General features: G+C 28.9%; 2 protein-coding genes, 1 long non-coding RNA gene and 2 pseudogenes across 3 annotated transcripts; 3 read left to right on the forward strand and 2 right to left on the reverse strand.

Annotated features, from left to right (window-relative positions):
- Positions 1 to 2928: 2928 nt before the first annotated feature.
- LOC149520346 (uncharacterized) lies at positions 2929 to 3692 on the forward strand. Its single transcript, XM_089743489.1, has 2 exons — positions 2929 to 3042; positions 3360 to 3692. Exons 1-2 carry the CDS (start codon positions 2929 to 2931, stop codon positions 3690 to 3692), a joined length of 447 nt encoding a protein of 148 aa, XP_089599615.1.
- Positions 3693 to 39887: 36195 nt separating this feature from the next.
- On the reverse strand, positions 39888 to 40567 carry LOC149520347 (uncharacterized; annotated as a pseudogene).
- Positions 40568 to 50149: 9582 nt separating this feature from the next.
- On the forward strand, positions 50150 to 51040 carry LOC111311153 (Nuclear transport factor 2 (NTF2) family protein). Its single transcript, XM_022910524.2, has one exon. The coding sequence runs from the start codon at positions 50403 to 50405 to the stop codon at positions 50880 to 50882; it is 480 nt and encodes a 159-aa protein (XP_022766259.2). The 5' UTR covers positions 50150 to 50402; the 3' UTR covers positions 50883 to 51040.
- A 2218-nt stretch (positions 51041 to 53258) lies between these two features.
- On the reverse strand, positions 53259 to 96470 carry LOC111310672 (uncharacterized; annotated as a pseudogene).
- Positions 96471 to 131992: 35522 nt separating this feature from the next.
- Positions 131993 to 134767, forward strand: LOC149520348 (uncharacterized). Its single transcript, XR_016342800.1, has 2 exons — positions 131993 to 132675; positions 132941 to 134767. It is a non-coding gene; the product is annotated as an uncharacterized LOC149520348 (long non-coding RNA).
- The last annotated feature ends 9412 nt before the right edge of the window (positions 134768 to 144179 follow it).

Raw genomic sequence — 144179 nt, forward strand, 5'->3', positions numbered from 1 at the left:
TTTAGTTTGATTATAGATTTAGGAGATTCAGGAAAAATAAAAATCAAGAATCAATAGCAAGAAGAAAAAGAAAACCCGAGCTTAGTTCTAGGAAGTGTGCTCGGGATTTTTTTAGATTTAGGTTTTGGATTTGATCTTAGGAAAGCTATTTGGTTAGAGAATTAGGAGTGTTCAAAGGCATTGGAAAAGGGTTTTTTAAGGAATCTGGTGTTTTTCTAGGGTTTTTATGGAAATTTCTGGGAAAGTGCTCGAATTTTTTTGTAAACTTTAAGTTTTGATTGAATCAAGAGTGTTCTTTGAGTGTCTAGCAGGTGTTGGAATTTTTAGGAATCCAAAATTGGGTTTTCTGATATAGACATTATACATATTTAATTTCTGTTTTCTGTTTTTCTTCATTTAGGAGTGCTTGTTATGGGCCAATATAGGCCAGACCTTAGCATATTTATAAGTAGCCCATAAAGGATAGATTAGTAATTGTGTATGAGGTTTCGTCACAGACATTACAAATATGAGAGAAATCATTAATGCAAGAGGCATCTTGAATTTGAGGAAAATTCTATTTCCATTTTTTTTTTCATTCTTTCCTCTCTCTTTCTCAATGATTCTTCTTTGGATCCGTGGATTTCCATTTTTTTGTTGACGGCACACGTAAGTGGTATCAGAGCATGGACAACTTTATAGGGAATTCAGCCTGGTGTTGTCCGCATGGGAGGTGAAATAGAGTTTTAAATGTATTCAGTCCCTACTTGCACAGTCTAACTGTACACCTTACATTACTACTTACTGAGAGATCGCAGGTTCAATTGAACATGATCAACATTAACTATTAGGAAACATCCAATGCTAATAGTAACTTTGCTCAACTTTTGCACTTTTATGCAGGATTGTTTTGAGTTATCTAAAGGACTAGCTCTTTGCAGGCCATAAGACCATAACATCCCTTTGAAGGATGAGAGCCTAACTGTGAGAATTAGGCCTTATAGGTACCCATCCATAAAAAAAGATGAGATTGAAAAGATGATAAAGGAAATTTTGGATGCAGGAGTGATAAGGAACAATTACAACATTTTTGCCTCTCCTATAGTCATGGTGAAAAAGAAAAATGGCTCTTGGAGACTCTGTTGATTACAAACAGTTGAATCAGTTAACTGTTAAGGACAAATTTCCCATTCCTTTGATAGAAGAGTTGCTGGATGAATTAGTTGATGCTAATGTTTTCTCTATATTGGACTTGCGATCTAGATATCATCAGATTAGGATGCATGAGTCAAATGCGCACAAGACAGCTTTCGGGACTCATGAGGCCATTATGAGTTCCTGGTTACGCGGTTTGGGCTAACAAATGCAGCTTTCACTTTCCAAAGTCTGATGAACAGTATATTTAAGCCTTATTTAACGAAATTTGTTTTGTTTTTTTTTTTTCGACATTCTGATTTATTCACTGGACTAGGAGGCACATTTGGAACATTTAAAAGCTATATTTCACTTGTTGGCAGCAAATCAACTCTTCCTAAAGCGGAAAAAATGTCAGTTTGGGGCTCAGGAAGTGGAGTACTTGGGTCATGTTATATCTGGTAAAGGGGTTTCAATGGGCAAACAGAAGATTCAATGTATCGTGGAATGGCTTCAGCCTAAGTCCCTTAAGGAATTGAGAGGATTTCTTGGTCTTATTGGCTATTACCAAAGATTCATCAAGAATTACGGGATTATTGCTAAGCCATTAACTGATCTGTTGAAGAAGGATGCATTTGGTTTGAATGAAGCAGCACGAAAAGCATTTGAACAACTTAAAACAGCAATCACTACTGCTCTAGTTTTGGCTCTTCCCAAATTTTCCCTTGACTTTGTGATCGAAACAGATGCATCAGGGACACGCGTTGGAGCTGTGTTAACACAAAGGGGTCGACCATTAGCTTATTTCAGTAAAGCTTCATCCCCTAAGCACCAAGCCTTATCTGTTTATGACACGGAGATGTTGGTTGTTTTAATGGCTGTTAAGAAGTGGAATGTTTATCTAGTTTTGGCTCCAGTTTTGGCTTTTCCCCAATTTTCCCTCAACTTTGTGATCGAAACAAATGCATCAAGGAACAGGCGTTGGAGCTGTGTTAACACAAAGTGGTTGACAATTAGCTTGTTTCAGTAAAGTTTTATCCCCTAAGCACCAAGCCTTATCTGTTTATGACAAGGAGATGTTGGTTGTTTAAATGGCTGTTAAGAAGTAGAATGCTTATCTAGTTGGTAGACGCTTCCAGATCAAAACCAATCATCAAAGTCTCAAGCTTTTACTTGGCTGATAGGCTACTACAGCAACACAACAGTTATGGGTGACTAAAATGTGGGCTACGAGTATGAGGTGAAGTATAGAAAGGTAGCCTGAAACAGTGTAGCTTTTATATTCTCTAGAAAACCAAGGGAGCAGGAAGGGAGTTTGATGGCAATCTCCTTGATTAAGACAGATTTGATAGAGAGGATTAAGAAGTCTTGGGGGATGGATACTATAGTACAGAAAATGATTTTAGAATTGCAAGGTTCTCCAGGCAGCAGTTCTAAGTATACGTTGCATGGTGATTAGCTTAGAAGGAAGGGCAAGCTAGAATTGGGTAATGTGCCATAATTGAGGAAGGAACTAATTTAGTATTTTCACAACAACCCTGCTGGAGGACACTCAGGGGTTCAAGCTATGATAAATAGAATCTCTAGCATCCTGTACTGGAAGGGCCTTAAGAAGGAAGTGAGGCGATATATGTGAGATAGTATTCCACGTGTCAGCAGTATAAGTATGACAATGCTGCCAGCCCTGGGTTACTTCAGCGCTTGCCCATTCCTGACAGGCTGTGGTTTGATATCTCCGTTGACTTTATGAAGGTCTCGATTTCATGGTAAGAATGTATAGTGGTGGTTGATGGACTGAGCAAATATGCTCACTTAATGGCGATAACACATTCTTTCACTGTATTGTCAGTGGCACAGGTTTTTATAGACCAGGTATACAGGCTTCATGGCATGCCCACCGGTATTGTTTTAGACCAAGACAAGATATTTGTGAGTAATTTTTGGCTGGAATTATTTAAGAAACATGGTATAGCATTCAATCTACCAACTGCATACCACCCCTAGCCCGATGACCAAACTGAAGTGGTGAACAGGTGCCTAAAACCTATTTACGATGCATGACTAGTGAGAAACCAAGGGAATGGAGCCAATGGCTAGACTACACCCTATGAGATTGTGTATGATCAACTAGCTCCGGTGCATATACCTTATTTAGCTGGGGAATCAATTGTAGAATCAGTGGATCGAAGTCTACAAGCAGGAGAGGCTGCTATTAAAATGCTAATGTTTATCTTCATAGGGCTCAGGAAAGGATGAAAATAAAAGTCGATAAAAGGAGGAGTGACAGAGAGTTTGTACATTGGGAGTATGTAAAACTCCAGCCACATAGACAAAAGTCTATCAGTAATAGGAGTTGCTTGAAGCTTTTTGCAAAATATTTTGGTCCCTTCCCAGTGATCGAAAAGGTAGGCAAGGTGGCCTATATGCTCAACTTGCCTGCAAGTTCAAAGATACACCCTACTTTCCATGTTTCTCAACTCAATAAGCACTTGGGAGCCACTCCTGTTCAGTCGCAGCTGCCTTTATTAGAAAATGATGGAACTATCAGCAATGAGCCACAACAGATCCTGGACAGATGACTTGGCAAGAGAGGTAATCGAACGGTGACTGAGGTATTGGTCCAGTGGGCTAACATGTTCCTTGAAGATGCCACTTGGGAGATTTTCTATGAGCTTCAACAGCAGTATCCAAATTTCAATCCTTGAGGACAAGGATTGCTTTCAGGGGAGGAGTATTGATATAGACATTATACACTTTGAATTTCTGTTTTATGTTTTTCTTCATTTAAGAGTGGTTGTTATGGGCCGCTATAGGCCGGACCTTAACATTTTTGTAACTAGCCCATAAAGGATAGATTAGTAATTGTGTACGAGCGTTTGTGACAGACATTACCGATGAGAAATCATTAATGCAAGAAGCATCCTGAATTTGAGGAAAATTTTATTCCCTACTTTTCTCATTCTTTCCTCTCTCTCTCAATGGTTCTTCTCTGGCTTCATGGATTTCCATATTCGTTGTTAACGGCATACATCATTTTGCACCCAAGTTTTATATATATATTTTTCTGGACATTGGCATTCTTGAGATTCTTGTTTTCTAGATTTTGTAAAGAGAGAGAATTTAAAGGGAAGAAAAAGAAAGTTGAAACATAAAAGTGAATAAAAATTGAAAATAAAGGGCTTTCTACAAGGTTTGAAATAGTATAGTATTAATTGAACAAGATTTGCGTCTAGTTCGGTTGACTCGTGCGTTGATCCATTTACAGACTCGATATGATTGATTGTTTTTGCTTTTTTATTTAGTTTATTTGATTTATTATTTATTTAATTATTTAAAAAAATTTGTTTTAGTTATTTGATTTATTTGAAGTTTTAACTTCTTTTCTTTGTTTTATTTATTTATTGTGATATTAATTTTGAAAAATAAATTTGTAAATAAGGTCAAGTGATCATTACATAACATAAATTTTAAATGCAAGCAAAAATTTTTTCAATGATGAAATTAAAAAGGGAATACGAAGGTGATCACCTTGAGAATTCCTAGGTGAAGAATTTTTTTAGATTAATTTTACCAAGCATGTTTGAGAGGATTTTTAAAAAATTTTCCAATAAAATGAATTTTTGTTTACCTTTTTTTAAAATAAAAATATTAATTCATAAATTTTAGTCATAAGTAAAAATTTTTCCAATGATATAATTAAGAGGGGAAGACGAAGTTGATCACCTTAAGAATTCTTACGTGAAGAGTTTTCCAAATTAATTGTACTAAAGATGTTGGGAGGATTTTTGGGGACTTTTCCAATAAAATAAAAATAATTTTTATTTACATAAAATAAACTTAAATTAATAATTAATAAAAAACAAAGATAACTAATTAAGAATAGAGAGACCATTTATTTAAGATAGTTTAAGATAATATAAGATTAATTGGAACCATATTTTAGATGGACGTTGTAAGGGTACTAAAAACTTTTTCACATGTAACCGAACTCTCAAATCTAATTTTGAAATACATACTAGAATCTTTCTTTTAAGAACGTTTAGTCAAGCTTAAGAAATCTTTAAAGGGATAGATTCACTTATGTGTCAATCACACCTAGTTAAAAAAATTAGTGATGACTCCATGTTTTCATCTAGCGATAAAGTTTTTTGACATGTACGTTATGACAATACTCACACATTATGGTTTACTTTTATTAGCCCATTTTCTATGTTTGGAATATCTATGTGATACATGGTTTCATGCTTAATTGATAATCATCATTGGTTGATATTTCATGTTATTATTTAATTTGTTAGTACATGTACTCTTGGATAATTAAAATTAGTTATATGTATATAAATATATGCATTACAAAATTTTAAAACTTATGTATGTCTTTAAGTATGACTATTTTATCACTTGGGTATGTGTTTTGAAAGATGTAATTAAGGCAACTCAAGAATATGGATGAGACATATATGCACATTTGGATGCCATGGAAATTTCTTAATAAGTTTAGAGAAGTTGGCAAAAGGACTAACAATGAAAAAACATATTGAAATCACAATTTAAGTGTTATTTTCTTAATAACACCTAAATCAACAAGGTTTTTGTCTTAATAACACCTAAATTGAAGGGACTTATGTATCAATATACAAAGTTAAAGTAGCAAAATTTTAAATTTTGATTCCCTAAAGTCGATATCAATCAACAAGACTATACAAATAATATATTTACAAGCATGCATGCATTTCAGATATAGGTGTTATCTTGAATGCTGAAATTCTTTTGGTTCAAGTTAGTGACTTTTTCAAATAGTTTTTTAAGCCAAAAAGCTATCGAAGTGTTTAGCTTTTAATGGTGATCCACATGAATGCTTATGAAAGAACCTTTTCTAAGGGATGGTAGATCATAAACCACACTCTAGCTAGTGAGGGTTTACAAAACCTCTTTTACTTTCTCTTTTCTTTTTGCTTAGGGTTGCTCTAAGCTATTTTGCATTAAAATATGCCTTGTATCTTACAAAAGGGGTGGCAACTAGTGTTCTTATTTATAAAGGGACATTCAGCCACATTAGGTTAAAGTAAGGCATGTATATTTCCACAAATATCCAAGCTTGGCTGAATAGTCTAAATAAGGAAAGTCACTTTCTCTTGTTTTATTTTCTTTATATTTTGGTCATACCAAAAAACAAATTAAGTCTAACTAATTGTGTCCCAATTTTAATCTTTCATAATTATCTTATTGTATGTGACCCAATAGGTTCTTTAGCATGTTGTAATAAACATAAGTATTGTGACCCTTAACATTTGGTTATGTATGAATCAAACTTTTTGATTTCATCACTAATTCTTCAATTAGTCAATTTTATGTTTATAGATCATGATCAATGCTAGATACATTGCCATGACCTCCAATTACTAAAGAAAATTCAAATTGGCTTAACAACATATTTGTGAATAGTTTTAATATATAATTAATATCCTTTCATCACTTAGTATCTCGGTTTGAACATTGAGTATGATTTAGTGTCTACTCAATCTTATTCAAATATGTTAAGTCTTGTCCTTAACATTAACCCCCAAGTAAGTTTTAGAACAATTCTAAACTCTTACTTCACTTTTGCCAAAAATTTCTCAAGTTAATTCAATCAAGATTAGTTGAGATACTCTCTTAATCACACAAGGTGATAAATCCCATCTTGATTACTTCATGCATCTTCATATGCCTCATGTTATATCCAACAATACTCAATTGGAGCATTTTTGGTTAGAACCATAAGTAAAGTAAAGTCAAAGTAAAATATTCATCATATAAGATCATAAGTTATCTCAAGTTAATGGATCACTTATACAGCCATCACATGAGAATTTAGTTATAGACACTATGTAAACTACCATATAGCATTCTCATCTTAGGTCATGTTTAGTGAACTTGTTTTTGTAACAAACACCCACATGTTAGCTTAAGTTTATTCAAATTTCAATATATAAGATTAGTTACTTTTTTCATAAGCAAAAGCAAAACGATGTGTCAGTCTCAACAGCTTTTATCAATATCAATTCTTAACAAAGCATCAACTAGGAACAATTTAGAAATAATGTTTTAATGTAATAATGATCTCATAATTACAATCTCATTGTAATTCACTTACAAAATATATTTATTCTAAGGACTTTATCTATAAAAAATAATTAGTATCAATTATGTGTATACAATCTCATAGATAAGAAATGCCTTTGATAATAATAGAAATGCATAATATAACACATAGCCAATCCATTTGGTCTTAAGGCATATTACCAATAATCTTCCACTTGCACTAATACCAATTGCCTTGGTATCCAATACCGAATACTTTTATGTGAAATCGAATCATGGGATAGTGGTATAGTGAAAGAATGCGCTAAATTTATCCTTTATGGGAACTCTTTATACTTTTGTACCATTTCTCTTGATTATCTTTATCAAATGGTAATGCCTTAAAACATACTTGGATAATTTTTAAGACCTTGATCCTAATTGTTTATGCAATGGCTCCATTGTTCTCAATAATGCTTGGAATTATAAAGTTCAACTTTTGAACTTTCTTGACCCAAAATTCATCTTTTGCTATGTCAAAGAAAGAATTGTTTTAGGCATAGGCTTATAGAATTAATGGTCATATTATGTTTGAAACTCTTTCATGCTAATTTCACCATTATATAGAGTAAAACATAATTTCTTTGTAACTTGCTATCATCCTTTTTGAATGATAGCTAAATGTGAAATAACCATCTATATAGCTTTTGGCATTTCTATATACTATGACATTTAGTATAGTACGTAGCATTCAAATATGACAAATACAATTTTTTATATTGTATTCTATCCATGTTATCTTTCTATTTTCTTGTGTCTTGTGACACGTCTTTAGAGATATTTATGTAATATATCATAGATAAGTATCCTTTTGCTAAACTCTTTTAGCATCTTATCTATATGTGTAGATACCTTATTTTGTTCGAAAATATTTTTGAAATTAAAATGGGTCTTCAACCATGAAATGGTCTTGATTGGGAAAATTTGGACCCAATGAGATAAAAGTCCAAAAATTTTAATTTTAATTGATTTTGATTTTATTTTGATATGCTTTTGTTTTTGGTCTAATTTGGTTAAAAGTAAAAGAAATAAAAGAAATAAGATAAACAAAAATGTGGGATTATTGTGAAAAAAGAAGCCCATGGATTCAGTCATGAATTTGATTTCGAGAATCAACCAAATCAAATCCTAAATTTTGAATTTTTTAGGTTTTTTGATTTTGTGTTTTTGGAGTTGTATTGATTTTGTCTTTTTGGATAATTCTTGAATTCTAGTAAAATTTTGTTTTCTATAATCTTGAATTTTTAGATTAAAACCTGTGTTGGTTGATTTGAGTTTGGGATTTTCTAGAATTATTGAATTTTTTTGGGTTTGAAGTTTGAATTTATGGGTTCTTTTGGGTTTGGTTGAATTTTTCGACAATTGATTGAATTTTTTGGTATTGATTTTTAGGTTTTCTATTAGTTTTTAGGGAATGGTTGAATTTCATAGTTGGGAGTTAGAGAGAAGGCAGGGAATTTTTTTCTCTAGAGAGAGGAGAAGAGCAATATGAGGAATTAGCTTAATTTTTTTACCTTTTATACTGGTGCTAAACAACACCATTTTGAGTCCTAAAACCAATTTAAAATCTGCGTGAACTTGCTAGCAACTCATACACCTACCCATCTTGACCTAACCCACAACCTGGGTTTTCTTTTTCTTTTTCTCTTCATTTTAATTTTAATTTTTAATTTTTGATTTTTGAATTTGCTTTATTTTATTTTATTTTGGTTTTGTTTCTCTATTTCATTTTTTCCTTTTCTTTTTTGCTTATTATTTTAACTAAGTGATTAAATTAAAGAATGAAGAAAAAAATTTGGTATGATTATTTATGTTGTTTTTATTTTTTTGTGTGATTATTAATTAATTTGTATGATATTTTATCTTAATTGCATGGCAGTTTATCTTTATTGCATGATATATTATATTATTATTGCATGATATATTTTATTATTATTACATGATATATTAATATTGCGTTACACTATTTTGCATGATAATTTTTGTTTATTTTAATTGATTTTTTTTTAAATTTAAAAAAAGGTTTTAAAAAAAATTCAATCGTACCAACTATTGGAGGATTTAAATATTGAATTAAGTTTTACCAAACTATTAGAGGACTTAACGAATTTTCTTGAAACGACTAATTTTTCAATGATACCAATATTTTAAAGGATAATTCTTGATAGAATATCTAGCCAATATATTGGAAGATATTTCTGAAAATAAATTATTCTTATAAAAATTAGATTTTGAATTTTTGATGAAGGAATTACTAAAAGTGTTGTAAATTGTAATCTTTATGTAAATTCTTAAGAGAGAAAATCTTTTCTAAATTTTACCAACATATTGAAGAATTTAGATAAAAATTTTCGATATCAAGATTATAAGTCTTATTTTATAATTAATAACAAGTTTTTTAAAAAAATTAAATGAATCCTATGACAGAGCATATTTAGGGTGAGACATTAGTCTCCATGAATACTCATGGATGAAAAAATTATCTTAATTTACTATTAAACTGTTGGAGTAATTTAGGATCAATTTTCAATAATTAAATTACTTGGTAAAATTATAAATATGTTTTAACGCTTGGATAACTTGAAATCAAATTGGTACCATCCTTTGGATAGGTGCTGTGAGGGTGCTATAACCTTCCTCACGTTAACCGCACTCTCAAACCTAAATTTGGTTTCGTTGACTAGAATCTACCATTTTAAGGTACCAAAGTTAAGCTTGGGACTCTTCTTTAAAATGAGATAGATTCGCTAGGTGACCAATCATACCTAAATAAAAAAAAAATTTATGGTGACTTCAAAGGTCTATGTCTGGCGATAAGTCCTCAGATCTATATGTTATAACAGTTTGATAGCTCTATTAAGGAGATTGAGAGTCAGGCGAGTAAATGATTTCTTATTATCCAAGCCTAACTTGATAAATTTAAGAAAGTTTTTTTCCTTGTTTGTGTTTTATTTATTTATTTATTTATTATTATTTCTTTCATATTTATCATTCACTTATATTTGCATAACATGAACTTTGCACTTGAGTTCTGTCCTTTAAGAGGGAGTAAAATACCTATACCTTCATGAGATTTCATGTCTCCTCATGGGCTAGTGAAATATTCTCACTCAAATTGAACCCTTTTTGCTTGTAGACAATGATGTAAGGAACAATTTGGGAACCCTTAGACTTTCAAACCTTTGAACCTAGCATGTAATCAAACCTTAAGGGTCCAAACCTAAGTTAGAGCCATAGCTTCCTTTGTGTTAGAAAATCCTAAATAGGATAGATGATAAGATGTTTATTTTACTTGTAAATTTATATATTGTTTGCATACTAGCCATTTATGTTGTCTTTTGTATATATTATGTGTATACTAATCTTTTTTTTTTTACTATACGTGCATTGGCATAATTAGATTTATCATAAGGAGTAATTGCCATAAAATAATTTTAACAAAAAAAATCTTAGTTACATCTTTGGAGAGCTTAGCGTAGTCTTCTACTAGCCTAAAAAGGGAGTCTAAAGAGTTGAAGCTTGCAAACAAAGGGTTAAAAAGGGAAGTTCAAGCACTCAAACAAGAAAAAGATGAATGAAAGAGTTTGTTGTTGACCTTAACATAACGTGGTCATCCACCACTCGAGAGCTGTTTCGACTTTTGAAAGAAAATAAACAGTTGTAAGTAAAGCTACAAAAAAAGGAAGAGACACTTTTTGAGGCATAAAGGCATATCTAAATGCTTAATGGAGTAGTGGTTGAAGTTGGAACACAAATGGGGGCTATAAATGAAGAATGTGAGCAAATAAAGGAAGCATATGTGAGAAAGATTGTCTAGTTAAAGTTCTTGCTTAACCAAATCACTGTGGCTACTTAGAAAGCCAAGGACATGGTAGAAAGGGTTGAAGAATGAAAGATAAGGGCACCATTAGTGGGAGCACCTGGTTGAGAACTACTAGATTTCCATAATAAAATGCAAAGCCAATATCAATAAATTTAGGATTTCTTTTCTCAATAAATTTTAGACTTTTCATCGATGTAATATTGGATTTGGTTAGAAATAAATTTTAATGCAATAAAAATTTTCTTTGTTAACAATTATTATGTGGTAAATTCTCCTTATTGTATTCATGCATCCTTGCATTCATTTTCATGCATAATTGGATGGTATCATGAATATCATTCTAAATATGAATCCTAATTGTGATAAATCAAGGTTTAAAGATAGCTCGACTAACTTAACACTAGTATAGTACTCGAGCTAAAACTAGAAAAATGGAATAGGAGAAATCGAATCACTTTAAGAAAATAAGGAGGGCCCAAAAAGAGCTTAAGCAAGTGTTCAACAAAATCCTCAAAACATTAGTCAAATTGAATAAAGAAAAGATAGTAGAAGAAGATGCTTCATAAGATGTTGCTGACTTTTTATATCCTTTCAGCTATGATCCATATCAAGCACAATTCATTCAAGGAATTCCTTTGAAATAATTCATAATCCTTGTAGGACATAACTATCTTGGAATGCCTTCTACATTGACTTAGGGGCAATATTAAAGTTTTGCTAATCTTGTTTTCATAAAAGTGGCAATTGAACCAGTTTCAGTCCTAGTCCCTAACTTAGATGACCCAAAAGAGAACAAAAAGTTAAAATTGAAGGTAGTTGAAAGTTTAGAAGACTCAAAGTTTGAATAGAAGATAAACCTATTATAAGAAAAAATATGGATAGTCGAGGGGATAGACTTTTATCACTTAATGGATGTTGTTGGGCTTTACTTGATTTTGGATGTTATGATTCCCCCAAAATTTAAGGTGCCTAAGTTTGAAAAGTATGAGGGTTTGAAATGTCCTATCACATATGTTACCATGTATTGTTGAAAAATGATTGCCTACACTAGTGATGAGAAATTATTGATACATGTATTCCAAGATAGCTTTATTGGTTTGGCTGTAAGGTGATATATCCAGCTAGATTGAACCTGCATTTTACTTTTGGAAAGAGCTTGCTCGGGCATTTATTAATCAACACTGCCACATTTTGACTTGGCTCTTAATCGCTTTTCTTTGCAAAGCATAGAGAATAAGTCAACAAAATTTTTCAAAGAGTATGTCCATCAGTGGAGGGATACAGCTTCTCAAGTTTAACTTTCTTTGATTGAAAAAAAAATAACCGTCTTGTTTGTAAGCATCCTAAAGGTGCCTTATTATGAGAAAATGATAGAAAATACAACAAAAAACTTTACTGATATGGTGATCTTAAGAGTGGTTATTAAAAATGCTATTAAGATTGACAAGCTTATGGAATGAGAAACTAGCAGTACAAGAAAAGGTAAGATGCCCAAAAAGAAAGAAGTTGAAGCCTAAATTGTAAGTTCTAAAGGGTAATAATTTAGAAGTTATACTTCATATCCACCACCTACTCATCCTGTTTATTATCTTATAGTTAATAATATTGCACAAGTCCCTTACCAGTCTCATTACCTAACCATGAATAATATTTCCTTAAGTCCTTATTAACCAACCTTTCAAGCACTTGTATATACACCTAATCCTGTCTCTACATTAGTTTCAAGGCCTAACAATTAAGTGAATGGTTTGAGAAGATTCAGGGGCTACCAAAAGAGAGCTCGCATTGATCCCATACCCATAACCTATATTGAGTTATTCTTAGAATTGGTTAAGAATAACTTGATATCTGCAGCTCTTTCAAAACCATTGAAGCCATTTTTTCTTAAACAGTACAATGTTAATGCCATATATGATTACCATAATGGGAATGTGGGTCACTCTATAGAAACCTCTATTGCTTTCTAGTATAAGGTACAAAGTTTGACTTGAGCAGGCTTAGTGAGTTTTAAACTAATCAAGGAAGTTAAATGTCAATAATGACCTTTTGCCCAATCACCCAAAGGTATAATTTTAGGAAGGATATAGAAAGGTTGACTAGAATTGCTTGTCATTTTAGGATTTCTCTAGAATATGGATATCTGTTATGTACTTAAATTTTATCTTATTTGTTATCATTTTAATAAAAGTGATAGATATGATGCATTTTTATGATATTTTCTCTTTTGTGTGAATCACCGTTATATGCTTTTACCTTTTCATATCTTTTCCTATATCAATTTGTCGATTCCAAATAATGAATTTTAGATAGTCATGATAATAATTCAAGATTTGATTTTGAAAGTATTGTTCATGTTGATATGATTGATAAGTTAAAATTGTTAATCTATTGGGATTATTGAATAAAAAAAGATAAAGCTGGTAAAAAATTTCGCTCATAAAAAGATGAAATTGATGCAGTACATGATCTTTACAATAGTTCATTCGCAAGTTTGCTTTTGGTCAATAAATATTTTTCATTGAAAGTATTTATGTGTTAAGATAAGAAATGACTATCTGTTTTCTACTCTTCATACAATGAGTAAAATTATACTTTACTATCGCATTTGAGCTTGTTAAAATTTATTTTTAAGAAATCATAATCAAGGGTCACCCCACATTGGGGGTAAATTTTGAAAAGCTTGTTTACAAAAAGAAAAGCAAAGATCTTTAATGATTTTAGGGGCAAAGCCTTTTTATGCTCAATTTTTTTTTAAAAAGGATGAAAAGTGGAAAGAAAAAATTAAAAAAAAAAGTAAAAAAAGAGATAGAAAAATAAAGAAAAAGAAGGAAAAAAATTGATGGGGTAAAATGTTAAAGTGTTATACATTGAAAGAACTGATAATTGGTTTGATTACCTTTTAAATATAATTTGGGCCTATTTTATCCATGTCTTTTATAACTCCTTACCTTAACTTATGTTACATTCCTTAAAAGTTCATTTTGATCTAATGTGAATACTCGAATTGGAGAATCATCAATTGAACTAAGGCATGTTTGCCATTGTATTGTTTTGAATTTTGATTAAAATGTCACTAATAGATCAAAGGAAAGAGAAATAAGAAGAAAATATAAGAAAAATATGTGTAAGCAAAAAAATAAATTAAAAAAAGAGAAAAAAGAAGATTTAAATTGAAAACCCAAAAGGACGGTTTAAGTAAAAATAGAAGAAAAACAACTTCATTTGAGGATCCCAAGAATATGGGTGATGATTGGTTGAAAGATCGAGAATATCAATGGAATGTGTTTTTAAGAAAAAAAAATTCTAAATTAGAGTTCAAAATTGTCTAAACAGTTATTATTTTAGATTTTAATATCCCATTGAAATAGTGACAGTATTTTGCTTTTGTTCACCTTTGATTTGTTCTTGATCATACTTTTTTTCGATAATGAATACTTAATTTTTTTGTTCTTTACCAAATATGCATCCCTTGAATGAATTGAAAAAATGTATATTGTTTGTCATAAATTAGAATGATGATAAATAAGTGAATGATAATATTTGTAAAAGTTTTTTTTTTCATTCTTTTGAAAGAAATTGAACATGACAAAAGTGAAAGAAGCTTGAAAGGATGATCTAAAAAAGGCAAATGAGATGACTCAATGGTGAATACAATGGTGGATTGATCAATATAATTTATGAGTTGTGACCTGATGAGGAAAATAATACGGATCAATTGATAGAATCTTTTCTAAGATCATTAATGTTAAGAAACTAAAAAAGAATATATAAGATGGTGGAGTATTGAGAACTTTGTTACCACAATTGGAATTTGTTGGCATTGATTGAGTGACATTTGCATTACATACATTGTGTTTGCATTATTTTCTAAACAAATTCATATATATAATTTGATGTATATTTGAATTCTTCATAATTGCATTTGCATCATTATTGGAGCATGCATTTGTATAATGTAGAGAACATGTGAATCTTAGCATGACATTTGCCTTATTGGTTAAGACAAGCATTTGCATCATTATTGGAGCATGCATTTGTATAATGTAGAGAACATGTGAATCTTAGCATGACATTTGCATTATTGGTTAAGACAAGCATTTGCATCATTCAGTGAGAATTTGAATTCTTGCATTTGTATCATTAAAAAGGCATTTACATTATTGTCATGACATTTATCGCATACAAGAATTTGACTTTGGTGGAAAAAAAGTTTGACTTTTGAATCCTTAAATATGGAAGATCTTTCATTACATACATTGTGTTTGCATTGTTTTCTAAACAAGTACATATATATAATTTGATATATGTTTGAATTCTTCATAATAGCATTTGTATCAGGGTTGGAACATGCATTTGTATCATGTAGAGAACATTTGAATCTTAGTATGACATTTGCATTATTGTTTAAAACAAGCATTTGCATCATTTAGTGAGAATTTGGATTATTGCATTTGCATCATTTAGAAGGCATTTACATTATTATCATGACATTTATTGTATACAAGAATTTGACTTTGGCAGAAAAAAGTTTGACTTTTAAATTCTCAAATGTGGAAGATCTTTCATGTTAAGGTTTTTTGACAAGAAAAACATTCCAAACTTTTAAAATTATAGAGCCTTTATTTAAAGGAGCTTTTTTTTTCAGAAATAATCATGATTTATAAGAATTCTGGGCATAATTAATAAAGATTTTTGAATGAAAAGCTTTGAAATTTTAGATGTGAAACTCTAAAGTTTATTAAATGAAAAGTTTTGAAAATTTAGATGTGAAACCCAAGAATTTTTTGAATGAGAAATTTTGAAATTTTGGTTGTGAAATACTAAAGTTTTAAATGTGAATCTTTAAACTTTTTTATATGAATCCATAAGTTTTTTGAATGAAAATCTTTAACTATTGGATGTGAATTTCTAAAATTTCTAAATGTGCATATTTGAATTATGACTGTGAGCCTTGAAATCTTTGATGTGAATCCTTAAAATTTTCAATTATGAAATTTTAAAATTTTAGATATAAATCACTCGAAAAATCTTTTGAATGTGAATATTTAAAACTAGAAATTTTGGCAATGACGAAGTTCAAATTTTTACGGATCTGAAATTTTTGTAAAATTGAATTTCTTGCAAATATGAATTCATGCGAATCTAAAAAATTTTATGAATTTGAAAATTCCTATGAAACTATAATTCTTGTGAACCTAAAATTCTTACGAACCTAAAGTACTTGTGAACTTGAAATTATGAGAATCTTGCGAAATTCAAATTCTTTCGAATCTAAAGGTCTTATGAACCTGAAATTCCTATGAAACTAAAATTCTTGCAAACATGAAATTCTTACGAATTTAAATTCTTGCGAATTTAAATTTTTACGAATATGAAATTCTTGTGAAAAAATCTTGTGAATTTCCATTCATGCGAATTTCAGTTCTTTCAAATCTAAAATTATTGCTAATCTTCCATTTTTATGGATCTAAAAGTTTTACAAATCTATGTGTCTTGTGAATGTCTTGCGAGTCTTAAAGTCTTTGAATCTTTCAATGGAACCTTACAAAATTTTGAAGTTTTGTGAACCTTTTAATTTAATGACAAACTCTTGAATTTCCAAATTATGGATCTTTGGATTTCAAGTTTAAAATTTTTAGTTTTTCTGGACTTGAACAAAATGGATGTCTTTTGATCTTTATATAATTCTTATTTCACAAAAATAATACAAAGAGGGGCAACTGTAGACAACCCATTTTGTTCGCGAATCTTTTCAAAATTGGAACATGCCTTTGATTGTAAAGTGGGATTGATTGGGAAACTTTGGGCCTAATGAGATAAAAACCCAAAAATTTTAATTTTAATTTTAATTTGATTTTGATTTTGATTTTTTTTTTGTCTAATTTGGTCAAAAGTAAAAAAAAAAAGAATCAAATAAACAAAAATGTGGGATTATTGTGGAAAAAGAAACCTATGGATTCAGTAATGAATTTGATTTTGGGAATCAATCAAATCAAATCCCAAAAATTAATTCACATGCATGAAATCAAATCTCAATTAAAATACAGATTCGATTTTTTTTTCAAATTAAAAAGGGATTGAATCCCCATAGAAAGGCATAGACAAAAATCATATAGGGAGGCAATTAAAAAGCAATTAAAAAGTGTTTTGGTTTTTTGGTCTTTATTCTCGATTGATTTTTTTGGGTTCTTAGGAATCATCTTTAAATTCTGATTTTTCTAGGTTTTTCAATTTTTGATTTTTGAAGTTGTATTAATTTTTTTCTTTTTAGATAATTTTGGAATTCTGGGGATAATTTTAGGGTTCTGTTTTGTTTTCTGGAATCTTGAATCTTTAGATTAGAATCGGTGTTGGGTGATTTGAGTTTGGGATTTTATGAAATTATTTGAATTTTTTTGGGTTTGGAGTTTGAACTTTTAGGTTTTTTTTTAGTTTGGTTGAATTTTTCAGTGTCGGTTCTAGGTTTTTTGCTAGTTTTGGAGAAGGGTTGAATTTCACGATTAGAAGTTAAAGAAAAGGTAGAGAACTTTTTTTTAGAGAGAGAAAGAGAGGAAAAAAGAGCAATATGAAGAATTAGCTTAATTTTTTTTTGCCTTTTATACTGGTGCTAAATGACATTGTTTTAAGTCCCAAAACCCAATTAAGATTCACATGAACTTGCTAGCGACTTGCGTGCCTACTTATCTTGATCCGATTTGCAATGCAAGTTTTATTTTTTCTTTTTATTTTTGATTTGATTTGATTTGATTTTTGTTTTTTTTTTTTCTTTATTTTATTTTTTCTTATTTTCTTATTTTTTTGCTTATTATTTTAATTGAGTGATTAAATTAAAGAATGAAGAAAAAATTTTGGTAAGATTATTTATGTTTTATTTATTTATTTTGTATAATTATTAATTAATTTGCATGATATTTTATCTTAATTGCACAATAGTTTATATTTATTGCATGATATGTTATATTATTATTGCATGATTACATTAATATTGTATGATATATTATATTATTATTGCATGAATAATATTGCATAATATATTAACATTGCGTGATACTATTTTGCATAATAATTTTTGCATGATAATTTTTATTTATTTTAATTGTTTTTTTTTAATTCTAAGAAAGTGTTTTCAAAAAATAAATTTTCAATCTTACCAAACTATTGAGAGATTTAAATATTGAATTAAGTTTTAATAAACTATTAGAGGACTAAATGATTTCTTGAAACAACTAATTTTTCAATCCAACAATATATTGGAGGATAATTCTTGACAAAATATCTTACCAACATATTGGAAGATATTTTTGAAAATAAATTATTCTCATAAAAATTAGATTTTGAATATCTAATGATAGAATTACTAAGAGTGTTGCAAATAGCAATCTTTATGAAAATTTTTAGGTAAGAAAATCTTTTCTAAATTTTACCAACATATTGGAGAATTTAGATAAGAATTTTAGATATCAAGATTCTAAGTCTCATTTTATAATGAATAAAAGTTTTTTAAAAAGTTAAATGAATCCAACAACGGAACCTCTTCAGAGTGGGATATTGGTTTCCATGAATACTCTTGAGGTGAGAAAATTAACTTAAATTATTACCAAACTATTGGAGTAATTTTAGAATCAATTTTTAATAATTAAATTACTTGATAAAATTATAAATATGTTTTGAAACTTAATAACTTGAAATCAAATTGATGCCATCATTTGGATGGGCTTTGTGAGGGTGCTATAACTTTCCTTATGCGTAACCACACTCTTGAACGTAAATTTGGTTTTGTAGACTAGAATATACTATTTAAAGATATCTAAGTTAAGCTTGGGACTCTTCTTTAAATTGGGGTAAATTTCATTAAGTGGCCAATTGCACCTAAATAAAAAAAGATTAGTGATGACTCTTAAAGTCTATGTCTAGCGATAGGTCCCCAGAACTATATGTTATAACAATGTGTATGCTATGTAACATAGGTAAGGACCTACTTTTGGATTCCACTATGCAAAACTCTTTTAGCACCTCGACTGTGTTTATAGATTAGGAGAGTTATGCAACCCTTTGGATCTATCTTTATATATCTTTATCCTATTATGTGTATTGCCTTCTTATATCTAACATGGAAATCTTCTTTCGATAGCTAAATCTATTATAAATTGTAGCTAGGTACTTGGTTTCCAGCGAGTTATATGCCATCCATATAAAGTTTTATAAAAAATAATTTTACTCCCACTAACTTCTTGCACACACAAGGTTCATCCTAGTCTTTGATGATATAAAACTCATTTGATTATCTTATATAACAATGCTCCATCTCTTTCTGTAGTCTCATCATTTATGAGAAATACATCTTTGTCCATAAGAAATATATATTTCTTTGGAAATCAATATATCCTAATTGTACTTTGGAGTTTATGTGTACTTTGAGTTTTTGATTGCACATTCTGATGCCTTAGTCTCTAGGTCATGTTCCATCGAAATGCTTAGTTTGTGTTCTTGAACTTTTCAAGTTCAATTTTTCTCCAATTGTGTTTTCTAGAATGAATAATTCCTCTTAGAAAATGGCATGCAATGGAACAAACACCTTTGTTCATTAGGATTGTAGAATTAATATCTAACCTTTTAGATGTCCATAAACTTACATTTATCCAACCAAACTCCAAGCTTGTTGGATGATGCATACTTTATGTAAGTCATGCATATTCCAAATCTTTTAATTATTACATGTGTGACATGTTGCCATTTCATATCTTATATGTTATCATATCAAAAGATTTGGATGGAACCTCTATTTAGTAAGTAAGTGGCATTCTCTAGGAAATAAGAAAATTATATCTTAAGGATTGAACCATATCCAATAAGGTTTGGATTTTCCACTTATAATTGTTATCTTCAATCGTAGAGCTTCAAATGGAGTCAATTGTAAGAGAATCTAATTCTCTTTTAGATAATCCAAAGTTATTGGCTTAAGCTCTTCACCTTGGTCGGATCGCGGTGTTAAGATGCCTTGCCAATTTGATTTTCAATATCACTTCTAAATTCTTTTAACCTTTCAAAAGATTTAGACTTATGCTTCTCTAGATTCACATAACGATGCCTTGAATGGTCCTTGGTGATTGATAGTGAAGTTGGAACATTGTCCTTTTGGCATTTAGATTCACTAGACAAAATACATATGAATTTATAAGTCCAAAGAGCATACTAGCTCAATCTCTTTTTCAAGTAAAAGGTGATTTGATCATTTTCAAAGCAAACATGATTCACAAGTTCCATAAGATTTATAATCATAAGGATCAAGATATCTTTATTTATGTCACTTTGTGATTCTTGTTTCTTTGATATAACCAAATCTACAGTGCCAAATGTAAGATTGATTTGGTTTATCTAGCTTAATTTTTCTTGGCATTTATATTGAGAATTTGATTTTGAACTTTACTTTAGTTCCTTAAATTTGTCATACAAATGAGAACTTCATTTACTGTTTAATATTAAAAGATGAAAAGTTTTCTCAATCATAAATTATGCTTGAAGTAGAAACTTCACTAAGTTTCTTCTCGTTCAAGCTTTACCAAGTAAAACTCTCAATTTTATCTTTCAATAGCTTATCTTGTCATCATATGACATGTGCCCTTATCTTTATCCTTATGTATGCTACCTTTCAGCTTTGTAACTTATGATACTTTGCTTTCTTTGCTTTCCTCTTCTTAAAGAACCATTCTTAATCTTAGAAGTTGAAATAAGAACAAAAGTACCTTTTGGTGTTACTTTAGAAACTTAGAACTCATGATAGCCAATATCATATATGTGGCTTTATTAATATCATCTCTGTGATTTTGATAGATTTCTAGTCTCTTAATATCTTCAATAGGGATGGGTAGAGATTTGAACAAACAAGTTCCTTTCTTACTTGAGAACTATTCTAAAGTTTTAGTACCAATCCAAGAAGTTTTGGCCAAGTTGGCATCATATATGCTTTAAAGTGACAAGTTATTATTCTATATTCTAAAAACCATACAAGTATAAACAAGTAAAAGTCATATGGGATTAAACCAATTTAGAAATGGTCTTTTATCTTTTAATTAGTTGCTCCCACTATTTTAGTCAAATAAAAGATCCTCACTATCAATTCAGAAAAATCAATTCTAGTGGGTTAGTATTCTATTTAGTTTACCATAACTTTGAGGTTAGTCTCAACAAACCATGATATGTAAATTAGGTAGATAACTTGCTGATCATTCACATTTCCATATGACTCTTAGATTAATTGGGTGCTAACTCATTGTCTAATCACATTTTATGTGATTCACCCAATCATTAACTCTGTCATTATACGGTCAAGTTTGTCATATCTGGATAATATAATGATAGTTAAGTAAGATCTATTAACCATAACACAACTTTATTTCGAATAATGAGTACTTTGAGTTTAGTCTCAACAAGCCCCACTAGTAGAAAGTTCAGTTGTTTATTTTAATAGAAGGCATCAAAACTTAATATTTTTCATGAGGGATTTTTTTTTATTATAGGTCTCATATAACATGCATAAGAATTTGTCATTCATCCAATACATGTAATCTTATCATGCATTTCATAATTATACATGACATTTATCACACATAAATTCTAATATGTATAATAACAAACTGACATAGCATACGTGGTATTTATCTTATAATGCATGCATAAGTATTCATCATATATCACATATATGTAATCTTATCATGCTCATTTAAATATGCATGGCTTTTATCATAGATCAAACATATATATAAATCTAGCATGCTTACTAATTTGGATGATTATGGTTATGGACTTTCACAAAGCTAGCTTCTTTTGAGCTAATGAGGAGTTATATGATCAAAAGCTTGAGGATTGTAGTGGTAAAACTTCTAAACCCATCTTGATGAATCTCATTGGTGCCTCAATGGTGCTGTAAATCTCCACTCATGGACTTGAAATTTATTTTCTATCTTAATTCTAACATATGTAACTATTACATCATTTAGAGAAACCTTGAGTTAAATTCAAGGGGAACAAGATGAGAAAAGAATATTACAACTCTAGAATTCAAGAGATAAGCCAAGGCATGCAAGCCTTATTTCAAAAGAAATACCATAATGCATAATTTAATCATCCACACATATATGTAAAAGGGTTTTAAGTTTATAATCATCCAATCATAAAATCATATTCAAATTGTGATAACTAACATATTTGATTCAAGTTCATGATATTACAAATCTATCTTTTGAATTAATATCAATATCATATATCCTAATATTAACTCAACTATTATGATACAAGGCTTTACTTGGTTCCAATAACTCATTATTTAGAAGCTAGATAAATCAGGACAATATAGCGAAATATGTTGACTAGCTGTTTTAAGATAAGTAGCTTGTCATTATTTGTCCTAAACCATTTAGGATTTATAATTCAATTTGGATATTTAATTCAAATTGATAATTCATGTCTTAAACCATTTAGGATTATCAATTAATTAAAATCCAAATCAAATTACTAATATTGGGAAACCCTAGTCATACTAGGATAATAGTTTAGTTCTAACCAAAATAGGATTTGTAGTTCCTTGTGTAATTAGTATCTTAAACTATATAGGACTATTAATTCAACTAGGATTCTTAATTTATTCTGGTCATACAAGCCCTATTCCAATTAGGATTACCAAGTTAATTAAGATACAAGTAAAACTACAAAGCTTGTGAAGTCCTAGTCCAATGAAGACTCTAGTTCTAGGTCAATTAGGAATCCTAAACCATTTAACAATTCTAATTTGATTTGGAGTTTTAATGAAATCTAGTTTCTTAAATCCTAAACCTTTTAAGAATCCAAATCATACATGAAGTAGAACCAATCTAGGGTTTCACCAAATCTTATTCCAAATAGGAAAGTTTGCTTGTAGCTAGGACATCCTCCTTGAGTAATTTGTAGTTTTTGAATTAGACATCCAATGCCGTACCCTTTGAGCATCCAATCTAGAGTTCACAACTCCTTAACATGCTCTTATTTGCCTCTAGTTATGGATCTCAAACCACAAGTAACAATTACTTAGGTTTTAAGTAAAATAGTCCACTTTTCTTGATGATCAAGAAAGTAAATCTTGAAATCTTGATGAATAAGTTTCCTTAGATTCCCAAACTTGAATAATAAGTTAGTTTTCATTAAAACTTTAGTGAATAAGTTTTCAAGGCTCTTAACAATTAACAATACCAGCTGCATCAATAAAGCATAGTCCCATAATCAAATTAGGGTTTTTATGCATCTAAACAATTTAGACACATGCAGCCGCTAGAAATAATTTTCTAGCAGATTTTGTCATCAACATTTGATTGAACAAATCAACTCTAAAAGTTTTAAAAATTTAATACATTTAGCCTTAAAATGTCTACTATCTTATGTTAAAATTTTATAGAAAAATGATCACCCTAGAGAGAGAATCAATTTTTCTTCTCCAAATTCACTAGTTTTGCATGAAGCAATATATAAATTTCAAACCGACTCCAATTTGACTAGGTAAATCTCATCCAAAAATTCTAAAATTTTAACCAAAGATGCTTTATCAGTATAGAATCATAGAATTTAAAATTTCAGATCAACCAAAGATCATTAGAGAGAGAACCAAAATTTTGCCATGCATATAGTAGGCTATCAGAACCTAGAATAATTTATTAATCATGAAGTACATTCAATCTTGGTGAGTAAACCACGTCCATAAATCATGAAATTTAATCCCAATCATCTTAAGACATGATATTTTGATATTATGAAAGAATAAATTCAAAAAAAAAATTGAAAATCTCATTTTTCTAGCATTGTCATTACAATAGACAGATAGTAATCAAAATAGTTTTGATATCAAGAACAACCAAACAAGGCTCCAAGTTGTATAATCTATATTGACAAGGCTTTGATACCACTTGATGGGAATTATATATTAATATAGAGAGTTAAACCAATGAAATTTTAAAATTTTAATTTCTTAAAAGTCAGATTAGTCAACAAGATCATACAAACAATATATATAAAAGTATGTATTGGTTTCAGCTATGGGTGTTACCTTGAATGCTGAAATTGTTTTGGTTCAAGTTGGTGATCTTTCCAAATAGTTTTTTAAGTAAAAAAATTATCCAAGTGTTCAACCTCTAACAGTGATCCACACTAACGCTTGTGAAAGAATATTTTCCAAGATGGTAGAACATAAACCACACTCCAACTAGTGAGTGTTTACAAAACCTCTTTTGTTTTCTCTTTTGTTTTTGCTCAAGGTTGCTCAAAACTATTTTGTATCAAAATAAGCGTTGTGTCTTACAAGAGGGGTGGTCGTTAGTGTTCTTTATAAAAGGACATTCGACTGCATTAGTTTGAAGCAAGGCATGTATATTTCCATAAATATCCAAGCTTGGCCAAATAATCCAAACAAGGAAAGTCACTCTATTTTATTTTATTTCCTCTATCTTTTGGTCATACCAAAAAACAAATAAAGTCAAACTTAATTTATCCCATTTTTAATCTTTCACAATTGTCCTATTGTGTGGAACCTATTAGGTTCTTTAGCATGTTGGCAATAAACAAAGAAAGTCACAATCTAAACAAGGAAAGTCACTCTCTTTTATTTTATTTCCTCTATCTTTTGGTCATACCAAAAAACAAATAAAGTTGAACTTAATTTATCCCATTTTTAATCTTTCACAATTGTCCTATTGTGTGTAACTCATTTGGTTCTTTAGCATGTTGGCAATAAACATAAGCATTGTGAGCCTTTACATTCGGCTATAGATGAATCAAACTTTTTGACTTTATCACAAATTCTTCAATTAGCCAATCTTATATTTATAGATCATGATCAATGCTAACTTCATTGCCATGACCTTTAATTGCTAAAAAAAAAGCCAATATGGCTTGACAAACTATCCGTGAATAGTTTAATGTATAATTAATATTCTTTTATCATTTAGTATCTTGGCTTGAACATTGAGTATGGTTTAGCATCTACTTAATCTTGTTCAATCATGTTAAATCATGTCATTGACAGTAACTCATAAGTAAACTTTATAACAATTCTAAACTCTTATTTCACTTTGGCCAAAGATTTCTCAAGTTAAGTCAATCAAAACTACACAAGGTGATGAATCCTATATTGATCACTTTATACATCTTTATATGCCTCATATCATACACAACAATACTTGACTGGAGCATTTTAGGTTAGAATCATTAATAAAGTAAAGTCAAAGTATAACATTCATCATATAAGATCATATGTAATCTCAAGTCAAAGGATCATTTATACAATCATCACATAAAAATGTAACTATAGACACTAAGTGAAATACTATATAGCATTTTCATCTTGCATCATGTTCATTGAATTTGTTCTTGCAACAAGCACTCACATGTTGGTTCAAATTGATCGAAATTTTAACTTATGAGATCGGTTACTTACTTCATAAGTAAAAGTATAACCATGTACTAGTCTCAATAGCTTATGTCAATGTCTTCTTATTGATAAAGCATCGACTATGAACAATTTAAGAATAATACTTTAATGCAATGATGATATTATAATTATAATCTTATTGTAATTCCCTTCTAAAGCATATTTATTCCAAGAACTTTATTTATAAGAAGAAAATAATATCAATTATGTGTATACAATATCATAGATAAAGAATGCCTTTGATAATAATAGAAATGCATAACATGACATGTATCTTATAGCCAATCTGATAGGTCGTAGGGTATATTACCAATATAAATGTGTCTCAATATATTATTTTCTTACTACATAGCCATATTAAGATCTATTGTTCAAAAGTCACAGTACTTATAACCATGGATTAGATTTATGTCAATAAGGGGTATAAAAGCTGCTATGATTCAGTATTAGATAGTTTTATTAGAAATGATCATTAAGATATTGTCTCAAAAGACTAAATTATTTTTAAAAAACTATGGCCACATGAAAATAAAATTAATTAGTTTGAAAGCTTATTTTGTAAATTATGCTTTCTTAAAATCAAATAGTCCAATTAATATTGCCCAAGAAAAAGATTGTTAGAATTTTTCAATAAGTGAGCTATTATTACTTGGTAATTTTATGGCTTAATAAAATCTGCTAATGAATTTAATCATAATATGAGATAAACATGAAAGCCCAAATAATTTAAAGTGATTGCATTATGTGGGCTTTGCACATCTTATTATTCATTGTGATTTGGCAATTACATAAATCTTTAGCCTAATAAACCTTTCATAGGAAGGCTTCTAAAGTTTTGATCAAAATAAGCTAAGGTCCTCTGTGCACTTTTAATAGTAATGGTATCTGCCTATTAAAAACTGTCAGTGAAAAAAACTAAAAAAAAAAAGACCTAGTCCTTTCATAAACGATTTGCTTCCGCGATCATAACTGCTCAAAAGATATGTCAATTTACTTTATTTATTCATAGTGTTCTAATTATCATATAATGATTTTAATGTTTACAATGTCATCCCAAGCCATATAATTTATTTATTTGTACTATTTCAACTCAATTTAGAATTTTTTATGGTTGTGTCTTTAATTAATTACTTCAATTTAATATTTTTCAAAACACACCCCGAACCTTATAAAAAATTTAGGATTAATAAACATAAATCAATACTATATATGTTTGTCTAAATTTAGCTCTACCTAATAATTTAAGTCACAAAATTTATTAAGGTTTTTCCAAATTAGAAAATGATATAATTCAAGTCAATCCATATTTTAAAAAATACAAACATATTATTTTATTTAATCTTTAATGATTTTATTTTTTTATTAAGTTTTAAAATATGAATAACTTAATACATTTTTTAATATTTACACTATAATATTATATATAATATTTATACTACAATATTATATATATTATATAAAAAATTAAATATAAATTACATAATATATAAATATATAAAAATAATATATATTATATAATTAAAACAAAATGACAAAATCAAGTTGAGCTTGAATCTTAAATGTTGTGATGCAAGATTCAATCGATTTTCTAAACAAATCTCCTTTTTTTTTTTTGTTTTTCCTAAATCGTTTAACAAAGCTTAGTATTTTTTGCTTAAACCTTTTCTAGTATTGGACTAACTTTTAAATTTAATTAGATAGGTAGTCCTTGTACAAGTCTAACCAACATTTAGCATTATTGATTATTGTTGTGTAAACTACATATAACCAGTAAATCATTTTGAAATAAAATTTATACAGAAACTATCTTTAAAATCTAGTGATCTACCACCCAGCTTAATTTAGAGTCTAGAGTTAGCACATGGTATAGTTCTTATGGGGATCTTAAAACAAGGCCTTAATTAATTCCCATTAATGACGACTGCGTATATTTAATTATGATTAAATCCATATTTGGTTCTTAAATTTTATTAAAGTTAAAAAATTTTAAAATTTTCTAAAAACTTTTAAAAAATTTTAAAAAATTCAAAAAGAATTAAGGAAAATTAAAAATATTCACAAAAATTTAAAATTACTAAAAATCCAAAAAAGAAATTAAAGAATAAAAAAAATGATGAATTTAATAAAATTTAAAAATTTTTTAAAATTAGAAAAAAAAATCAAAAAAATAAAATGAAAAATAAAAAATTTTCAAAAAATATAATAATTTTTTAAAAATTTAAATTTTTAAAAATTTTTTAATATTACAATTTCAATTTTTTATATATTTTTTCAATTTTAAAATTTTTTTCGAATTTTTATTAAAACTTTAAGTTTTTTATTTTAAAATTTTTTTTAATTTTAAAAATTGTTTCAAAATTTTAAAATTATTTAATTCTTTAAAAAAATTTAAAAGGTTTTCAATTTTTTTCTTATTTTTCAGTTTTTGTTATTTTTTTAAATTTTAAGAAAATTTACTTTGTATAAAATTTAAAATTTCTTTTCTCTTTTATTAATTTTTTAAAAAAAATTTTCAGAATTTCTAAAATTTTTGAAATTATGATAATTTTTAAAATTTATAAAAATATTTCATAATTTTATTTTTTATAAAATTTAAATTTTTTATAATATTTGAAAAAATTTTAGAATTTTTTGTAATTGTTTAAAATTTTTTTTTAGAAATTGTTAAATTTTTTGAGAAATTTGAAAAAATATTTTGAATATTAAAAAATTTTAAAAATTTTTATAGAATTTTTTTGTATTTTTTAATTTTTTGAATTTAAAATTTTTTTATAAAATTTAAAACATTTAAAATATTTTTAAAATTTTTCAGAATTTTTGAAAAGTTTTTAGAATATTTGTAATTTTTTTAGGTTTTTAAAAATTTTTTGAAAATTTTATAAGTTTTTATAAAATTTTAAAATTTTTAGAATTAAAAAAAATTTAAAAAATTTGAAGAAAGTTTTTTGAAAGCTTTTAATATCTTTTAAAAATTATTTAAATTTTATTGAATTTTTAAAAATTTTGTTAGAATTTTTTTATAATTTTAAAAAATTATAAAAAATTTTAAAAAATTTTTTTTAAAGATGATGTGCATTGATAATGTAACATTGAATATACTTTTTTGACATATGATAATAGTTTATTGGATTTTCACGTTATATTAATAAAATTGACTAACAACTTTAATTTTAGGTACAAATATAATAATAAATTTGAACATTAAAATATTAATATGATAAAAAAATTTTTAAATATTAATGTGCCATAAATTATAAAATTTAGGAACTAAATATGTATTTAACTCGTTTATTACTCTGTGCTGGTAACATCGATTAACTTGCAACAACGTGAGCTTTGATCATAGCTGCAGGTAGGGACTGGGAAACACAAGCGTCACTGCCATCTGCATGCATGGGAAGGATCAAGGTCACACACGTGGCAAGTGCATCACCTATGACCATTTTGCCTTGATCAGCTGCGCAAAGGGGGCCGACCCTCTCTCATTCTGCAGCCCTATTTGATTCTCTATAATTACCTAACCAGGGTTTTGTGCTTGTGAGGATGCATGGCCAATCTCTCACCTCTCATATCATCTTTGTTTCTGGTCTTTAATATAGAAAGAAAACTCAATTTAATGTACTCAATCATTAGTCCAACTCCGGCTTGTACCTAATATATAGTATATGTATTTTCAAACTGACGACAATAAAATACTACTGCCATATATTTGTTGCAGGCTGGTAGGCCATCCCATCTGTGATTAATGTTACTCAAGGTTTTTATTCATGCATCTATTCCCTGTGGTACAGAATTATGCTTTCAACAGTGGAAAAAAAAAAAGAATACCCATTAAGTCGGTTAAAACATCAATCGGCTCAATTTAGCTTTGATAGAATTTTTAGGCATAAGTATCCTAAAATTTCACCTTCCAAATTCAAATCTTTTTGAGCATGTGCAATTTCTTTGGTACAATTGTTGTGTTTATGGGGTTTTGAAAGACTGATTAACAACTCACCAAAAGGACAAACAAGCTAACCAATATGCTGTTGACAGACAAACAAGCCAATCCGTTCTTGAAAAGGATCTCTCTCCTACTTAGCAGTCCTCACCACTGATTTAGTGGATGAGACTGAAAGAGGACACGCGCCATAAATGCACAGCTGATCCCTACGAGACACAGGAGTCAACAGTCCAACAATCATGGGTGTGGGGAAAGACATAAAAATGGTCACTTTCCGTCAATGAAACAGGTTCACAGTTCATTGCACACGAGGGGATCCTGGTTGGATCCAACTGGCGCTCTTAAATGCAAGACCGCGTACATATTGTCATTGTCTAATTCTATCATTCAAATATTCCACGAATTAATTTAATTAATATTGGGCCATTGCAAATTGCAATGTTGCAAAAGTGTTATGGGTAAGTCTAATTTGACAGTAGTTTTGATTTATCCACTACGCAACTGACTCCCAGATTATCATCTGCATCACAATTAATTTGACGCTTAGATTAATGATAGACAGATAAATTCAAGATATTAAAATTATATTAGATGTATAAAATGATAAATAAGATAAAATAATAATTATTTTATATTATATTTAATTTATATTTAAAAAAAGATATGAGATTATAAAGAAAATTATTATTCTCTTAATATAAGATTATTCAATCTTCTTAAAGTGAAGAAAATTATTTTTAATTTATAAGATTAAACTTACATATCATATTATACTTTTAAAAATTACATCAATAATTAATTTTAAACACATGTGACACACGAATATATATATTTATATATAAATAAATCTTATATAAATATAATTTTTTTTAAAATGATAATATAAGCTATAAAATTTATGAACAATTCCTAACTTATATAATTATTTTTATTTAAATTTATATATTTTAATATAATAAAATTAATTAATTATATATTGAATATACTTATGTTATTATCATCAGTTCTAAAGAAAACTCAAATTAAAATTTATTGAATTCAAATAATATTTAAACAAAAGATAATAATGTTTTCGATTTCAAGAAATTTAAAATTTTATTTTTAAAATCAATCTCACATATAAACTTTTTTCATGGAAAATTCTTTCTTAAGTTGTTATTGAAATGAAGATGCAACAATTAATTATCTAGTATTTTTTACTATCTTGAAGTATGTGTCATTTTACTTGATGAGTCAATAGATTTCATAGATGGAGGTAAAAAGATAAATAAAACAACGATTTGTAATTTGATAATAGTTAAGTTATAATCTAGACTATATAACTTTATAACAAATATAATCATTATAATAAGCTTATATATATCTCTTCCAATAATTTTTTACATTCAAGCTTATGATCAAAATCATATATCTTATTCATTGTAAGTTTGGTATTACTTATCTCAAGATTATACTTGGTTACCCTTGTTTCGATCACATAAAATTTATCTTTGAGATCTTCAATATCTCTTTAATTTTATAATCTCCATTTTCTTAAATCATAATTATAAATATATCATGCAATTAATTTGAATATTAAATAATATTAAAATAAAATTTAACTCAATACCTTAACAAATATTTCATAAAGATTGTCAATAACTTTATTAATTAAATCTTTAATTTCTATATTGAACAGTACAAACATTACCCTTCCAAAATTATCATATGTCTCAATATTCAACTTGTACCTATAAAAAATATAAAATTCTATAATTATAAATATAATAAAATAATTTAAAATATTTTTATTATCATCATGGAATAATAATTTTTTTATGTATCAAATATAAAAAATATAAATACTAATTACCTTGGAGTTGAATCAAGGACATCAACATTACAAGAATAACATTGAAATTTCTCAACAATTTCAAGTAGTTTTTTGTTACAACCACATGACATATAGCAATAACCAAAAGTGGTATCAATTTTCATGATAGTGACTTTCCTGGTGAAAGACTTTCCCTATATATATATATCTAATCATCTTTAAATCAATCATCAACAAAAAAAAAAATTAAAAAAGAAAGCTAATATCATGGTTAAAGAAATATAAACTATAAGTATAAAAAGAGAATCACCTTTGAGCAATACAAACCAAAAAACAATGCAAAGTGAAAAATAGAGAGAAAATTGAAGTAGAGTTAACTAGTGATCAACAGATAAAAAATTAGTGAAAAATTGTTAAAGATGCATTATACTTAACCTACAGCTACTTATACAAAAGGTGAGTTGTAGGTTAATTAATAAGATAATTTTAAATTATGAAAGTTAATATTGAAATAATACAAATTGTGAGTGAATAATGGTCTAACAATGGCAAATTGATTGATATTAAAATATTTTATTCTGTCATTAACATTTAGAGATCCTTTAATTTAGAACAATAAAACAAATTAAATTTATTGTATTTAATAATGGCAACAAAACTAATTAAATTTTAATTAAATTAATGTGTATGAATAAATAGATTTTAAAATTATAAAATGTTACAGATGAAATCATATGAAATCCACGTGTGTTAATATTTTATCAAATGAAATCAAACGTGTATTAATATTTTGTCAAATAAATTCATATTTACTAAAATATAAATCTATAAATTGAATATAAATTATTAAAATATTTTATTCTATTAATTTAATTATAAAGAATTAATTTAATATATTTGCTTTCTATATTTACACATGAAATACATCAATTATTCTATTGGCTACTATATTTAATCAAAGAAAATGAATCAAATAATTGATTAGAGAATCAATTATTTTATAATTGTAATTATAGTATTTATTAAATTATTAATTATATATTGATTGATTTAATTTGTCAAATTAATAAATTTTTAAAATTTAAATACTTTTAATATGAATTGAATTGAGAGTGATTTAATGTTAATAATAAAAACATAAATATAATCCATTTATTAGATGTCACGTGACGATTTTTAAAACTTTTCACATATCAACATTTTAAGTTGTCCACATAGGATTTTTTTCATTTTTGCCAAAAACTTTGGCTTTTATATACTTATATAAGATTTAAATTGTATAAATTTTGAGGAAGGATAATTTTAATCAATAAATAAATTATTATATTTTAAACCTTACACATATCAAACATAAGATAAGATAACATTATTTAATTTGATCCTATTTATAATATTATTTTATCATATCTTATCATAATCTTGTGTACCAAACATAACCTAAGACCCTCAAATTATGGTGATGCCAAAGATATTTTCACACTTCATAAATTCATTGTTTGAATGTAATGATTATTGAGGAGTAAGATACATATGATGAAATTCACATAAGATAGTTTGCTACTTGTCACTGTTAAAATTGTGCAAAACCATAAAAATGTATCTCATCTTCTTACAAAAAAGTTATTGAAGGTTGCACATATATATGTTCTGTCTAGATCTTGAAGGTTGCATGTGCCTAACTACTTTGTTATGGAAAAATGAGTGCGTTAATATATACAAAATTTGGACATATTGGGTTTTTAGTTTTCCATCTTTGTTTTTCTTATGTAGAAATATAATGCAAATAGTTAAGTTTGCATTTATAACCAATGCATCAATGGGAAGACCATCATAACCACCTCTCTGGTGTTGAAACCCACTAAACTTAAACCCACTGTCATATCTACCAAGAAGTCCAACCTGACCACCAGTCCTTGCATCATTCAAACCCTTACCACTATAACCACCTGCAAACCACTATAAGTTGGAGGGTATGATTTGGGTCTACCAGTATAGCTTATAGGTTGAAGAATGACATCCTTTCCATAGTTTGCATTCCTAATAAATACATTAAAAGTAAGTGGATCTATATTTTTCACCAGCAGCACCACCATAAAAATGGGGTGCTAGAACAGATGTCATTTAATTACCAGATTAATTCAATTAATTTCAAATGGTGATAAACAAATGATATTCAATTGTCATAGTAATTGAGACAAAAATGGTGACTTGTCAAAAGGAAACTAAAAAAGTGTTAGCAAGCCTAATTTTAATATTTGGTATATATTGATGTTAGGAATAGTATTTCAAATTTCATAAAAGATTTAATTTGATATTTTTCAAGATTGGCTAGATATTGCTTAATAAATAAGAAGACCTACAAGAAAAAAATTTTTTAAAGAAAAAGGGATTCTTAATAAGTAAGTTTGTATACTTATAAATAGTGAGGGTCTTTATAGGATTAGGTATAAAAAACAAGATGTAAGAGAATAGTATGGTTTTATTGGATAGATATCTTATGACCAAAGGAGATTGAGAAGGTCCTTATGAAAATGTATGTTTAAGTGGATTAGAGGAGAATGAGAAGGTCTACATTGGTATGTTAAGCCATATATGTATGTGTTTGTCTAGGTTGATAATATTGCATAGGATTAGAGGAGATGAGATGATTCATAGGTATTGATTATGAGTGTTGATTGATATGATGTATGTTTGTAATTCTTTACAACTAGTAGATCTTTTTTCTTATCTATGATTGTAAAGTCGATTAGGCTGAACTAAATTAAATTATTGTCTCTTATGTAATTGAATAATAGTTTGATTATACTTTCACTTGCTTGATTGTTTAATTGATTGAAGCTATTTTTTTAACAACTAGAACCAAAGCTATCATGATCCTAATAACTGGTATCAGATTGAAAGTTCAAGATATGAGAAGAGGCAAGCTCAAAGGAGCTCAATACAAGAAGTTCAAATTCATATTTTGAGAGATCAATTTACATAAACTTAAAGCCATATAAGATAAAATGATTTGAGACTTCTCTTGTAAGTGAAGCTAAGCATGTCTAACATGAAAATTGATGATTTATTAAAATTTTCAATTATGGTAGAAATTATTAGGAATAGTGACTCAAATCTTATAAGAGATTTGATTTGAGGTTTTTTTAAGATTAGCTAAATATTGCTTAATAGATAAGAGGACTTGTAAGAGAAAAATTCTAAAAGGAAAAGAATTATTGATAAGCCAATATGTATGCTTATAAATAGTGTAAGTTTCTATAGGATTAGGTATGAAAAAAAAGATGTAAGAGAGTTTTAAAATTTTATTGGATAAACACCCTATAAAACTAAATGTATATGTTTGAGCAGACTTGAAGAAAATGAAATAGTAAATGTATGTATGATGATTGTTTTGTTTAGGTGGACTAGAGAATAATAAAAGGTACATAAAGGTATGATAAGCCATAAGTGTATATGTTTGTTTGAGTTAAAAATACTCATGTGACTAAAAGAGAATAAGAAGATTTACATGTATTGATTGTGAATATTGATTGATATGATTGTATTTTTGTAATTCTTTATAACTAGTGGATATTTTTTTTCTTATCTGTGGATATAGGTCGATTAGACTAAATTACGTTTAATTATTATGTCTTATGTAATTGATTGATTATTTAATTATGTTTCTGCCTTCCTTTTGTTTAATTTTATTCATTTGATTGTTTAATTGAATTAGAGCTTTTTGTCTAACAACTAAAATTAAGTTTATCATGATTTTAAGAACTAGTATCAAAATTATATTCAAAACATGTGGGTAGAATTCTGTTAGATTTGAAAGTACTATTTCAATTTTCAAAATGTTCAGTTTTTATCAATAGTAAGAATTCACTACAGGGGTTTAGATCTTTAATGGCCTTTTTTTTAAGGTTTAGTGGCATTTATAAATGCCACTAAAATATTTGCAGCGTTTGCCAAAAATACCACTAGGAGCGTCGGCTATACTCGCGTCAGGAAAAATAGCAACGTTTTATATGAAACGCCACTAATTTAGCAGCATTTGTAAGCACAATCGCCACTAATTTGGTGGTGTTTATATAAAAAAAAACACTGCTACTTTAGAGGCATTTGTATCATAAAATGCCACTCTATTTAGTGACATTTGTAAGGATAATTGTCACTAAATTAGTGATGTTTGTATAAAAAATGCTACTAAATTAAGGGCGTTTATATAGAAAAATGTCACTAATTTAGCAACGATTGTATAGGAAAACGCCCCTAAAATTAGTGGCATTTTATGCTACAAATGTCCCTAAAATTTGAATCAGATGTGTTTTTAAACACAAACATTGTGAAATTGAAAATTTTACTTTTTGTTAAAATTTCTTTTTATATTTATTATTATCATTAAATAAAAATGTTAAAAGAAATAAAAACGAACTTAAATTCATAAATTGAATACTATAAATACATAATTTGTTCAAATATGCATGTAACATAAAATTTAATAATACATACAATAACATTCAAATTATTTTAGTACATTAACCAAAAAATTTAAAATGTATGAAATTGATGATTGCATAGATATGGAATATTGCCATTTGATGAAGGATTTTTTTCACTTGGTCACTAGCGTGCTCAAGAACCTACTAAATAATATCATACAAGTTTTAACATTTAATAATAAGCTAGTTTTATATTAAAAAATATAAATAGTTAGTAATTTTAATACATGAGTTGGTGGATCACGTAGATTAGTTTCTGAAAATTGTTGTTGCACAAAATTCATAAAAGTATTGAATTGATCATGTAATTGCTAAAATTTTGCATGCTCTTTATCCATTCTAGCATGTTCTTCTTCAACTTTAGCAGGCTTATGTTCTCTTTCTGCTTTCATTTGCTGAAAACATTGTTCCACAAAGACTGACTTACTAAGAATGTAAATTGCTGAGAGCTACGTCTATAGTAGCTAGATGGTGTTGGACCCAATCCAAGGCCGAGGACCCATCCATGTTTTTTTTTCTAGCAACTTCTATGAAAATTCGATTTTTCAATTATTGCATGTTGACAGAACCATCAAATGCTATTATAATCTCAGCAGCCATTTTCTCTTTTGCTTTTTTTTTATAAATTAATCAGATAAAACTATCAAGTTTAATGATTAATTCATAATATGTTTAAAATAGTAAATATTTACTTTATGTATAAAACATATGTAACAAATTACTACAATTTCTTATGTTTTGACATTCAGGTAAGATCCTTATTTTTTGTGTGGGTTAATCGAAAAAGTTTCACATGTCGAATCTTTTCACCTATCTCAATCTCTTATATAAAAACATATGGTATTATTAAATACATATCAACCGTAACTTATTCATGCATATCAAGCCTATCAATCAAGTTCAAAAATTTGAATAAGTTTAATATCATGTATTTAATCTATCTAAATTGTTAAAATAGAAATATAACTGTAAAATTATATTTTTACCCTTTAATAGCACAAAAGACTTAAACAAACGTAAACAATAAAAGCATTTGGGCCTTTCACACATATCAATCATAAAAACTAAGTTCAATCATTTGAAAAAGTTTAATATCATGTATTGAAGCCATTGCAACTGTTAAAATAGATTAATAATAGCAAATTTGTATTTTTGCCTTTTAACGGTAAAAATAGTCCTAAATAGATGTAAACGACAATTTTTTTCACACATATCAACCATAGAAACCAAGTTCAATCATTCAGACAAGTTTAATATCATGTATTGAAACTGTCCAAACTATTAAAACAAAACAATAATATCAAATTTGCATTTTGCCTTTCAACAGCATAAAATGTCCTAAACAGATGTAAACATTAGCTTTTTCACACATATCAACTATGAAAACCAAGTTCAATTATTTCGATAAGTTTAATCTTATGTATTGAAGCTATGCAAACTATTAAAATAGAACAATAACAACAAATTTGCATGTTTACTTCTTAACAGTATAAAAAGTCTTAAATAGACGTAAACGATAACTTTTTCACACATATCAACTGTGAAAACCAAGTTCAATGATTTGGATAAGTTTAATATCATGTATTGGAGCTATCCAAACTCTTAAAATAGAACAATTTGTCCAATTTTGTATTTTTACCTATTAACGGCACAAAATGTCCTAAATAGACATAAACAATAACTTTTTTATACATATCAACTGTGGAAACTAAGTTCAATAATTTGGATAAGTTTAATATCATATATTGAAACTATCAAACCTATTAAAACAAAACAATAACTATAAATTTGCATTATTATCTTGTAAAAGCAAAAAAGTTGTAAACAGACATAAATTGCAAATTACGACACATATATTAACAATGGAAACTAAGTTCATTTATTTGGATAAGTTTAATATCATAAACTGACTATTTCTTTTTGCTTTCTTGTAAAACTTTTTAATCACTTGTGTGGCTATATTTCTGTTGCTTTCTGCTACCAATCCCAATTTGTTCTCTTTCTTGTTATAAAAAATAATTGCATATATGTTAGAAATACAAATATTACCAACTTAAATCATAAAACACCTTTGTTATTGAAACTAATATTAAAAGTTATAAATTAGTACCTCCATTTTCTTGAGAACCAAAATCTAACTAATTGTTCATATTGCCACCTAATCACATTATGGGTTACATTTTCCATTGTTGCCTTTACAGTAATATTTCGATCAAAATACTTTTTCTTCAAATTATGCTTATTGTCTTTTCATTTCTTTCCCAATGACTTAAGCATAAATGAAGTTGGTATTTTAAATACAAATCTTGAGTGCAATAATACAAAAAGAAAAGTTTTAATCGCTAAACTAAATTTAAAATAATTAATTATTTTTAGATGTAATTAATTATACTAATACCTCAACAAAGTTTAAGGTATCAAGCTTAACTTTAGCTCGAACTTTATGCCATGTTTCATAATGAATAGGCAATTTCATTCCATTATAGGCAATCATGCCTAAAAATTCAGCCAATAGTTGAGACTTTTCACTGATTGGTTGCCTATCAGAGTTTGCAGACACTAAAATACACTCATTCAAAGGTAGTGTAAACAATTCCTTCAAAGATGTTCGGCCTCTGGTTTTTCGTTAACCATGTTATCAACTGTAAAAAATAAAAAATTAATTTGTAAATTACCAATACTTTAATCATTATAATCGAAATCTAAATATGGGGTTTATGATACTTGCATTCAAATTAAAAGCAAAATCAATTGAAGGGATACTATCTAAACCTACATCTCCCATATTGCTAGATTCAATATCAGTTGAAGGGTTAGAAGTGACTAAGTTAGAATCGACAATACGTACATTCTCCTCCAAAGGATTCAATCCGTAACCAAGATCAACTTGTGCTGCAGACGGTTTTGAACTAATATCTCTAATATGTATTCCTTTTTATCTACTCCTTCGTATTATAGTTTAACTGCATCATAAAAGCGAATATATAAAAAACATATGTAAAGCACATATATAAAGACATTGAGAAGTTAAGAAATCATAACCAACAATATATACAGAACATATTAATTTAATTAAATTAAAAGATAATGTATGCTTTACAATACAATAATTGAAATAAAAGTGAATGTGACATAAATTACATACAAGCATTTATTACATTATGTTTTAAACACTCGAATTACAAAATATGGATGATCCATCATGGTTCATAAATGTCCTTATTAACATCTTCATGGACCTACTGAGTGGAGGTATTGGAGATATTTTCATTCAAGTTTTGTTCAGCAAAAGGAAAACACTTAGTTTTATATTTAACATCATCTTTGGTATCTGACCTCATATCAAATAAGTCTCTAAGTGTGTTTTGAAGAACAATAAACCAACCTAATTCTTTGGGGTTTTCAAAATAAAAAAACTATTTGACTTGAGAGGGAAAAACATAAAGTTCATTGATGAGTTGTTGTCTGATATGAATTAATAAAGAAAAATTCACAATTGTAAATCCAAAATGATTTTTCTTAATACCCTTCGCACTATTCACATCAGTCCAATCACACCAAAATAAGACAACTTTTCACCTACCATAATAATCCAACTCAATGATGTCATTAATCATGCCATAATAGTCAACATTTGCCTCTAAAGGGTTTGTATCCCTAACACTAGCATAGTTAGTAGTTGATGAAGTAAAAATAACTCTTGAATTTTATGTACTTCTAAATCTCTCATTGGATTTAGTGTGAAATTTAAATCCATTGATGATGAAACCTTTGTATTGTTTCACAATCCTATTTGGCCCTTATGAAAAACACTTCACCTTTTCACTAACAAGCCTTTCACTCCAAACCTATAAAGGTGAAATAAATATATATATGTCATTAATTTTATTTATACCTTAAGCATTCTATGTATATTTCTCATAATGGAAAGTATGGCATTACTTATAGTTGCTCCTAACCATTCATGAACATTTTCGATGAACAATTTATCAAGTTCTCAAGGGTTCGATCATCAATAATGTGCATGAGCTGTCAAATTATTTTTATACTCACTACAAAGCATCATGATAAAATATGAACAATAAGAAAAATACAATAATCTATGCTTAATGGAATGAATAATTTCCTTGCAAGAAAACTTACGTGTGAAATGATTCAATTGAGTCATGATGAAAAAGATCATATTGATGTGCTTGTGCCTAAAATTTATCATCTAACTCTACCATTTTAAATTTGCTTATTAATTGTCCAAAACTTCCAAAAAGATAACTGTAGGCAAAGTCAGTATGCTGTATACCAATATTTTTCGATGGTCTATTAAATCTTATTTCAACATCTTCCAAATAACGAGAACAAAATGTTATATACTATTCTGTTAAATATCCTTCAGCAATAGAACCTTTTGGATAGTGTTTGTTGCAACAATAAGACTTTAACCTCTCCAAAAACTTAAAGTATAAAACATTTGTCATATACCTTTTTAACTAGAGTGATATGATCAACACTAACAACCTAATCAAGCTATTAACAAATAATACCTTTTGATAGGATACATCCATCGATAGTAAATTGGTCCACCGACTTTTGCTTCATATGGAAGGTGGATAACCAAATACATCATAATAGTGAAGAAGTTTGGAGGGAAAATCTTCTTTAAATGGCATAAAGTAATTGTAGCTCGATCTTGAAATTTGTTAAGCTTTTCCATATTCAAAACTTTCCCATAGAGAGCTTTAAATATGTTACTTAATTCAATTACTACTGAAGTGACTTGTTTTGACATTAATGAACGTAAAGTAATGGGAAGTAAGTCTTACATCATAATATGATAATCATGTGACTTTAATGAAGAAAGTTTTCGCTCATTTAGATTCACACATCTCGATATATTTGATGATAATCATCCAAAACTTTCACATTTTTCAAAACCTTACAAAACACATCTTTCTCAACTTTAGAAATCCCAAAACAAGTATGAAGCAATCGATATTTGCCATTATGAAGCAACTTCGGATGAAAGTTAAGATGAATCCCCATATCAATTAGGTCAAGCCGACTATTTAAGTAATCCTTTAACATTTTATTCATATTGAGAATAGTCTTGATAAAATTTTCACAAACATTATTCTCTATATGCATTACATCAAAATTATGACGTAATAAATTATATTCTTAATAAGGTAACTCAAAAAATATACTTTTTTTTGTCATAACTTAGACTCATTAGGGTCATTTTCTTCATCTTCCTCCTCATCACTTTGAACATCAAGATCACCAACTTGAGTATCATTATCACTAACTTGAGTAATAGGAGGCTAGACACCTTCAAATATCTTTCTCACTCTTTTCTTTGATTGAGTTATTTTTTCATATGTAAATTTGATATCTTTTAACTTTGACAAGATATTAGACCCATTAATTGGTAAAGGCAATCTCCTCAACTCTTCAGTACCATCAAAGAGATGTTTTTAGAATCTAAATCGATGATTATCATCTAACTATCGATGATGTCATATATAACTGAACTTCTTACCATTATGTAACCACTTCGAACATGTCTGTGCAGCACAACATGGATAAGTATAATGACATTTTGTACTCTAACTAGATAAATTTATATAAGCAAGAAAATTATTGATAGTTCATAATAAAGCAGCACGCATATTGAAGTTTTTTTTTATGCATCATAAGTCTTAATTGCTTCTCATAATTGCTTTAACTTTTTAATAAGAGATTGTAAGTAGATGTCTATATCATTATTTAGATCTTTTTCTTCGAGAATTATCATAGATAAAATAAATGACTATCGCTTTATGGCAATCCATGGTGATAAATTATACAAAATCAGTATAACTGGCCAAGTACTATAAGAAGTACTCATAATTTTGAATTGGTTGAATCTATCAGATGCTAGTCCAAGCATAACATTTTAAGGATCAGAAGCAAAGTTTGAAAACCTAAAATAAAATGATTTCCATACAAAAAATCTACAAAATGCCTCAATGATCCATCATCCATCCGTTTGTCATGATGTCACCTCATAAAATTTATAGTTTTGAAAGACATAAAGAGTCGTTGAAGTCTTGGTATTAATGAAAAATATCGTAAAACCTTTGCGGGTTTTTTTTTTTACATTGACCTCATCATCATCCTCATTCAACCTTTCATTGGGATTTTTTTTCACCCAACAAGAATTACCACACAAATGACAAGAGTCTTGATTTTTTCTATCACCCCAATACAACATGCAATCATTGGAACAATTATGAATTTTCTCCTATTCAAGACCTAAATCTTTGATCATCTTCTTTGAATCCTTATAAGATTAAGGGATTTTTGCAAAAGAAAACATTTATTTCATAAACTTTAATAATAAAGTCAAATAGTTTTTTGTCCATCCACATAAACATTTTAAGTGAAAAGACGCACACAGAAAGATAACTTTGAATGTTTAGATCTCTCATAAAGTTCTTTATTCATATTCTCAAGTAACTTATAAAACTTTGATGCTTCTCCATTAAGTTGTTGGTCACCTACACCCATGTTCACCAAATTCATGTATTTCAATATTTGACTTATTAAATCCATCATTTTGGGGAGACGGATGAGGGAAATATTGATTATGAATGCTAAAAGCATCTCACAACATGCCTTTAATGTTATCTTGTCTAATAAGATTATGTTGGTGTTGGAGAGCCTTTGATGTTGAAGAAACTCTAAGCGAAGACTTTGATGGTACAAACTCTCTATGAAAATACCAATTAACATATCCCGAGACAATTCTAATACAAATTAAATGTTCCAAAACAATTTTATGCATTTTTCATTCGATATTAACACACTTCAAACATGGGCATGATATTATATTATCTTCACTTGTATTCTCAAATGCAAAATTAAAAAAACTTTCACTCCATCTCAATACTCTTGACTTAATCTTGACTTTTGCATCCAAGTCTTATCCATTTAGTACTTGCTACATCATCAGACCAAAATTATATAAATAAATTATATGAAAATGAACATGTCAAATATTTAATTATACTATGTATTAAACCAAAAATAATAACAAGACTAGTAATTTCAGAAGACCAGCATAACAAAGCAGTTATGCACACTATGACAATATCAGTCGAATGATCTCCTTATAATACTTGAATGATTTTTCAGTTTCTTTAACCACAGGTATGAAGAACTATAAGAAATTACCTCGATAACTTTATTCAGCTTATCTCTGATAATTTGTAACAGATGGGAAAGGTCACCATCCCATTTATAAAATTTTAACTCCTTGTTGTCAAGTATTTTCTCAGCTACCTAATATAATGGGTTCCAAGTGGGTATTTGAGGAAGATGGGTTTTGGAGAAAAATTTTATTTCAAAAATTATAACGAAAATCGTAAAAGCTGAAAGAATAGTAAAATAAAGTAAATGCTAGAGTAAATAATGAAAGAATAGTAAAAATAGGGTTCTAAAAGACAAAGCTCGAATAGTAAAAGCTGAAGGAAAAAAAAGTAAATTATAGTTGGTATGGAAAGAGAAATAGTAGATTAATGAAATTGAAGCTTGAAGTTAAGGATTCGATATGCTAAGTGTAGGGATAATTTTAGTGGAGTTTGTAAGATAAACGCCCATAAATCTAACAAATAGAGGCATTTTCAACAAACAAATGCCACTAACTTTTAATGTTTTAAGTTGGATGGAGTTTTAAAAAATTACATTTAACATTATTTAAAATTACAAAATGATTTAAGAGGCATATGATTTCAATTTCTATAAGGAACAAAGCCTTCAATTAATAATCCTCTTTAATTTTTTTGAGGGATTATTGAAGGCATTTCAGGCAAAAAACGCCTTCAATAATTTGCTCCAATTTTGGATGAAAGAATATTAAAGGCATTTTTTTTGTAAAAAATGTTTTCAATAATCCACTCTAATTTTTTATCATGAGATTATTGAAGGTATTTTTAGTTAAAAACACTTTCAATAATCCCTTAAAATTTTTTAAAGAAAATTATTGAAGGTGTATTTTGTAGAAAACGCCTTCAATAATCCTTTTAATTTTTTATTAGGAGATTATTGAAGGTGTTTTTTTTTTTTTTTTTTTGTAGAAAATACCTTTAATAATCACCTACAATTTTTTATAGAAAATTATTAAAAGCGTATTTTGAAGAAAACAACTTTAATAACTCTCTTAATTTTTTTAAAAAATTATTTAATGCATTTTTTTTGCATAAAAACGCTTTTAATAATCCCCTTATATTTTAACAAAAGATTATGAAAGGCGTTTTTAGTCAAAAATGCCTTCAATAATCTTTTTCAATTTTTTAAAGAAAATTATTAAAAGTTTTTTTTTTTTTTTTTTTATAAAAAACACATTCAATAATCCATTTTAAATTTTTATGTGGGATTATTAAAGGCATTTTTAGTATAAAAGACCTTCAATAATCTCTTGAAAAATTTTAAAGAAAATTATTGAAAGCATTTTTTTGTAAAAAATGCCTTCAATAATCCCTTCAATTTTTTTATCAGTGGATTATTAAAGGCATTTTTAATAGAAAATACCTTTAATAATCCTCTAAAAAATTTTTAAAAAAATTATTGAAGGTGCTTTCTGCAAAAAATACCTTCACTGATCATTTTTATATTCATTCCCATCTTGAACTTTGAAATCCCAAACTGCTATTATAATGAATGATTAAAAGCTATATTGCAACCAAACCAAAACCCCTAAACCTATATAGTTTGCCTTTAAGTTTTTTTATCTCTTTTATCCTCACCGACCTTCAACAACTCAAAATCGCGCACCTCTTTGTTTATTGGTATATCTTTATTATATTTATTTTTTGTATTATTTATATTCTTTGATATAAATTTTTTTTTCATTTTTTACTATATATATAAATATATATTATTTTTATTCATTCCACCGTCACCTTAGTCATTCAAGCACTTTTCATTGCTTTTATGGTGTTTCTGTATAGTTTGGTTTAAATATTATGGTTTGCCGAATTGTATTGTGAAATTTATGTCTATTTTTTTACTCATCATTTGTTTTGCATAGAACTCTTATTTAAGGTTGGAATCACAGTATGGCTTGTACTAGTAAAATATTATGGGTTTGAGGATGATTTATGTATATTGGTGTAGTAACTATAGTATGATATTGGTTGTTTTTTATTACGTATTATGTGAAGTTTAAATAAATAGTTTAATGTATTTTGTATAATTAGGATCAAAATCACAGGTATTATGGAATCCAAGTAACATATTTCTTCTGCTACTGAACATGAAGAAGACATTCCTGTAGGCCAAAAAAAAAAAGCAAGGGGATGAAATAAACATATTGAAGTGACTGAAACTAAAATTCATGTCAACTTTAATCAAAGTGGGTAGTCTATATTTGATGGAGCTGCCAAGTTGGCTACTCATATTAGAGCGATCGTTCGTAGTACCATTTCAATTATGTACCATAATCGGCAACGAGTTTTTGATGATCTAAAGGATCGTATATGAGAGTTGATTGTGGTATGTTTATTCAACTATTTCATAAAATTTATTAAATGATCATTTAATTGAAATTTACAATGTTCATACCATAGTGTTAAATTTTTTAGGAACGGTTTGGCATCCCAATTGAGTGTAAAAAGCTTGTGTTATAATCAGTTGAGAAAGTATTCAAAGACTTTAAAAGCAGATTGACAACCCAATATGTTTTACCACTCGTTAATCAGGGTGTTGTATTGGTTGTTCCACCTACTTCATATGCAGATGTTATAAGTTATAACGATTGGATGACTTTTGTTCGAGATCAACTATCACAAAATTTCTAGGTACACATACCCATTATAAAAAATTATTTATAAGATTTTATGTAATATATTCAATAACTTAATATGTGATTTATGTAATTTTTTTCCTTTTTAGAAAATCAAAGAACAACCAAAGAACATTCAGACCAGACAAGTATATCATCATCGGACATCGAGAAAGGGTTATGCAAATGTCAAGTATGAGCTTGTAAGTATTCATACACTTGTTTTATATTCATAACTGAATATTTATGAACATTCGTTTAATAGATTTTGATTCTTACGGTAATTTATTAGGAATTAGCTAGCTTTAGCACTAAAGTTTTTAGATGGGATATATGGAAGAATGACATCTGCGGAAGGATGGATCATTTATAGATGAAGCAACTAAAGAAATGGTTAAAAAGATTATATGTATAATTACTCATTATATCATTTATGATTAGTTTTATGCTTATATGTATGACTGTATACTAGCTTGTATAGATTTATTGTTACGACCCATCTTATTATTGTCTTTCAATATGATTATGCTACTAAAGTTAAATTCAGTGAATTGATAACCCAATATTACGAAGATCCTTTGTCTTTAGCATTAGGTGCGAAAGAAAGACATGGTCGAGTTTATAGGGTTGGTAAATTTATGTTGCCATTAAATTTTTTCAGTAATCAATCTAAAACCCTTCAAATAACGAATGCACAATATGAAATAATCATTGAGCAACAACAGCAAATACTTGATGAATAAGAGCAACGCCTAAATGAGCAACAACAATGACTTTTAGCTTTAAAGGTGATGTTGGCAGCAATATAGCCTAGCATGGCTATAGGCCAATCAATTAGCATTATCTACATAGGACAAGCTTCTGTTTCAATTCAGGTAGGAAACTCAACCTTCGGTACCAGCCATGAAGTATGATATTGTTTATTAACTTAATATTTATTTGTTTATTTTATTTATTGATTTGGTTTTATTACTTATATTTTATTATATATTATAGCAAGATGTTGGAACTCAAAGTATGACCATTGCTCAGACTGCCATTGGGGAGTTATCTAATTATTCACTTAATCATTTATCCAAAGGAAACTACATTAATGTTGAGTCCGAGGATGGGTTATTTGATCAACCATCATTTTTTTACATTGGTGAGGATGATGTTAAGAAATTTTGTAACTTGGATGAAATATTAGCTGTTGATATTGTTGCTTATATGAGGTTAGCTTATAAATATAAATATGCAAATTCAATATGTATTAATCTATATTACGATGTATTACTAACTAGTATTGTTGATTGTTATTATGCAACTTCCTATATAGAGAGGTCAAGGCAAGACAAATGACCCATAGATTTAGATTTATTGACCTGAATTTCATTAGTGAGCAGAGTGACACAGTCATTTTTTGTGCTCATCATGTGATTCAATGCATGAAAAAAATGAGTTGATTATTATTTTCCTGTATAATGTAGCATAAGTTATATTCATATAAATAATTATTCCAACCTTACCATATCTAAGATGATGCCTAAGTTGAGTATATCATTCTTATTATTTTACAGTCGTCATTGGCAGCTTATTGTGATTAATACCAATTCTTTTACGACATACTTATTTAATTTCGCTCCACCAACGGCGATGCCTAACCCCAATATTAAAAATTTTATAAAGAGGTATTACATGTTATTATATTATCTTCTGTTTCTTCATAATTACTTTTATTTTTGCATTAAGTAATTTTTTTCTTTTCAATTTGGGGTAATATCTGCATTTGATAAGAAAGCAAAGATAAATTAGGTGTCATTACCGGTAAATATGAAATTTATTCTTTTATGCTGAGTTTGTTTGGATAAATGTTTCTTAAACCCATTCAATTTATTTTTCAGATACCTTGTCAACTAGGATATACTGAATATAGATATTATGTCCTTCGTTTTATGAGGGAGAGAGTTTTATATGATTTTATGATCACACTATTCAAGATTAGTATTAATTTCATAAATTATTATATCTTAAAAAAAAAAGCTAAATTATGTTTTCGTTTATTAATATTTACTTCTAATTTTTTTTAGTGGGAGAGTAAAGAAAGCTTCATGACAAACGAACTTGATGAAGTTTGTAAAGAGTGGTGTGAGTATGTATTATCATTTGCTAAACGTTGAGGTTGGAGATTGTTAGTTAGGTGTAAATATGTGCATTTCATTTGTTATAATGTATTTAACATGCGATGTTGAATGGATAATTTAAGTTTCTAGATTGGGGTATTGGTTTAATATTATTGGTATATATTTGTTTTATATCAATTGGCAACTTATATGAATACACATGTATTGAGTACGATTATTTGAGAAAAGTATATTTATATAGCAACGTTATCAGTTTTAGATTCGAATGTATGGTCAATTTATTGAAATACTTCATCATGTAAATTTCAAAATGTAATTCGTAAAATCACATATATAAACCAAATATTTTCTAGGCATAAACCTATATTTAACTTCAAATGTTTTTAGGACACAAACTTACAACTGACTTCACATATATAATTAAACCATATGTTTTTTAATGGGATTATTAAAGGTGTTTTTAGCTAGAAAATGCCTTAAATTATCCCTTACAAAATGTTGAATGTGGTTATTGAAGGCGTTTCTGACTAAAAACGCCTTTAATAATCCCGTCCATAATTTTTTGTATGGATTATTGAAGGTATTTTTTAAAAAACACATTCAATAATTCCTCCCAAAATTTTTCTATAGATTATTGAAAGTGTTTTTTGTTGAACATGCCTTTAATATTCTCTTTCTAAAATTTTTTGAATAGATTATTGAAGGCATTTTTGGCCAAAAAATACATTGAATAATCCCTTACAAAAATTGAATGGGGTTATTCAAGGTGGTTTTTGGTTAAAAACGTCTTCAATAATCCCTTCCTATTGTTTTTGGGGAGTATTAAGGGCATTTTTGGCTAAAAATGCGTTGAATAATCTTTGATAAATAATACCTTCAAAAACCCAATAAACGTTAAAGGGAGAAATCGAACCTATGACCTTATGGTTAAAACCATATGATTTAACCAACAAAGCTATTTCAGTTTTATTTCAAAGGTGATTTCAGGCCAAATACCCTTTAATTTTTTATGAGAATATTTATTGAAGACGTTTTTGACCAACAATGGCTTCAATAATCATCTTCAATTTTTTTGGAGAATTATTGAAGGCATTTTTAGTACAAAATACCTTTAATAATCGCCTCTATTTTTTATGAGGAGATTATTCAAGGTGTCGTATACTAAAAACACCATCAATACACCCCTATCCATTTTTATGAGGGGATTATTCTAAGTGTTTTCTATCAAAAATGTCTTTAATAATCACTTCTATTTTTTGAGAGGATAATTTTTGTCTTAAGTTGCTTTTATAAGTATAAATGCTGTTATTTAAATATTTAATGACGTTTTGATAAAAAAATATCTTCAGTTTTATAACAACACAAAAACTAATGACGTTTTTAAGTAAAACGTCAATACAAAACTGTTACTAATCTTTCATTTTCTTATAATGATTCATCTGTCTTTCTTTTCAGCATTCAAATCGGTGTCTCATGATGTAAAATTCCGAAGCAAAGCCATTTACGAACTGTAAATCAATTATGGAAAGAGATTCCTTAATTGCTACAGGGAGGCTGAAAGTGATGGCGTGGCTAATTCTTTCATCACTATCGAAAACGATGAGTCAAAGAGTAGTCTGCCGCCAACCTGGCGCCTTTTAGGCATATATTTCACTATGATCATGACAGTCTCTCGCTCTCAACTCTCAACTAAAGATATCGATCACTGTTTCCTTAAGAAAAATTACACAAACTCTTTCTATAACGGCACATTATACGTTGCATTATACTAGTAATATTGTTTTATTTTTGAAATTATTGCCTCCTTGAAGTTCCGGATTCGGCTAGCAAGTTTTAAACTGCAGCTTGCTGTTTTTTTCTCATGCCTTAGCCAAATGTTCATAGGTTGCAGGTTGCAATCTTTGAACCTTGAGAGTTGAGAGGCATTTTCTGGTACCCCAGGTCCTTATACGCTGCAAAAGTAGATAACAATGTAAACATGCGTCGGAGCAGCATAGGGTATATATTTTACACATGCAATTTCTTTTCTTTTGTAAATTTTTTTACGAGAAATCAGAAGAAACCACTTGAAACAAAATGCCTAGAAAAAGAAAAGCAATAAAATAAGAAATATTTTAGGTCTTTGGCGCTGTTGGAACCGAAAACGCTATCATCTTTCGCAGCCAAAAGCAATATTACCAAGTCAAGTCTCATCCTAAATTCTAAAATGAAACGTTAAAACACCTGTGACAAACTTTCTTGAAGGTAGATTAATCAATACACTAAAGTTTGGATTTAGCATACTCATAACTATCTAGGGCAGGCACTAACTACAAAAGGCCATCATTTTTTCCTAGGCAACAATTAGCATTGGCCATAAACTAGTATTAGAAGTAACTCATGCTGGAAGTTATATATATGCATTAATAATTAGTATTTGTTATAATATTTTAACAAAAACATGATAAATATAATCCATGTTTAATTATTTATATATAATAAATATATCCGAAAAAGAAATACAAATTTCTAAGAGTCATTCAACAATTAACATCAACTGCCATGTCACAGCAGTCCTAAAAGGGGCCATCCATTTACATGATTTTTGCTATAAAAAGGCTGCACTTGAGGACATTCCATGCTCAAATTTATTTCAAAGCCAGCTTTATAAAATCCTTAATTTCTTTGTTGAGCTTGGCTAGCTCACTCTATTTTTTTCATTTCGATAACGGAGAATGGCATCCAACAAAGCTTCTGTTCCAGAATGTGACTCAAACCCAGAAATGCAAAATAAAGCAATTGTGGGTACACTTTACAAGGCATTGGCACATGGTGACACCAGTACCGTGGTCAAACAGATAGCAAGTGACCTGGAATGGTGGTTCCATGGGCCTCACCGGTGCCAGCATATGATGAGGATGCTCACTGGCGAGTCAAGTCACACCGAATTCCGGTTTGAGCCAAGAAGCATCGAGGTCATTGGTGATTGCGTGATTTCAGAGGGTTGGGAAGGAGCACAAGTTTATTGGGTACATGTATGGACTTTGAAAGACGGTTTAATTGCACAATTTAGGGAGTACTTTAATACATGGCTGACTGTGAGGGATGTGAATCCGTCAGGCTGCGAAATCGGGCACGACAGCCACACTCTGTGGCAGAGCCAACCCAGGGACATGGCACGCCGCTCGTTGCCTGGCCTTGTGCTTGCCATATAGATATAGGCAGCTAGTGATTCATATGGCTTGGGAAATTGCATGGAAATCGTCAAAATGGACCCACATTATGCATCTCTACATATCTGTTGAACTGTAAATCATGTAACCGTGTTTTGCACAATTATTAAAAAGAAGGTACTTCATTATTTATAGTTGGTTGATGGAACTCTTAAAAGAAATAAAAAAATCCAAAGAAAACCAAATAAAATTGGCAAATTTTAACATGTAACATTTTGTCATGTCAAAGTGTCAATCAATAATCATTTACACAAATAAAAACGAAATGAAATAATAAATTATTTATATAAAGACAAACAGAAATGAAATCGAATAATAAATTATTTATATATAAAAGATAAAATTTAATTATGTTTTTACACTTAGTTTATTTATATTTATTTGAAAAAATACATTAATTATAAAAAATTACAAATATATCAAACAAATCAACAAATTAATGCACCCAAAGTCCTTTGTTCCCGTGAGATAATCTATCATATAAAATCCTATCAATCTTCTATGTTTCAAATTAAAAAAAAAAAAAAAAACTACCAGGACCAGCTAACAGCCACCAAAATTTTGTTTTCACTTGTCTTTTCTTTGCCGCTGCCTAACGTAAATAAAGCTTTGCTAAAGCGGTTCTTCTGTTCAAAATTTCAAGTATTTCCCAATCCACTCAACTGGGAGCAAGAAAGCCTCTCTAACCTTGCTTTAAGGGCCCAAAGCTAAAAAAATGGCCTTCAATTCAATGGAGTTGGGGGTGGTGGGTTTACACTATTCCTTCAAGGCTTGGGCTTCCCTTATAACTGAACGAAACATGTTCAAGCTCAACCCATTAACACCTTTCAAACAAAAAAGAAGCTTCTTCCAACTTTTTGATGAAATCTTGCACCATATTATCGAGACTTTTCTGATTTGATCTATTCATGGACTTTCATCATGAATTAAATCTCCATAAAAAACTATCAAATAGTTATTTTCCCATTTTGAAGATGTGAAATAAGCTAAAGAACCTCAAACTAATAGACCATATATAGATTATTATCATTCTACTTTGCACATTGGTCAAATGCAAAATGCTTTAAAGTTAAAAGCATATACAGTCAAATCCTGCTTAAACCCTTTGCCTTTATTTTTTTTATTTTTTAACTAAAACATAGGCAAGCATTATCTATACAATAGATTAAAACTGTCCCAAACTTCAATTTAATGCCAAATAAGTAATTTTACTGTTTATTTAATTGTGAGTGTGTGTGTATATATATATATATATATATATATATATATATTAAAGGGATATGATTGAGGTAATAGAGCAAACTACTTCCTTAATTGCACAAAATTCCTGACTTGATCTGTTGGGTCCAATTTTGGTGGGTCCTGATTTCAACGATATGATCTTGGCACATCATTCATCTGGCCTACAAGATCAATAATTATCTAAGAGTAGATTATTTTCCATCAAATAAACTCATCAATACAATCAATAAAATATATTAAAATTGTCCCAACTTAATATAAAACTCAATTTTTAAACCAGTGGGATGAGTTGACTAAGTTGATTTAAGGTGTATTTGCGGCTGCAGTTATATTTTTTCTGGTTAAATTTGATTTTTTTTTCATAAATTTGGGGTTAATTAAGTTATAACAATAACTTTTACTTTGTTGAGAGTCAAACACAAACTAACATTGTCGACTTTGATATTATAGGTGATTATATTATGTGTGCAATCTGAAAATATATGACTTTGTTAAATGATAATTTCAATTCAAAGTGAGACAATCATTTTAAATAATCTTAATTAATTTATTGATGCTTTTGTGTTAATATCTGTATATTTTATATAATTATTATTATTATTATATTATTTTTTATTTAATTATATATGCATATATTTTGTTATTTATATGTATCTAAATTTTACTTATTTTTATTTTATTTTTATTTTACATGTTATTAATATATCTTTTTAAAATCAAATGAGTGAATTGCAGGCATTCGTCTAGTGATTATATTAAGGCTTTAAGATGTGAAAAATATTTATATGAATTTTTTTAAGTAAAATATATGAAGTTATTTATTAAAAATGATTAAATAAAAAATAAAATTGAAAATTAAAACCTATTGTTTTGTTATATAAATAAATTGTTTAAAATTAGAAAAATGATAAATTTTGATATATTTTATAGATAAATATTTTTAATAAAAATTTTAGCAGAATTTTTAGCAATGAATAAATATCAATTAAATTTAGATTATAAACTATATTTTTAATATTTTTTATATATTATTAATTTTTATATTAAACTCTATCAATATATTAATTTAAAATTTTCTATTGAAATTTTTATTAAATCATTTTTCAAAAAAATTCAAAAAACTTCAAAAAATAATTTCATCTAAATTTTATCTTTACCATCTAACAAGACAACAGGAAAAAGAAACAAAATAACCCCGAATTTTGCAATTTATCCGATTGCTTTTCAGTTTTGAGCGTCATCTACTTGTTGCTTTTCAGTTGGCCACTTGGAATTCAATTTTTCCCAATTGCGTTTCTCTCCCATTCTTCAATAGTCAAACACCCAAGGCAAGGTGAGTGACGGTTTGAATTAAAGGAAGATCCACCAACTTTTACGGTACTCTCTCCGACGCCAAATCAAGTAGTGTATGAAATTAAATTACCTTAATTTCGATATGTGGAAGGCTGCTCTGCCAGTGCCTGAAATTAGCATAACAGAAATGTCAGAAATGAAATAAAGGAACAGAAATTAGTCTTCTTTGAAAACTATAAATATTTATATATATATATATATATATGCCAATTCTCTTATTCCAAAAGACAAGGATGAACAACAAAATGAAACAATGTCAACTTCCACACGAACTCTTTATAATGTAGTTAAAAAAAAAAAAAAAAAAACCTTCCACACTTATATGAATGCTACATTTTGCGGATGCGGGTTAGTTTTACTTTCACCTGATGCATCAAGACGGTGGAAGGAGTCATTCCAGGCACAATTTTGACCTCTATAACCAAGACCTGCTTTTTTCATAACTAGGAAGATGCTTTAATCTAACACTGAAGAACTCCATCAATCAGCATCTTTAACACTACTTAATCGGGCATAAAATCTTGCTTTAAAAATCATTAGGACGTCGAAAGAGAAAAGGGGCTTCGAAAAGACCCACATGCATACAGATTTCAGAGTAAAGATGAGAGTTCATGCATTACTCCGAGTAAACGAAGACACCCACCACAGAATTTAAATTACAAGTAAAATTACGAACTTGGAATTAATTTTACAAAAATGCTAACGAGGCACCCTATAGCATCATAGAACCAACATCAACATGCCTCTCCACTGTCAACATTAACAAATGCCTCAATTCTTGAAAATCCTTCCAGTTGCCTAATGTTGGCAATTAGTTCAATACGTTGTTTACATCGCCCCGAAACCTCATGTACTGATTCAACAAGGATAACTAATTCAACTGGAAGATCAATCCAAGAAAAAAAAGAACAATTTGTAAAGATATGATAAGAAATGCATGACTTTACCTTTGAAAGTATCAGAAATAATGCACTTGAGCATTAATCTAAGTGGAAACTGATACATCAATAATGAAATGAGATGGATATCATATCGTGCTGTCTGCTAGGCACATGTAGGTGCCCGGCACAGAACCTCATAAAAGCCCATCAGCTTTCAAAATACGGAGAGGAATCCCTAGAATCATAGATTTTAAGACTCTGCCCATCTATTGGGGGTAGGGGGAGCATTATAAATAGCAGTGTGAAGGAATAGAGTTGCAAACAATGCATACAATAGTTATGGAAGCTAAGGACAATTCTTCATAGAGTAGGAAATCTTGACAAACCTAATAATTGATACCGGAAGAGGAGTCAGATTGATGCCAGTTCAACCCGTCAAGCAAAATCTACATCATTATTGCAGATAATGCACTTTAGACATTTATACAAATTTATTTCCCCTAAAATGATTAGAAACAAAGTTCCCTCCTCACAAACTCCGTTAAATTGCATGACAAAGACAAACTTTGACAAATGGCCTGGTATAAAAGCTTATATGCAGGTGCAAGAAGAGAGTAGGGAGGGGGATAAAAACTAGAGCAACTAATGTTGACATTGTTGGGCAAAAAACCTCGATCTAATCACATCGGTGGAAGCAAAATTGAACAATCGATCAATCACACAAAAAATAATAATTTAACATAGTTCAATCCAATCGACCTATGTCTATGGATGAGAAATAAGATCCACTAGTTGTAAAGAATTACAAATATACAAATCATATCAACCATTCAACAATCAATACTCATAGACCCTTTTAATCTCCTCTAGTCCTATGAAGTATTCTCAGCCCAAACACATACCTATGTGCACTCATACACCATACCATGTGGACCCTATCAATCTCCTTTAGTCCACTCACAAACATTCAGACTTATACATCCATAAAACATAAATCTCCAGTAGTCTTATAGGTTGTTTATCACATAAAATCTTACAACTTGCTTACATCTTTTTCTCATATCTAACCCTATAAAGACTTTACCTATTTATAAGCATATAAACTTGCTTATTAAGAATCCCTTTCCTCTTAGAATTCTTCTTTCTGCAAGTCAAACTTGTCTATTAAGAATTCATTTTCTCTTAGAATTCTTCTTTTATAAGTCTTCTTGTCCATCAAGCAATATCTAACAAATCTCAAATAAATTTGTTATGGGATTTGAGTCACTATTCCTAACAAACTCCATTTTGACTTAAATTTTATCAAATCATTTGTCTTCATGCTTGACATGCTTAACTCCATCTGCAATGGAAGTCTTACAATCATCTTTTTTTGTGTGTCTTCACGCTTCACGTAAATTGATCTTCAAAATATAAACTCGAACTTCTTCCTTGAGTCAAGCTCATTTGGATTTGGCTCTTCCCATAGTTTGAACCTTCAACTCTTTTCACGTTTCAAACCTTTAGCTTTGATACTACTTGTTGGGGATTATCACAGCTTTGATATCACTTGCTGAACTAAAAGCATCTATCTAATCAAGTCAGCAAAATGAAAATCAAATAATTAATCAAATACACAGAGACAATAATTTAACATGATTTGATCTAATCGACCTATGTCAACGGATAAGAAACAAGATCCATTAGTTGTAGAGAATTATAAATATATAAATCATATCAACCACTCAACAATCAACATCCCTAGGCCCTTTCAATGTCTTCTAGTCCTATGGAGTATTCTCAACCTAAACACATACTCATGTGCACCCATGCACCATACCTATGTGGACCTTCTCAGTCTCTTCTAATCCACTTACAAACATTTAAACATACACATCCATAAGATGTAAATCTTTAGTAGTCTTATGGGGTGTCTATTCCATAAAATCCTGTAATTTTTTTATATATTTTTTTCATACCTAACCTTATAGAGACTTCACCTATTTATAAGCATACAAACTTACCAATTAAGAATCTTTTTCCTTTTAAAATTCTTATTCTGCAAGTCAAATTTGCCTATTAAAAATTTATTTTCTTTTAGAATTCTTTTTCTATAAGTCTTTTTGTCCATTAAGCAATATCTAATCAATTCTAAACAAATATGTTATGAGATTTGACTCACTATTACCAACAACCATCATATCTTTCATAATTTCTCTACTTGTTAATTAGATGATTCAAGAAATTAATTCAAAAACATTAATTAGCATTTCTAATGTTATTCTCCATAAGTCAAAACAACCTGTAGAAAGTAGCTTAAATTAAAAGAAAAGTGGCATACACTGAAATTTATAGGAGAAATTCCAAGACAATCTACACTAAAGAGAATAATAGTGAAAAAAAAAAAAAGACATGAAATTTCTCCTCAAGTGACAGAATATCACTAGTTTCCTTGACAAAAATGCTACGACTAAATGAATGCATCAATCCTTTTTTTTTTAGTAACACCAACTTTTACTTTTACCCATCCATTGTATCTTTTCCATAGAAGATGTGCATTTTTAAAAGAGTTGGTTGGTTATCTTTGACAATGGAAGGTGATAATTATCAAGCAATAAAAAAGAAAAGAAAAAGTGAGCTGAACATAGGATACATTGAACTTTTCTTTTTGCAATTCCTAGTTATGACATCATTGGTAAGATGTTGTATATCTTTTTCTGATCTTGTCTTGATATTTATACCTTTTCCTTTGACCTTGGAAAGACTTTTGCATATAATGACCCACTAGTCTTGCACTAGGGAAGAGGAATTGAACCAAACGAGACTCCATTTTATTCCTCTGTTTTGTGTTCTCCAAGTAGCAACAATTTAGCTACTGATTTATCATCTTTTTATTAGCTTTTTGCTTTGTATTTTGTTCCAATTCCATTTTCCTTTATTTCCTTTATCTAATATACGATTTTATGTGAAAAGTTGATGGTTTAAACAACAACAAATAAGCTTGGAGAAAGGCTAAATTACACTGCCTATTTTCCATGGTAACCATGGTTTGAGTCTTCTATGAAACTTCATTTCTTATATTTTTGTTAGTTGCTTGTGTTGTTTAATTTCATGTTTTTTATTTTCTTTTTTGTATCTTATTTTAGTTTTAAATTTAAGGTGTGATAGTTTATATTTTTATGTGATATTTTTATTTGTATTTCTCTTAATTGTGATGCCAAAAACCTATTGCCTATCTTCTTATGGTAGTCACGATTTAGGGTTGTTTTAGAGGTTATTCTCCATTTATTTCTAGTTTTAAAAAGTCCTTAGGTTATCCTTTAATCTTTATTATACGTTAGCTAATATAAGATTTAATCTGATAGCAAAAATACATTAGAATTATGTAAAACTATCAAACTTTCATGGTTATATCCAAATTTCATATTCTGCTATTTTTATTTCTTTTCCTTTGCATTTCAAGGTTGTTTGAGCAAGATAAGGATATTATTTGGATGCTATTAGGTTGAGACATCATCTATGAAATTCCATATTACTTGAATATAATATTTTCTATTTTTCTTGCATTTATTTTTAGCTTATGTAGCTGCTATCTTTTAATTATGTTTTAATGTTCTATTAGGTTTAATATTCCATTCTCTTTAGTTCCTTTAAATTTTACATGCAATTTATGTTTCAAGCACTTTACTTTATTATGTTTATTTAAGTTTGTTGCAATTTAATTTTCTATGTTATTTAAATTTATGCATTTTACTTTTCTTGTAATTTAATTTCAAGTTTTTAAATTTCATGTCCTCATTTTCTTTTTATGCAATTTATTTTTCATGCTCTTTACATTTATACTATTTAAATTTTCATGCAATTTAATTATTTGCAATTTAAATTTAATGTTTATTTAAAATTTCAAGCTCTTTAAATTTTTGTTAGATTTGAATATATCTAAGGTGTCTAATTTTAATACTTAGCTCTAGATACCATCGCAATTCTTGAGAAACAATACTCGGAGTTAATACTTTCATTTTATTACTTATATGACTTGTATACTTACGATGTGCGTGATAAAGCTTCAAACCATATGACTTGGAATGCATCAGTATTTAGTAAATACAACTAATGTCATAAAAACTTCATAGTTCGAATTACTGATAAGTCATTTTTAAAAGTGCTTGATACAAGTTATATTATTATTTCTAAAGATATAACACTTGATTCTGTTTGTCCCAAATTTAAGTTGTAATCTATTGTCTATAAGCAAACTTACAAGAGAATTTAAGTTTGTTACTAAATCTCTTCCAAATATGTGTGAATTTCAAGATTTAGACTTGGGGAAGATTATTGGCAATGCTAGGACATGTGCAAGACTTTATATCTTAAGAGCTAATGATTTTAAAAAATAATATCAGAAGACCTCTTGTATGGCTTCATCCTCTACTAATAATAAAGATAGTAATATCATGTTATGGCATTATTGATTAAGTCATCCAAATTTTTTGTACCTTAAAAGGTTGTTTCCCTTATTATTCAATAAAAATTCTAATAACTTTCAGTATGAAGTCTATCAACTTTCCAAACATAATCATACCATGTATCCTAATCAGCCATATGATCTAAACTCAATGCAAAACCAACCATATGATCTAAACTCAATGCAAAACCAAAATCATAACTTTTGAAAGTTACGAGATCCTTCATTATTGAAAGTTACGAGATCCTTCATTATGGCTACCCATGTACCTAAGCATTTTTGGGGTTAGGTTTTCACTGTTACATATCTTATAAATAGAATGCCTTCTTGAGTCTTGAAGTTTCAAAGCCCTTGCCAATCCTTTCTTGGTACCTATCCTTACCTTTGAATCATCTTGTTTATTCGTATTAAAGTGTTTGGAAGCACTCCATTTATTCTTACCAACCAATGAACTAAAGCAAATTATATCTCAAATCAATCAAATACATATTTCTTAGATACTTCCTGAATAAAAAATGATACAAGTGTTACTCACTAGTAACAAAAAAATTCTACCATTCCATAAATGTTGCCTTTTTGGAAAATCAACCTTACTTTCCCAAAATTGCAATTCAAGGAGAGAATCCAATCACACGAGAATATCAACTTTGGGAAGATCCTATTACTAAACCACTAAACACTTCTCAAACTCTTTTTCACATAAAAAACATCCAATAAGATCCTCCAAGCCTGAAGTCAACACAAGAAAACAAACAAGTAATTGATTGTCTATTTAAAAAGACGTAAAAATTAAAAGGATCTAGGAGAATGTACACCTTTAAAGCAAAACCAAGAAAATGAACCAATTCCAAAGATATTTGAAACCCACATAGGTAACACCTTTATTAAATCTAATTCTACTAAACCTATTAATGATCTTGATCTATCGATTACTATAAAAAATGTGTGAGATCATTTACTCAATATTCGATATGTAATATGGTTTCTTATGAAAGTTTATCACCCAGTTATTGGGTTTTTGTTACCATACTAAACAATATGCAGATTCCTAATAATATTCATAAAACATTCATATAATGGCAGTAGAAGATAGCTGTTTTAGAAGAAATCAAGGCTTAACAAAAGAAGAAAACTTACCCATAAGAAAAAAAATCTAATTGGGTGCAAATAGATTTTTATTGTTAAGCACAATGCAGATGAAAGTATTAACAGATTCAAAGCTCACCTAGTTGCAAAAGGATTCATTTAATCTTATGGTATTAACTACAAGGAGACATTTGCTCCAGTTGCTAAACTTAATTCAATTCGGGTGTTATTATCACTGACAGCAAGTTTAGATTGGCCATTCCACCAATTAGATGTCAAATATGCATTTCTTAACAATGACCTAGAAAAAAAAGTTTACATGAAAATTCATCTAGGATTAAAAAACCAAGACAACTCTGGCAAGGTATGTAAACTTCAAAAATCTTTATATGATCTCAAAAAATCCCCATGTGCATGGTTTGATAGATTAAAAAAAAATGGTAGAAAAATATGATTTTTCACAATACTAAACCTATCACACCATGTTTATCAAACATTCCCTTGAAGGAAAAATAGCTATTTTTATAGTCTATGTAGATGACATTATTTTTACTAAAGACTATGAAAAAGAAATTAGCAGCCTAAAAAACTTCCTAGCCAAAGAATTTGAAATTAAAGGGTATCATGACCATAAAAACGAGAAGCCTTCCTAGAAATTGTGCATATAAAATAAAAAAAAAAGAAAGATATGGCTAGATAGATAAAAGCTATACTTATGGTAATGACCAAACTTCTGTAGAGCTCACATCAGAGTCTTTTTTATTTGAATCTATAGTAGAAGAATGGTCAATTAAGTGATTGCAAAAATTTGATTCCCTATATTAGTGCATATTTGATTTTCCTACATTAGTGCAGCTTGATTTCCTAATTTATTTTAGGAATATTTCTTATTTACTCTTTTGATTTATTCAGTTATTCTGATCGTCAAGTTTTTAAAGATTTGTTTCTATTTTAGAATAGAATAATTCTCTTTCATTTTATTATTTTTTGTTTTCTATTTCATATAAGTTGTTTCCTAATAAGGAACTTCACTATTCTTATTTATTTAGATATACTCCTTCATTGTAGATAGAATAAGAAGAAACAAGGTCAATTATTCTTTAAATTTCCAATATGGTATAAAAGTAAGTTAACCTAAACCATTAAACTGTAGCCATACAAGTTTTTGTTATGGCTAGTAGGAGTGAGAACTCTTCTACAAAGGTATGGCATGAGGAAAGTCCCAAAGAGGTGATGCTCTAACAAACCCTTGAAAATAAGTCTGCAATATTTGAAACTAGTTTACTAGCATAAAAAGGTAATTTCCTAAATGCCTTAAGTGTTCAATGAGAAAATACACAATCTTGGATTGTTGATTCAGGAGCATCAGATCACATGACTGGAGATGCATCTTTATTCAATACATATAAATCTTGCTATGATAGTTTTGATGTAAAACTTATTGATGGCTCTCTCTCAAAAGTGGCAAGAATAAGTTCTATTATAGTTTTTAAAGACATAACACTCGACTCTGTCCTTTATATCCCTAATTTAAGCTGTAACCTATTTCTATGAATAAGTTTACGAATGACAAATATTATGTCATCAAATTTTTTCTCAACTTGTGCGAATTTCAAGAATTAACCTCGAAAAGGATTATTGATAGTGCTAGGATATGTGCAAGGTTTTACCTTTTTCAAGATGATGCATTTAAGAGATCACAAAACTCTTGTACAACCTTAGCCTCTAGTACTAGTAAGGATGATCGTATCATGTTATGGCATTATAGATTAGGATATCCAAATATTTCATACCTAAAAATGTTATTTCTCTCATTATTCAATAACATCTTTAAATATTTTTATATGAGATTTGTCAACTTTTCAAGCACTCGAAATACCTACTCTAATATTTCCTATAAATCATCTCAGCTTTTTTCAATGATTCACAGTGACATTTGGAGACCATCAAAAGTTAAAAATATTATAGGTTTTAGGTGATTTATTACATTCATCGATGATCATACTCTACTCACTTGGGTATTCCTTATGAAAAAAAAATCCAAGGTTAGCCAAAGCTTTTAAAACTTCAATAGCATGGTACAAACCTAATTCTAAGCCAAAATCCAAGTCCTAAAAACTGAAAATGGAAGGGAATACGTCAATTCTATTCTTGGCCCTTACCTTACCAAGCATGGCATTATCCATCAAAACTATTGCATTACCGAACACAAAAACAGACATTTGATAGAAGTGACCAAATCCCTTTTGTTGACTTTCAATGTGCTTAAATATTTTTGAAGAAAAGCTATCCTCATTGCAAATTATCTGGTTAACCGAATGCCTTCTTTAGTTTTTCGCTTTAAAACACCTTATCAAACTCTCATTGCTACCTACCCATAAACTCAATTAATCTTTTTCATTCCCATCAAACTCTTTGGCTACATTGCTTTTGTTTATATTAGCCAACTATTGACTAACTATTGACTTACCAATTTCCCAACCAACTCTTTTAAAACCATATTCCTAACCAACCCCTTCAAAAGTAGATTTTCAACCTACCTAACCTATCAGCCATGCAGATTTTGAAACCCAACTTGTTCAAACAACTCTTGACTCTTCAAACCCTAAAGTTATGCAAAAAAAAAAAAAATCAAAAAACTAATAGTCTACTTAAGGAAGCAAAAATCATAGGAAAAAGTGGACAACTATACACAGCCCAACACTAAAAATCAACTAATCTGAGTCTCAAAGAACTTGAAACTAACATAAGTAATATCCCTATTGAATCTAAAACTGAAACTTGTGAGCCAGTTGGTGATCTTGGCATTTCTATTGCATTAAGAAAATGTGTGAAATCATGCACCCGGTACCTTATCTGTAAGTACATCTCATATGACAGGTTAAATCCAAACTTTTGAGCCTTTACTACTAACCTTGACAAGGTACAAATTTCAAAAAAATTCAAGAAGCCTTTAATGAACCAGATTGGAAGGTAGCAATTTTTGAAAAAATCAAGACACTGGAGAAAAATAGGACATGAGAAATATCAGATTTGCCTAAAGAAAAAAATCTAGTTGGATGTAAATGGATCTTCACAATAAAGCATAATGTAGATGGAAGTATAAATAGGTTAAAAGCTAGACTTATTGCAAAGGGTTCACTCAATCCTATGGGATAGATTATGAGGAGACATTTGTTCTGGTAGGCAAACTCAATTCAATTAGAGTTCTATTGTCACTAGTAGCCAACTTGGATTAGCCTCTCCACCAACTTGATATCAAGAATGCATTCTTAAATGGTGACTTGAAGAAAGATGTCAACATGGAAATTCTCCCTAGTTTTAAAAGGCAAGACAACATGGGCAAAGTGTGCAAACTTAGGAAGTCTTTGTATGGATTTAAGTAGTCTCATTAAGCTTAGTTTAAATGGTTGACCAAAGTAATGAAGAGGTATGGATTCCTTTAGTATTAATTTGACCATACTATGTTTGTTAAGTTTACTAATGCAGGAAAATGAGTTATTCTTATTATTTATGTGGATAATATCATAATCACTAGAGACCAAAAGGAAAGAATAAATGATTTGAAGAAACTCCTTGCAAAAGAATTTGAAATAAAGAACTTGGGTTTCCTTAAATAATTCCTTAGGATGGAAGTGACTCGATCTAAAAATGAAATATCAGTGTCTTAGCATAAGTATGTACTTGATCTGCTCAAAGAAATTGGCACGATTGGATGCAAACCTACTGATACACTCATAGACTCAACTAATAAAATTGGAAGTGAAAATAAAAGCTCTTTCATGGACAAAGAGCGATACCAAAGACTAGTTGGGAAGCTTATTTACTTCTTCCACACATGACCTAATATTGGGTTTGCAGTATAGATGGTGAGTAGATACATAAATAATCCAATCAAGGAGCATCTCAAAGTTGTTTATTGTATCCTACAGTACTTAAAAAAGATTCCTAATGAAGGTTTATATTTTAAGAAGTCAATGGACAGAGCAGTCAAGATGTACACAGATGCTGACTGGACTGGATCAGTAACGGCTAGAAGGTCCACTATTGAATATTACACTTATGTTTGAGGCAATTTGGTCACTTGGATAAGTAAAAAGCAAGTTGTTGTAGCTAGAAGTAGTGCTAAGGCTGAGTTTAGAGTAATGTCCTATGGTATTTGTGAAGGAATTTGGCTAATTAGGTTCTTGGAGAATTAAAATTCAGATTGTGACATCTAGACACTGTTTTGTGACAATAAGGCTACTATAAGTATTGCCAATAATCTTGTTTATCATGATAGGACCAAGCACATAGAGCTAGAATGACATTTCATAAAGGAAAAGATGAAAAATTAGTCGATCAAATTGGCCTATATCCCTAGAAGTTCACAAATTACAGATATTTTGACTAAAGCTCTTTCTAGAAGCATTTTGACAGATTAAAATCCAAGCTAAATATGATTAACATTCATAACCCAGCTTAAGGGGAAGTGTCGAAATCTGATTCTCTTACATTAATACCGATTTGATTCTTCTATATTAGTGCATCGTGATTTTTTAATTTATTTTGAGAGTATTTCTTATTTACTTTTTTGATTTAGTCAATTATTTTGATTGTCAAGTTTTTAAAGTTTTTTTTTAATTTTAGAATAGAATAATTCTTTTTTTTTTTTTTCATTTTGTGTTTCATTTAAGTTGTTTTCTAATAAAGAATTTCAGTAATAAAGAATTTCAGTGTTCCTTTTCATTTAGATATATTCCTTCATTGTCAATAGAATAAAAAAAAAAAAAAAAGGACTTTTTCTGTTTAAGTTTCCTACAGCGAGAAAGCAAACTGGGAGTTACATCAAGCTGTAGACACCAACATCACGTATCTCAGACAGTATCTTACCTATGACATACTTGTATCATAATATATTTAGAAGGCATCGTTTCTTTCACTTATAAATTAGTACAAATTGTAAAATTTAATGGTGCAGCCCACTTCACAGAAATACCCATAAATCACCCAATAATCTGTAAACTGGATTGGTAGAAGCAAAAAAGTATTTGAATATTCACAAATATAAGAGAAAGCTTAGGAGAAACCAACTTTTTATAGGCTTTATGCGGGCAAACAGCATATAAATTTTTGGATCTGTCACAAAGAACTCTAAAATAACTTCTTCACCCTCTCGCCAAAACACTAGAAATAACTATGTTATTCCTTTTTGTGAAATCTGTCTGCACAAGGAGTCAATTTCTGCTGATTTATAGATACCAAATTTAATATATATTATAAAAAGCACAGTAATTTTAGTTACGAGTTATGAACTAGAACATAACCGTCATGGGTTAATGCCTGGAAATAAAGACAAGGAAAATAGTTAATAGGAAAAATAATATGCCAATGAATCATGACATGACGATGAAATGCTTCTTTGTACATGTAAGCTGGAAACATCAAATGTATGACAACAGAGTAATTTATGTAGAGTTACTGTAATCTCTAACTACTATTGTTTATTTATTGTGTTAGATTTCAATCTTCTATAATGGCCAGTGAAAATGTCCAGTTAGCGCACAGCTCATAGATGATGTGAAGTTGCAAACAATTCTATATTACCTATCTAAAAGATATGTATCAGAAAATGGAAAAAGTAAAAAAGCTTACATCATCAAATGCTTGCAAATTGAGCCAAACATTAGTTCCACTCATAAGGGATACTTGCCGCTCTGAAGCGTCTCCTCCAAAAATGACAGGCTTTATGAAAGGCTTCACACCCTTTGGATGTTTCATTAGGCTTCGAGGATTTTGAATTTCTGTTTAACTGACTTGATTCACTACTATATGTGCAAGCTCAGGAAAACTCGAGCAAACTTGATGGATAATGCTTCGGAGAATGTTTGAATGAGAAAACCCAACGTGGACCAAAAAAAAAATGCATGTTTTCGGGTTAGGTGCTGGTTCAGTAAAGAAGGATGAAAACTAGAAAGAATTAAAGGATGACGTTCTTAATTGGAAACCTTTTAAAAATTAGCGTCGGAAAAACATAGGAAGTTTAAGAACATCTAATAAGAGATCACAAAAATACCCTACCTCGACCCCACTCATGCACTATGATCTGCGAAGCCATCAGAGCCAGTGAACCATAAAGAAAGGACAAAATGTTTTTAGTTATGAGCATTCCATACTTCAAATACCATAAATCATTTCATAATCATATAAAGCATCCGTAAGTGTTCATGGCTTTTGGCTCCCTATACAACAAAAATTGCATAAAAATTACTTCTAACCGCACAGGGCATTTAACTGTGGTTATTTTCACAGTCCATTGCAGGACAAATAATAGATCTTTTCCATGCCACTTAGAAGCTACAGTGAATACTTACAATAAACACCTGCAAAACTTCTATATCTACTCACAAGTGCCTTTTAAGCTTGCTGAAACAAGAAACTCGTCTGTTTCATCTCACTAATCTGACAGATAACAAGGAAAACCCAGTATGAGATATAAGAAACATCAAAGCATGCAACTACTAGGTAAAAGAATCAGAAACTGATCTTACCAAGTTGATGTCAGTAAACAGAATTGTAACCAATACTGTCAAGCCAAATTTATCTTCAGGAGAAGATAATGCTTTTGTGAAAGAAGGCAAAAACCACCCATCAATTCGACCAAAATCACGCAGACCAAGCCTTTGAAATAACAAAGACGCCCCTTCTCGAATATTCTTGATTATTTCACTAGGAAGGCGAAGAGTGTGATATGCAACCTACAATTACAGAAATATTTCCGAATTAGGAAGACAATGTAGTATTCAAACGTCAAAGGGGCAAAGCAAAACCATAAAGGTTATACACCCATTCTGAGCGTTGCAAGTATGTGATAAGCTATAACCAGTGTATCTAGATTGAAAATTCAGGGATGCATAAATGGGAGACCTGTTGAGTGGGAAGGTACTTCGGTAATTGAAAATTGCATCTTTCTCCCTTGCATCACTATTGCCATGAAATTGAAGCTCCACCTGGGCCGCAGATTCCATTTTGTTAATACCAAATTATCCATTAGGCTGAGGTAATAATTACTCATTCATCTAAAAAATAAAAAAAAAAAATGTATAAGAAATCTCATTATGACCATGAAAATAAAAGGTCATGTTAAAAGAATTCCTGAACATGTTTTAACTTCCTTTGAAATTCCACCAATTAATTTCACTCTGCATGAATCGAAGTTTAGCTCCCATGAAAAGTTAAACCTTAAAAACTTACTACATTCAAAATTAGCTTCTAAAGTGCTAAAATTACAGATCAATTTTTTAGGGAAAAGTTTTTCCTAAAATTGTATAAAAGGACATAAAATTTCTGATAGAAACGTATATCTGAAGTATATACAACCATCTTATGGTGGGTTTTCATAAGAAACAACAGTGTCTAGGTCAGAGTTACCTCAGTTGGCAGTAGCACAACAGACTGGCAATCAAAACCATGACCCACATCAAGAACAATGGCTGTCAATTCTCTCCCTTCTTCAAGAAATAATTCAACAATAACTCTATCATCAATTCTCTACAAAATAAGAAAGAACAGAATTCATTAGCTAACACCAACGGCAGCTTCAAAACATCATTTCTTAGTCCGAATTTGTAGCCAGTTTCTCCTCAGCTCAGTCCAAAATTAATCCTGTTTGCTGAATCTTCAAGACAATTTCAGCAGAAAGATGATGTTTAAGTTTCCTCCCATTTACTTCGTTCTTCCAAAAGAATCGAAAATTTGTTTTAAATTCTCCATTACTAGAAGATATTACAATAGAAAAAAAATATATATACCACATAAAAAATATTTGCATATTTAGAAGAATTTTCTAAGGTTACTAGGAAATGGGGCGTAATTTAAATCAAACTCACTTGTGCATCTTCATGCGTTGGCTGGATCCAAGATTTGACATAATAAATTAAGAACACTGGATCAATGTTGTGTATGAAAATCTAATATACCTGTGAAATAATTTCTTGAGCTTTTTAAGTGAATCAGTAACTCCATATGCAACTGTGACACCAATGCTTAACCCTGCTCTTGCTGGTTTAACCTAGAAAAGAAAAATGTTAGGGTGAAATTTCAAGACATTAAGGTCTGTCATATTAACTTACCATGGCTATGTACCAAACTTTTACTCGAGCAGAAAGTATGACTTACCACAAGTTTCCCTGAGCTAAAAGTCCAAAAGGTTGCTCACAAACCATTCTGATAATTCAGATTCATTCACTTCACTTCCCTAAAACACCATCAGTATTTTAACAGCACAAAGTGTAATAAGATACATTCAAGTCCAAAATTCTTATAAAAGTTCTTCTACTACATCCTTCAACAGCAGTGTTTGATTTAGTCCTACACTACATAACAAGAGACTGCTTTTGAATACAGGCATCACAATAACATTACAGAAGTATATAAAATGTTGCAAAATTAACCAGGTTTCTTAGATTTTTTAATTTTGGGCAAGAATTTCCTACACTGTAATACAGAGTATATCTGGACCTAAGAAAAAGATGGCAAATATAGAGGATTAGGTTCAAGGCAGTATCCTAGAGAATTAATGAATTATGATAAAGCAGTGTGTAGTTAAAAGCAAAGGAGGTAAAGTAGTTCAGCGCTTAGATAACCTCTCAAAATCATCTTCAGGAGCAATAAGATTGAAGTCAAAATAACTGGAAATCACTATAGCAGGAATCAAAATATAAGCCAATAGAGCTTCTATCACCCAGTAAACATAACGGTGAAACGTCTGAGTATGTGCACATGTGTGCATATGTTGTGTGTTCTGCAGCGATTATACACATGAAAGGCTGAGTAGGGACAGACAATAAATAATTTAAACCAAACAAGAAAATAAATGATTAAGAAAACTTAAGAAAAATACCTGCACTAAGAAACTAGGTACTGTTATAAATCCATGTTTGCTAAGGCCCAGGGAGGCATCATACTGCAATAAATTAAAGCAACAGAGAGTTACCATAAAAGCCAATTAACACTAATCAGTAAGGGTTCTTAAGAATTCAATATATTCATGTCTCCATGATCAGAACAAAATGAGTAGGGGCATGCATATAATTAAGTTACCTATGAATTGTTATTGATAAGCTTTGTTATAACCTAGTTTGTAATCAACACATAATACATTAATGATCATAAAGCAAGTTGATATGTTCTTTCTACCACATGCAGCTTGAGCTTGTAATTTAGGGATGCAACATTACAATAGCTAGTCTAGGACTGATTAGGTTATCTAAATTGAAGATGATCGTACACAAAAGTTGAGAAAAGGACTCTCAACTTAAGCACATAAATGCGCATATTACAAGAATCTCAGTATCTCCGAACAAGTATAAAATCAACAAATGAAATATACAAAAGCACCGGCAGGCTCCAGTTCTAGATAATGAATCCTGATAGATTAGCTCGTTAGATTTACGTAAGTACAAACAGATTGGTGATTGGTTATGATGTTTGAGATGATATGAGAAATAAAGTTTCTGAACCTTGTCAAATGCTTGACCACACTCCTTGGATCCTGTGCCAACAAATGGAAAATAATATTTTTCCAATACCTCCTGAATAGTCCATCACGTGAAAAAAAAAGTATAAGGTATTATCAAACACTGCAACATAAAACCTCCAAAAAGTGATACAAATGTTTGTCTGAATTTGTGATTTTGTGCATTTGTGCAATTGATAATGAAGGATTATAGTAATGCACCTAAATGCAACCATTTTCACAGAACCGACCATGTATAACGGGGAAAACTGTGTCCACAGGGGTAGCTAGATGATCTGCAAAATCCTTGGTTCTAATTCACTAAACAAAAGAAGAGATCATGTGGCTGGAATAGGGAAGTGCTGGAATAAGGAAGTAGTGTTCATAATAACTGAAAAAGGGGAGCATGAAGATGGATGGGAATATGGCCAGATTCATGGATGAACTTAGATACCAGATATTAGGCATGTTTTTAATGTGAAAAGGTTGTATTTGCACCAGTAAATGGGTGGCTAATTGTGTTCATATTGTAACTTATTTTGTTTACATGCAAATCCCATGATTTTAAGCACCATTTCAGCAAGATAGCAATTTGATGAAAATTCTTTAATTTTAAGATCTCAATCTCAGCATTTAAGTAGCTTGATGTTGATTTCTTAATTCCAAACACAATCTAGGGTGTGATCAACTTTCTTAAATTCAGGGATTTGCAATAATATGCATTAATAATGTGTTTCTTATGCTTGGAGGAATGTTCAAAGCTTATTTACTTTCAGTCATTACAAGGCAGATTAAAGTTTTGTTTATCTTTAAGCAATTTTTTAGATTGTTCTAAATTTCTATATCTTTTAGGTTAATTTCCTAGAATAATGAACTTCTTTAGTTCTGTATCCAAGCATAGTATTCCTAGGGTGGTGATTTTCTGTATCCTTTGGAATTTGTTCTTGGTGTCGAACTTTGTTCATTTGTAATTCAATAAACAACCCTTATTTTACAACCCGTTTCTAGTAGTAATCATTCCTTGTGTTCTATAAGTTTATCCATTTTCGTGAGAACCCTTAGAGTGTTCTTGTAGTTTTCTATGCACCAAACAGACTTAAACACCTTAACCACCCATTGCGACATCAGTTTAGTATTAGAGCTATGATAGGTCGTCGTCGTCAAGCACCAGCAGAAGATGTTAAAGCCGACTCCTATGTTGCAACTTCTCCTAATGCCGATCCAAGGGATGCCTTCATAGAGGATATGCGGCAACAAATTCTCGAACTACAACATTAGTTACATATGCAAGAAGAAAGAGAGGAGACAAAGCAATAAGGAAGAAAGAATGAAGAAGAAAAAAGGGAGACTAATCCATATCGTGAAAACAGTCTCAACTCTGATGATAGTACCCCACCTCATCCACAACAAGTGAGAGATTACTTGTGTAGCAACATAACATGTTTAACCCAAAAATAGAGATTTTTGAGTTTGAAAAGAAAATGCAACCCAAAAAATTCCTAGATTGGTTGCATACGATGGAGTGCATCTTCGAATACTATGATGCCTTTAACTTCAGGTAAAGTTAGTGGCCATCAAGCTAAAGAAGCATGCATCATTTTGGTGGAAAAATTTGAAGAAGCAAAAGGAGAGAGAGGGTAAGCATAAAATTGCAACTTAGGAGAAAATGAAGAGAGAGTTGAAAAGGAAGTATTCGGTAAGACATCTTTCTTAGGCTTCATAACTTGAAGCAAAGAAATCTCTTAGTAACAAAGTATACGACTGACTTTGACCACTTTATGTTCAAATGTGAATTGGTGGAATAAGAAGGGCAAACTATTGCATGGTATCTTGGAAGATTAATGACTAAGATAGCATTTGTGGTGCAACTATTACCCTATTGAACTTTCAATGATGTATGCAAGCTCACCCATAAGATGGAGAGATAACAAAAGGAAGCTCGTAGTAACAACTTGAGATTTGGGTCCTAAGAAGGCTATATCAATAGAGGTGGCTCATCCAAAACTATTGTTCCTCTAAGCCTATTACAAAATAGCCCCAAAAGAAAAATGAAGCCTTAATTACAAGCCTCATTCTAGTGCATAAGCTAGAAGGTGCTTTAAGTGTTAAAGGCTTAGGTACATTGCTTTAGAATGCCTAAACGATAAGATTATGATACTAATGGAGGAAGATTTAGAGAAAAATGATGACGAGCCAGTTTAAGAGAATCAAGACCTTGAAAAGAGAGAAAGGTAATCTATGGCAATTATGGAGCATCCTCAGTCATACAATGTAGCTTGAGTACAACATTTGCCAAGAAAAAAGATTGGTTGTGTAAATATGTGTTCCAAATTCAATGTATTGCCCATGAAAAGGTATGTAATGTTATAATCGATAATGGAAGCTTTGAAAATGTTGTTTATACTTTTATGGTGCAAAAATTAGGCCTTAAAACTATGGATCATCCCCAACCATACAAGCTGTCTTAACTGTAAAAGGCAAATAAAATCAAGGTTAGCAAGAAGTGTTTGGTTCCTTTTTCCATAAACGCAATACAAAGATGAAATGTGGTGCGATGTAGCTCTTATGGATGCTTGTCATTTACTGCTTAGAAGACCTTAGCATTATGATAATATGGTTCTTTATTATGGTTACAACAAGTGATGACTATAGAATTTATAGCTTTTTATATGTCCATTTAGCTTGAAAATTTTGAAAATTCTCATGAATTTGGTATTTTAATATATTTAAATCTTGATTTTTAATTTTGCACGAAGAATTTAGTTAATGTGAATGTGAATAGCATAAACCATGCAAACCTTGAAAGAAAATGGCCATGCATAAACCAAGCACTTCATGTAAAACTGGAGGATGATATTCGACTAAGTCATAAGAAGCTCATACCAAAACCTAATTCGGCTATGCATATAAAAGAAGCTAAAAATCATGTAAAGTTGGCAATTTGTAGCCTAACATATAACCAATCCAAAAGCTCAATGGATGATTATTTTATGTTTAGCCAAAGAAGAAGTTTTATTACATGAAGACTTTTTTTAATCTTAAAAACGTTTTAAGCTAAGTGAAATAAATCAAGAAGGCCAACGCAAAAGTTATTATGCATAAAGGATTTTTTTCAAAAAGAGTTTCTACTCAAGTTAAACAATAAACAAGATATGACCTTGAAATTCAACTTAGTCGAATATCCCATTTGAATTACAAAAGAATGTTAACTTGGCATACTCCTAAGCATGGAAGCACAAAAGGACCAATAAAAGAGTCTCATTCAACCAACACAAGCTTCATATCCTTTAAGAGCTTTTAATATTAGGCCAAACTCTTTTTAAAATTCATGGTCACATTTCAATCTTAAAAAAGTTTAAGCTAAAATGGGAATGTCCAGATTCATCCCCCTAGGCCACATTATGTATTATAAGTAGGTTAGGCCATTTCACTTGTAAATCATCATTTGCTTTAGTTTTACTTTATTTCTCTTTTTTTTTTCCTCGATTTCGATTTCTAAGAGTTTTTTTTTTTATTTTTTTTTAATTTTTGGCTAGGATAATAGACTAGCCCACAATCTTGTAATTTTTTTTAGTCTATTCGACTAGGGTGACAAACTAGCTAAAGTTATTGTTTTCAAAGCTCTTTTAATACAAGTTATTTAAAGTTTTCTTCTTTTACATTTCGAGTGCTCAATTTACTTTCAAGTTCATTTGAGCTTTCTGTTATGCTTTTCACATACTTGCAATTGTTCTTTACATTTCCTTATATTAGGCCAGCCCCATTGCTAACAAGTTTCCAAGTTTGTCTAGCATTGCTTTTAGCTTTTAGTTTATATTTAGATTGTCAAATATAGAGTTTGAAAGAACCATTTTAGTACTTGGTTTCACACTCTAAACATAATCCTCAAAGGAATGATACTCTACTTTATCACTATTATTACTTAGATATGACTTTTATACTTGTAGGCTTAAAAAGCAACAATCAACAAGAAGGTAGCCAACAAGTATTAAATGTTTATGGAGTTTAAGGTAGATGACCTAGTATGGATTTACTTGTAAAAAGATAGGTTCCCACAAGGGAAATTTGGCAATCTTCAACGCAAAGGTAGATGGCCAATTTAAGGGCTACAATGCATTGGAGAAAATTTTTATAAGATAGAACTATCCGAGACATATGGAATATCTCCTACTTTCAATGTTGTTAATTTGTCACCTTAGCATGGAGAGGAGACAGATTCAGACTTGAGGACAAGTTTTTTCCAACTAGGAGATTGACATTATAGTGTCTTTACATTTTACAACTTGGGTCGAGACTAAAAACTTATCTAAAGCTAAGGAGAACCTATTTTTAGTTCTAATCTACTAAACAAATGAAGAGGTCATGTGAGCTGGACTAAGGAAATTATGTTCACATTAGCTTGAAAAAGAAAGCATAAAGATGGATAGGAATATGGCCAAATTCATAAACGAACTTAGACCTCAGATATTATGCATGTTTTCAATGTGAAAAAGTTGTATTTGTATGAGTAAATGGGTGATTGATTGATTATTTTTGCAAGCGCATAGATTGTTTAAGCAATGATAGTGACCTAAGTCAAGATAATAGTCCCATGAGAATTAGGTAAAAAGTTCAGGCTAAGTACCTATTATTGCCACACTCTATCTAAAGTTAATTCATTTGATTATTGGAATTATTACTAGGTTAGTCTCAACAAGAAAGTAAAGATAAAGAAGTAAAGTACACATAATCGAAAGCATACTTGAAATTCTAAGAAAAGCAATAGCTAAATTGCATTGATTAAAACCATACATAATTGAAAAGTAAATCTAAGCTATTGAACATGAATTAGGAAGTTAAAGTAACAAACAAATAGTGAGTGAAAGATTAGAACATGAAATTTGAACATTATAAAAAATAACTCTCTTAACCACCATTAACTAAATTTCAAGCAAAATATGATCCTAATTCTACATGAAATTTATCCAAACAGAATCATAGATGTAAAAATAGTAATGAAACATGAATTAAAACACAATTGAATTAAGATTATTCAAGAGAAATTGCAAGAAAAAGTTGAAACTTGTAAAACCAAAACTAAGTTTAAAATATGGAAATACAACAAATTCAAAATAATAATTTAGATCTGTAATCCTGTAGTGCAAATGAACTAAAACTGAGCTAAGGCTAATAGAAATTATGTATCAGTATATAGAGTTAAAGTAGCAGAATTTTTAAAATTTTAATTCCCTAAAGTCAAGATAAATCAATGAGATCATACAAGCATACAACTTTATAAGCATGCATAGGTTTTAGCTTAGGTGATTACTTGGAATGTTGAAATTCCTTTAATTGAATTTGGTGACCTTCCAAATAGTTTCCTAAACTAAGAAGTTGCCTAAGTGTTCAGCCTTTAATGGTGATCCATATGAACTCTTGTGAAAGAACCTTATCCAAGGTTTGGTAGAACTCAAAGTTAGACCTGGTAATTTAAAACACAACACAAATACGATGTGAATATAGGACATAAAGATGACAAGACTTAAAATTTTAGCAATAACTATATCTAGATTTAACAAAATAAAAAATATATTTCATATTTTCATGTTGACATGAATTATTAATTTAATTTTTATATAAAACATGGCACGAATACAAGAATTTCAATAGTTTAAACTACATGAATATACGAATTGCTAGGTCTACTCAAAGCCACATTCTGGCTAGTCAAGATCTCTTATATTCTCTCAAGTTTTGCTTAGACTCTCTTGGCTTGGTTTTCCTTGAGTGAAACTTGCTAATTGCTTGTAAGAATTGTCATAGAATTGTATAAGAGAACGGTAGCTTGATATTCCTTCTATAAGGGAAGCATTTGGCCACTTTAGGTTTAATTATGGAATGCATATTTTCATAATTAACCTTATGCTAGCCGAATGTACCAAAATATTGGAGAACTTTTTCTTTGGTTTTATTTCCTCTATTTTTGGTCATACCAAAATCAAATTAAGTCAATTTAATTTGTCACAATTTTAATCTTTCATAATTGTCTTTTTTTGTGTAACCCATTAGGTTCCTTAGCATGTTGGCAAATAAACACAAGTATTGTAAGACTTTAAATTCAGCTATAGATGAAATGAGCTTTTTGTTTTCATTAGTAATTCTCTAATTAGCCAATCTTATGTTCATAGATCATAATCAACGGTAGTTCATTATCATGACCCCTAATTGTTAAAAAAAAGTCAAAATGGCTTGACAACCTATCCGTGAATGATCTTAGTATATAATTAATATCCTTTATCACATAGTATCTCAATTTAAACATTGAGTATTGTTTAGTGTCTACTTAATATTGTTCAATCACATCAAGTCTTGTCTTTGACATTAACTCCTAAGTAAGCTTTACAACAATTCTAAACTTTTACTTCACTTTGGCTAAAGATTTGTCAAGTTAATTCAATCAAAACTAGTTTAGATACTTTTTTGATCACACAAGGTAATAAATCTTATCTTGATTACTTCATGCATCTTTATATGCCTCTTTTTCTACCGAACAATACTCAACTAGAGCATTCTTGGTTAGAACCATAAGTAAAGTAAAATTGAAGTATAACATTTATCATATAAGATCATAAGTAATCTCAATTCAAATGATCATTTATACAACCATCATATAAGAATGTAGCTATAGACACTATATGAACTTTCATATAGCAATCTCATATTAGGTCATATTTAATGAACTTATTTTTATAACAACCACCCATATGTTAACTCAAGTTTATCCAAACTTCAACTTATCAGATTGGTTGTTTACTCTATAAGCAAGAGCATAACCATGTGCTAATCTTAACAATTTTTTTAATGTCCTCTTATTGACAAAGTATCGACTAAAAATTAACTTTGGTACATATAGCATTTATGTAATGATGATTTTATAATTACAATCTCATTGTAATTCCATTGGAAAGATTTATTTATATTTTGAGGACTTTATCATGTAAGCATCAAAATTGAAATACATGTAAACAAACTTAATGATAAATAAATAAGACCTTTTATAAGATATTAAATATTAGAGTACTACAAATATGAAAATGTCTTAGCTTATGATTCAACTTGAAAGGCAAATACCAACAATCTCTCACTTGCACTAAAGCCAATCGTTCATGTATCTAATGCCATATTTGACTACATGCTTATCATATTTTTGCTAGAACATAGCTTTAGTAAGAGGATCAGCAATGTCATCCTTGATGGGTACTCGTTCAATTTTAATGTCACTTTTAAAAGCAAAGTCTCTAATGAGATGATATCGCCTCAATACATGTTTGGATCTTTGATGAGACTTTGTTTCCTTGGCTTGAACAATAGCTCCATTTTTGTCACAACAAATTATTATTGGATCAACAATGCTAGGAACAATACTTAGTTTAGTTGTGAACTTTTTTATCCAAATTGCCTTTTTTTACAACTTTAAATAAAAAGATGTAGTCAACTTTAGTTGCAAAGTTTGCAATTGTACTCTATTTGAAAATTTTCCAACTCACTACTCCACTATTCAAAATAAAAACATAGCCACTTTAAGACTTGCTATCATCCTTGTTAAATTGAAAGCTTACATCACAATAACCCTCAACTAGGAGTTTGGCTTCACGATAGACAAGAAAGACATCCTTAGTTTTTCTTATGTACTTAAGAATTATTTTCACAACCTTCCAATGACATTCACATGGATTTGTTTGATATCTTTTTGTTATGCTTAAAAGATATGAGATATCAAGCCTTGTGCATAGCATTGCATATATAATAAATCCAAATGCTGAAATATATGGAACATTATTCATGCTATCTTTCTCAATTTGTGTCTTACGACATATGTCCTTAGAAAGATTTATGCCATGTAACACTAGCAAGAATCTTTTTTAGGATTCTTTCATGCTAAACCTCATTAGCACTTTGTCTGCATATTCAAATTGTGAGAGACCAAACAACCTCTTTAATCTATCCCTATAGGTCTTTATGCCCAACAAATATGTTGCATTACCCAAATCTTTCATGGAAAACTTTTTTGATAACCAAATCTTGGTAGATTGTAGCATAGGTATATTATTTCTTACAAGCAATATGTTTTCTTCATATAACATTATAAAAACAATTGCACTCCTACTTGTCTTCTTGTATACACAAGGTTCATCTACGTTTTTTATAAATCCATATTATATAATTGCTTTATCAAAATGCATACTCTTATTCCTTAATACTTAAAGTCCATAGATAAAGTTTTGAAGCTTACACACCATGTTGGCATTTTCTTAAGATTCAAAACCTTTAGGTTGTGTCATGTACACATCTTCTTGTAAATTTTCATTAAGGAATGGTGTTTTAACATCCATTTGCTATATCTTATAGTCATGGTATGCAGTAATAGTAAAAAAATCCTAATAGATTTTAACATGACTACTAGTGAAAAAGTTTCATCAAAATCAACTTCTTGTTTTTTATTATAACCTTTTGCAACTAGCCTAGCTTTGTACATTTGTACATTGCCATCCATGTTAGTTTTCTTCTTAAAACCCACTTGCACCCTATGGGTTTTATCCCTTTCGGTGGTTCCACCAAAGTCCTTGCTTGGTTTGCATACATGGATTCCACCAAGTCCTTACTAAGCTGAGCCTTTGGGAAGGGATTTTATCAAAATGAACTCTTTTGCCAAACTTTTTTACAAAGCTCATCCATTTTTTGGTGGTGCCATTCTAAACTTAGTTAAGAAAACCTCTTACCTGGCGCACCAAAATGTTGGTGCTAAGCTTAGACTAGAGGGCAAAAACTTGAAATTACAAGTACAATGTTGATTAAAAGCAAAGGATAAGAGTTGTGCTCCAGCATTTGTACTCTGACACTCAAGTCAGTGGAGTAAATAAGAAAAAAAAGAGTTAAGAGAAAAAATTGGCCCTCTACCTTAGAAGGAGTGAAGGGTTATTTATATGTGAAAAATTGGTGACTTGCTAGGCTAGCATTAGCAAGGCATGGTCAAGTTGGTTTACCATGTTAGCTTAAACCAATTGACCAAAATTTTTCAGATCCAATTATGAGTCTTTTTCTTATGGTAAAGATAATTATACCCTTATTACCTAAAAATGCCCTAACAATATGTATGTATAATGTATTGTATTGAATCTAAATTAAAGTTAGTTGACCTATATGTGATCAAGTATTGAGCAAGTAGAGTTCAAGGAAATCCTACACTCTATGGATAAACCTACACATATCAGACCAACTCTCAATATTCGACTTTGCACCTTCTTATCCACCACCATAGTGCCCATTACTTGTGCAATGATGCATATAACTCAACTTTTATTACTTTTGAAAAAGAAGAAGAAAATGCAATTGTCACTGATTCATAGGTGAATGAGGCAAGCACATTTAAAGAAAGATAAAAAAGAGGTGAAGAGTTGTTTCAAAAGAGTTGATAGCATGGAAAAGCAGGGAAAGGTTTAAGGCATAAGCAAGGGAAGCCATTGACGGGAGAAGAAAGAAGAGTTGAGATAGTGAATGAAATTAATGAGTTCATGAAGTGAAAGAATCTTTAAACGTAAATAAATAAAAAAAGTAGAAAGTGAAGAGTGAAGTTGGTGCCACTTCGTTTTCTTGTTTATTTTTGGGTTTGGCGACAAAGCAGAGTAGCGACAATGTAATTTTTATTTGATTGGTGGTACCCCACATCTCCTAGTGCTTGGATTTATTATTTTGTATTTTTTTGATTAAATTTTTAATTACATGTCATTTCCTAAATCAATTACTTTAGCTTGTTAGGCACAAAACACTCGCATCACCCAAATATAAAAACAATAGAGCAAGCTCAAGAATAAGAATACATAAATTATTTGGTTTGATCAAACCTAAAATGACCTACACTAAACTCAATTCATTAATAAAATAGTTTACTTTAAACCCAATCGATTATCAAAATAAATATTTACAATTGTGAGACTTTTGGAATGAGAAAGTCACAAAAAAACTCTTTACTCAAACTTAATTACAAAACCTGATTACACCATTTTAAAAACTCAATCATTTAGATATTCTTTTGGTGTCTAACTATTGGGGATTGTCCAACTAAAAAACAAAGAATCTTATTTATAGTGGTGGAATCTCTTATAACTTTTTTAAATTTCTCATGTGAGATTCAAGACAAACTTTCAACAGTTAAAACTCCACTAAAATTCCCATATAGGAGTAAAAGATTGAAGGTAAATTTTCAAACAAATCCCCTTTTGAATTGACTCTCCATGCACTCCAACAACACCCACAAAACTAACACGCTTGCTAATCTTCTTCTCATTCATTGTAACAATTAAGAAACCTTTAGTTTCAATCTTCCTAGGAATTGAGCCTTCATCAAGCATGTATAAGTGATTCTCAACTTTTTTATCTCGTAAAATTATACTACTATTGTTGTACATTTTGCACTAATCATTTTATACATAGTATGTATACCTATGAGAAGCTAACTAACTTCAGGCAATCAAATTATAGCTACAACTCGATACATGCCTCATATTACAAAGATTCCTAATGGCACAATTGTAAGATCTAAAATGGTCCAACGCCTTGAATTTGCACCTTTTCATTGTTGGTAACCACAATATCACCATACTTCCTATTTTCTTTTAACTCCACTAAGCAACTCCTATTATTGCAGATACAAACAAAAATAGTTGAATCTAAAACTTAATCTTTATCATATTTCAAGGTCTAAGTCTCATCCATAATACAACTTGTCAAAAAGAGACCATCATTAAATACAATAGTCGTAGTGTCACTATTCTCTTCATTTGGCTACTTTTCATCATTCAACTTTTTGAAAGTAGTCATAACCTCTTTTAGCTTCTTGCAATGCACTTGTTTATATCTTTTCTTAACATAGTAATAATATTTTATATCACTGTAATCTTTTACTCTTAACTTGAATCTCCCTTTTGATCTATCAACCTGCTTTTTTGTTTTCCTTTTATCAAAACCCTCTACAACTAGTACACTTATTCTAAGTAATGAGTTCTCTATTTCCATAAACCTTTCATTCTCACATAATAGGGCAATTACATCGTCTAGATTCAAAGTATACCTACCCACCAACAAAGTCTAAACTAAAGGTCTATAGAACTTGTGCAATGATGAAACATAATTAAAGTTTTCTTTTCATCTTTCAATTCATCAATAGAAATAGCCTTTTCATTTTTTAACTTATCAGTAGAAATAGAAAGCAATTGAGAAACTAGTTATTAAATTCATTCAAGTGATCATGAAGACATACATTTTTTGTCTTAAAAAAATATAGATCCATCTTCAAATATAATCTATTAGTCTACGAGTTTGAAGCATAAATCCCTTTAGCTTATCCCACAAACCCTTCAGAGTAATCTTAGTCAACACATTCTACTTAGTCTCTAGAGCTAGGACCAATCTAATAATACTAACGACTTTTTTTTTTCTAAATTCTAATTTAATCACAATCAGTCATTCTTTCAAACTTTTTATCCTTTAACATTTGATCTAACCCTTGTTGCATTAACATATCTTAAATTATATTTTTTCATAGCTTAAAATTACCCTTTCTATCAAAAAAGAGAAATCTCAAACTTTTGCATGCTAGACATACCTCCAAACATTTTGAGATACTTAGGCCATCTTCACACAAATCGATTCATAAACTTGAACTCCTCCCTTGAATCGAGCTAGCCTGAGCTTGCCTTTTCCACATCTCAAATCTTACTTTAATACCACTTGTTGGGTATAAAACACATACAAATTCAAACACACAAACAATAAAGCAAACCTAAAAATAAAAACATGCAAATATATTTAGTCCAACTAACCTAAAGTGGCTTATTCCAAACAAAATCCACTAACAAAATAAACTCTTCATAATTGTCAAAGTTTTGAAATGACAAAAGTTACAAAAAAACTCCTTACTCAAACATAATCCTAAAACTCAATTACAACCTTTAATAACCTAATCACTTAAACTATTCTTTTAGTGTTTAACTATTTGGGATTACCCAATTAAAAAGTAAAGCATCCTATTTATAAAGGTGAAGTCCCTTATAACTCTTCTAAACATTTCATGTGGGATTCAAGACAAGCTTTCAATGTTTAAAACTTCGTTAAAATTCCTTTGTTAAACTAATAGATTTAAGATAAATTATAACATTTATTATGTACATCAATACTAGTAGGAATAGACCTGCATAGGTGATGTCTGATGTGTGCATTGCATAAGCAATATAATAATTTTATTTAGACACAAATTATCCTCCCATAACTTATCCTCATGTGATTCATAATTGCTCTAAACATTTATCCCTTCATTAAGGTTTTGGTTAGGTTATGCCTGAATGACTTAAAACGGCTAAACCACCATTAGAAGCTTAGCTACAATTACCGCTATAACTTGTAACATTGGTCGTATCGATAATTTTATCATCATAATTATTGCTAACTATTATAATCATCTAGCTAGGGCCTAATGCTAACTATCATAACTCGTTAGCCAGAGTCGTAGAACTAGTTTTGGTGTCGATAATCTCGCTTCCCAAAGATATAATTTCGTAGATATCATAAAATTGTTATTTAAGCATAAGTTAATTTTTTATTTCATTCATAAGTGTGATCTATCATTTACATAGCAAAACATAAAATAATCTTATGCTTGATCCTATTTTTATATATTAAAAATTAAGACCTAAAACATTTACTCATTTAGAAATGTACATATATACATAGGTTTGAAAACAAGTAAAGAGTGTGAGGTTCTACTTATCTCATTTCGATTCCACAATTTGGTTTTTTGCTCCAAAATAATTAATGGCCTATTCAAGATATTTCAACATAACAGAAATTAATCAACCCATTTTGAAACCATTTATGCTAAAAAAATTTATGTTACACAATGGTTAACTCAACTAATTAATACTGATTGATTAAGGTCTTTTCACTAAAATAATTGTATATCAAGATATCCAACTTGGAATTAAGATTTTTTTAATGCGTTAAAAACTAGACTCGATAAGCTTTCTAATCATATATGACCCAGATCATAACTCTTTGTAGATTAAATATAATAATTTTTAAAATCCATATCATATGCTACTGCTAGACATCATGTATACCTTCTAGTACAAATTAAATATTTATTCATAGAAGACTCAAAATTCAATTTTGCTTTTTATGTTTGAAAATAGGCTCAATAAGCTTTCCAAACATATAAGGCTTAATTTGTAATTCCTTGTCTAAAATTTAAGACAATTTTTGACATTCACCACTGATGATGCTACCATGCAGCTTGTACATCCTTAAGTTAAAATTAGACAACTCTTCATAGAAAATTCAAAATTCACTTCTGTTTATTTAATTGGAAAGTAGATTCAACAAGCTTTCTAATAATATATAATACTTACAGTAATAACCTATCCATTAATATATAATTTCATTTTAATTCATTATTGTAGATTATAGCATTTCATCCAAAAATAGAATTTCTCTTTCAATCTTTAAAAACTCAAATCCCCACTTTTAGCCTTTGAAATCCTTCAGTAATCATCATTAAATCTTAATAACATGAAGTAAACAAAGCCCAATAATTTACCTAAATAGATCATGAAGATTAATACAAGATTTCATAATTTTTCTTGGTTTTTCTCTTAAAACTTCAACTCCAAATAATAACAACCAATACGGTATTTTTCTTAAATAAAAAAGATAGTATATACTCACCTTTAGGTGATTAACTCGATTGTAGTCTTCGATTTTGGATCCTCAACTTGATTTTTTATGCTCTTTAACCTTAAGGAAGATAAGAAGAAAAACTTTCATTTTCTTTTCTGTTTTGACGATAGGTTTTCTCTGGTAAAACACCTCAACTACTTTTTCTTTAGTAATTAACCTCTTAATTATATTAATGGGCTTTAGTAATAGTCTAGCTGAATTATCATTTGGGTTGGGGTATTACATTCTCCCTTTCTTATAAAAAGTTTCATCTTTAAAACTTGATTTACATCCACATCGTATTCCATCATTTCTAAAATCACTTCTCTTAGTGTATAATTGTTTCATTAAACTTTTACAATGGTAATAATTCCGTCTTAAAGCTTGTTCTTTCTAATCAATCATTTGAATAAGATAGTTCTAATATGTTAAAACTCATTTCATCCTTAATTTCTAAATACTCATAACTAACCACAGAGCTTGGATTAAGAATATATTCTTTCATCATAGATTTGTAACACAATATGTACAATAGATATCTGAGGTGGCAAGATTTTTTATATTGAACTTCTTTCACTTTGCCAATAACTTTAAATGTTTTTACATAATGCAAACTAAACCTTCCTTACCTTATAATCCTTGTAACACCTTTAATGATGACACATTCAAATACAAACGATTAATCACTTGAAGCTGCAAATCTTATTTTTGAATTCTAGCATAATTCTTTTGGTTACTTTTAATCATTACTTAATGAACTAAAATTTATCAACCATTAGTTCAATAAATTCAAGAAATAAAAGTTTTTCTTTCTTGTCCTTATCCCAGTAAGTTTGATCCTTAGATCTATTTTCATACAAAACTTAAAAATGAATCATTGAATGTTTGTCTTATAACTATTATTATTAAAAAAAAAAAAATTCTCTTCAAATCATGATATAAGCAATGCTTAGAAAAATGTCTACCATCGATAAAGCCTTTAAAACTAGAAAGAACACAAATATTCTCACCCAAAATCCATTAGTCTTTCTTTATAAAGATTCATCACTCTTTTAACTAACAATAGCTTAAGAATTTATAACTTAATCCAAATCAATTTTCCACTACATATTCTAATATTTTCCTCCAAAAAAACTCTAAAATAAGAAATTAACTTTCATAACATTTTTTGTAACGAGAAAAATATGTCCACAAAATTTCATGTAATTTGCTTTATACTATTTGTTCATAACCATAACAACTTTGAACTTGAATAACAAAATCAACAAATCCTTTAGTCACTAAAAAGATATCACATAGTGCTTTGATTTTTTTTTTCCTCTTCTATGACTATATGAAAATTTTTTATCAATTAACTATTAGAATACATATAAAATCAATGCAATAGACCATATCCATAAATTTATTCTATGTAAATTCAAACATAAATCTTTGGTTATCCAAATTGTCTCCAATTTTGAATATTATTTTTCTAATTTAATAGACCAGTTATCATATAACAAATTATTCTTCATAATCCTCACAAATATCATAATGTCTCAAATTTTCATTTTACCAAATATATTGCTATCATCTCTAAGTCAAAGTCAATAAATGTGCATTATGACTCATAAGTAAAAATTCTCTTATAGAATTTAAACAATAAGATCTCCAAATACTTGAATTCATGTTGAAGGTATAGTTATGAACGTTAGCCAAATGCATCATATAATTTCAAAAGGTTTTTCAAATTTCTCTAAAACTAAATACATGCTCAGCATCATCAAGGACACAAAATCATCACAATTATTGAAACCTGATCATAAAATGAACATTCTTTTGCATTTGTAACAAATGTATCCAAATAAAGTCACCTAGATTGAATTAGACTTATTTTCTTCCTTTGCTCATAGCTTTTTCATAAACTACATTCTTTTCTTAATTTGCTGCCGTCATGCATTTTTCTCACTATCTTACCATCCAAACATATTATATCTTCAATTGATAGTGGTGCTAAATCAAGTGGCGTTGCTAGATTGAATCCATAAGCTACCTTAAAATGTGAGTGTTTGATAGCATTATACACACTTTGATTGTAATTGAATTTAACAAAGGTTAAGCATTCATCCCATTTCTTCAAGTTCTTTTAACAACAGCTCTAAGTAATGAAAAAAAAGTGTGATTTACCACTTCAATCTATTTAAAAGTTTGCACATGACAAGTTGTATTAAAGAGTGATCTTGTTTTAAATTTTCTCCACAATGTTATCCAATAATAGCTCAAGAACTTAACATCTTGGCATGATATAATGGATTTGGGCACTCCATGTAATCTCATAACTTTTTAAAGAATAAATCAACATGGCTCGCATTGTCAGTCTTGTGTTAATGCACAAAGTGTGACATCTTCAAAAATCAATCCACAACAACCATCACCAAATTTTTGCCTTTTTGTGTCCTTGGCAAACTAAGCATAAAATCCATGCCAATATCACAAGGTTGGTTTAAAATTGATAGCATTTAAAATTATACTGATTCTACAAGTTAAAATAGGTGAAATTTTTTGAAATTTGATGGATTTTGATGAAGTTAATGTTGTTTTTAGTTTCTTATGGTTAAAGACTATAGATTATGATTTTCATGCAATCCATCATGCAAACATGTAAGATGCATATTCGACCATACCATAAGGATGAGTAACCAAACCTTATTGGCACTAAACGACTAGTCCATATGGCTAAGAAAGAGTTTTACATGTATAAGAATTCTCACTTCATACAACCATTCGACTAAGTTAAAGTTCAAAAGGAGATAATGCACATTTGAAGAATTTTGCAAGCACAAGACTTTAAACCATTCAGCTAACCTAGTTTCAAGAGGAAATCAAGTTTACATATGATAAAAGAAGAGTTTCAAGCTAATAATGGCATTGTGACATTTGGCTAAAGGTGTTTGGATACAAGAATGACTCTTATACTCATCTTTTAAAGAGTTATGATAAAAGAAAGACTCTGGCAAGTTGAACTATAAGAGTTTGGATAGACTTCAACTATATTATCTTGCAATCCTAACTCCTTAGCTGAACATGTGATGACGTTTGAATCAAGATCGAAGCTACTAAATCTAACAGTCAAGGTGAAACTCCAAGACCCTTATTCAACAAAGATACTTCAATGCCAAAGAGTCCATGATCAACAAAACTACATTAAAGATAAATAGTAGCTTTATCCTTTAGCATTTAAATAGTATTTAAACTTTTGTAATCTTATCCCCCTTATGGCTGAACCTATACCTATAAATAGCTAGGTCTTTTCACTTGTAAAGCATTCACTTTCTCTCATTCCTTTTTTCTTTAGTTTTTTAGTCTTTAGTTTTCTTGTAGTTTCTTGTAATTGCTTTAGATGATAAATTTGCCAATACAACTTGTTTTCTAAACTCTTTTCTTTAATCAAAGTATTCTTGCATTTAAAATCTAGATTTTACAAAGCTTTCTTTTCTTTACAAAATTCAATCTTAGTATTCTTTTTATTGATTCCAAGTTTTAGCCATTGTCATTTTTGCATTCGAAATTTCAGTTTACATGCACTTTGCCCTAATCTTTCTTTTATTCTTTCATTCTCTTTAGTTATAACTTTCAACAATCTTAATCTTTATGATTTTTAAGTGTTCAATCTTTTAAATCTAATTTCAACCACAAACTTATAACTTGCTAGGTGATAGTTTGTTAAGTAAGATTTAGGCTTATAGTCTTTCTTTATTTTTTTCTTTCTTTATTTTGTAAATCACCCTAAATTTCTAATAGTTTAGATATTAAATAGTAGTTTATCAAATTTGGAACGTAATCCACCTGACAATCAATTCTATAATCTTGTGAGAGATAATACTCTAATAATTATCACTTTATTACTTGGTTCGATCAATACACTTGCAGACATTACGAAAATAGGCAATCAAGTTGTTGATGCCATTACTGGGGATTATTGTAGTGCTCAATTCAATATCAATAAGGATTCTCTTCTCTTTTATAATCTAAACATTTATTTTTAATTGTTTTTATTTGCTTTGATCTTTTCTTGTTTGCATGCGCTGATCTAAAAGTGTTAACTGAAATTTTGTTGATCAAAAGATTGAAAGAACTTTTAAACGTTAAAGAAAAAAGTAATCAGCACTACTTGCTCCTACTCCAATGATGAATGCAAACAATGAAGGATAAAGAATGTTAAGGGATTATGCAATCCCTAATACCGATGGTTTCATACCATCTATACAAAGGCTAGCCATTTAAGCAAACAATTTTGAGATCAAGTCTTCAATAATCCAAATGGTTCAAACTTCTGTACAATTTGAGAGTCTACCAAGCAATGATCCTAACCTTTACTTTTCTAATTTTTAAGAATTATGTGATACTTTTAAGTATAATCATGTTTCAGATGATGCAATATGACTAAGAGTTTTTCTTTTTTCTTTTAGGGACAAGGCAAAAAGTTGGTTATCTTCACTACCATCTAGCTCCATCACAACTTGGGAGGATTTTGTGCAAAAGTTTACTACGAAATTTTTTTTGCTTTCCAAGATTGCCAAGTTGAGGAATAAAATAACTACATTTATGCAAGTAGATGGCAAAAACCATTATAATGCTTAGGAAAGATTTACAAAGTTGTTGAGAAAGTCCCACACCACAGTCTTTCCCAATGGCTACAAATTCAGATTTTCTACAATAGTCTTGCATCCTCCATGAAAACCACTTTGGATTCAACTGCTGTAAGAGTCGTTATGAGCAAAACTACTGAGAAAGTCCATAAGTTGATCGAAATGATGGCTACCAATAATTACCAATAGGGTATGAAAAGAAAGGTACATAAAAAATCTACTAGTGTTTATAAGTTAGATGTTTTTACTTTCATAAATTCATAGTTGGCAACCTTAACCAAAAAAATAGAAGCTTTAGGAGCATCATTCCAAATCAACCCTGTTTTAAGCAATTCAAAACCTATTTATCTCATGTGATATATGTGATGGGCCTCACTCTAGTGATAAGTGTCAATTTAGGGTAGAAATAGTTCAATATGCCCAACTATCTAAGCCCACCTATAATTCTTATACTAATACATATAACCGGAGCTAGCCAATGCACTAACCAAAACAACAACTACTACCTTAACCCATAACCTTATAACCTACCCCAAGAAAAAAAATCCAATTTTAAAAATATGTTGACCTTATTGATGCAAGCCAATAATGCAAACATCCAAAGTCAAGTTATATCAATAAAAAATCTTGAAAACCAAATTGGTTAACTCACTCAAGTTATACCCAATCTACTTATAAAAACTTTATCCAGTAATACTGAGTCAAAACCTAAGAGATAAGATACAGAAGCATGTAATGCTATATACTTATTTGGGGAAGAGAATTGATGAGGATGATGAAGACATTATGGATGAACCTATGGTGGTAAATCTTCCTAGTTTTGTCAAGCAACCTAAGGTAGACTTTATAAGGAGAGATAATCCCATAAAAAATTTTAGTCATATGGCACTTGAGGCCCCTAAATATATTAAACCCTATGAGGAGATATGAAAGGATTTTGAAATGGAAATAGATCTAAATAGTATGAGAAAGATCTTGAAAAATTTATTAAAAGATCAGCTGAAGAAGAAGAGAAACTTATGCAAGTAGGAAAAACACTTTTGAAGAGCATTCAACCTGATGTGGAATAAAAAGAAATCCAAAAAGTGAAAATGCTAAGATTAACCCTAAGAATGAATTAAAGACAAGAATTTGAAAAAGCATTACCAACAAAGCCTGTACTAAAGATGCTACTCAAGAAGTTGAAGAATGCCACTTCTGTTGAAGATTGTAGTCTTGAACTTTAACAACTCCTTTCAAAAAAGGAAAAATACTCGGGGAGTTTCACTATCTTTTGTAGAATTGATCATTTAAAATTTGATGATGTTTTTTGCAAATTAGGTTTTAGCATTAATTTAATACCTTTAAATGTTTATATGTAGCTAGGTTGTGAAAAGCTAAAGCTTTCAACATATACCTTTAAGTTTGTTAATAGATCTGCCAAAAAGCCACAATGGATGTTGGAGACTATTTTGGTGAAAGTTAGCAGGTATATTTTTCCCATAAATTTCATAGTTTTAGACATGATGGATAATGAAGCCCCTTTGCTTTTAGGTACTATTAACCTCAAAAGCTTTAATTAATGTGTACAATTATGATCTTACTCTAAGATTTAAGGATAAAAAGATGCATTTTGTAATTAAAGGGTATGGTATCTTTAAATATGAGGATGAAGTGTATCCAATAACCAAAGTCAAAGAAAACCTTAATACGCCACATTGAAACTCTAAGCTTTTTAACCCATTATTGCCTGTCCATTTAGCAAGACCCTTAGACTCCAACCATGCCAAGCTTAAAACTGAAACTCCTAAATTGAAGCCTAGTCCAGTTTATGTTATCCTTGCAATGAGAGTTAGTACATCTCTTAAATCTAGTTCCACTTATGTCATACCACAAAGGAGAATATAATAAGGTAGACTCATTCCTAAAGGGATGAGATGATTTTTAGATTTAGAGATGGTTAAGTTTGACCAAAACCAGCATTGCTTAGGAGACAACCCTAGTTTTTTACTTTAATGGTTTTTGTTTTCTTTATTAAGACATGTGTGCTTTATTTGTTTTTGTGTTTTTTAGTTTTGTAGGGATGAAAGAAATGCAAGAAGATGCCTCATGCAAAAGATGATTTGGCATTCAAGCAAAATTTTAGAGAAGTATTTCTTTTTCCTAGATGTTTAATTGATTTATTTTTAAGTATTGTTTAAAGTAAGTGTGGGGAAAAAAGAATGCTTTTTAAACATGTTTTTTTGAAATTAACTATTTAGTTCCAAAATTTTCAAACCAAATTAGCATACTAGATTTCATTATTATACAAGCTTAGTTAATTTTGCATGAACTTTTCAAAATTGACTTGAGTATGATATGTGGATAATTATGAGTATAGTGAAGCAATGAAATGAACTCTTAAGTAAGTTTTCTTTAGATATGATTTTAATGCATTTGATTTTATTTTTTTTCTATGAATGCAATAATTCTTGTAAATAGTTTTTTGAGTTTTTAAGTTGCATGTAGATTTGGAGATATGAATATGACTTTAGAATTCACCTACTCAACCCTTGAGGTAAAATTTCAAACTATATTTTACTATTTAAGCCTTTTTCAAACTTACCTTTAATGATGCATCCATGGTACCTTAATTTTGAGCCTTATAAAATTTTCCTTTTCCTTGTTTATTTTAGCCACAATAAAAAGCCCAAGCCTTTTCTTTTAAATGTTATCCCTTCTTTTATTTTTACTTAACCCATAGTGCTTACATGTTGTTGGACATTACTATTCATTAAGATGGAAGGAAGGTGTAAGGAATGAAAAAAAAAATTTGACAAAAAAAAAAAAAAGCAAGGCAAAGCCTTAATAAAGCTAAAAATGGCTTAATGAAAAAAAAAATAAAAAAGGTTGAAAATAAAGTGATGCCTCAAAGTCAAAAAGTTCTTAGTCCTTAGTTTAAAAGGAATTTCAAGTAAGTGAGCTAAGGGTTATTGAGCCTAAATTTCTTTTTTTCAACATTGACCTAAGCCATACATTACAAGCCTAAAAGATCTTTTGATCTTGAGTTAAGTATGTAAGTCTAACATTGTGGAGAGGAAAGGAAAAGTGAACATATAAAGTTTATTCTATCTTTGATTTGAAATGTGATGAAATGTTTTAAATTATTTAATTGAGTTATATGTATAAATTAAAAATGGAATAATTTCATATGCATGGACATTAAAAGATATTGAGAGCTTGCTTTTTGAATGAATTTCTTATGAATCTATGTTTATTGTTAGCTTTGTATTATAGGATAGTACATGAATGAAAGTTTATGAAATTTTGACTTTGTGAGTATATATAATGATGTTTAGTTTTGTTGATTTGACAATTTTGCTTGAGGACAAGCAAAAACTTAAGTGTAGGGGTTGAGATAGCACGTAAAATTATAGTGATTTTACAAGTTAAAAATAGGTGAAATTTTATGAAATATGATGGATTTTGGTTCTGTTAATGTTATTTTTATATTTTATAAGGTTAGAAACTATGGAGTGTTACTTCATCCATGCATGCAAGAATGCAAAATACACATTTGGCCATCGCATGAGGATGAGTAGTCAAACCCTATTGGCATTAAACCACTAATCCATATCACCAAGAAAGAGTTTAACATGCACAAGGGTTCCTACTTCCCACACCCATTTAGCTAAGCCAAAGTTTAAAAGGAGATAATGCACATTTGAAGAATTTTGCAAGCACAAAGACTCCAAAACCATTTGGCTAGCCTAGTTTTAAGAGGAAATCAAGCTTACATGTGACAAAGGAAGAGTTTCAAGCTAAAAAGGGCACTATGACATTCTGCTAAAGGTGTTTGGATACAAGAATGACTTTTATGCTCATCTTTTGAAGAGTTGTGATGAAGGAATGACCCTAGCAAGTTGAACTATAAGAGTTTGGATAGACTTAAACTACATTTTCTTGCAATCCCAACTCTTTAGCCAATGTAGTTTGAATCAAGATTGAAGCTACAAAATCCAATGGCCAAGATGAAACTCCAAGACCATCATTCGACCAAGATACTTCAAAAACAAAGAGTCCATAATCAACCAAGCTACCTTGAAGATAAAGAGTAGCTTTATCCTTTTTAGCATTTGAATAGGATTTAAACTCTTATAATCCTTTCCCCCCAACTTATGCCTATAAATAAGCTAGGTCTTTTCACTTATAAAGCATCCCACTTTTTCTCTTCTTTTCTTTCTTTAGTTCTTTAATCTTTAGTTTTCTTGTAGTTTCTTATAATTGGTTTAGCTGATAGATTTGCCAATATAAGTTGTTTTCTAAACTCTTTTTTTAATCAAAGTATTCTTACATGCAAATTTTAGTTTTTACAAAGCTTTCTTTTCTTTAAAAATTCTATCTTAGTATTTCTTTATTGATTCCAAGTTTCAATCATTATTAATTTTGCATTCTAAATTTCAGTTTACAAGCACTTTGCCTTAATCACATTCTTTTTGGTTACAACTTTTGACAATCTTAATCTTTATTTATTTCAAGTGTTCAATCTTCTAGACGTAGTTTTGGTGACAATCATATTACTTGCTAGGTGATAGTTAGTTAAGTAAGATTTAGGCCTATAATCTTTCTTTATTGCTTTCATTCTTTGTTTTGCAAATCACCTTAAGTGTTTAATAGTTTAAATATAAAATAATAGTCTATTAAATTTGGTATTTGAATCCGTCCAACAATTAATTCTTTAATCTTTATGAGAGATGATACTATAATATTTATCATTTTATTACTTGATTCAATTTGTAACTTTGTTGACATTGCAAAAATAAGCAATTAGAAATTGGTAGTGGCATGTATAGGGTATGTGCACCTTTTTTACTTTGGCTTTCTTGCACACTACACATCATGAAACAATGTGTTGTACATCTTGTTTCATCCTCAGCCAATGAAAGTGTTCTTTGACCATCTCTAATGTCTTCTTTTCAACAAAATGGCCAACCAATCCATCTCTATGCATTTCCCTTACCAACAATTCCCTAACAAAACCACATGGTATTCCAAACTTGGAAAGAAAATCATCATGGTGATAAAAACCATTAGTAACAGCTTTCTCACAAGTCAAGTAAATAGAAGTAAACTATGGATCATCTGCCATAATATTGGAATTTCCTTTCTTTTACTTTTTGACATAGGAAAAAGTCTCCAAGAATTTCAACCCTTTGGCAATCTTGTTCTTTAATTTCTTTCATGCAATCTTTATTTTTTTACAAGCAATTTGGCATTTTTCAAAACTTATTATCTACAATATTTAATTCTTTTACTTTGCAATATTTTAATTCTTGCTTTGGGTTAGTTGTTGGCATTAGTCTTTTACTTTCCAAGTGACAATTGGTGAAATTTAGAATCCTACCATATGTCACATTTAATCTTTACTTGATGCATGTTTATTTAAACCTTACAATCCTAAAACCCTAAATATTTATTTGTTTAGATATAAAATCTCAACCTTTCACTTTTGGTACTTGTTAACTAGCTAACATTATTTTTTATAATCCCTAAGAATACGATTCTTAGAGTATTTCACTTTATTACTTGATCTGTGCACTTGTAAGCTCTATACAAAAAATAATAATAAGTTTTTTTTTAAAATGGGCATGTTTTGATTCTTTTTGTGTTTTTGAGGTTTTTAGGGATGAAAGTGGTGTAAGGAGATACTTTATGAAAAATGCAAAATTTAGCCTTAAAGCAAAATTTGAGGGAGTATTTCTTTTTCCTAGTTCTTAAATGCTTTGCTTAATGTAAGTGTGGGAGGAAATAGAATGCTTTTTGAACTAACTTATTTTTGAAATATTTACTCTAATTGCTTTGTTTTCAAACTGAATTGGCATGCTATAGTCTTTATTATGCAAACTTAGTTAAATTTTTATGAATTGTTCAAGATTGATTAAAGTATGATATAAGAAAAAATATGAATGTAGTGAAGCATGAGATAAGTTCTTAAATATGTTTTTCTTTTAAATATGATTTTTACGTGTATGTTTTTAGTTTGAATCTATGATATGCATTGATTTTTGTGAAGAAATATGTAATATATTAAGTTGCCTAGAGATTTAGAAAATGAATATGACTTTAGAATTTACCTACTCAATCCTCGAGGTAAAATTCTAGATTGAATTTGATTCAAGTGATGATCTAAGCATCCTTTAGATAGTTTGAGTTTTTTTCAAGCCTACCTTTTATGAAATATTCCCATTACCTCATCTTTTGAGCATTTGATATATACCCTTTCTTTGTTTATTTTAGCCATATGAATAAGCCAAGGCCTTTTCTTTGAAATTATCCTTTTTTATTGTTTTACCCAACCCAATGTTGCATAGGCATATTTTTGCACAAGTTTTTACATTTGGGAGGAATGGAGATGCAAGGAAATTAAAAAAAAAAAAAAGGCAAAAGAAAAGCAAAAATAAAAAGTCAAAAATGGCTTAATGAAAAAAAAATGCCAAAATAAAGTGATGTCTTAAAGTCTTGAAAGTTCAAAGTTCTAAAGTCCAAGAAGTCAAAAACAAGTAAGCAAAAAAGGTTTATAAGCCTAAAATTTCTTTTTTCCTACCTTGACCCAAATCTTACATTACAAGCTTTAAAAACCTTTTGATCTTGAGTGAAGTATGTAAATCTAACATTAGTGAAGAAGAAAAAGAAAAGCAGACATATGAAGTATATTCTATCTTTGAGTTGATATGTTATGATATATTTTGCATTCTTTTTTCTTAAATTATATGAATGGAGTAGAGATGGATTAACTTTATATGCATAAAAGTTGTATGATCTTGAAAGCTTACTTTTGAATGAGTTTCTTGTTTTCTATGTTTGTAATTATCTTTATATTATGCTACAGTGCATGATTAAGAATTTGTGTGATTTTGACATTGTGCGCATGTATATTGATTTTTAGTAATGTTGATTTAAGAGTTTTGCTTGAAGACAAGCAAAATTTTAAATGTGAGGGGGTGATAGCACTAAAATATATAAATATTTATAAGTTCAATTTGGTTGAAATTTTTTAAAATTTGCTTGAATTTGGTGCATTTAATGTTTGTTTTCTTGATATTTGGTTTTTCTACTTGGAGTAGGATTTTTATTCATTTTCATGCTAAGTCCACTCAAGATTAAGACAAGATCCAATCTTGTAATGTTGAGCCATGCATTTTAAAGATGTAACCAAATTTTACTTGAAGTAAGTTTTCTAAATTCAACATGAAGTAGGAATTCTAATGGTATTTAGATTCCTACAAGCATTCATTTTACCTAAATCCAATAGAACTTCTACGTGCATGTGATATTTGAAGACTTTTATTCAAAGAAGAACTATATGATGTATTTGGCCAAATGAGTTTTTATTGCACCATGACTTTTTGATCAATCATTTAAAGAGCTATATTTCAAGAAGCACTTTTGCAAGATTAATCTTAAAGAGTTTGGATGAAAAGCAATTTACAAGGTTTTGATAATTCAAGCTTAGCCGAAACTCTTCAAGATTGCAAGATCAAATGTGATGAACGTCCAAGATGAATTCCAAGAAAATATTCGGCCAAGGCTTTACAAAGTCCAAGAGTCTTATGTTCGGCCAACACTAAAAGATGAATATGAATTTTATCTTTTGGAGTTTGGATATAATTTAACTTGTCTTTTTTATCCTTACCCCATAGTCGAATCTCCATCTATAAATAGGGAGGTACATTATTGTATTTCACATCCCATTGCATTCCATTATTATATTATTCTTCTTTAGTTTTTTTTTTTTTTTTATAGTTTGGCTAAAGTGATAGATTAGCCACAACTAAAATTATTTTCTAAATTATTTAATACAAGTATTTTTTTTATTCATGATCTAGTCTCCCAAAGCTTTCTTTTGGTACTAGTTTCGATTTCAAGATTCTTTTATTATTTACAAGTTTTGGCTATAGTTCTTTATTTTATACAAGCTTTCGATTTTCGACAATTTTTGTTTAATTGTTTCTTTTATGCTTTTACTCTATTCGACCTTACAACTTTGTTATTTCAAGTTTCAATCTTTGTTCTTTTTAGATCTAGTTCTATTAAGCCTAATCCAAGATTTTCAAAGTGACAGTTGGATATTGAAATCTTAGCCTATATTTTTTTTATATGTTCTTGATTTATTTTCAATTTCAATCAAATATCTTTTCCTTAGTTTAAATATAAGGAGTTAGTTTATCATCTTTTGTACTTGAATCCACTTAACAATTCAATTCTATAATCCTTATGGGACGATATTCTATTCATCACTTTATTACTTAATTACAATCAATGCACTTGTAGGCATCGTAAAAAGTAGCAATCTTGACTTAACTTAATGAGTATAACACTATCTTATGTATACAAGTGTTGAAAACCGAAATAAATGTTTGATTTATCCTAGAAAGTGATAAGCTTGGTTCATGTTAAACTTAAATAATAAGGCACAGTATTGAACCATTTTAGAGATTGAATGAAATTAAAAATAAAAATGGATTGAAGATTAAGATTTCATTAATATGAATTTCTTGGTTATAAAAAAAATAATAACATAATAAAATTTTTTTAAAGGGAAGATCAAACCTACTCCTCAATTTGAGCTACCTTAGTTTACACCTCAGCCTTATAGGTTTGAGCTTCAACATTGGAAGTGTCCTTAGTAGGTACTTCCTCGATAGCACCAACAATAGTCACTTGATCAATTTTCATGTTATCTTTATCTTGTTACAACTGTTATTTTTCATTTTCCTCATTTTTCTCTCCTTCAACATCATAGCCTCTTTAGTCCTTAGCTAATTTAGGCTTATCATAGAAAGGCTAAAATCTTTATAAATGAATTTGACTTCCCTTAAAACTGACCTATCATGAAAATTGACAAACAAGATGAAAATATCCATTATATTCTGCTTAGCCTATTAGGTTTCTTTAAAATCCATTATCAGAACCTCCATCTTTGTCCTCATGTTGCTAAGTTGCTGCTCGACTTGTTGAAAGAGAGAGTCTACAACAACCTTTTGTAACATGTCATCAAACTCTTGAGATAGCCTTTCCACCTTTTAGCCTCACTCATCATTAGTCTTTTCAGCTTGGCATTGGAAGTCTTAATCTTCATGTTGCTCTATTTAAAAGCCATAATATCTTGGTATATTTTTCATGTCCTACTTGAACTTAAGTTGATGCGCAAAAGTGTTGAACATATATAGGATGGTATGGGTTATGTTTTGAGAAGTAGATTTCGAAAGCCGATCAAAATCTACAATAATAAAAAAAATCAAGCTCAAACTTAGAAAATATAAACAATATCATTTGAAAATTTCCCTATCTAAAAATTCAAAAAGATCGAGCTAAAACTATCATAGTCTAATGGCCAATCCTCTTAGCCACCTCAAGATTATCAAGGGCACTATCATCCTTGTTAAACTTCAATGACAATGAGTACTTACCCCAACAGCCGAAGAGTTAATGGGCATATCGGCCAATGAAGGTTTAACTAATCTTGGCCTATTAGATGACTTCTCTACAACCACCATCTTTTCTTTGAGCTTGGGCATGACTGCTGGAGTTTGCCCCTTGTTTGAGAGTGTTAAAGTGGCTATTCAATGACCTTGATTCTCTAGCTAGAAGGTTGAGCATTACACTTGAGAAGCCTTACCCTTTCCTTTGCCTTTAGAAGTAGATTGGGTATACGTAGAGGACATTTTAAGAGTTGAAGAACCAACCTAACTTATCATCTCCACAACTAAAAATTGATTTAAGTAATTACCCCTAAATTCGATCTCTTTAAGAAATTAAAGGAGGTCGATCCGAGGATATCTACAACTTAGGCCTTATGCTAAAAAATGTCATTTATTGTATCTTTGGCTCTGAGCTCATCAGCAATCAATGGGCCTATGTTGGCCTTTTTAAAAATGCTTGGGGCATTATTCACTTCCCATACCCCATTGACATTTTTTATTCACAAAAAGAGAACCTTTAAAGCATTTATTGAGTTTGGCCAATTACTAAAATCTTTTTAAATGTCAAGCTGTCACATAATATTAGCTTTTCTCTTGATGATACTTTTTCATAGCAAAAAATTTCTTAAATAAACCTACTAAAGAGAGAAAACCTAATTGTTCATAAACAACTATGAAACCTATTATATACCTAAAAGCATTTAGGGCTATTTGACACATGATCAAATTGTATGCTAATAAAAGTTTAACGACAATAAAATGTAAAAGGAACTTAGGGTCAACCAGGATGGCATCCTAATACACCATGATCCTATCTAGTTCTGTGAGGTTGATCACTTTATCACTAGAAATGGACTCATCTACTTCTAATTTTGCAAGGAAACCAAACCTAATTTTTAAGGTAGATACATGGTAACTAAAGTAAAGGTTAAGATATTCCTAAAAAATAGCTCGACATTTAAAGTTTTTCATTATCTCATTAGGAGTAGTTCCCAACTTACAGCGGGTGTATTGCTAAACAACAAGGCTTACTACAATATCAACCTTAGTTTTTACTTCACTCTCTTCTTCACCACCCTAATCGACCTTTAGCATCTATTTAGATTCTTCAACCTGCTCGATGCTAAAGATTTCATTGACCTCAAAAAAAGAGTCTGATTCGTAATTGAAGTCTAACTTATAATTAGAGTTTGACATAGATCCTAAATCGAAGTCCAAGGCAGGCCTTATTGTGGTCCAAGCATTAGGTATAATCATCAAAGGCTTAGGTTGGAGAAAGAATTGGTTTAAAAAATAGGCATAAAAAAAGGCATAGGAATAATGGATTGAGCTAGATGAAAGGAAAGAAATACAAGGCATTAAGTTGTCAAGATCAATTAGAGAATTATGGATGTCGATGTTTAGAGCTGCTAAGAGCTAATTTCTCACATAGGTAACCTTTCACCTTGAGCTCGCATACTATCCTCAACTTTTTTTTGGAAGCTTCAAACATTTTATGCAACCAAAAGGTAGCTCAATTATAGTCTTTTCCTGTAAAATAGAAAGAACCTTATCATCTAAAAAAACATCTAACCTATCTTGAGGTATTTGAGGTGGAGGAGGGTAAATAGACAAAAAAAGTTAAGAACTAGGAAAGTGTAAGTAGGTCAGATGTAGAATAAGAAACAAGTTAGACATAGAGTAGAAATTTAGAAGGTTAAGAGCAAGAGTGAAGAATGAAGTTTTCACAAGAATTTATATAGGCAAAAATCAAAATGCATAAATGGCTTAGATTGATCCACATTACACTTCAAAGACTAAGGATGACCTTTCAGCTTCCTTTTCCAAATTCAAAGTAATTGTTTAAAATTCATTTAAAGCTTCTCTCTCCTTATTAAATTTTACCTCACTTTAAAAACACCTAGGTGTTACCTCAAACATCACATTGATAATACATTTGGATGAGCATAAGGCCACTAGGTCAAACACCTAGATGATTTTAGTTCGAAATAAGCTTCTAACGAACAAAGCCTAGATCGTTGAGATTTTAGCATATAACCATGTGGATTGGATCATAAATGCTATCCGTCCACATCGGCACCTCGAACGCTTTATATCCCTAAGAAATCTATGCACAAGTCCCAGTTCAAATGAAAGTTTCAAAGCTCAAGCAAGATAATTAATCCCACAACATATCAAGTATCTCAATCTCGTGCTCATATGAACCTTTAGATTGTTTGACAGGAGATAAAATGTTAGAGGTATTTTTTGGTCAAAAAAGTAAAATAGACTTTTTCAACAAGAAAATGACTCATTGTCAATTCAAGGCCATTTTGATTATTAGGTCCAAGCTATCGGGGCAAGTCGTCCTTATTTATCAAAATCCACATCAACTAGGCCAGCTTTATATCCCATCTGATAATATGTGAATATGCTGATTTGTCATTCTTTCATTAGGCGTTCCATTTACGTGTTAGGTCGGGTTGAAACGTCAACCCTAAACCCAATTTCAATAGCTCAGATCATCAAATTTGAACATTTCTCCCCTAGGTATAAATATTGCTTTCCATCTCATGTATGGACAATCAATTCTCTATACCTTTTCTCTAAATTTCTCTTTTTATTTTACTTCTCGTACCAATAACTTGGACATCGAAACACAAGTACCAAAAACCATTTTAATTTTTATTCATGTTTTTACTCTTCAGATTAGGAGAAGCACCAACAATATGGATCACAAAACGAAAAGCAATCAATTTTATTATATATATAATAATTAAAAAAAAAAACTGGAAGATCGTGAAGTGGGGCTTGGGTCGATCATTTGTTATGCAACCAATTAAGGGTAGTTTCTTTCCTTTTCCTCAGAGACTACTCATCCCCCTAATGCAACGACTCAATTATTTCAGACCCTAATTCACAAAAAAGGACCACTTACTTTTAAGTAACAGAGCCAAGCGTCCTTCTTATGGAGATGTAGTACATATGCACCTAGGCTTCTTCTCCTAGACGTTGGTGTGCAATCAGTGTCATTGCTGGCTTTATTAATTTCTTTCAACTTTCAATTTAAATAATTTGTAGATGTACTACATACCCAGGATTATAATTTATTTATTTATATAATCTATACCAATTAAATAAATAATACTAATAACCAGACCCACATGTACGTGTACAAGTTCCATGAATAAATTAGCACATTAATACAGATAATTTAATTAAAATGCTTCTCCATTTACATTAATTTATTATTGTATCTGTTTAAAGAGCCTTTTAGAAAATGACTTCACTGAGAACAAACTAGGATTACAACCGTACTTCAACCCCCGATCCAATCACCAGTAAAAATTAATTAAATAGTATAATAAACCCTTCATCTCCAGCTGCAACCCCGGCCTACAACATAAACAAGATTAACATACACTGCGCAGCAGCTTCAAGTTGCTCCGTGATCCTTTAGCTTTAAAACTACAAAGGCGCAAAATCAGCCAAGTGAAAGTGAAGCTAAATAATTTTTATGATAGTTTTTTTTTTTTTTTTAAAAGGTCAAAGTCTAGATAATATTTGAAAATGACAAAATTACAAACATGGAAGATCGAACCTCCGTCTTTTAAAAAAAAAAAAAGAAAAAATCTATCTTTTTGGACTAAACCCAAATCCAAGTGAGAATCAATACGAGTGAAATCTTAATAGTTAAAAACTGTTGTTGGTCACACTTGGAGGTTGACTTGTCATTATGTATGTCAGACAAGAAAATGTGCATGCAGCCAACTGAGTTTAGCTCAGATGGCACCGGTGTCTTCTGCTTAGGGAGGTTGTCACGGTTCCGCGGGCACTTATAGGATGAGTCATTGTAGTTACTGGGGTCGGATGGGTCCGGAGTAGTTTAAAAAATTCAAAAAAATGTGCATGCATGATTTGATGGGTTGGGTGAGGCCGGCCGTGTGGGTCTAAGCATGCATATTGAGCATCTGTTTTAAATTTAAATCCCAATTAATTAATTGCGCTAGCCGATCACCATTACAGGTTGCCTCCACTCCAATGCTAGATAATTTATATTGTGGTTGCAAGTGATATGTCCATTACAATTAGCTTCAGTCTTTTACCTACTTTTCATGCCCCTTCTGCCACTTTTATCTTGATTCACGGAGCAACAGCTAACTCAACCACTATAACTTAATTAATGATCCCTTTTCACTTGTTAGTTAAAAAAAAAATAATACTACTTTGAGAATGTGATGTCAAGTCCATAAATATATATATATATTTATATATAGCTTTTAAATTGACATAATTTCTTCCATAAAATAGCTTGAGTTTCAAAAAGACATTTCCTTCCTTTTATACATAGTCTGGCAACTGTAACGACTGAAATTATGTTTCTTGTTAGTATTTGTTTATAATTCTCCTCCTACTCTTATCTCTATCAGAGTGTTACGGTGGAATTCCACGTCAATGGGCGGCATCTCACAAATTTATGGGTAATTTATTTATTTTTAATGGTTATCTCTTCTCCAACCCGATATCTATCATATATATAGCATTACAGTTTGATCCCTAATTTCCTTTAGTGAAGGCTGTCATCATCCCCTCCCACTTTGTTTCAAAGTCTGATATTAGCCTGTTCTGTGCAAGTGCAATAAATAACTAAATTTATACGTGTATATGAGTATAATATGACTAATTTAAGATGTATATCTGATTCTGAAAGTTTATGGATATATATATTTATATTTATATGTATATGTATATACAAATGGTGGCATGCAAGCAGGCAGGCAAGCAAATTCATGTTTGTTTCATCGATCAGCTTTTTCACATTTACCATGGATTATATCCAAGAACTTTTAACTATAAGCTAGCAAAAAACTCAAAGAAATTAATTGATATGCCTTGTACTATGTATTCAACTGTTTGACCTAATAGTCAAAACAGTTTTAAAGAAGACATTAAAGTTGAGGTTCGAATCACAGCTTTCTCCCCTCTCTCTTAATGTAGTGTTCTGTCTCTTTTGAATGATAAAAAAAAAAAAGATATATTATATATGATGTTAAAGTTGGTTATTAAAAAATAAAAATGATATATATATATTTATACATATAGTATTATTAATGAAAAGTTGTGAAAACAAGGAGTAGGACGCAAAATGCAGAAATTGATGAAAGGTCAATATATTTTGCAGCTACATTTGTTTGTCTGTTTTAATTACATCTAGTCTCTTGCTTTCTTGCTTTGGGCTGATCAGGATACCACACATTTGCGATAGATAATTAGCTAGGTAGGCATGCATTTAGTTTGTATTGTTCTCCTGTAGCATTCTAAGTGGTGGATCTATAATTTTTTTTTTAGGAATGTTCACTTATAATATATAAAAATTTATGGATAAGTTTATTAATTTTATTAACAAAATTTACTAAATTTATTGACGAAAATGATGTCTATGAGTAAATTTAAGAGTATCTAATAAATTTTTTTTTTAATTTTTGGGATATCCATTGAAAATTTTGGATTTGTCAAATTAAAATTTTCTTTTCAAACTTTTATATCTTTTAATTTTTTAGGTTGATCATTAAATATTTTTAAAGTGTCCAATTGAAAATTTCTTTCAAATTTTCAAATTTTTTAATTTTTAAAGATATCCATAAATATCTAACTTTAAAAGTGTATCCGCCACTGAGGCCAAAAAATATTTCCACAATCTTTATGAATACAACATGGATGTCAACTCATAAATTAATCGATAATCAAAAGATGAAATCCAAAAAGTTGCAAGATGTAGCCACCACAATTAAAATTACCCACCTCCCATCCAGTCCGTTCATCCATCTCCATCTCCTTGGGTGAGATGGTTATCAGATATGCCTCACAATCCCATCACCACCATTGCTACTTTGAAACTTTGGATCATAATATATTCAAAAGTTACGATTTTCTCAAAATTAACTTTTATCCATGTAGAGATGATTATTATACATGTCATCAGTTTCTTTCTCTAATATATAATCTGTCTTCTCTTTCTAATTTTTCTCTTTTTTTCATATTTTTAAGAAAATTATTTTATATTATTGAAAAACTCTTAAAAATATTTAGTATTATTGAAAGAATTTTTTAATTTAAAAATTTCATAGGAATCATTACTTATATTTTTTTAAAATTACATCTTTAAAAATTTGCATGTGATTTTATATTATTGAGTGATATATATACTATACAAATAATAAAATATAATATTCATATATTGGTGTGAACAATTTATTTGTGTATTTATTTTTTTTATTTTTATCTATTTATTCTTTTATAAATCATTTGTTCTTTTTCTAGAAAAAAATTTGTTTATTATTTATTTTATTTTTTAACATTTTTTTGCAATTTTAATAAAAAAAATTAAATTTTTTTATTAAAATTTTTTTATAAATATTAGCATATACTAATAGTATAAAAAAAATTCTCCATATGAATCATTGTACGAATTTTTTAAAAATCTTATGGTAAGAGGATTTTTATATTTTTTATTTAAAAATTTTTTTTTTAAACACATTTTTTTAAATATATATATTTATTCAAAAATTTAAAGTTTAAATGTGCGTAAACAACACATAAATAATTTAACAAAAACATATAAAAAATAAAGAAAATAATAAAAAAATTACCCTAAAAAGATCTATGAAAGTTGGTCAACCGTTTAACAATGGCGCAAGCGGATTTGAGTGGTTTTGCTGGTTGTTTCAGTAGTTCATCGTCAATTCAACTATTTAAAAGCAATTCGACCGGTTCGGCAAGCTGTTTGATTGGATTGGTTCATGGTTGATTGGTAACAGCCAGGGATGGCAACGGGTCGGGTCGGGGCGGGTTTTTGCTCGCCCCGAACCCGACCCGATTTTAAATATACAATACCCGTACCCGTACCCGACTCGAAAATTTTTTTATTTTTAATACCCGAACCCGACCCGACCCGACAGTGTATAAAATCAAATCCGACCCGACCCGATCCGAAATTAATAAAATATTATTTTAAATATAAATATAAAATTAAATATATATAAAAATATATATAATTAAATGTAAAATTTAAAAAATAATTAAAAAAATAAATTTTTTATATATACGGGTCGGGTAGGGTCGGGTTTGCTTAAAACCCGACCCCGACCCGACCCCGAAATTTTTTTGACTCTACCCGACCCTACCCGACCCGATACCCGATTTTCAAAAAAAAAAAACCGACCCTAAGGGGTCGGGTCGGGTCGAAACCCGACGGGTTCGGGTGATTTTGCCCACCCTACTAACAGCCTAAAGTGGGTGAGGCGAGTGGTCCCTCAATTTGAGTCGGATCCACATATGGGTCAGGTAGGTTTTTTTTCAATTATAAAACACAAAGTTTTTTAAATTCATTTCAAACCCCTTTCTTAAAAAAAAAAAATTGTCTTTTCTTAAACCAGCCGAACGACTGACTTCTCTTTCCTAAAAACTGGCCGGTGGTCGTCACATGGGCCGTTGTCTAATGCCATTGACTGCCAATCACTAATGCCAGAAAAATCCCCAAAATTGCCTAAAAAATTGCTTCTTCCTCAATCTTTCTCTTTCTTTACTTAGCTTCCCTAAATGCCCATCGAATTTATCTAGATCTAAGCCAGAACCCAGTTTTCAAGTGCCAGACTTTTCACCATGCTAAATACCAGTAGCTTCCAATATGTTCTTCCTCAAGCCAAAGCCTTCCTTCTCATCGAAGATTTGACCACAAAACAGCTTAAATCGCCCAAAACGAAACCCTCTAATGTGGTTTTTTGTTTTTTTGGCATTTTTTAGCTATTTGAAATGCTTGGATTGAAGGTGTTTACAGAGAGGGGTTTCTGATAGGGTCTCGACAATGGTGGTTTTTTATAGGTGAAACGAGGTTATAGTGGTTTATAGAGGTGGTTGTGGAGGTTGGCTTGCTAGTGGTGGTCGTTTAGATGCTTTAGGGATTGGCTATTGTGGAAGGGGAGATTCAAAAAAGTCTCTTTTTCAAAATTCGCCTCCCACTCTTTGTGTTGAAGTCAATTAGGTTTATAGAAATTGATTCCATCTCATGGCAAAAATTAAGGCATAATTTTAGCTGCCATGGTGGGTGCTGGTAGGGTAATTGCTAGGGTAGAAGGTGCGAGGTAGTGTGGCTGCCAGGGTGAAAAGCTAGGTGTTAGTGCCGTGCAGAACACCATGCTCCAGCTCTTCTTTCTTTTTTTTTTAATTAATTAATTTTTAATTACACTTATTAATTAATTCTGATTAAAGGAAAATGGGCTTTAAATTTGGGTTTGGGCCTTGGACCTTAGATTTGAAGCTTAATTAATTAGACTTTAAGCACTCAAATTCAACCAATTTAGACTTTAGACTTTTGGCGTAATTGAATTGGACAGAATTTGATTTTGCAACCGAGCCTACTCAAGTCTAAATAATTAACTTATTTGAGATGTTTAAATGGATATAAAACGAGATTAGTTTCAAATAACTCAAACAAACTTAAGGTCTATAGTTGTCTCTATTTGTATATTGTTGAAAATCAAGAATAAAGTAAAGACATAGATAATAATTTTGTCTAGAGATGATTTTTTGAAATTTTTTATTTTTTTATAGTTTGAACTTTGTTTTTTTATATTTATGATTTTGTGGTTTTCAGGCTTTTTTTTTTTTGAAATTTTGATTTTTAAATTTTTAAAAATTCCTCTAATTAAAGGCTCCACAACTTTTAAAAATAAATATAAAAGTTCCGCTTATTAAAGGTTTCACAACTTTTGAAAATAAAACATGGTAACTCAAAAATTATACACGGAGGTCTTACAAATCATTCTTATTTTTGCCCAGAAATTTTAAGAATTATATCCGAAGTTTTTGCAAATCTTAATGCTAAAATAGATTCTATTCGAAATACTTATGAATCTTGTTTAAAAGACTTAGAGATTATGTCCAAAAGCTTTATAAATCTTAATACTAAAATAGATTTAGCTTAGAAGATGTACGAATCTTGCTTGAAGACTTAAAGACTATACTCGAAGGTCTTATAAATCTCAACACCTATGAATGCTCCTTTCATTTAAAGCTCCATAACCTTAAAATTTTAAAATATTTCATCTAGAAGACTTATGAATCTTACTTGAAGGATTTAGAGATAAGTTTGAAGGTCTTATACATCTCGACATCTATGAATGCTTCTCTAAAATGAGGTTCTACAACTTTAATAATCTTATCATTTTTCATTTGCCATATCATCTCATCATCGAGGTGAAAACCATTTTTTCATTTGATAACTTGAAACTCTTTGCACTTTGAAATTCCCATCCCATTATTTTTATCTCAAGAAATTTTCTTTTAAATCTTATAATCATCTAATATTTCATCCCTTAAATGTTATTTTCATTTTTTCTTTTCAATCTCATTATTCAAAAATTTCTCATGAACATTTTAAATTCCAAAAAAAACATTCTTTTTTTTTTTTTTACAAAGTTTGCAAATCGATAATGCAATGATTTATCGTAATAATACAAATGCAAATCCACAAATGCCTATTTCAATGATATAAATGCAAATGACCTTATCAAGATACAAATGCAAATACACTCGACAAAAACATAAATCTAACCATTAAATTTCATGCAAATGCTTACTAGATTATGCAAATATTCTTGCCAACCAATGATGAAAAGGTTATGCCCATTGTGAACATAAATGCAAAATTCCTTACCATGGATGCAAAAGCTTAAAAAAAATCCTTATTTTTATTTGCAAAATTATTTTCCTTTCAATCCCAAATCATTCGATTATCAAATCATTCTTTAACTTCTTTCTAAAAGATTTTATTTTCTATTCCATCCTATCTTTCTCTTTGTTCTCATTTCACTTTCACATTTTCAAACCTAATCATGCGGACATGCATATGATCAGTGCTATCCTATCTTTCTCTTTGTTTTTTTTTTTTCATTTTCACATTTTCAAACCCAATCATGCAACATGCATGTGATTAGTGCCAACTCTATATCCTATGGCAAATTCAAAAAACAAACCACCATGTTCTTGCTATTCTTTAAGTGCACCTTAATAGAACATATCTTCTCATTTCATAAAGAATTTTCACATTTCTTTTGGCCATAATATCACTTATTTTCCCTTTAATTGGAAAATGATCCCATTTATTATCATTAAAGTTGAATTTTCCTTTTCTTTCTTAAGAAAAATTCTATTTCTTAAAATATTGTTGTTTTAGTGTAAAAACAACTTATTTCGCAAATTAAAGCTCACATTGCATTGGCAAACTTCTCACAAGCATAACTTGTTTTTTACACTAAAATTGATTTCTTTATTATTTACAAAAATGCCTAATCAATGACTGAACATTGATCAATAGAATTACCCCCACATAACAAAATTTCATAATCAAAGAAAATGAAATATTTTAAAAACATGACTTTTTAGTCTCTCAGGAACTGGTGTACAATATTATAGATGAAATGGTGGATAGTTTAGCTCTTTTTGACATATCTCAAAAAGAGTTTAACAAGAATCACAATACAATATAAGAGGTAGGTTAATTCTTTTGTCTCAAACTTTCTAAAAACATATATTCCTTGAAAGTTAAGCTTTTCTTGCAAAAGTTTATTCTAAAACACAATCAATTTTGACACTTTTTGAGTTTTTTTGTCATGGTACTTTGATACATGTTAAGATTAGCTTTCATTTTTTGACACAAAAGGGCTTCGACTTTAAGCAACATTAACTTTCGAATGTTCATTGGTCATTTCATCATTATCTCTTTTTCTTGTTACAACTTTGGCAATAACTTATTCTTCAGTTATCTTTTTAGCTCTAAACTGCCCTATCGAGTTTTCACCCTAAAGCTTTATTCTTTTTTTTTTTATTTTTTTAACTATCCCATCATGCACTTAAGAATTCAAAATTCATACAAAATGATTGATGACTCAAAAAAGGTGATTTCAATAAAGAAAATAGGCTAAAGCCATATTCGTGATTTTGATTCTTCAAGGAACAAGCTCTTCAATTCATGTTTCTATGTTTAAACAAATAGGAATTTTCACGATAAGTAACATAGGCTAAGATTTAAGGTTCCGAAAGAATAGATGATAAGCCCAAAGCATGTGTTTAAAAGTAATCAAATCTATAATCATTTCATAAGTGAAAGAAACCCTTTAGGGCATTTTTCCTGATCATATCATCCCATCATCTCATTTTTTTTTATTTCTTTGCTTTCCCTTATCGTTCTTTTATTTTTTTGTTGCTTCATTTTCACTTTTGATTTTCTTACGAATTTTTACTTTTGATGGAATGGATTTAAAACTTTTGACAATTACTCCTCAACATAAGATATTTTTCTTATGTCCTTGAAGCATGACTTTATCAGCAGGATTTTTGAATAGATCCTTCTTTATGTTTGCCCCAAATGTGAAAAGATCCTCGGTTAAGGCATATTTAGAAAAAATTCATTAGGCTTAAATGGGCAATAAGTAGATAATTTAACACCTATGAAAGATGATAAACAATGGCCATTTGCCATTTCAAAAATGATCATTTATGCTAAAGAGCAATTATTTAGAGTAAATGGGTTTAAAACAATATTAATCTTTCTTTTCCTTTTTTTTTATTCTTATGATTTTTCTTTTCTTTCATTTTTGGCATTTTTTTGGTTTTTCCAATTTTGTTCTTGATTTTGATCATTTTTGGGGTTTTTGGCTTTTTATATTTTAAATCATATGATTATCTCAAGCGCATGATGTAACCATCAATTTTTTTCTTTCTTTTTTTTTTCTCTTTTTTTCATGCTTTTTCAACTCATGCAATAATGAATCTTTGTGATGGTACAATTTAAAATGAATTCCTTATCTTTATGGCTAAAAAAGTTCATGTGACAATAGAAATCATGTTGAAAGGGTTCATGCATATCACTTCAATTAAATGAGATTAAGAAATGGAACAAATTGGATTATCTCAAGGGCAATAGGTAATTATGCTTCTGGTCAATGTGCATGTAACAACGATAATTATGAGGTATTTTTGGTCATTTGAAGAATGGGTAGTATGGCATATTTGAAATTCCAGCATTATCCTAACATAAATCAAAGTACCAAAATCAAGATTCTTTAAGAAATATTATATTCACTTGATCTCCAAAAAATTTATCGGTAGATTGAAGGTTGGCTACATCTATCAACTGCATGTACTCAAACGCTGTGGTCGCTTATGTATGCTAAATGCACTATAAGGTTAAAGTATGCACCTTCCTAACAGTAATTATTTTTGGGAGAGTTGGTAGCATCTGAGGTCCTAAAAGTGATATCAAAGCTTTAGTTTCTTTTTATAGGTTTAGCCACCTTGAGTAAAGATCCTATGGCTCAATTTAGGTAGAAAATGGTGAGATAATCCGCAAAGTTCCTATGTTTGATAAATATTAATTTTGTGAATGGAGAATGAAGATGAAGGTGTTCATAATAACCCAAGATTTTAGAGCTTAAAATTTGATAAAAAAAAGCTTAGAATTCTTTCGAATGATGTAAACTATTTTAAGTAAGTGATGGATGATGCCAAGGCCAAGTGCTTACTCTATAGAGCTCTTAACTCTCACAAGTTCAACTTGGTCTCAAATTACTCCACTTCAAACAAGATATGGAGAAAGTTAAATGAACTACATGAAAGACAGATTTTCAACCAACATGCATCATGTCTCATGGCTATTGAATAACTGGAGGTAACCTCTAACTCTTGTGATTCAAACTCTTATACTTTTGATAAGTTACAAGATGCTTATAATGAATTAGTAATTGAGTTTGAAAATATGTACTTAAAATATAAGAAAATGATTTCAAAGTTGAATGTAGAGAATGAGTTTTTGATGAATACAAAAAATGTTTTGGAAAAAAAAAATGAAAGAGTGAAAATAAATTTTGAAACCTCTCAAAATAGAAATGAATTTTTAGAAAAAAAAATTGATTTGAAAAGGAAATTTGATGAATTGATGAATGAAAAACAAAATATTTCAAGACTTGTTTAAGTGCTAAAATGACAAAATGTAATTTTTGTAATTTTTATGGTCATACTACACATACTTATCCTATAAAGAGAAAAGTTCCATTTAGAATTAGACAAGTGTGGGTTCTAAAAGGAACTAGAGACTTGGTCACTAACTCTTAAAGACCCAAAGCAATTTGGGTACCAAAAATCAAATGAAAAATATCTCTTATTGATGTGCTAGAGGAAGGAGTTACATTGTGATTTTGAAACTTGAATACTCTAGACACACGATGGAGATGGGCAACTTGTAAATTTGTATTTTAAATGAATATGAAATTAGTTGCCTATTCTTGTTGGATATTGGCTGTTTAATGGATATTGGCTGTTTAATGGATATTAGTATATGCTTTGTTGATATATCTTGAATATACCAATTTTATTTGATATATATAAGTTCGAATTAAGTAGGCATTTATTTATTTTTTTTCTTGAATGTATGATTTTAATATGTTCCTCATGCTTGTTGATATTGTGTTTAATACTTATTTACTTAAGATACATTTTTAAGAGAATTCATGAAAGCTCTAATGAATTTGTGAGATTACATGTGAATGTTCTTGATATTGGGATTGCATGAATGATCTTGATATTTGGATATTATTACTGAAAATTGTTATTGGTGATTGATTTGATTAATTGTGTGCTAAATTATTTTTATATTTATGTACAAACTTAGAAGGAGCACTCAATGCGTAATGATTTTGAAATTTTAAGTTTTTCTTTGAAAATGATTTTTGCTAGAGTCAAGCTTTAAAATATGAAATATTATTTTAGCAAGTTTTTAAAAATGAATTTGAATATCTTGATTTTAATGATTTAAACTTTCTAAAACAAAGATAACTTGCAATGGTTTAAAATTTTCATAAGTGCTACATGCATGTTTCAAAGGATTGTGGAGCTTAAAATATCAAATCTTATTTTTGAACATTTATGGGTATAAAATCAATTTGAACTTTTTCAAAATGTGATATAAAACTTTTCTAAATGGTTTGAAGAGCTTAAATATATGTTTAAATATTATTGCCTATCTTAATAGCCTTTTTCAAAGAAATATAGGGATTAAGAGTCGATTTTTTTATTTTCTTGTTCCTAATGCTAAATATTCACTTGATCAACTTTGTTTTGTCATTTGAAATTTGTTGGAATGGTTCAAGTTGGTTAAAAATAAGCTTGACTAGTTATGAGATCTTTCAAGTTTTTTTTAAAGCAAAAATGAGCTACAAAATTTTCAAAAGTAAAAATCTTGGACATATTGAGCTTTGAATGGTTCATTCTATTTTGTTTGGCATAAATGAATTTTCTTACATGAGTTTGGTGATAGAAATATGATTTTTATGGCTTTAGTACACTTTGCATGGTATATATTGATCCTTGAATAGCATAAGGCCTAAAGAGCTTGCTTGAGAAATTTGTTCATATTGCTTATGTTTTATGACTCAAACAAGTTTTTTTTTTTATGAAAAATGTTTACAAATTTGTTCCAAAGTTTTTATGAATGGAAGTCATAAAGGTATAAATGTTTCAAGGGTGTTTTTGGTACTATTCATGCATAAATGGGGTTTGGACCATTAAAATTTTTGTTTTACATGCATTTGTTGAATATTTGTGCTTTTATCATATTTCTTTGATCATTTCAAACTTGTTAGAAGTGGTTTCAATGCGTAAACTTTGTCTAAACACATTTTCATACTTGAGTTGCAAAAAGGGGTAAAGTTAGAACATTTGTAAAATCATGCCAAAATTTTGCTTCAAAATATTTTTGATCTAAATGCCTTATTTTTACAAGTCTAAAATGATGTTTTTAATATGTTTAAATTTTATTTTTACTAAAAACATCAAAATCCTAGATTTGGAATAAAAAAGTTACAATTTTTTACTATTTTATTGCTCTAGCAGAAAAAAGGATCGATCCCCTCTTTAAGGAATCGATTGATTTTTTGGTCAGAAAACAAATTTGATTTCATAAAGCAAGAAGGGATCAATCACCCTAACAGGGGATCAATCACTCCAATGGCAGGATTGATCCTCTCATGGAGGCAATCGATCCATTCATGCAAAATGCCACCAAATTCATTTTGGTTATTCAAATGGGTTAAAATCTCATGTGCCAAGCTTTGACTTTCGACCTTTAACCTTTGACTTTGATTTTCACTTTGACCTTAAATTTTCAATATTTTTTAAATAATAATAATATAATATTTTTTAATGAAAAAAGGTATGCATTATGGATATTTATTTGATTATATTTTTAATCTTGGAACAAGTATTTATGCTAAAATTAAGAATTTGTTTTCAATGCTTGAACTATTATTTCTCATTCAGTTTCATTACTTTTATAAATTTCATGTGCACATATGGATGAAAATTATCTCTTGATGCAATACATATGTGGTCAATATACTTGATTATTGAAAAATGCTAAATTGATTATTTCTTGATTTCTTGTGAAAAAATTGAAATATATTTTTGTGCTTGATTGTTTTGTCACAATTTATTTGATTGTCCATAATTTTGGATTGTGATGAAATATTTTTGAAATATGCTTGCTCTTGTGCTTAATTGACTTATTTCTTGATTTGTTATTTTAATTTGATGCATGATGAGCTAATTGATATTAAATGAAATATATTATAGGCTTATATATTATTCTTGTCCAGTACGTGTGCTTAGATGAATATGATTGAACTTTAGTTGACATGCTTGCAACATGGATTAAGTAAGTATTTTCTTATAATGTTTATGTTTGTCTTAAGTCATTATTGATTATGGCCTATAATTTGTGTAGACATATTTATGCTTTTGCGATGAAATTTTCTTGGTTATGTTTTCTATGATAAATATGTCTTTCTTGAGTTTTTTTTTTTTTTTTTAATTCTATAGGGCCTCAAATTGGTTTTGACATATTTCTTGGTGATTTATTGAATATATATGAATATTCAATATGTCTATTTTGTGTTCATGAATGATCTAAAAGGATTGATTTTTGCACATTACATGAGAACTTTAGCTTTAGTGCCAATATTGTGATATTTGATGTTTAACTTGATACATGGCTTTTAGCCTAAGTTTATGTATGTGTATATATATATATATATATATCTCATTTCCAATTGAAAAATTGAGTTTAGTAAACAAAATTTCTTTTGTCTATAATGACTTAGAATATGACATTCATTTTCTAACAATTGGTATAATTTTTATCAATTGATTTTCTTGATGCTTCTAATGAAAATCTTTTGTTAAGAAATTTTTCTAAATTTATACTAAGAGAACTTGAAATGAGCATGAATGAACTTACATTTTGAGATTTTAAGTGGAACAAGAAAAGCAAGTCATCCTCATCAATTAAGCCCAAGTACATCAAAGGTTAGCTTAAATGATGTGGAATGCAGGATTTAAAATCTCACTCAACTAAAATGAGCACAGCAACATAGCTTGATAAGGATGGAGGTAATTGTATTGAATCTATGCTACGTGCCTATGATTTATAATATTTAATGCATGATTTGATAAATGCTTGCTTTGATATGTGCAAAAATGAGATATTATGTTTGAAGTTTTGAACATTTTGCACAAATTAATCACCAAGCTACTTGATAGAATTTGTCTTAACTTTGTTAAATGTTTGGATTGATTAATATTCATGCCTAGTTCTTTATTGCTTTGATTAATAGTTTTTATTGCATGAGTATTCATTTGAATCTTTAGGCATGGATATGAGTTAAATAGATTGATTTCTTTGAACATATTCATTGATTGAGATCATTGAGATAGCATATACCACATTATGTCTAAATGTTTGTATCTCTATTGGTATATTGCTTCATGTGATTTGAAATGTTTTTGCATATGCTTGTATAATTTTGATTGAAAAATATGTTTGAATTGTATTTATGTACTTGCATATGTTTGGATTAAGAATATTGCTTTACATTGAAATAATTTGAAATATATTTAAATAATTATACTTTTATTATTTCTTTGCTATAGCTTATGTGTTCATCATGTTTGGAAAATGCTTGAATAATCTTTTTTATAACATAATAATAATTGAAACTTATTGCTTATTAGTATTCTTGCTTATTAAATACCTATGAGCTTTTGGTTCTTATTTGGATAGGATAGTTTATGAAAGATTACTATTATCATTTATGCATGTATTGAATGAATATTTCATATGCTTAAAGTATATGTGCTTTATGAAAGTTGTTGAATAAAATTGCTAAAGATTTTTTTTAAAACTTTTATAACTGCTTATGGCTATCCTTAATATAGCTTATACCTTTAATGCAAAATTGTATGTGCTTTAAATGGACTAATCCTTATTTTGAAATGAGGAGTAATCTTAGAATACAATTTTACTTGATTTATTTTGTGATAACAATTGGTATGCTTTGTGATAACATATCCTTAACAATTGGTATAAGCTTGTATGCATATGCTTGAATTTATGCTTAATTGCTATTGATATCTTAGGTTCGAAGCACATCTTATGATAGCATGATTTATGTGTAGGTTGTATATTATTTATTATCCTTTTATTTAGAAATTTCTTGTGGTTAAGTTGAATGAATGATTTTGAGCTATAATATTTAAATTGGATACACTTATGCTTTTGTGCTTGAATACACGTATGTGAACTTCATTATGCGTATTACACTTGATTACATGCATTCAAAGTATTCTTGATATTATTGGTATCAAATATTTTGCCTTATGCTTTGAATTGATCTCTTTTTATTTTGCTATGAAAAAAAAGGAGAGTTTATAGATATTTCTTCTTGTATACTTATAGGAGTTTTAACATTTGGTATAAAAGAGGTTAAACAAAAATAGGGAAAATTTTTCATGAATATATTTGCTAATATCTTTTTTTTTTGTATTTATTTGCTCATGCCTTTTTGCTATGACAAAAAGAGAGAGAAATATTATATGGACAAATTTGCTTATGCTTGACATACATATGTTTGATTATGCTTATTTGATATATTTGACTAATATATATTTGTTGAGTTGTATTGGATTAAGATGCATTAATTAAGGGGGAGTTTTGCCATGCAAAGTTTAAAGGGAGTTTTTCAAAATCTTAAATGTCTTAAAGAAAGTTTTTCATCAAATAAATTTATCTTTAAGTTTTGTCATATAAAAACAGAGGAGATTGTTAGTCTTGAATTGATCCTCATTTTGAAATGACAAAACATTAAGCTAAATAAGCTTGATTATGATTTTGAAAAAGATTTATTCAGTACACATTCTTAAGTTTTGTTATTTTTGTACTAAATGAATAATATGATTTCCAAAGTTTAAATAAACCTTTCTTTAAAATTTCTTATTTTTCAAATCAAAACCATCCTTAAACATTACTTATTCGAGCTTAAATGAAAGTCCAATTGTTGTTTTTAAAGTGAACTTATTCATTTTGAACTCAACAAAAATTTAATAATATTGTTTTTGAAAAATAGATTAACTAAAGAAAGTTATTTTACAAGAACAAAGTTTTCCAACATTGAAATTATTTTATTTTTCTATATTAATTCACAAAGTTTTAATATTTGAATTTTATATGGTTGGAAAGATCTTTGAGTCTACTTTCTAATGGATTAAACAAAACCAAAATCCAAATTTTCTAAAAAACGATTTTAAATTTTTACTAGACACTTTGCAATTGTCTAAAAACTACACAATGGGTAGTTTGAAAATTTATTATAATTTGTATATTGATTCCATGCAACAAATACAACCTAGTAGCATCTTTTGTATGTCATGCACTTTAAAAGTTTAAGAACCACTTTTATCAATTGTCTAAGACTTGAATTTGGATTTAGGACAAAATAAATTTATATTGCTCTATAAGCTTTAAAGTTAAAGTGCCACGATTGATTAGATCTTTAATTTTCTCTTTCAATTGTTTGCATTTTTTAGTTGAATGACCAATTGTCCCCATGTAATAGTCACGTTTTCTATTTGGATCATAACTCCTTGTTGATGGATTGGGAGTTGATTTCAATCGCACAAGAGTAAGGTATCAATTTTCTACTAACAAAGACAAAAAGTCATAAATGGAGATAGAAAGATTCTTTCAATTGTTTTTTAGTCTTCCTTGGCTTCTTCTTGGTTGGTAGTAGATCTAAATGCAAGAACTAGATCATGAGCAATTATTTGAGGCTAGAGGTTTGCTTGAAACTCTAATAATGGAATTGATTGGCATGGGTAAAGATTTGATGAGACATTATTTATGGTAGGGTGGTAGATAGGGTGGGGACAATATAAAGGAAAACCTTTACCTTGTTGCCCTTCAAAAGCCACAGCTTGAACATTTTCTTTAGTCCTTTTAGATGCCCTATCTTTCTTCATATCTTGACCCTCGAGTTTTCCACTCTTGATTGAATTTTCTATTATTTCTCTAAAAATCACCATGTCTACAAACTTTTTTGTGGCATTTCCAATCAATTTGTCATAATAAGATACTTGAAAAATGTTAACAAATAAGACATTGATTTCTTTCTTTATGAGTGATGGCTAAACTTAGGTGGTCGTATTTTTCTACCTTTAGACATACCTTTTAAAGCTTTTAATTGCTTTTTTTTTCTTTATATTTGGCAAAGATAGAAGATCTGAGCCTAAATTTATGATATACTTGTATTGTGTAATGAATGCCCTTGCTAGCTCCTTTTCACGAGCAGATGTAACTTTTATCTAATTATACATACCACTTTATGATATATCCAATAAGTCTATATTGGAAGACATGAATCAACAACTTGTCAACATGATTATGAGTAGCCATCTTTCGATAATACATGGTGATATGGTTCATCAGACATTTACTTCATCATAATTTTCAAATTCTAGAACTTTAAACTTCAGTGGAATGATGACATCAAGCACCAATCATAATCTAGCTACATTTATTGAACCATAAATATATATATTCCTTTGATGGCCCGTAGCCTTTCTTTTATAAGATTCATCTTGTGCTAGAATTTTGTGTCATTTCTTGTTTCTGGCACAATTGTTTTAAGCTTTTTTTGCTAATTCAAATCATCTAAATTAGGGACATGAATCAAATCTAATGATTTCATCCCCATGGTTGAAGTGGTATACCTTTGAAGCTAGGCAAGTCCTTGTGTTCTTGGCATAATAGGGTAGGTGAATGGACATTCTACAATGAAAGGCATAGACTACGACTATACAATTCAAGAAGTTTGGGCTTGATGTAGTTTGAAACCCGATGGATATGGGAGATCATCATCATAATCATTTTGTCCTTTTAGGAAGCTTATTCCCTCATTGTTTCCTTACCTTTGCCTATTTTTCTCATCATTTCCATCATCATGTTGAGCTGTTCCTTTATTTCCTCTTGTGCTTTCTCGATCTTATCCATCATATTAGTCCATTCTTCTTCCATAACCCTAGCTCTAGTATTGCACAAATGGTAAACAAGCTGATTTGGAACCTTGAATGGTTGAGCTATCCTCGAACCTTTTATTACCATAATTTCAAAATTAGGCTCTTGTATCATTTATTAACTCGTGCCATGACAAAAAGAGTTTTATTATGACCAAAGAAAAAAGCATTGGGGATAACTTAAAATCCTTTCTTTTTTATTTACAAAATTCTTTTATGTGTAATATTCTAGAATAATACTATTTACAAATGCACATTTATGTATGAATGCAATAATGAATTAAGGAATGAAAAATGTAAGGTGAAACAGGATGAATCTTTATATATACATGGTCTAAAATTTTTTTTTTTAAAAAGTCTTAGTAATTCAAAATTTTCTTTTTTTTTTCTTTTTCTTTCAATAATCACCTTTAATTAATAAAAAATGGCAAAGATCTTAAAAAATTATTAATAATAAAAAAAAATACTCCTATCATTTTTTAATATGACAACCACCTTTTCTATCAAGACTTTTTTCTCTTTTTTTTCATGAAAAAAAATAACTAAAAAAATGACTAATGATAAAAATATTCCCACCCATTTTTTAAAATATGACACTTTTTCTTTTAGTTTACAGAAAAGATCTAATTAAAAGAATTTTTTTAAAGAAAAAAAATTATCCTTTTGTTTTTTTCAAGGAAATAAAAAACCATTCTTTTCAAATGCAAAAATTTAAAAAAAAAACCATGAAAGATACAAAAATTAGACTTGCACACAATAATTCAAATTAAATAAAAAAAGGTTTTCTTTTAATTTTTTGCTTTAATTTTTTGGTACTAATATATAACCATTTTATTATTAATCTAAGAAAAAACTATTGTCAAAAAAAGATATTCATTCACATATCAAAATTCGGGTGATTTTTTACAAAAATATTAACATGGCTCTACCTAGGGTTGACTCCTTATGACTTAGATGCTTGGTTTGGATTAACATGTGTCTAAAAGTTTTCAAATTGTTCCTTACTATAATTCATGTTAAATTAGTAAAACACTTCGATCTTCACCGATCATAGGCTATAAATGAAAATGGTTCAATTTGAGTAGAAATATTTTGCTTGCCATTACAGAGGTTATCCCCTAACGAGATCATAGGTACTATTTCATATAAGAGATAAAGCTCGGGTATAGAGTTCATGCATGAAATGTAATGTGTCATCATGTGTGTGAAAGAAAATAATACTGCAATCTCTATCCTAAATGCCCCTTAATGTATTAAGAATAATATACACATAAAACAAATAATGAACAAATGATAGTTAAAATGAAATACAAGTGATTTATTATTATTATTATTATTATTATTTTTTAAAAAACCAAATCCAAATTAAGAAAATTAGAGTTAAATACCAATTAAGACTATTAAATCAAAATTAAGGATAATACATAATTAATTTTTTACTTGACTCTAAAAAAATGCATTCCCAATGGAGTCACCAAGCTATCATAAAAGTTTTTGGGCCATTAGACAAATTTTAGAAAAAAAACAAAGAGTTATCACCAATCACTTTTGGTTAAATGTGATTGGCTATCTATTAATACTTCTTTAATAAAATCTTTAGATTAATTAAAATTTTATTAAAAAGATAATTTTTTGGTCTGCAAAAACAGTTTGAGTTTGGGAGTACGGCTATGAGTGGGAAAGGATTAGCACCCTTATAATGCCTGTTTTAAAAATAATACCAATTAATTATGTTTTATCCTTTAATCTTGACAAAAAGGTCTTAATTTTGGATATTTAAAAATAATTTTCTTAAATCTCTTTTTATTATCAAAATTTTGGTTTTTCCCTTTTAGTTAATTTTTCCTTTTTTTAAAATTTTCTTTTTTTCTTTTTTCTTTTTTTTTTTTAGGAAAATTATTCCATTTTCTTTTGGAAAAATAAATTAGAACCTTATTAATGAAAAACTTCTAAAATGTTTCAGTGTGTTGATAACATTGAAGGAATTTTTCTCACTTACAAATTTTTTAGGAATCACTATTTGAATTTCCTAATAATCACATGTTTGGAGGTAGCGTCTATTTTTCCATAATTGAGTGATATACATGCAATGCAAATAATGAAATATAATATTCATGCATTGGTGTACAAACTTTATTTGTGTATTTATTTTATTTTATTTTATTTTCATATATTTATTTTATTCATTTTTTATCAATTATTTTTCCCTTTTTTAAGAGAAGAATTTGTTTATTATTTTTAACATTGTTTTAAACATTTTTAATAGAAGAAAAATGACTTTTTATAGAATTTTTTTTATAAATACTTTGATAGGCTGATAGTATAAAAAAAATCTTTTTACTTAGAGATTGAATAAAAATTACTACATGAATTTCCTTAAAATCTTATTATCGGAAGATTTTCAATTTTTTTTTTTTGGTTATGAAAGATTTTTTTAAACACATTTTTTAAAAATATATATTTATTAAAAAATTTAAAGTTTAAATGTGCATAAATAAAGATATAAATAACTTTAAAAAATATATAAAGATAAAGAAAATAATAAAAAGTTACTAAAAAAAAATTAGTCAAAGCCTTTAATGGTTTGGGGATGGTTCAAATGGTTTGGAGCAGTTCAGCTAGTTTAAAAGTGGTTCGGCTCGTTCAGCAAATGCTCTGACTGGACTAGTACATGGTTGACTGGCAATAGACTTAGGTAGGGTAGTAGACTTGGATTGAACTGTAAACTTTAAATTTTAAAGTTTAAAAGCTGGTCTGGCGACGTACACTCAGGTTGGGTCGAGTCCACGCATAGCTCAGGTTGGTTTCTTTTTTTCAACTAAAACACATTTTTTTTAAATCATTTCAAATCCTTTTTTTCACAAAAAAAAAGTTTTCTTCTCTCAAACCAGCTGTCACAGTGTATGAGTCCAGAAACCTAATTGTTGAACTTGAGGAATGAAAAAGAACAGGGCTAAAAGTAGTTTTAATTAAAACTAAAACAAAGAGTTGCCATCAATCTTTTTTAGGGTGTGACTAGATATAAAATTTTTTTATCCTTTTAATAAAACATCTAAAACGAGTTTAAAGTTTACTAAAAGAAAATTTTTGCAGTTTACGAAACTCAAAGTTGGGTTTGGGAGTTGATTATATGTTAGGAAGGATTATGATAGCACTAAAATATATAGTGGTTTACAAGTTATTTTCAATCCAAAATTTTTTAAATTTGATGGATTTTGTTGCTTTAACGTTTGTTTCTTGATATTTAGGTATAATGCATATGGGACATGAATTTCATGCAAGAACATGTAAATTCCATGAAAGAATGGCTAATAGTTGAATCCCAATTATGTTAGGACTCTTAAGTTCACTTGGAGAAATGAATCCTAATGGCATTATAACTCTATACATATTCAACTATCCCATTTAAAAAGATGAATCCTATATACACTTGGTAAATAGAGGCTTCTACTTGGACAGGGATTCTTAGTTGTATTTGACCATGAATGATTTAATTGTAAAATGACTCTTTGATTTATCTTGCAAGAGTATAAAACCAAAAAGGAGACATTTACAAGAGATAAGGCTAGAGTTTACATTGAAGAAGGACTTTTATCTTAAAAGTTGAGCTCAATCCAACCACTTTAAGAGGATAAGCTCTTGGATATTCATTCTAGCTGAAACTCATTCAAAATTGCAAGATGAAGATGGCATGACACATGGGTAGACAGATCAACTCAAAAACTCCCATTTGGCCAAGGCATTCCACAATCGAAGAATCCTTGTTCGACTATACCTTTTCAAGATCAAGATTAAGCTTAATCTTTTAAGAGTTTGATTTATAAAAGGACTTATAATCTTTATCCCTATCCTAGTTGAATTACCCTTATAAATAAGCTAGGCCTCTTCAATTGTAACACATCCCTCACTTTTCCTCTTTTCTCCCTTTTTTATTTTCTTATTTCTTTAATTTTTATTTAGTTTGGTTATTGGCTTAGGTGACAAATTTGCCAATAGCAAAAGCTTTTTTTCTTTAAATTCTTTTCTTTAATTCAAAAGTACTCAATTTTCAAGATCTCTTTTTTAATTCTTATTTTTCTTTTTACAAGTTTTAAGCATCTATAATGCAATACAAGTTTTGGCTACCATTTCTTTGATGCTTTACAAGTTTAGTTTTATGCAATCATTGTTTCAAGTTTACTCTTTCTACAAGCATCCAACTATCTTATGCTCTTTTTATTTTTATTCTTATTTTTTTAGAGTTAACTTTTAGCTACTCTTTTTTACTTCTTAAGTGATAGTTGGTGAAGTTAAGATCTAAACCTACATTTCTTCTCAATATTTTCTTTTCTTTATTTGCAATCATTCCCTAAATTTTCAATTGTTTAAGTATAAGATTTTAGGCCTTCACCACTGCTACTTGATAAGCAACCTATCTATAATCCCTTGAAAGATGATACTAAAATACTTTTATTTTATTACTTGATCTGTGCACTTGTAGGCTATATGAAAAGTAACAATTAAGTTTTTGGCACCATTGCCGGAGATTATAAGGGTGTTTTCAATATCAATAAAGATTTCCTAAACTTTTGTAATGTAATAATTTTTTTTTACTTTTATTTACTTTAATGTGTTTTCTTTTCTTTTTTTGTTATGCTAGAGTTTTATTATAATAAGGCCAGAACCTTTAAGGAATATGATGAGTCAACTTTTAAGTATTTCCATATCCAATTACCATTCCAAACTTATTGACTATGGAGCATTTTTGAAAGATATGATGAAGACCCGTTTACAACCATATCCTCACAACTTATACCAAATCAAACTCTAAGAAATAAGGCAAGGAAGCATTGAATGATATGTACTCCTATGAGAAAAAAAAGGGACTTATTTTTTTTATGATAATAATAATGATGATCTAATAGATAAGCTTGTGGTAATGAACCTACATGGTTTGGTGAAAGTATTTAAGAATGAAAAAGATCAAGAAAAAGATCTACAAGAGGATAAAATAGGAAAATATGGGTTTTGTAAGAAAAAAATGAAGAACTTATCCTAGTTGTAAGAGTATTCTTAGTAAGTTTAGAATGTCTATTGGAAGACAATTATAGGGAAATGAATGAAATTAAGGAAGACCTAGACTCCTAAAAAGAGGAAATGGCCAAAGAAAGTAAGATGAGGAGGTGCTTATTATGATGCTAACATCTGTTAGGAAGGAAGACGAAAAAGTGGTAGAAGTAGAAGATTATCTTGATCAATGAAGGTAGAATCACTTTTAATATATGATATTCTGAAGGAGTTTAGTAGTGGTGCCACTAAAGTTAAGCCTGTGCCTTACAATCCACCTTTACCAATTCTCTAACCTTGTGAAAATCATGATTTGAAACTAAATAATATGGAAAAACTAGTTTATGAGGGTTGTTTGGTTGATGAATTACTCAAACCTTTAGCAATACCTTTCATTAAGCTTGAGAAAAAGGATGAGAACACATCACCCACTCTGATGAAACCAACTATGGAGGAACCTTTAGTTTTTGAAACCAACCCTATAGTTTTCATGGTTGTACCTCTTTCACTTACACTGAAGCTAGTGCCCACCTATTGTAGTCAGCTATACTAGAGATGAGAACTTTAACGATAATAATTGAGCACCATTGTCCTATAGAGCCTAATGTTGAAAATGTTGTGAATAGAAAGACCATCAAATGGGTGGGTGCTGGTGTTAAATATGAAATAATTATGTAATCCTTTTTGAAAGAAAGGTATGGTCAAGCTTGACCAAAAATGGCACTTTTTGGGAGACAACCTAAATTTTATTTTTCATGGTTTATGTTTTCTTTATTTTTTAGGACAAGTATGTTTTGATATTTTTCTTTGAGTTGTTTTCCTAGGCATGAACTGAGGATGATGCCTTATACCATTAGAAAGTTGGCCCTAAGTGAATTTAAGGAGTATTTCTTTTTTCATTTTTTCTTGTTTAATACATTGTTCAATTTAATTTGGGGGGGGGGGGGGAGGCTTTTTGAACTTAAATGCTTTTCTAAAATTATGATTCCATTTTTGCATTCAAACCAAATTGAAATACTATATCTCATTATTATGCACATTTAATTGATTTTGCATATATTTTCTAAGATTGACTAAAGTATGATATAAAGTTGATTATGAATATGGTGGAACTAGAAAGGAATTTTTAAGCATGTTTTTCTTTGGACATGATTTTTGTGTATATGCTTCTATTCTTTTTTAATGAAATATTATGATTTTTGTGAAAGTTTGTAAGATGTGGATTTGCATGAGATTTGACGATATGAATAAGTGCTCTAAATTTTACCTACTCAACCTTTGAGGCAAAATCCTATATTGTATTTAACTTAAGAAATGATCTAGGTAGTTCTTTGAATCGTTTAAGCCTTTTTCAAGCCATCTTGCTATGATGTATCCCTAGTACATTTATTTTAAGCCTATTATATTATTCCCTTTTCTTTGTTTATTTTAGCCACATAATAAGCTAATAAGCCTTTTCTTTGATTATTATCCTTTCTTTGGTTTACCTAATCCAATTGTGCCTACATGTGTATTGTGGACATTATTATGATTTTGGGAGGAAGGAAGGTGCAAGGACTGAAAAGAAAAAAAAATGGCAAAAAAAAAGGCAAAGCACAATAAAGCAAAAAATGGCTATATTTTTCGAAAAAAAAAAAAAAGAGAAAAAAAAAGATGCTGTGAATAAAAAATAAAAGTGGTGCTTTAAATGTTAAAAGTTAAAAAAAAAGCTCTCAATTATTTAAAGTCCAAGAAAATTAAAAAAAAGTAAGCTTAGGGTTTTAAGCCTAAAATTTTTTTTCCTACCTTGACCCAAGCCTTACATTACAAGCCTAAAAGATTTTTTGATCTTAAGTCAAGTATATAAGTTTAACATTAGTGGAAAGGAAAGGGAAAGTGAACATATGAAGTTTATTATATCTTTTAATTAAAATGTGATGAAATTTTTTGTATTCTTTTTACTTTAGTTATATGCATGAATTAAAGTTCAAGTAGATACATATTTGTAAAGAACATAAGATATTAAGAGCTTGTTTTTAAAGAAATTTCTTGTAACTTTATGTTTATATTTAGCTTTGAATTATGTGATAGTACATGATAGGAATTTTATATAACTTTTGACTTGTGAATATGTATAATGATTTATAGTTTTGTTGATTTGAGGATTTTACTTGAAGGCAAGAAAAAAGCTAAGTGTGGAGGTTTGATAGTACTAAAATATAGTATTTTACAAGTCATTTTCAGTCCAAAATTTTTTAAATTTGATGGATTTTAGTGCTTTAATATTTGTTTTCTTGATCTTTAGGTATAATGCACTTGGGATGTGAATTTCATGTAAGAACATGCAAATTCCATGTAAGATAGGATAATAGTCAAATCCCAATGATGTTAGGACTCTTATTCACTTGGAGAAATTAATCTTAACGGCATTATAACTCTATACATATTCGGCTATCACATTTAAGAAAAGGAATCCTACATGCACTTGATATTTGAAACTTAAACTTGGATAAGGGCTTCTAGTTGTATTCGACCAAGAGAGATTTGATCGTATAATGACTATTTGATTTATCTTGCAAGAGCTTAAAACCAAGAATGACACTTTTACAAGAGAGAAGGCTAGAGTTTACATTAAAGATGAACTTTTATTTGAAGAGTTTAAGCTTAATCCGACCATTTTAGGAGGATAAGCTCTTGGATATTCATTCTAGCTGAAACTCTTTCAGAATTGTAAGATGAAGATGGTGTGACATATGGGTGGACAAGATCAACTCAAGAACTCTCATTTGGCTAAGGCACTCCATAATTAAAGAATCTTTGTTTGGCCATACCTCTTTAAGATCAAGATTAAGCTTAATCTTTTAAGATTTTGATTTATAAAAGGACTTGTAATCTTTATCCCAATCCTAGTGAACCTACCTTTATAAAACCTACCCCTATGAATAGGCTAGGCCTCTTCAATTGTAATACATCTCTCACTTTTCCCTTTCTTTTTTTCTTAGTTTTTTAGTTTTCCTTTAGGTTTAGGTGATAGATTTACCAGTAACAAAAGCTTTGTTTCTTTAAATTCTTTTCTTTAATTTAAAAAGTATTCAATTTTCAAGATCTTTTTTTCAATTGTTGTTTTTCTACTTACAAGTTTTTGGCATCTATATTTTTTCTTCTAATCTTTTGTTCTTTAATGCAATACAAGTTTTGGCTACCGTTTCTTTGATGCTTTACAAGTTTAGTTTTATGCAATCATTGTTTCAAGTTTACTATTTTCTACAATCATTCGGCCATCTCAAGTCCTCTTTATTTTTATTCTTGTTCTTTTAGAGTTAACTTTTGGCTACTCTCTTTTACTTCTCAAGTGATAGTTGGTGAAGTCAAGATCTAAGCTTACACTACTTCTTAATCTTTCTTTTCTTTATTTTGCAATCAACCCTTAAATTTTCAATTATTTAGGTATAAGATTTTAGGCTTTCACCATTAGTACTTGAAGAGCAACCCAACATTCACAATCTATAATCCCTTGGGAGAGGATACTAGAATATTTTCATTTTATTACTTGATGAGTACACTTGCAGGCTATATGAAAAGCAGCAATTAGATTAGCACCCCCACAACACCCGTTAAAGATGATACTAATTAATTGCATATTTACTTTAGGTTTTGGTAAAAAAAGGTCTTACGTTATTGTTTATAAACTAATTCCTTTATTTCATTTGTTTATTCCAAAAGCCAAATATCTTATATATATATTCTTTTGAAAACAAATCATTTTTTAAAAAGTAAAATATTTTATTTTTAGATCAAAATGAAAAAATCATAAATATCGAGACACTTCTTTTACCCTCCTATATATAGGTAAAGTTCTGAAAATGCCTCTAACATAGGATTTTCTAAATTGCCCCTCAAAAAATTAAGATGACACCTCACATAAATAATAGTCATTAAGAGTCCACCTATATTTAGGCTAGATCTTAAATGTTACATTCATTTGAAATGTTATCTTATTTATAAAACATATGCATGGTATGCATGAATATAATAATAATATATGATAAATACATGATAATTAAACATGGATAATAAAGTATGAATACATGACAATTAAAGAATGCATGTGACAACTAAATAATATCAAATGCAAATGCATGAATGTGATCAAGTGGTTTTAGTGTCTGGGGGTTGGTTTAAGGTTTAGGCTTGGTTTAAGGTCTAAGGTAGGGTTTATGGTTTTAAGGTCTAGGGTTAGGGTTTAGTTTTAGGTTTGGGGTTTAGGGTTTGGGGTTTGGAGTTTGGAGTTTGATTTTGGTGTTTAGGGTTTGGTTTAAGGTTTATGGTTTAGAGTTAGAGTTTAGGGTTTACATTTAAAGTTTAGTTTAGGGTTTAGGGTTTAGCATTTGGGTTAAAGTTTAGGGTTTCATGAGAAATACATGTAACAAAATAACAAAAGTACCTAAATAAAAATGCAAACTTTAATGCATAAAACATATATGAAACCAAACATACTACAAATTTAGGTATATTTATGAACATATTACAAACTAAACATGTATGTAACAATATAGTCAAAATGGATCAAACATCAAGGGTTTTTAAAAAATTTAAAGACATGTTCCAATAGTTTTTGTTTTATATTAAAACACATGCAAGTAAGATAAAATCACGTAAATGTTTACTAATCTAACATTTTTATTCATTGAGAATTTCATCAAACACATGCAAAACATGAAGAGCAAAGCAAGAACACAAACATTCAAAGATGAAACAACCAACATTTGGCCATAAAACAAGCTAGGAACTTTCAGCCAAGCATAGGAATGGCTTGGCCGAATACTCCCCATGGTAATCCCATAAGCACATAACTTTTTATTTAGCTAGGATATGCATCAATCACTTATAAAAGCTCACAACTTTTTATTTAGCTAGGACATGCATCAATCACTTATAAAACTATCATATGGAGGCATTTATCATAAAAGAAATTTTATCAAACATGCAATAAATTACCTAAAGTGGAAACCATAAAAACATGCGTTTAACCAAACATATCATACAAACTATTAAAACAATCCACAAGCATGCAAATTATATATACACTTAAAACATCCAAACACATTATTTAAAGGAGAAAAATCATCAAAAATGGACCAAGAGAGGTTCAGCCATGAGGAGGAACAAGCTTGGCCAAACTTTCCTGATATTGTTTCAATGGTGGAAATTTTCTTGCTCAATTCTTTTTATTTCAATCCAAACTATTGGTTAGTTGAATGAAAATTTGGATCAGACTTGGATTTAAAAAGTTAAACAACTATGAATTTCTTCACAAAAACAAAAAAATTAAAGGATGAACAATATGAAAACTATGAAAAATGATATGAAATGTTATGGAATGTAATGAAAAAAATAGTAGAAATCATACCTCAAAGAAAGTTTTCAAAAATTTTTTCAATTTTTTTTCTATTTCACTTATTTCTCATGCCAATTCCTAGTTGCTTCCCCTTTCATTCAGCCTTAAATGATGAATAAATATCTTATGCAAATGTATAGTAGCCTTTTGATCATGATATGCATCCTAAGGCTAAAAGTACACCTTTGTTTATTCACCACGTAATCACCTTTCACCCTTAGATCAAGGCCTTCAAGTGATTAATGGTCCATGGTGAATACAGTTAAAAATAAGGCTCTAAAAATAGTGTAAAAAAACTAAATTGTCTTTTGAAAGTTTTGACCTTTTATGTAATTTTCTTCAAAAATCATGACCTTTTCTTTGTTTTTGTGATTTTAAAGTACCAAAAATTTTAAAATAATATGAAATTATGATTTGAAAATTTTTTGTGAAAAATCGACCTCAAGAAGTCAAATTACAAAAATTTTTCTTAAAAGTATTTTAGTAATTTTACACCTCCGTGCGATCAATGTTTTTAATGTGCCAAAAATTAATAAATAATATGAAAATATGATCGCAAAAAACCAACCTTGAGAATGTCAGTTTACAAAAATAGCCCTAAAAGACATTTTAGTAATTTCACACTTTCGAGGTGTGATCAGGGTTTTTATTGCATTAAAAATCATGAAATATTATAAAAACATGTTCTAAAAGTTTTCACAAAAGTCAAACTTCGAAATAGTCGAATTACAAAAATACCTTTAAAGGGCATTTTGGTAATTTATCTTTTTTAAAGTGCAACAAGGGTTTAGAGTGCATTAAAATCACAAATTTTAATTCTAAATCACATTGATTCCAATTACTCATGAATTTTAAAAATTGACTCGAGTCCTATCCATTTGACTAATTTTGATCAAATATGACTTTGTTTGAATAGGTTCGATCAAGTTTGACACTAGGACATTTAGGTCAAATTGGTTTTAAATTCAATTTTGAAAATTTGTCAAAATTAGAAAAATATTGGATTTGAATCGGGTCAGATTTTTGGACTTCATAACTATCCAAGTTCTATTCGAACAAACTTAAGTGTCTACACCAACCTTTCCCAAAAATTGGTTGGTGGCCATCGTGTTGACCATCGGTCACCAATGCCAAAAAATCCCTAAAATGCCTAAAAATTTCCTTTTTCCTCCATTTTCTCTTTCTCCACTTAGTTTTCCTAAAAGTTGACTAAATTTATCTAGATCTAAACTAGAACCCACAATTTCAAATCATGAAACAGTTCTTTTCTGTCACACCAAACACCATTAGCTTCTAGTATGTTCTTCTTCAAGCCAAAGATTTAGCCGTAAAACACCTTAAATCACCTAAAACAAAAATCTCTCATGTGGTTTTTTGTTTTTGTTTTTCAATGCTGCCATTCCCCTCCTAAGGGTTATGGATTTTTTTAATTTTGATGTTAACTTTTTTCCCTTTTTTTTTATTGTTTGATAAGCTAGGATTAAGGGTGTTTATAGAGGGGAGTTTGTGATAGGGCCTTGGCATGGTTGGATTTTTATAGGTGAAATGGGGTTATGGTGGTTTATGGAAGTGGTTGTGGAAGTTGGCTTGCTGGTGCTAGTTTCTTTGATGCTTTAGCGGTTAGTCTACGGTGGAAAGGAGGATTTGCTAGCATTTTTTTTTTTAAATTTGCCTCCCCCTTTTCGTGTCGAATTCAACTAGGTTTATAGAAGTTGATTCCATTTCATCCCATAGATTAAGACATAATTTTAGTTGCCATGGTGGGTGTTGATAATGTGACTACCAAGGTAAGAGGTGCAGGGTAGGGCAACTATCAAGGTGAGGGCTAGGTGTTGATGTCGTGCATGGCACCATGCTCTAGCTCTTGTCTTTTTCTTTTTTTTTTTAAAGAAAAAATAATTAATTTTTAATTACACTTATTAATTATTAAAGGAAAATAGGCATTAAATTTGGATTTTAGGTTTTTAAACCTAATTGATTTGGACCTTAGACTTCAAGCCCAAATTAATTAGACTTTAGACTCTCAAATTCAATTAATTTGGATTTTGAACTTCTAACATAATTGATTCAGATCAAATTTAATCCTACAATCGAGCCCACTCAAACTTAAATAGTTAATTTATTTGAGATATTTGAACAAATACAAAACGAAGCTCATTTCTAATAATTTGAATAAAATTAGATGTTTACATGATAAAACAAAAAGGAAAACGCAATTAAATAAGATGAATATAGTATAAACTTAGTAGCAATTAACCTAAACCAATATTTCTTATACAAATTCTAGATCTTGTAATATATAGTTAATATAAGTCCAGGGAGAGGTCGCAGGTTTAGGCTTAATTACGTAAGTGTGTGCATATTGATTATTAACAAAACGTGCGGTTGCAGACACGTGACTCATTAATTCACATATATCCGATTCTCTAGTCTAACTAAGGACAATAAAAATAAAAAAAGAAAGTTAATTATATACACTGATTTCAAATAGACACTTACTTAATATGTAAATTTTTAAAATTCGATTATAACTCATAAAAGTTTTGTTACTTTTTTCTTAAATTTGTAAAATAAAAAATGAGTTTTGGAATAGAATATATTAAATAAAAGCAGGTAATACTGTCCTAAAATTAATAGAAGCATTTGTTTTTTTTTTTTTTTAATCAAATACTACTTATAAAATAAAGGTATATAATTAATTTTAAAAAATCAAGCCTCCCTAACTGATATAAACTATGAAAATGTTTGGAATCACTAATTAATTAAAAGGAGGTTTTGGTCAATATTTAATTAAGTGGGCTGCCCCGACCTACCTAATCAAGTGAGTGTTATTAATAAGGCAGTCATATATATAGCTATCGAGGTACGTATAATAATAATGCAAAAAAAATACCTAATTTTCATTGCATTAAACAATATGATTCTGACAACTGACTACTTATTTGTTTCTTTTTTATTTTATTCATTATACTATGACCTCCCAAAATTAATGTATATTTTCTCCTCCATATGTATACATATATTTTTGAATGGTTGAGAAGATATATATATATATATATATACATATATATATATATATATACATACAGAGTTGAAATTTTCTCCAAATCTACAAAATAAGAATTGCGAAAGGTCAAGGGCTAATTTGATATGTATAGTTAATTAGTATATTTAATTTTCTTCTCTTTCGCCCTAATCAATAATAAGTTAATATTGAAATGTAATTGTTTTGACCTGAACAATATTGGCCTTTTATGCAGCAACCCTGCTAGGTTGTTAAAGAAAAGAAAAAGGAGAATTTAAATATACTAATAATAACAATTTACGAATTGACAAACAACTAATTTTTTTGGTTATACATTTATGAATATATATATAGTAAGCTCATATGTTTTGATATTTAGGTAGGGATCACATGCATTTAGACATAATTTCTTTAATTAATTTCCCTACTGCTAAATATTGATGGAAATAATTAGACTAATTGTTTTTTATGATCTCATTAGATCTGATGTAAATAAACTTATTTGAGTCGACTTGAAAATGAAATATACAGAATAAAATTCAAAATCTTCTTGCCACTAAATAAAAAAAAATAATTAAACTAAAACTATATACATAGCAGTAGTTGAGGATATAGTAATTGAGAGGTTGAGGGGAATAAAAGCATTCCACAAAACAAGCAACCAAGTTGTCATAATTTGTCATTTAAAATAAGCTTTGATGTCAAAGAATGCAAATGCATGTAATTAACTATAATTACTATGGAGTATTGGGGTCATTAGGTACTAGCCTATGAACAAAAACTACCATTTCTATTTTTTGCTATCAACTCACCTCAAATATACTAGTATCTATTTGCATTTTTTACCATAAGCTTCCATAATCCACAGGGATGTGCGCTGTGGACCTCTCGACCAGTAGCACCCTAGTTGTGACAATTTTTCTTATTTTGTTTCTGGCCTGCAAAGTGCAAAACTCATGCCAAGGGGTCCCGCACCCAACTAAGCTTTTTCAATTCCTGTCCCATACGATCGACCTCACTTTCAAACGCACTTCATTTCCTTCTTTTGTTATATATGTGTGAGCATAGGAATACAGAAATTTGCAGATGAGTGACCCAATTTCTCAATTTAAAACTTTCTGTCTCTCATTTTAATCTTTCTTAGTAATTTTTGAACTTTCTTGCTGTGCGAGTGATGCGAGGTATAGCTTCTTGTTGTGGCATAAGAAGGTGCGTGTTGAGCAAGATGGAGAAGCAGGGCACGTGCATTACTAACTCATTCCTCCATTCCACGCATTACTTACTTTCCAGCTTCTAGCTCTAGCCGGAGCTATGGCTCTCAGTTGCCAGTTCTTCTCCCACTGGTCAGTTAGCTTATAAGCTCCAGTGAGTTAGTTCTTCATGTGCCCGTCTTCCCCATCATGACCACTGCACCTTGTGTTATTAATTAGTTCAAACTGCCTGCCTAGCTATCTTCAAATTAAATATAAAGAAGCTCTTATATATATATATATTTATATCTTGTTGTTTATGATCTGATGATGCGATCGATCGAAGCAAGAATCTTAAATTGATCGGCAAAAAGCCCAATTTCAGGTGAGTTAATTAGGATTGCAATTAAGTTATACTGTTAGAGAATTTGCTGGGCGTTTTTTCTCGGGTATGCTGTACATATAGTCTAAAAGTAGATGTTTAATTATAATATAGCTAGCGTCAGACTTGTTAAGATAAAGATGAAGAGAATATGTGCATCCGCATGGAAATAAATACTGAGTTTATTTATAATTTGTAATGAAATTTCAACATTAATGTCATGTGGCAGATATAGATTGACTGAATTATATGACTATATATAATATAGATGTAAGGTGAAGGTCATATCAGAAACACAAAGGTTAAGTGGTTAACTGGAGTGATGGAGGCGACGAGTCACCTCATTCAAGTCTCCAGTACTGATATGCAGCCCTCAAGTTTGATTCTACTAATTCTCTTCAATTCCAGGTGTTTTTTTATTTCCTTTTTCATCTGCCCTCTCTTTTGCTGCATATGTTTTCAGCCTATCTTCGAATTGCAATTAAGGTTTTTTTCTTAATTTTCTCTAATTACCTTTTTAATTATATGTTCTTAAAAGAATGGAAACGGTGTGATTTCATAGAAAGATACTTAGACTTGGTATATATTCTACCGAACAGGGGAAAAATTACCAAATTAATTAATTGCAGAAGCATAATTTTCGTTTTTCCCACTTCCCAGTAAAAAGTTTTTTGGATTTTGGAATAACAACTGTGAATTGTGGCATTAAATGCATTTAAAAAAATGCGATACTTAAAAACATTTGTTTCAAAGGCAATTAAAAACTTAAAAAAAAAAAAATACTAACAATGGGTATTGCACAATAAGCAATTAAACCACTTCAACTACCAACTGCAATATATATTAATATACTTACTGGTAGCTTGTGCTAATTAGTGCTGTTGAATTCGAGCTTACCTACTTATTTATACCATTAACCATATACTTTATATATAATTCCATTTTCTTATATAGTGGTGTACATATAAGTATGTACTATATGAAACATTGCCTTGTATAATCAACTGCATGTATATTTCTTCTCCGAAATCAGGGTAAGAGTAGATTCCCACTTTGCCCTCCACCTCTGGTTCTGAGACCTGTTGAAACTTTAGTAGTAGTAATAGTAGGTTTTTTTTTTTTTTTTTTTGTTTTTTCCTCCTGCTGCGGTGCTGCCGTGCCAGTGCTATATAATTGATTGTCATACCATTTAACGGTAAAAGAAAAAGAGTTAGATACTATATGGAGCAAAGAGAGATATGATTCTTCAAGAAAAAATGATGGGTTTATTATCATTAAGAGGCGAAGTGGTAAACATGGTACCACCACCGAGGAGACAGTACAAGATAACAACCATATCTGTCAGTCTATTCCCATTCTTTGTCTCTGCTATTTCCCTTTCATACACGTTGGAATGACATCGAAACCACGTAATGCTACACCTTACGCTCAAATCCAATGCCTGATTTCTCATTTACCCACCCGTATCCCCATTAGCATAATCATAAATTCAAAATACCAACAGCCTTTCCTATTTAATTTCACTACCAGATGAAAGTGCAATTTTATTCACCCTCTCTCTATCTCGTTCTTAATTTTTTTTCCCTGTACATATGATGGTCATGGTTGGATCTTTCTCTTACTCCAAAAAAAAAGTGTTGGTTGGATCTAAGAGGCCTGTCTGGTGCACGCTGGAAGAAACATCCTGAAGCTTTTATTTAGTTCTTCAACTTTGTTTTATTAGGAGGAAGGGTGGGGTGCTTACATTTTTCCACCATTCAGAGAGTAGTTCTGTCCGCATCGACAAAATCTAGTACAGGTAAGGTTCCTGGGACGCTTCAGTGACAGTGCCATCACCTCAGATGCTAAAAGTGTGGAAAAGATGTAGAATACGATTCAAGGTATATTAATGAGATGAATGACCGGAGATGAGATGACAAAGGTAAATATTTGGAATGATCTGTAAGCCCCCTGGCCCTGACTCTAGTTGAAACTTGGGCTTGGCGAATCATAAACCACTCTCAGTCCTAATCAGATCAAAGAGATGTCGAAGAAACAAAAAAAAAAAAAAACAAAAAAAGGAAAAATCAGATTCAGTAACGAAAAGCTTAAACAATACCAGCATGATAATTGTGCATTGCTCAGAATCAAATTTTTTTGTTTTATTATTTTTATTTATCAAGTTTTTATTGTAAAATTTACTTAATTAAAAGAATAAAAAAAAGATGAAATATTAAAAAAAAATCAATTTGATACGTGAATGTTGCAATGTTTTCTCTTTTCTTATAAAATTTGTTTAATTAAAAAAATAAAAATAAAAACTGAAAAGGATAAAAATAAAATAAAAAACTCGTAGAAGGTGCTACATGAATCTCTATTAAGTTTAAAATATTAATTTCATAAATTAAGCTATCAAATAATAACTTTATTAATAAAATGTATAATAAAATTAATAATAAAATATATATTTTTATATATACCCTGAAATGGGTTAGGGTAAAATATTATAAATAGGTTTTCACTACAATCTCGTTTCTTTAAAAAAAAAAAAAAAAAACCTTTGAATTGTCTTAATTTGATTTTGACTAAAAAAATCACCTCCTCTCAAATTAGGATAGATTGAAACTCATCAAATACAAATTAATTTGGCATTTTTATCGATTAGCACATTTTGTTACAAAATTTATCTAATTAAAAAATATAAAAATTAAAGAAAAGGCCAAATGATGTTTCATGTTGACACTTCCATTCCACAAAATTAATTTAATTAAAAAAGCATTAAAACAAGAAAAGAGAAAAAAAAAAACAAAAAAAGGAAAAAAATGCTAATTGGGGAACTATATAAACATTTTAATTGAATTTAAAATGTTAATATCTTAAATTAAAATATTCAATAATAACTTTATTAATAAAAAAATAATAAAAGGAAAAAGAAATAAAGAGAAAAATAAAGAAAAATAAACAAAGAAAAAAAAAGAAAGGGAAAAGAGAGATTATCGAGGTGCTATGTAGACATTTAAATTGAATTTAAAATGTTAATATCTTAAATTAAGTTATAAAATAATTACTTTATTAATATAATACATATATATAATTATAAAATTAAATAGATAACGAAATATATACTTTTATATATATACCATGGGATAGCTTGAAGTAGAGTACTCTAAATCCATTTCTGAGCCATCCCCATTTTCCTAAATTAAAAATTGATCCGACTTGACTTGATACCAATTTTCTACAAAAACATCAATATTGAATCGAGACATATCAAAACTCATCAAATATTGATTGTTTTGTCATCCTAATAAACTAGTTTATTTTGTTGTAAAATTTATCTAAAAAACACAAAAAAAAGAAAACGCAAAAAAAATAAACAAATGATGGTGCTATGTGAACACTTCTATTGACATTATTTCTTATAGAATTCATCTAATAAAAGTAAAAGTAAAATAAAAAGTAAAAAACCCAAAAAAAGAAGAAAATCACCCTATTATTGGAGCAAGTCTAACTGAAACACATTGGATAAAACTTTTTTGCCATATCTATCTATTACTCATTTGTTGTAAAATTTATCTAATTAAAAAAATAAAAAGAAAAATAAAAAAAACAAATTAGAGTGTCACTTAGATAACTCCATCGATTTTTTTCATAAAATTTATCTAAATTAAAATGAAAAAAAATTAAAAAACCAAAAAAAGTTAACAAAAGGAAAAAAGAAAAAAGGAAAAGAGACATAAAGTACTATATCGATACCTTTAATAAGAATCAAATCAAAATCAAAATGAGTAAAATTTATATAATGGATGGATTACATCTTAATTATGTATGAATATAATATTTTTATTAAATTAAGATATTAAATAATAACTTTATTAATATAATATATATAAATATAAAAATAAATAAATATTTAAAAATATAATTTTATATATATTAGAAAGATAAGACAAAATATCATAAACATTCCTTCAACCTGACCTTGATTTTAAAAAAGAAAAACCCTATATCCTATCTTGATATTTTTAAAAAACTTGCACATATTGGATTAGACAAATTCGAAATTCATGATATATAAGTTGTTTTGTAATACCTAAATTCATTGCTTTTTATTTCAAAATTTATTTGATAAAAAGTCAAAAACTTAAAAAAAAAAGCAAAAGAAATGACAAAGAAAAAGCCAGATGAGGATGTTAAGTGGATTTATTAAATTAAGGTACTAAATAATAATTTCATTAATATAATACTCCCTCTATCTTATTTTCTTTGTTTGGATTTCCTTTTTGGGATGTTTCAAAATTATATCATATTTCCTTTTATAAACATCTAAAATTTTTACCTTTTTATATTTTAAAATTATCTTTGATGATATTTTTTTTTACTTTTTGATATTAAAAATCATGGAACTTTAATTTATAAAAAAAATTTTAATTTTAATATTAAATACATTAAAGTCAAAGCCTTTTTCTTAAATTCCATAAAAGTTAATATGTGACAAACATTTTGGGATAAAGAGAGTACATATATATATTTAAAATAAATAATAAAATATATGTTTATAAATGTTCAAGTGGGGTGAAACACTTAAAACTCGAATTTGACTTGACCTTGATTTTCGAAAAAAATTTTAATCCGATCTCAAATTAAAAAAACAAAATGCACCCATTAGATTTAGACAAAGCCAAATTCATCAAATATAGACCTAACACATAAACAAAAATAAAAAAGAAATATACATTTTTAATCAATAATATCAAATGGATCTCACAAAAATTTTAAAAATATAAAAAATATTGATTAAATATTAAAAATTAAATTACAAAAAAGAAAGCAAAAATAAATGCATTGGAATTCTACTTGGCACTCCATATAACCTTCGTACATATGCAAGATTTAAAATATAAACAAAAAAAAAAGATGGAAAGAAAAAGAAAGTAAAAGAAAGTCAAGTGAGAATGGCACGTGAATTTATTAAATTAAGATATTAAATAATAATTTTATTACTATATTATATATAGATAATATTAAATTAAATTAAAAATAAAGCATATATTTATATCATGGATTAAAAAGTAAAAAAAATGAAAAAAGAAAAATAAAATAAAATAAAATCTCAATGTGACAAGGACTATATGTAATGTCATTTTTTAAAATTATCAAATAATAAAATGGGAATTTTTAATCAATAATATCAAATGATTCTCAATTCTTTTTTAAAAAATTCTAAATTATAAAAAATATTTATTAATTATTAAAAATGGGAAAAAAAGATAAAAGTAAATAGAAAAACTTGAAAATAGAAAAAGAAAGCTAATGATATGACACGAGATATACTTTTGGTATCAAGTGGTTACATAAATATTTATTAAATATATAAGAAAAAGAAAAATAATATAAAAAAAGTAAAAAAAAAAAAAAAACTAAGCATATGGCATGAGCTTGGTATCAACTAGGTCTCAAAGAAAAAGAAATTTAAAATCTTTAAATGATGGAAAGAAAAAGAAAATAAAAAAAGTCAAAAGAGAATGGCATGTAAATTTATTAAATTAAGATATTAAATAATAATTTTATTAATATATTACATATACATAAATATTAAATTAAATTAAAATAAAGCATATATTTATATCATGGATTAAAAAGTAAAAAAAACAAAAACAAAAAAGGAAACAAAAATAGAATCTCAATGTGACAAGGACTATCTGTAATGTCATTTTTTAAAATTATCAAATAATAAAAAGGGAAATATATGTTTTTAATCAATAATATCAAATGAGTATCAATTTTTTAAAAAAATTCTAAATTATAAAAAATATTCATTAATTATTAAAAATGGCAAAAAAGATAAAAGTAAATAAAAAAACATAAAAATAGAAAAAGAAGGCAAATAATATGACACATGTTATACTTTTGATATCAAGTGGTCACATAAATATTTATTAAATATATATAAAAGAAAAAGAAAAATAATATAAAAAAGTTAAAAAAAAAAACCAAGCACGTGGCATGACCTTGGTATGAACTAGGTATCAAAGAAAAAGAAATTTAAAATCTTTAAAATATATATATATATAAATTTTTCAAAAAAAAGAAAATAAAAAAGAAGATTAGTATAAAGTGAGTCATACCTTAAAAAGTATAAATTTTAAAAATTATATTTATGAAAATAATAATTTTATAAATATAATACATATATCTAAATGATGAGATTCTTTTTTAAATTTATATTATGGAATTAAAAAAAATGAAGGAACAAAAGAGGGAAAAATATCAAATTTGGATCCGTAATATCATTTTCTTTAAAAGTTATCAAATTAAAAAATAAACAAATAAAAATAAATTTCTTATCAACAATATCAAATGGATTTAACATTTAAAAAATGTAAAAATTTTAAAAAATTATTAAATATTAAAAAGGTAAAAAGAAAAAGTTAATACAAATATAGACATCTAATTTTGTCCAAGACCTTTTTGATATTATTAGGTCTCGAATTGCATTTTGATATTAGGTTTTAAAAGTCATTTTTTGAACCAAAATCTAAAAGCCTAAAAGTGTTTTTTTCTTTTCATTTATGGTAAAAAATAACATAAAATTTCATTTTTTAAAAAAAGATTGTGATCTTATTTAAATTTGAAATTTAAAGGTTGAGTTTGATTTTGATGATTTTTAAGAATCAAGTTTCTATAATAAAAAAAAGGAAATAAATTTTAACAAGATCTTAATAGATTTGATTGGTGTTAAAATTTTTCAAATTGAAAAAAAAAAATTCAATCCCTATATAAAAAACTCAATTCCAAGCTAAAAAAGATAGGAAGCAATGCAATCAACAATTATCAAACAACACAAAGTTTTGAGTTTTGAGGAAGAAGCTCCTAGGCAAAGGGAGAAAGAAAATCAATAAGTAATTAAAGGGAGAGATAACAAGAACAATCAATAATTCAGTAAGATAACAAGCAATTGAGCAATCAACAACAATTAAGAAAAATCACAAAGCAAAATATATATATATATATACATGTAATATTAAAGCAAATAGAATTAAGCAAAAATTTTCTTAGCAATAAGCTTTATTTTGAGTTGGTCTAAGAGTATTGGTTAGGTACATTTTATTTTATTTTTTTGTTTATTATGATGTTATATTATTTGTTGACTAATATGACTTGAGATAAAATTTGTGATAATAATTCTTTTATGAAATTATTTTATTTTGTTAATTTTTTACATATTTATTTATTTCTAATTTATTTATTCATTTATTTATTTTGATTTTATTTTTCTTACTTATTGATTTATTAATTTAATTGATAAAAATAAAAATTGAATTGAATTTTTAGAAAAGAATAAATATATTATTTTATGATTAGAAACTTGTAAATGTCTTTGTATCATTATTTGTAACTAATATTTTGAAATAAATAAAAATGATGTAACTAAATTGGTTTCTTTTGTTATAAGATATTTAATAAATCTAATGACATAGCCTCTTCAAGTGAACAATGAGTTTATCTTAAATACCGTTGAAGTGAGAAAATTTTCTTTTTTGGTGAAAACTTAAGAACTTTTTTCCGATAATTAAATATTAAAATTAATAAAATGTAGGAATAAAAAACATTTGAATTAAGGCCTAAACAAGATAACATAAGACTAATTTAGTACTAATTTATGGGCATTGGTGTAGGCCAGAATTATTTTTTTTAGGAACCCTTAGTCAAGTTTAGAATAACCTTAAAAAAGATATATTCACATAGGTGACCAATCACACCTAAATAAAAATGATTTGTGGTGACTTTATATATTTTGTATCTAATGGGCAAGTTCTCGAACTTGAACGTTATGATGGTTTAGCGACTCTGCAGGGGATGTCAAAGAGTTAAGCCATTAGTTAGTTATATGTTATCTTAAGCCTTATTTTGATGGTTTTTACTATGTGATTTTTCATATGTACTCATCTATTTTTTTTTTTTTTTGTATTTTGTATAATACATGATTTGATATATTGGATTTGTGAATAAAAAAGGTTGGTGTGTTCCTTCACACACTATATATGCACATTCATGCATAAGTTCTAGACTTGAGCTTTGTCTTTTCTTAAGAAAGAGCAAGTACCAATACTCTCGTGAGGTAATAACCTCCGTGTAAGCTAGCGAAAACTCCCACTCAAATTAAACTATTTTTGTTTGAGCTTATAATGGGTGAGAATTGCAGTGTCATACTAGTCTATAATGGACGATGATATGAGGAACAATTTGAAAAATTTTAGATCATTAAGGCCTTTGGACCTAGCATGTAGACAAACCTTAAGAATCTGATCTTTAACTAGAGCCTTATCATTCCCCTTTGTGTAAAAAACCCTAAAATAAGACACATAAAGGGACATAATTTATCATTCACTTTATAGTTGTTTATATTTATGTTTTGTCAAGATAATTTTAAACTAGCACAAAAAGAAAAATTTTTTTATTTTTTTCCTTAAGAAACAAAAAAGAAAAATGAAAGAAAAATAGGTGAGATTTTGAATAGGATGTATTATCTTTTTGTTACATGATCTAGATCATATCCATGCATATATTTTTGTTGTCTAGTGATTCATGCATTATTTCATTTCATTTTTTCATTTATAAAAAATATGTGAATGCCTAATTGTCGATTAAAGGTACAATTATATTCATATAAATATTTTGTATGTATATTATTTCATTTGCTTGGGTCAGCCTTTGTTTTTTTTTTTTTTTTCAATTTTGGTACATAAGTTTTGATATGAATTCTTACTTTTCATTATGTGTTGAGTGCATGTATTTGTATATATTTTCTTCATCCTTTTGAATTTAAGATTGATTGACAATAAAAGCCCACATAATTTTTTCCATGATTGAAAAATGTTCTTTGTAAATAAAAAAAACTTTTATGGAAACAATCTTAAGAGAATTGGTGATTACTGTCAAGAATGATCATATCTAGCTATTTCACTTACCATTTCATACCCTAATTCAGTTGAGGATCACACCACTCAAAACCTAACTTTTCAAGTCTCATGGATTTCTCTTGACCAAGAGGGATTTCAAAATTAATAATCTTCATTAAGACTATGAGAAATAAAATTTGCAAAATTTTCATTTATTTGTTTATTATTTTGAAAAATGTTTTGTAAGCTAATACATAAGGCACTTTCTTAAAGATTCTAGATTTTAATAATTTGATAAGTGTTGAGACTACTCCAAACACATCATTACCTAAATTTCTTCATAAAGCTCAAACTTTTCAATTTCTTACTTGAGGCATAATTACTGAAAAGGCAATATCACGTCGATATCCTTGTTCAACATTTTGATTTATGCAACATTCCTTTTCTTTTTCATTTATTGCCCTAAAATTCTTCTTTACCTATATATTAGGGCAAGTTTATCAAAAAGTAAATCTTATTTTCCCAATATCTTTTGGTCTGGATGGCATTCATTTTATCTTTTATCGAATAAAGATTATATGAACATCTGGTGTGAGTTGTGAAAATAAAGATTTATACATTAGGACTTCATTTGATGTAGTAAAATGATACATTTTGAGCTTAAGTTGTAAAAAAAAGAATAAAAGAAAAATGAAAAGAAAAGAAAAGAATTGATCGTAACATCATGCATATGAGATATTTAAATGATTCCAAAATCAAAAAGAAAAAAAATCCTCTCCCAAGTATTGCTTTTCAATAAAAGTAACCATATTTGATATGATAAATGACCATCTTTCATATTCTCTTCACAAAAAAAAAAAAATCCATTTGCTACCTCTTTTGAGCTTATTGAATTTTTTTTTTTGAAAAAATCATAACCAAAAATCACTTTCCACATTGGGGGACAAGTATGAATAACGATCCATTTATGAAAACATTATATCCAAAGTTAAGGACTTAAAAGAATGCCTATAGTCAACAAGAAATCTTCTAGTAAATAAAGTTCCAAAACTTTAAACTTAATTCATCAAAAGTGAAAGTACGTAAAAAAAAATGAAAAAAGAATGAAAATGAAGAAAAGAAAAAAAAAGATGAAAATACATGTTTTGAGAAATGGAAATGACAAATGTTCTTGGGAAAAGAAATGATCCTTGGTTTGATTACCTTTAAACACATTTTTGGGCCTATTTATCGTTTCTTTTAGAACCCTAACCCTAGCCTACATTTCATCATTTGAAAAACACATTTTGTTCGTGTAGATATCTAAACTGAAGAACTTTTCTTTAGCAAATCACCATCACTTTTTTATTTATATGAATTTTGAGTTTTCAAATGCATGATGAAAAGTTAAAGAAAAAGAAAGTTTTCAAAGACATTTAGAATGAACCAATGAGCGTTAGAAACCTTTGAGAAACCTAATAAGCTTAACTCAATTTGAAGATTTATTATAAAATTTGAGCTTTTCCCATAAATTTTGAGTCTATCCCAATTAGTCTTTATATTTGCTAAAATACCACATATTAAAAACCTAAAGGAGTGCCAAAATATATTGTGTTTTAAAACAAATTGTTTTTCAATAAATTTTAACTTTCATTTGTGAGCCTAAATGAAGAAACATTGATAATCTTTTTCTCATTCAATCGTAAAGTCTTTCTTAGTATCTGAAACCCTAATGTGCCAAACCATTTCGTCATTTTGGAAAGACCAAGATGCAATTCACCTAATTCATTCTAGTTAGTAATTACCAATTTTCAAAAGATCTAAATGTCACATGTTTTTAAAGAATTGATAAAAATTTATTTTGCTCATGGACAATTGTTAAGTGGGGTAATTTTTTATTATCTTGGGGTAATTGTTGTTACCATTCTTTTTAGAGTTTTTGAAAAACATTCAATTTTAGATTATTGTATATATGAATTTTGGTGGATAGGAGAAAGATAATTTCCAAATCAGTATGATAAGAGTGACTTTTTTGTGACAACAAAAATGCTTTACTTTGATAATTGCATGTGTATCATTAGGCAAATGTACAAATCTTTATTCTGATAATTGCATCTGTATAATTGTTTGGATCATGCATTTGCAGGAATTTATAATTTGCATAATTGTTTATATTATACATTTAAATCATTTAGGAAATTTATAAATTACATAATTCTTTGTACCATGCATTTGCATCATTTGGCGAGCATTTAGTTATTTGACATTTATAAACATTTTCATTATTTAATTAAGATTTTTTAATATATTAAGAAAGATGATGAAAAAAAAAAAACATTTGCATTTAATTTATTGGGATAGATATTTGCATTTGCATTTTTTGTAGAAAGCATTTGCATTTATATTGGTGAAATAAGTATTTGCATCTACATTTTGGTAGGATACATTGGCATTCATATCGTGACATTTGCATTTTTGCAAACTTTGAGGTGAAGAAAGAAACATAAAGATTTAATTTAAGCTCATATTAGCTAGCATATGATAAAATTTAAGTTCAGATTAGTTGACATATGATGAGACATAAGTCCAGATTAGCTGGCACTAATTGAATCTTAAGTCTATGGCACCAAGTAAGAATTTAAGCCC

This window comes from Durio zibethinus, chromosome 1, assembly GCF_047325235.1.
Source record: "Durio zibethinus cultivar Kanyao isolate XHJ-2024 chromosome 1, ASM4732523v1, whole genome shotgun sequence".
Lineage (NCBI taxonomy): Eukaryota > Viridiplantae > Streptophyta > Magnoliopsida > Malvales > Malvaceae > Durio > Durio zibethinus.

Coding starts and splice junctions, on each gene's coding strand:
- LOC149520346 (XM_089743489.1), top strand. CDS start 2,929: ATGGCGATAACACATTCTTTCACTGTATTGTCAGTGGCACAGGTTTTT. Junction 3,043..3,359: donor TAGACCAAGACAAGATATTT/GTGAGTAATTTT, acceptor CATAGGGCTCAG/GAAAGGATGAAAATAAAAGT.
- LOC111311153 (XM_022910524.2), top strand. CDS start 50,403: ATGGCATCCAACAAAGCTTCTGTTCCAGAATGTGACTCAAACCCAGAA.